Source organism: Dipodomys merriami, unplaced genomic scaffold (genome assembly GCF_024711535.1).
Source record: "Dipodomys merriami isolate MVZ:Mamm:240054 unplaced genomic scaffold, mDipMer1.0.p SCAF_3, whole genome shotgun sequence".
In the NCBI taxonomy this organism is placed as follows: domain Eukaryota; kingdom Metazoa; phylum Chordata; class Mammalia; order Rodentia; family Heteromyidae; genus Dipodomys; species Dipodomys merriami.
The window spans coordinates 68,030,657-68,174,835 of record NW_027204492.1 but is presented as its reverse complement, the minus strand read 5'-3'; the positions used below and the strand labels follow the sequence as shown (position 1 = coordinate 68,174,835).

The window sequence follows — 144,179 nt, the reverse complement described above, 5'->3', positions numbered from 1 at the left end:
TCCCTCCCATCTCCACAGCATTCCCCTATTGATAAACTTTCTGTGATTCATTTTTTGCCAGCCTAAGTCAATTGTACTAAGGGCTTTACTGTGGTAATTCATCATCTATCTTGTTTTGAAAGCAGACTTCTTATCTAATGTGCTACACACTCATTCTCACTTGCAAGGCCCTCTTAAACAGCTACCACTCTCATTACCAGATTTCAGGGCCCCATTATTTATTCCCCTCTTGCTGCATCCCATTCTTTGCCTATTGATGAAGGCCCAGGAATACGCTACATCCAAGTCCTTCATACCATCTTTTGAGCGAGATAAAGTAAACATCACAGGTCTATTACCATGGAGACCAGAAACAAATTTCATATCCTAACCAAGACCTGCCCAGTAACATCAGAGCTATGTCCCAGACTTAGATTCCCAGAGTCTCTCTGACTGTTTTTGTCAACAGTGAAACCTGGAACTCACAGGAAAGTAGGAGTTTACAAATGAGATTTCTAGGTTTTTGGCAGTGAAATATAAATTCTACACAATAGTTTAATGCATAGTTTTTAAACATTTGACCAGGTTGAAGCAAACTATTCCTGACCTCAAGAAATTCACTTCAGCACAGCACCAGTGGATCATGCCTGTAATCTTAGCTATTCAGGAGGCTGAAATCTGAGCATCACCCTTTTATGCCAGCCCAGGCAGAAAAGTCTATGAGACTCTAATCTCCAATAAACTAGTCAGTAAAAGCTGTAGTTGATGCTGTGGTTTAAGTGGTAGAGCACAAACCTTGAGCACAAAGTAGCTCAGGGACAGTGCTCAGGTCCTGAGTTCAAGCCCAGGACTGGCAAAAGAAAGAAGAGAGAAAGGAAAGAAGGAAGGAAGGAAAGAAGGAAGGAAGGAAGGAAGGAAGGAAGGAAGGGAGGGAGGGAGGGAGGGAGGGAAGGGAGGGAGGGAGGGAGGGAGGGAGGGAGGGAGGGAAGAAAGAAAGAAAGAAAGAAAGAAAGAAAGAAAGAAAGAAAGAAAGAAAGAAAGAAAGAAAGAAAGAAAGAAAGATAAATTCACTTCTTGGACAGATGTGTGACTACATAGAAATTTTTAAAGTGCAGTGAAATATTCTAAAATCACTGGGATGTTAGTGTGCAAAGAGTATTGTGGGGGCAAAGAGGAGAGATTTCTAACTCATTCAAGCAGTGAAACCATGGAAGGATCCCAGAGATAATTTCAATCCAGTTTTGAGAGATATGTAAGAATTTATCCAAGCAAGTAGCTGGGGAAGATGACTAGAGGAAAACAATTGCTTCAGAATATACTGAGAGCAAAGACTGAAGGTGAAATGGAGTTAGGGCAGCAACCCTGGTCAAGTGTAGTGTAAGAACACAAGCGGTGAAAAACAGAGATGTAGACAAGAGATGGTCATAGAAACTTGAAATATTATGCCCCCAAAAAGTAAATTCTCTTTCACAGTTTTTGTATACTCCATCAAAGGGTTTAAAAATTAGAAAACTATGTGAAATATGTACTTAATAAAGTTCTTCATTGATCAGCTGTGGTGGTACACATCTGCAATTTAAGCACTCAGCAGAAGAAACTAGAAAGATCCTGAGTTCAAGACTAGACTTTACTAAAAAAGACCCTGTTGAAAGGGAGAAGGGAGGAGGTATGGAAGGGGAAATGGAGAAAAGGAGGGAAGAAAAGAGAGAGACAGAGATAGAGGAGGAGAAAATTCTTCATAAAAATAACCATGACTGCAAGTTATTAACTTATTATGGAAGGATTTCAGGACCTGTGTGAAGAATCCCAAGAGCTTTCTTGATACAACTGAGTCCCTGCCACATGGTCAGGTGTGAGACCTAAAGAGACCGGAATTTAGTCTTTCATCATTCCACCCAATCTGGTGCATAAAGGATTTCAATAGCCCCAGTCCCATAATAAAAGCCATACTGTATACTCTCATCTGAAACTTGAACTCTTTTTCTTAATCACTAGTCTCTGCTATGTTTCCTGAGTAGATAGCATATTACTCATCTTCATAGAACCTTCAGTTCCCTAAAACAGGACACAATCCTATCTATTTAAGGTTAGTTTCCATCTCAACCTGAGACCATGATTTCCTTGAGATTATGTGGCTAATTGTTCCTTGAGTACTTGTTTTGCTTTCCCAATAGCTATGTTCATATGATCATATAAAATGATGTTTAACAAAATGTAGTCCAAAAAAATAGAAACAAGAAGTTTTAAAAAAAATTGTGTTTTGTTTTGTTTTTCCCCTTCTGTTGCTGTTTTTTATGTCTGTATTTTATCTTGTATGTAAGTTCCCTATTTGGGGGAGGGTAAAGGGAATCACAGAAATGGTGGAGAAAAGGTAAACTAATTCAGCAGTGGTACTCAGTAGAAACTATGTTGAAAAGGAATTATACAACTTGTGGGGGAGAGGGATTATGAGGTAAAACTCTTGGAGAAAATGAAGGAAAAGGTGACACTGTTTTAAAAGAAATGTACTCATTACCTGTAATATTTAACTGTAACCCCTATATACATCACCTTGAAATATTAATAAACTATTCTTGTGCCAGTACCATAACTTGAAATCATGGCCTTATACTCTCACCTAGCTTGCTTATTCGCAGCTAATGCTCTAACACTTGAACCATGCCTGCAGCCTAGCTATTTTCTGGTTTATTGGAGATAGTCTCAAGCACTTTTATGCCCAGACTAGTTTTGAATCTCCATCCTCCAGATCTGTCTGCCTTTGAGAAAATTACAGGCATGAGTCACTGGCATCCAGTTTCTACCTACCTTTTAAACACCACTTTGTTTCACTTTCAACTCTAACTCTGTCACCTCCAGTCCTTATACTAACTTAGCTGTGCCTGAAGGACCAGATTTCCTCATTGAACCAGGAGGTGGCTCTGTAATGGTGACACTAACATGTTCTTGAAGGTCAAAACATAGGGGGAAAACCCAACTCAACTGTATCTGAAGTTTAGCAGGCAATAGTTTACTGGGTATAATTAATATTTATAAAGCACAATATTATCAATTTTTCTAAACTAAGTTCATTGTTTGCAAGAATTATGCATGTTTTATATGCCTTATTATTCCACTCCACTCACCACAATCCCTCTAATCCAATCTCATACCCTATTTTCCACTGTGTAGGCATGCAATAAATGTTCCTTAAATGATTTTCTCTTGCCCTCCTAAACCATTAAGGAGATTTGGAGAGATTATTTAGATGACTCATTATTACTAATAAGCTTTTCAAAAAGCCAGAGATATACTCAAAGATGTTTGGGAAAGCTATGCTTATCCCAATAATATGTATAATAATATAAATTGAGAGCAACTTGAATGGAAAAAAAGGAAATTGGTTAAATAAAATAAGATAGATCCATTCAGTGAAATACTGTCAGGTATTGAAAATGATGCTATATTGAGAAGAAGAGTTAACAGCACAGATCAACCTTATAATATTGAGAAATGTCCATATAAACATTCATAATGAGAAACTAATATTGGTTGAATGTTTATATATCCAACCACATAGAAGATCATTTTTTAAAATATGATAGAGATAGTAGCACATTAAAAACACTAAAAAGTTTTACAGTAGTTGTTACAATTTTTGAAATTTTGTGAAGTTGGCTCAGGGATAATTTTAACTTATGGGTTTTTCTAACATTAGTTCAATTATAGTACATATCTATGCAATTATATAAAATAATCAACACTTACCTAAATGCTTTTCTCTCCTTTTGGTAAACATTTCTATGTCAAGCAGAAAAATTCACTCATTCCATCGACCTTAAAGCTGAACTCAGGGATGTGGATTTGTGTTGTTGATGATGATGGTGTTTCGCTAACTGAAAAACATTTTTCAAAGACAAAGGTGACCCATAATTTCTCTCCTTTACCTTTTTTTATCTCCTTGATTTATTCTAAGTTCTATTCAGTATCAGCTCAAAAGCCATAAAATGAGTACCATCAGATAGATCCATTTGCATGTCATTGGAAAGGTCATAAAGGTGATTATAGGGATATTATGAACTTTTTAATGAGAACTCCAAAATAACAAGAAATATAATTTGAATTCTAACTGAGACATCTCTAAGACTATCAGAACAGAAAGTGCAAGCACATGAAAACAGAACGACATCAGGGGAAGATGGAAGACCATCACTGTTTATGAAGGCACACAAAGTAGAAAGGGTCACTTAAAGACTTCTTGGTAAGAAGCCATTTTTCCTTCCTAATCAAACCTTTCAGATTTACTTGTTGCTTTTTATTGTCCTGCCTTATTTCCTTTTTTAACCTTTTGTAAGCTGCTGTGGATTCAATATGCTAGGTAAATGCTATACCACTGACCTGACTGACCTACAACTACAACCCCTAAGTTCACTTTTGTATGTGTGTTCCCATCCTGGGGCTTGAATTCAAGGCCTGGATGCTGTCCCTGTGCTTTCCTAGCTCAAGGCTAGCACTCTGTCACTTGAGCTACAGCTATACTTTCAGCTCTTCGGTGGTTAACTGGAGATGAGTCTCATGGCCTATCCTGCCCAGGATGGCTTTGAATCATGATACTCATGTCACAGCCTCCTGAGTAGCTAGGCATACAGAAGTCAGCCACTCATGCCTAGATCCTTAAATCACTTTTAACATCAAATATTCTACAACATAAATTAGGTTCTGGCATCCTATTCTTCCTGTCATTCTTCCTCCCAACCAGTCCCCGAATTCACATCTTGTGTCTCCCTGATTCACAAGTATGAGTTTACCAGATACCAGGTACTCTCCTGGCTATCCTCCTTCCTTCAGAACTAGTGATCAGAATCAGTCCTCTGATTTTAGCTTTTTTCTTGCATCTTCAATTTTAACTAAGAATCTTTCTTTCTTGCTTGCTTTGCAATCCAAACTAAAGGAGCCACTTTTCAAAACTCTGGTCTTGAGACTCCAGAGGGAGTATTTCAACCATGATTGCTTTACAATAAGTAGGATGAAACAGGTAGGAAATGAGTCAAAGATAGAATTTTTTATCCAGGAAGCAATTTTACTGTGGAAAAGGGCTGTTATTTCATTAAGTGCTTTTTCCAAGTGGTATTTATTTACTGCTAAATTGCCAATACGTATGAAAGATGAATTGGATGAATACATAGATGATAGATGTTATCATAAACAAAATATTAGAAGACTATGATTTCATCTTTATGTATAGTTCACTAATTTAAGGTAACAGCAATATCTAGGACATGCATCAGAAGATTGCCATTTGATCATTGCTGTTTGTGTTACTTTTCTGAAGGAAATTGTAAGAAAATAAATTTGTGAAGTTAATCAATGTATGATCAATAGTCTCATTTAGGTTATGGAAGGGTATCCAGAATAGAATAAAGGACAAGAGAGGATAATGAGGAGAGGGGGAGAATATGATCAAAGTACATTATATACATTATGAAAATATGATAAAATACATTATTTTCTAAAGTTAATATGCACCAAAATTTTTAATTGAAATAGTGTAAATATTCTTGAATTAGTAAGATTGTATCTGGCATACAGACCTAGTGGGATTTAAGAGTTCTAAGCTATGAACTTCATCCACATGGCTATGTTCTAGAACATTGGTGAGGTTACCCAGCTTAGATTGTCACTACAGCTCAAGCATTTGCAGAGAAAGGGGAAAATCTAGGAATTGGATGGACAAAATCAGAATACTGTGAACTGAGGGAGAAGTGCCCTGAAGGCTAAACTAGGATTATTAGTTAAAGTTTGTACAATGAGATATTAGAGAGTAGACAGAAGAGTTACTGATACTATGAATATTAAATGTTGATGTGGAAATACCAAAGATGTTGAACCAGTCTTTCTTTTATCCTTCCTTCCTTTGCTCTTTATTTCCTTCCTTCCTTCCTTCCTTCCTTCCTTCCTTCCTTCCTTGCTTCCTTCCTTCTTTCTTTCTTTCTTTCTTTCTTTCTTTCTCTCTCTCTCTCTCTTTCTTTCTTTCTTTCTTTCTTTCTTTCTTTCTTTCTTTCTTTCTTTCTTTCTCTCTTTCCTTTTCTTTTCCTAGCTATATTTATTTATTTATTTTTTTTTAGTTCCCTGCCCTCCCATCTTCCTCCTCCCCCACTGCCCCTGCTCCGCTAAAGTTGTAAAGTTCGATTTTGGACATAATGTCTTGTACATCTCATTGTTGCAATGGGTCTACCTGTATCCCTATTTAAACGAATTTTTCCCTTCCCCTCCACTAATTATACCAACATCAAATACAGTGAAAACAGGGGTTATACCGTGGGGGAAGGAAATACAAAGCAACAAAGAAATCATCTTATAAATATGTTAGAAACAGTAGCAAGAAAGAAAAACAATTTGCCCATAAAAACAAACATATTTTGAAAGTGAAAGGCTGGAAAAAAATCTACCAAGCAAACGGCCCCCATAAAAAGGTGGGAGTTGCAATCCTAATATCAGATAAAATAGATTTCATATTAAAATTAGTGAGAAGAGATAAAGAAGGTCGCAACATAGTAATTAAGGAATCTTTCCTTCAGGAGGATATTACAATTCTAAATATTCGCCAAACAACAGAGCACCCAAATTTATCCAAGAAACACTACTTTCCCTCAAATCTCACATAGATCCAAAGACATTAATTGTTGGGGACTTTAACACACCACTATCTCCACTAGATAGGTCAACTATTCAAAACCTCAACAGAGAAACTGGAGATCTAAACAACTGCATAGATCAACTGCATAGAGCAAATAGATTTAACAGACATCTACCAAATATTTCAACCAGCAGCATCAGAATACACGTTTTTCTCAGCAGCACATGGAACATTTTTCAAATAGACCACATTTCAGGTCACAAAGCAAACTTGTCTAAATTCAGAAACATTGAAGTTATACCTTGCATTCTCTCAGGCCACAAGGGAATAAAATTAGAACTCAACACCAAAAGCCACCAAAGAAAGTCCTGTAACACATGGAGGCTGAACAACACACTATTGAATCACCAGTGGGTCATAGAAGAGATTAGAAAGGAAATTCAAATGTTCGTGATATTCAACAAAAATGAACAGACAAATTACCAGCTCCTCTGGGACACAGCAAAGGCAGTACTCAGAGGCAAGTTTATAGCTCTGAGTTCCTACATCAACAAATTGAAGAGATCTGAAACCAACAATTTAATGAGACATCTGAGCCTCCTTGAAAAAGAACAGCAAGGTAAACCCCAATGCAGTAGATGGAAAGAAATAATTAAAATTAAATAAAAATTAAACAAATTAGAATAAAAAACATAAAAAGAATCAACAAAACAAAGAGTTGGTTCTTCGAAAAAAATAACAAAATTGACAGATCCTTAGAAAATCTTATCAGAAAAAGAAGAGAACACACCCAAAGAAATAAACTCAGAGATGAGAATGGAAACATCACCAGAGAGACAACCAAGATTCAGAACATTATAAGGGAATACTTCTCAAACATTTATGCTAATAAGTTTGAGAACATGGCAGAAATGGACCTTTTCCTAGCAAAAATGGACATGCTGAAACTAAACCAAGATGATTTAAACCAACTTAACAGGCCCATATCAAGCATTGAAATAGAAACAGCAATAAGAGACCTCCCATCTAAGAAAAGCCCAGGACCAGATGGACTTACACCAGAATTCTACTAGGCCTTCAAAGCAGAGCTCACACCAATACTCCTCCAACTCTTCAATGAAATTGAAGGAGAAAGTTCACTACCAAACTCATTCTATAAAGCCATCATAACCCTCATCCCAAAACCAAGCAGGGACTCATCAAAGAAAGAGAACTATAGACTCATTTCTTCGATGAACATTGATGCAAAACTCCTCAACAAAATCTTTTCTTTTCTTTTCTATTCTTTCTTTCCTTTTGTGTACTGGTTCTAGTACTTGAATTCAGGTCCTGGGCACTGTCTCTGAACTTTTATGCTAAACACTAACACTCTACCCCTTGAACCACAACTCTATTTCCAACTCTTTGGTAGCTAGTTCGAGATAAGAATTTCACAGACATGGCTTTGAACCATGGTGCTAGGATCTCAGCTTCCTGAGTGCCTAGGATTATAATCATGAACCATAATTATCTGTCTGGCTGCCTTCCTTCCTTCCTCCCTGCCTCACTCTCTCCCTCCTTCCCTCTCTTCCTCCCTCCTTTTTTCCCTCCCTCCGTCCCTTCCTTCCCTCTTTCCTGCCTTCCTTCGTTCTTCCATTTCTTTCTTTCTTTCTTTCTTTCTTTCTTTCTTTCTTTCTTTCTTTCTTTCTTTCTTTCTTTCTTTCTTTCTTTTTTCTTTCTTTCTTTCTTTCTTTCTTTCCTTCCTTCTTTCCTTCCATCCTTCTTTCTTTCTTTCTTTCTCTCTCTCTTTCTTTCTTCCTTCCTTCCTTCTTTTCTTCCTTCTTTTCTTTCTTTCTTGGCTTTTCTAAGTTTTCCTTTAAAGTGATACTTACAAGTTATCCACACTATTTCTAAGTTTCCCTTCCTTTATAAATTGGTCAACTAGACTGAGCATTTTCCTGAAATTCCTCCATCCTCTGAAAAGACTAATATTCATACATGACATTTTACCTCTATATCCTACTTTAACTGAAATCCTATTGTCCACTGGGAACATTGTTTCCTTTACATATATCCCTCACCTTATCCAATATGACAGATACTTGTTTCTAGCTGTCCCTTCTACTTCTTGTCTTACCATGTTCTCTGGTAACTTCAGACTCAATGACAATGACCCATCTTAACTCTAGCTTCACAAGAATAGTTCCTTGATCATAAGTTCACTGGCTATAACTTCTACTTCACTTCAGTTCCCCACAGTTATGCCCATTGCCTGGACCTCATAATTATCTTTAAATTTTACACTCATTACAAATTTTTGATACCATCATATCCTCATATCCCACAATAGCCTTCTAATTTCTCTAAATCAACACAGTCTTACTAGGTTATTTCCTCTATTCATCTTTAATACCATATATTTTACCAATAACCTGAAACTCTCTCTTCTTTACTGATCTTTGCAATTACACCAAAATACCTCAGGCTCAGATTAGAACCCTTCTCTAATTCTAAACATGAGCTACTACAGAATCACTATTTTATATACTAATATTAAATAATGGCCCTCAGCCTTACCAAGACTTTAGACAATATACAGAAATGTTTCCCCCTTTTTTCTGGGCAGGTCTCTCCACAGTTTTCAAAAACAATGATTTCAAGCTTCACATAGAATGTACATCAAAAAGTCCTTTTTCTACCACCCAAGAATGATGTATCATCTCCATCTTCAGCTTAATCTCCTCTAATTCATGTAAAGAGAAAGCCATTCTGCTAAAACACACTTTACTTTCCTTCATGGTACTTGCAATGATTAAAATTATTTTTATGAAATCTTTTTTATATTTATCAAATTTACCAGTAATTCCAAGAGAGTAGAGACTGTGTCCTTTTTCATCAAACAAACTCTAGTATTTAACACAATAATATATATCTGGTAAATATTGGTTGAATAAATATGCATCTGCTAGAGTTCTCATTTGCAAGCATAAAAATCTGCCTCTGGCTTCCTTAAGCAAAGTAATACTTACTAAAAGCCTTTTGAAAGTGAAGTAGGGACCTCAGAGGATTGATCTAACTTTGGAATAGGTAGGCACCAAGGGAATTCTAGAAAGCCAAGAAACTGGCACCCCAGTAATATCCTCATCATCCAATCAAGTTGGATTAGAGAATTGCTGCCACTGCTGCTGTTAATAAGGTTACAAATGTGTCTCATCCTATGTCTCTTGGTAAATATGTAAAATCTCAGGAAAGAGAATCTGGTTAAAGAAACTTGAATTAACATCCCATAGCCTGGCTATATAAGGGCAGAAAAAAGGAAAATGTGGTGCCTGTTAACTCTATATTATTCTAGGTGGATGGCCCTAAAATAATCTTGCCAAGACACTCTGGTGTTTACTTTAATATTAACTTGATTGACACATAGAATACAAAAGTGGTTGGTTCAGTATTATTCTGATTGTGTCTGCGAAGGCATTTTGGAATGACGTTACCATGTGACTTAGTGTTTGAAGTAAAGGAGATTGTCCTCTCCAATGTGAGTAGGTCTCATCAAATCTACTGGAAGCCTGATTAACACAAAAGGAGAAGCAAGGGATAATTTCTTCCTCTATCTCTTTTTCAGCTGGGATATTTGTCTTCCCTTTTAGTTGGACTAGAATTTACATAGTTGATTTTCCTGGTTCTCAGATCTCTAGATTTGGAATGGGTTTGCTTCATTATCAGCCTTCCTAGATGTCCAGTTTTCATATGATAGATCATGGGATTTTGTATGCTCAATCACATGAGCCAATTCCTTATAGTAACTCTCAGCCCCTGTCTCTCTCACTCTCTGCGTGTGTGGTCCCTGCCTTCCTCAGAGTAGTATAAGAATTCTAATATGAGACTTGTGATGCTGAATAAGAAACAGATGCCCAATAGCTAACATTGACAGGCATCGAGTGCAGAATTTTTTTTAATGGGAACATAGGATTCCTGGGTGAAAAATAATATCTATGCAAACAAAATGTTATAAGGCCCTGAATATTTTGTCTATGTTGACTGTTCTAGGTTGTAAATAAAATGTCCCCTCGGGAGCCAGTGGCTCATGCCTGTAATCATAGCTACTTGGGACACTGTGATCTGAGGATCAGGGTTCAAAGTTGGTCCAAGCAGAAAAGTCCTGGTGAGAATCTTATCTCCAGTTAACCACTCAAAAACCAGAAGTAGTGTTGTGGCTCAAGTAGTGGAGCCCTTGCCTTTAGCACAAAGAGGCTCAGGGACAGCACCCAGACCCTAAGTTTAAGCCCCACAACCAATCCCAAAAATGTCCCTATTGTCTTGCTCTGCCTGGCTCAACCTAGTTTATATGCATGGATCAAATATCGTGATATTAGCTCAAATATCTCATAGGTCTGGAGGAAATCAACATGAACCTCACTGTTTCAGTATCTGTAACCTTGAAAATTACACATTATTTTCCATTAGCTTTATTGTATACATATCCAACTTATTTTATATTAAGATGTGTCTATATGCCTGAGCCTATTAGGTTATGCAGCTACTTTCCTGCTTTGTAAGTTCATTTACTACATTAGTCACCTGGAAAAGACAATAACGGAATCAAGACTTTGGGTATAAATAGTTTCATGTGAACTGAAAGATTTAGTTTTTTGATGTACATCACATATTCCACACTCTAGAATTCTCTTTTCCTCTCCTCACTCTCCCCAGTCCACTCAAATAGGTCCACAATTACAAATATCTCTGTGCACATACACACGCACACACACTATGTATGTATGTATGTATGTATGTATGTATGTATGTATGTATGTATGTATGTATGTATGTATGTATATGTCTGGTCTGTCTGTCTGTCTTTCTGATGCCCTGTACATATTTCTGTATATATTTATCTTTTATGTCTAGCTTCAACATATGAGAGAAAACATTCAACATTTGTCCTTCTGAATCTGGTTTATTTCACTTAATATGATAATATCCAGGTACATACATTTAACGGCAAATGACACTAATTTCAGTCTTATTTTGGAAGAATAATACTCTATGATCTATATATACCACAAATTTTTAATTGATTCATCAGTTACAGAGAATCTAGTCTGTTTTTATAGCTTAACTATTGCAAGTAGCAAGGCAACAAACATGAGTGTGCAAGGGCTTCTTTTATATCCTGACTTGCCGTCTCTTGGAAATATGCCTAAGAGTGATATTGGTGGCTCATATGGCATTTCTGCTTTTAGTTTTCTGAGATCTTCCAACAGTGTGTAAGAATTCCTTTTTCTGGCCCCGCGCTCCGCAGGCGGCAGGCAGCGCTCTGCCCGCACGCCCTCGGGCCTAGCAGCTTTTCTTTGGAGTCGCTTAAATCTCTCAGCTATCCGCGTTCAGTGGTATTCTTTAGAGAGACCTTGCCAGGCTCTAGGAAGGATGGAGTCGTGGAAAATAAGGAAAGATGAATGGGAGGGCTGATTTTCGAGAGCCAGACACAGAAGTTCCAAGACCAATTCCCCACATAGGGGCTGAGTACATTCCAACTGAGGAAGAAAGAAGAGTCTTCGCAGAATGCAATGATGAAAGCTTCTGGTTCAGATCTGTGCCTTTGGCTGCCACAATTATGTTGATTACTCAAGGATTAATTAGTAAAGGAATCCTTTCAAGTCATCCCAAATATGGTTCCATCCCTAAACTTATATTTGCCTGTATCGTGAGATACTTTGCTGGAAAACTTTATGTGAAAACTTGCCAAAAGAAGTTTAAGAATCTTGAAAATTCCCCTCTTGGAGAAGCTTTACGATCAGGACAAGCAGGGCTATCTGCACCACCTGGGCATTATTCTCAAAAGTCAAAATATGCCACAAATATGAGTGGTCTGCTTTCTGTTGTGCCATCTCCAACAGCAGACTACCTAGAAAAGGAGATGCTTCCTCCTTATGAGCCCATTCCATTCAGTGCTTCTATGAATGAATCCACTCCTACTGGTATTATTGATCATATTGCGCAAGGACCTGAGCCCACCTCAGAAGAAAGTCCCAAAAGAAAAAATATTACATATGAGGAATTAAGGAATAAGAACAGAGAGTCATATGAAGTAACTTTAACACAAAAGACTGACCCCTCAGTCAGTCCTATGCCAAAAACGAAGTAAAAGTAAACAAATACGGAGATACATGGGATGAGTGAAAAATTACATCTTTGGATCTGTTGAAGGAGATCAATATACAGCTTCATCTAGGTGGTCATGAATACCTGCATGCCTTGAGCTCAGCAGCAGTCATCATAAACACATGTAAAACTAAATCCCAGTTTTTGTGGTTTGACTTACATTTTTAAAAACAGAGATTTCAGTGTTTAAATCATATAAATGTATTGACTTTGGGAAACTCTGAATGATGGTATTATACCATGATTGTGTATAGTTAGAAATTGTTTTAGGTTACAAGGCAAAGATACTCATGAAAGTATTGAGACTGTGATGCTCTTCAATCAGCGTATATGGAGATAAATGAAATCTGCATGCCAAATTGGGATGGGTTGGGGGACAAGCATAATTTCAAATGTTCAGCTTTATGTCAAGTTATTAAGCCTTTTTCATTTGCTGTGGTTAATGTTTATGGTAAATAAAATGTAAAGGAACATAAAAAAATTCCTTTTTCTCCACAACCTCAATAGCACTTGTTTTGGTTTGTGTTCTTGATGATGGCCATTCTGATTAGAATGAGATAGAGCCTCAGTGTCTTTTGATTGCATTTCCTTTATGACAAAAGATGTTGAGCATTTCTTCATGTATTTATTGGACATTTGTACCTCTTTTGAAAATTGTCTGTTCCATTAATTTGTTTTCTTTTTTATTGATTGGTAACTAATTCTTTGGAAGTTTGATTTCTAAGCTCTGTGTATTCTGGTTATTAATCCTTTGTCTGATATATAACTGGTGAACATTCTCTCCCATTTTGTAGACTGTGTCCACAGTTCCGTGGCTTTTTAGTCTGAAGTTATTTTTTTAATTGGTCATGGGGCTTGTACTCAGGGACTGGATACTCTCCCTGAGCTCTGAGCTCTTTTGCTCAAGTGTAGAACTCTACCACTTTTAGCCACATTGCCACTTCTGGTTTTCTGGTGGTTAATTGGAAATAAGAGTCACATGAACTTTCCTGCCTAGGCTGGCTTTGCACATTGGTTCTCAAATTTCAGGCTCCAGAGTAGCTAGGATTACAGGCATGAGACACCAGTGCCTGGCATGATGCAATGTTTTTTTGTCTCTCCTTAATCTTATTTGTTGAGCTATTGGATTTCTATTCAAGAAGTTATTGCTTACATCTTTAAGTTCTATTGTTTTCCTACATCTTTCCTATAGTTGTTTCAAAGTATGTTAAGATCTTGAATCCACTTTGAAATGATATTAGTATAGGGATCTATATATCAAGATAGTATAACTCACTGAAAACTTGAATAATAAGGAGTAGGAGAAAAGGGAAATGAGCAATTAAGAGGATTTATCCAATTGATATAATAGTTGTAGGTGGAAAACTGAAGTGAAACCTCTTTCCATAATTAACATACACCTACAAAAAGAAGGACAGAAATGTAAAGTAGGTTCTACAGAGAGGCACCAGTGGGAAGGGATGGAAAAGCTAGAGGGTGGAAGAAGGCATTTATGGTCAAAATATAAAAATATAACAGTGAAAACTGCTGAAATTGTTTAAGAATGAAGAAGAGGATGGGGAAGATTGATGGAGGAACTGAATCTAATCAGGGTCCACTATAAGTAAATATAGATATGTTAAAAAATAAATCTCTTTTTTCAGTTATTACTGTTGAATGGGCTAATACATTTATATACCAATAAAACATAATTAGCAAGTAAAAGCCAACTGTGCCTGAATTCAACTACACTTTCTGAAAAACCTTGTAACAATAAAACACATTAATTTAGCAACAAGCCTTCTCAACAAATTAAGTGGACATTTGTACACATATATCCTGTATATTCCAGTGGCCTATGAAGCAATAAATCATTCTGTCAGTTACTCAGCAACATTCACATCTTGCTCTCCTAATCCCTAGTTGCTTAAGTAGTTTCAAAAACAAATTACACCAACATCAAATACAGTGAAAACAGGGGTTATACCTTGGGGATGAACACACAAAACAAAAAAAAATCATGTGGTATCTTATAAATACATTAGAAAAAATAGCAAGAAAGAAAAAACCACTTGTGTCCTTATCTTGGGGTTCATTTCGCTTAACATCATCTTATCTGGCCTTTTCTGCTTGTCTCAGACATATGCTAGTAATTGCAAATAAGGGAAATCATGGGACCTATGTTTCTCTGGGCCTGGCTGACTTAACTAAATATATTTTTTTTCCAAGTCTTTCCATTTCCTAACAAATGGGGCAATGTCATTCTTTCTGATGGAGGCATAGAATTCCATTGTGTGTGTGTGTATATATATATATATATATATATATATATATATATATATATATATATATATATATATACCACATTTTCTTGATCCATTCATCTACTGAGGGGCATCTGGGTTGGTTCCATATCTTAGCTATGGTAAACAATGCTGCAATAAACATAGTTGTGCTGGTACTTTAGTATGGTCTTGTTTGTGATCATTTGGGTAAATGCCCAAAAGTGGGATTGCTGGGTCATAGGGGAACTCTATGTGGAATCTTTTAAGGAACCTCCATACTACTTTCCAAAGTGATTGAACAACTTTACACTCCCATCAACAATGCAGTAGGGTTCCCTTCTGTCCACATAGGGAAGGGGAAGTGAAAAAACAAATTGTTTAAATAGGGATACAGGCTGACCCATTGCAACAATGAGATGTACAAGATGCTATGTCGAAAAACAAACTTTACAATTTAGTCAGGGGGTGGGGAGTGTAGTTGTGGAGATGGGAGGGAAAGGATGGTAGGGGAAAAACAAAGGAGGAAGTACTAATGTTTGATAAGAAATGTACTCATTACCTTGCCTATGTAATTGTAACCCCTCTGTATTTTCATAATAAAACTTATTTAAAAAATAAATAAATGAATTCCATCAATCTGAAAAACTAAAATCCTCTAGAGCACACAATATCTCAACTGATCATGTTCTAGTCAGATTTTCCCTGAGTAATTCAAGCTTCTTCTGATTTAATTCACAGATAAGCCATGTATTAATTACTTACAGGTCATTTTAAAACATGTGTAGGTCAACTGATTAATCATAATATATAAAGAGATATTCCTTATTTTTGTTGATGCCCTGAGAGTACCTGTAAAACTTCATCAATTTTTGGAAGTGGCACTGTGGCTCAAATGGTAAAGTGCTTGCCTTGAGCTGAAGAGCTCAGGGACAGCACATAGGCCCAGAGTTCAAACCCCACAACTGACCAAAAAACAAACAAAAGCAATAAAACAATAAAAAAAATTCTTTGACTTTTGATCAGAATTGTCAAAGACAAAGAATAGTGGCTGTTTTTTAGCCAAAGTGACAAAGAAGTTTCTCTCAGCACTTTATATTAGCACTGAATAAATAAAATCATTGTCCTTGGGGTTGAGTTTAAAATTGACCTTGAATGTCAACCTGAAAGTATAATATCTGGAAGGATGTGGGAAGAATGAATAATAGGAGATTGGATTTGACAGATGCACACTGTATACATGCAAGAAATATCACATAAAATCTCATTAATATATAATTCATACATCTTAAAAATAAAACCTGAAAGATGTAAAAGAAATACATTGGAAAAAAAAAGCTAAACCAAATTAGGGTGATAGAAATCAGAAAGTAACGGAAAACCTGTGACTCACACTTATAAGCCTTGCTACTCTGGAGACTGAAATCAGAGGATCACAGTTCCAAGCTAGTCAGGGAAGAAAAAAATGAGACACTTGTCTACCATTAACCATTAACCATAAAACAAAGCTGTAAGTAGGATTGTGGCCTATGCCTGGAATCTTATCCACAGAGCAGGATGAGAGCTGAGGATCCCAATTCCAAAACAGCCAGGTTAGACACATCCAGGAGGCTCTTCGTATCCAATTATCTAGTAAAAAGGCAGAAGTGGAGGCATGGCTCAATGGTAGAGTGCCAGAATTGAGTGAAAAAGAATTAAACAAGAGCTCAAGGCCTAGTGTTCAAGCTTTGTCCAGCTTGTCCAAAAAAAAAAAATTCAGAACAGTGGTTGTCTCTAGGAAAAACTCAGAGACAAGGAGCAAGTCACTTCTTGAAAATGTTCTACATATTGGGTTGAATCATGGTTGTATGTAAAAGTACATTAATCCATGCTCAATATTTGGGTGCTTTATTGCTTGTGTGTCATATTTCAGTGAAATTTTTTTCAAAAGTACATTGAACACAGAGTAAATGAGTGTTTGCTGGCACTGGGTAAGGAAGAGGGACTGACTGAAACAGGCAGGGATAATCTATTGGAGTTGAAGGATATGTTCTAGAATTGGGTTCTGGTGATGGTTACAGAATCATAAATTTGCTTAAAAGTGTTAATTTGTTTACTTTGAAAGAATGTACTGTATAATATAGAAATTGGACACAAAATGAATAGATTTTATGATATGTAGAATTATATAAAAATGTTAAATTTTCGAACTTCGGGTGTTCTCATTACATATGCAACTTTTGTTCTGTTTTCTGAGAGCACAATTCAGAATTTCCCAAGTTAAAATGTGTGTATATGTATGAACCTAAATATGTGTGCATCCATATAGGCCTGAATATTTAACCATACTTTAGATGAAATCTATGTGCATTTTAATACTTTAAGAATAATTTGGACTAGGTACTAGCTAATCAGGAGGCTGATATCTGAAGATCAGAGCTCAAAGTCTGCCAGGCAGGAAGGTCTAAGGGACTTCTCTCCAATTAACAACCCAAAAGTCTGGAAGTGAAGTGGTGGCTCAAGTGGTAGAGCTACCTTTAACCAAAATTGCTCAGGGATAGCACCCACACCCTCAGTTTAAGCCCCAGGACCTGTACACACAAAAAAGTAGTAATTTGAAAACTGAATAAAATAAATAAAAGTGATAGATCACTTGCCAGCTGCAAACAAGGCCTGGCTTCAACCTTCATCACTACAAAAAATACATGCAACAAACAAAAATATGTTTCGTATACTTAAAAAAAAAAAAAAAAAACCTTGAAGCTGGGTGCCCATGACTCACGCCTGTAATCCTAGCTACTAAGGAGGCTGAGATCTGAGGATCATGGTTCAAAGCCAGCCCAGGCAGGAAAGTCCATGAGACTCTTGTCTCTAATAAACCACCAGAAAAGTGGAAGTGCAGCTGTGGCTCAAGTGGTAAAGTGCTAGCCTTGAGCTGAAGAGCTTAGGGACAGTGCCCAGGCTCAGAGTTTAAGCCCCATGACCAACAAAACAACAACAACAACAAAATGCTTGACTGTATTTTTGGAATATTCAATAATGTAATATTTAAAGTGAGTCTGCACCATCTGATTTAGTCTGTAAATATCTCATGATTTACCACTAGTTTTCTGCTTACATCATCTTTTCACGTTGTACATATTATAGTTAAGTCATGTTTCAATATATAATTGTTATACGAACTAACTTTTAAGGCTTAATTCAACTGCTGAATTGTTTGCATATTCTCTAACCAATTAATGCACATAGATCAAAAATTTATTGTGACCACTCACAATATATTCCAATACAATTATGTTACTGAAAGCCATTACAATGAAATAAAGAGCTATCTAAAGTGATTATTGTTAAATATTATAGCATGGGTGCAAGTTTTTCTAAAATATATTATTTTCTCCTTTTCTCTTTGAAATTCCCATCACTATATCTACAACAGAATTGTACTCCTCCAAATTAAAAGTAATTTTAAAAATTATTTAAAGAGTTGTCTGGGTCATACCTTGAAAAGATGTGCGGCATGTATATGTACAGTTTGCTATTCTTTCCTTTTTCTTTTCTTTTTTTCCTTTGGTTTATTCCCTGTTGTCACTGTTTTTGGCTTCTGTACCTTTTGTCTTGTGTATAAGTTTATCTGATTTGGGGAAGAGAAGGGGAACTACAGAGATAGTGGGACAAAGGGTGATGCAACAGTGATACTCACTATATTGCAAATGAATTTTACAACTGGGGGGTAAGGGAGTCATGGGGGGAGTGGGAGAAAATGAGGGAGGGGGTAACACTGTTCAAAAAGAAATGTACTCATTACCTTACTTATGTAATTGTAACCCCTTTGTACATCACCTTTACAATAAAGTTAAATTAAATTTGAAAAAGAAACCAGAAAAAGAATGTACAAAACATAAGTAAAATAAAAATAAATAAATAGTAAAAATAGTGTGTGTGTGTAAGAGAGAGAAAGAGAGGGAGGGAGTGTGTATGTGTGTGTGTGTGTGTGTGTGTGCCAGCCTGTGCACATGCGTGTTTGCGCTCGTGAACACACACACACACCTGTCTGTATGTATAAGCTGAAAAGTGGAAGATGAAAGACCTCTTGGTGATTTTTCTAATGTTTAATCATGACCAACGTGTTTGCTTCAAGTTTTAAATGTCTGTATTGACAAAAAAGCAGCACTGTTTATATCATGTTGTGTTTTGTTTTAGACTTAAGACTTAAAGTGTGTTTATACTTAAGAAGATTTTACCAAAAATAGTATTACTAGGCTATTAAAACAAGTATAAATATCTTTGAATAACCAAACAACTTCTGCATATGGTACTGTGTTAACACACGCACAGTGGGATGATAAGAGCGACACTTTTGTCTCAGAGGAAGCTCTTCTATAGCAGATATTACCGTAGGAATCATTGCTATATTTTGTGCTGTAGTTTGGAATTGAAGTGCTCTCAAAAGGCCCATGTATTTAGTTGCCAACTTTTGGCAATATGGAGGGGGTATGTAACATTTAGGAAGTGGTGTGTAGTGAAAGGTCATTGAGGTGGGCATGCTTAGATTTTTTTTCCAGCTGACATGAAATGAGCAGTTTTACTCTACCATGACCCCAACCTGCCATGAACAATGTACTGCCTTGCCACAGGCTCAAAAGCAGTGGATCACTCAATCATGGACTAAAACCTCTGAAATCATCAAGTCAAATAACTTTTCCTCCAAATAAGTAGTTTATTGCAGGTATTTTTTTTGTCAGTGGACAGAAAGCTAACAATTTAAATATAGTTTGAGGTATCTTTTAAGGGTCCATGTGTCAGGTGCCTGGTTCCCCCAGGAGGAGGGTATTTACAAATAATGGGACTTTTAAAAAGTGGGGCTTAGTGGAAGGTCCTTACGTTTTACTGGGGCACTATTTGCACAAAAGTTTAAGAAAGCTTTGAGACTTCTTAATACATCTTGCAGGAGAGTGGTTACAAAGGGACAAAGCTGGTCAGTGCCCCCTCCCTCTCTCTTGCACTTGCTTGGGCTCCCTGCCTCCCTCTCCCTCTCTGCTAGTTTGAGATGTGATCCTTCCTTTAGAAATACTTCACTATCTACCCTCTACAGTGGGATTAGAGCTTGCATCATATATTCTTTGAACTTTCAGTCTCTAAAGCTGTGAAGTAAAATAGATATCTTTTCTTCATAAATAGCTTTCCTTGGGTGTTTTACTATGGAACAAGTCTTGGATTTGATGGCATTTTCCTCAATTATTGCATAGGAAAAAACAGAATTTGTAGTCCTGCGAATAGAGTGGAGCGAAGCTGGAAAATATAACACTGAGGGTGAGAAATTGTTAACCTCTGTTTATGTTTTGGGGATCTAATGCAATCCCTTTATAAATTATTCACTTTTAACACCTCTGAGAAATACTGTCCTTCCTAAAGCTACCAAGTATTAAAGGGCCAGAGCTCCTTAACACTATTATTTTATTTTATGGAGTAAGGTACTTTCTCTGTTTGGGGTAGTCTGGCCATCTAGTCAGAAACTCTGTCCCTTTTTTCATTCCTTCCCACTAAAGCACCAAAATGCTTTTCTAGCTATGAAACCAAAATGTACAAAATGAGTCTCCAGTGGTTTTATGGACCAGGCTCCTTTGCTCAAATGGATATGTTTCCAAAGTAGAGATCATAGGATTTGTTTTCATATTATGCTTCCATTCCCAACAACATCTACTTCAAAGTCCATATATGAGATACATGAGAAGTTTTAACTTATGACAGCCAGTGTGTACCAGAAATCACAAGTGAGTTAAGCTCTATCCCCACCCTTTCCCTTCTCTACAGATGCACTAAAATGTAGAGAACTTGGAAGTGCTTTGAACAAATATTTTTATTTAGTATACGTGTACATATATATTTAATCTACTCCTACTTCCCATTCCCCCACCCCCTAACATTATCCCCTTAATATGAATCCACAATCAAACATTAAATAGAGTAAGGAGGAATAGGGACACTGATGTTTAAAACAATAATAACAAGTAAATAAGTAACACACATCCCTTCTGGGAACCAAAAATAATGTCCATTCTCCTGTTGTAACTTGGTGAGACTTTTCTCATTCCACTTTGTCAGGATGTCCCAATGTAATTCATCAGTATCTCCACGGGTCCATATATCCTCTGTCATTTAGACACCAACAGTTTCAGTTTACATCCAGAGAATCTGGCAATCTTGCAGTCTTTATCCCTAGGAATCTTCAGTTCCACATTTCACATCACCACTAAGCTTTAACACTGTAGCTAGTGTGTGATGTACTTATGCACATATGTCTAGGATACTTTTCATAATTCCACAAAGGTTAAACAAGTACATAGCAGTGTCAAAAGCTGAAAGTCACTAAGGATTCAGTGTCACTAAGTTCAGTGCCATCATGTGGTAGAGGAGCAGGGAACACTCTCAGGCAGTTAGGTGTTGGAGTAAGAAATAAACTTCACTAACTAAACTTCACTAACTATAAGAACTAAGGGCTCATTTAATTTCTTTGTTTTTTTTGTAATTTTTAATTTTTTCCATTTAAATTTTATTTTATTGAAGGATATTTTTACACTACACTGTCTAGTCTACCAAGCTGTAGGTACAAAGACATTGACAAACAGCCTCTTGTCTAAAGCTACAAGTAGAATGCTCAGTTTCCCAAGTCTCACTTAAGACTTTCTTCCATTTTCAGATCACTGTTCTGAAAAGAACAGAAAACACTCAAGGGTAAGCTGAATCTATATCTCTGTCTGTCAGGTTGCTTCCAAGTTCTTCTCATAAAAATAAACTGGTGGGAACTATTTCTAGTAGGATCTTATCACAAAAGAATAGTGGCATTCATTCTTTAGTTATAAATTCTGATATTACCTTTCAACGAGTCTGAATAACATAAATCTATGTACATAAAATATACATGGGTATTTTCTTTTGGGTTCTGAATATATTATGCCAGAAAACTTTTACCAACCAATCTCTACACTGATTTCTCCATGCTCACCTTGAGTTACCAGATGAAACTATTCTTTCCTTTAGCATCAAGCTAAATTTTGGCCACCCTAGAAGTTGTTGGACAAAAGAATTTGATCCAATGCTTTGCATCTGGAGAAAATATTCCTATTGAACAGCATCTTTGAAAGTACAATCTATAATACTAAGCCGACCCCAAAACAGTGTTGTTTTTCAACAGGGGGTAAAACATTAACAACAAGCACTCTACAAAAACACCAAAAGATCTTAACTTTGAGAATTATACAGTCATCATCACTATTACGAGGAAAGGGAGTTTGAAACAGACACATAAAAATCAGTGAACAAGAGTTATCAGAATACAGTTTCATTCTCCTTCTCATACTGTCCATACTGAGTCCATCTACTCTCCTTCCACATATGGTCCAGAGGACAGAGTTTCCATCAGTGAGACTATGCCTCATAATCCAAGACGACATAGACAGCTTTCAGCAATGATAATTAGCAAGTGGATGGTCTGGTTTTGTACTCATACTTCTAGGAAGGCCTAGAAGGTGTATTCTGCTGCAAAAATACCTATTAAGCTACAAACCTATTAAGAAGCAAACATAACCAATACAGAAAATTCTCTCTGTATGTACATTTTGCATGTATGTTTATGTATGCTTTAATATGTGTGTGGGTGCCCATGTATTTTGCCATGGGCGAGTGTGTGTGTGTGTGTGTGTGTGTGTGTGTGTGTGTGTGTATGCATGTGTCTGGGATTGTGTATGATAGCACACACTATAAGATGGAAGGGCATTTTTGAGCCTTCAGCTCAAAATATCTAACAAAGAATCTGCAGACACATGTTGGTATATGCATTTAGATCTGTAAAATTGCTGTTTGACAACTGCTGTCTGCCTTTGCTGCCTCTCTATTTGTTCATATATACATTTGAAAAAAGTGATTTCTTTCTAATAAGAAAGTGCCACTACTTACACACAATCAGTAGGGAAAACACTGTAAGCTGTTTCTCCAGAAGTGGAAATGGGTTTTGCAGGACTATTTACACAACAGTTTTGCTGGGTCTTCCAAGTGGCTGATAACCCTTGTTCAGAAAAAGGCTGGCTAGGGTGAGTGGTGCAGTCTGTGTAAACGGACACCATGTGACCATAGTTCTTTAGCACCATGCTCGAACCCACAGAGCTAAATGGCTGCACATGGGTTAGAGCCTAGGACCTAGAGCTCATTAGCACCATGTTTCAACCAAATGAGCCCCCCAGCCAAACTACTTACAATGGTAGCACCCTCAGACATGGCTGGGTGCTGAATTCCAATTAGTTGCTGCTGCAAATAAATCACATGAAACTCAAGAATATTCAGATTCCCAATTCTTCAAACATCCCATACATCACCAAAGCTCTCAAACAAAGTTCTGCGAATGTGGAGTTTCCAGCCAAGTCCACAGCAAATGTTGAAGCTGGAATATCTGTCAAGCATGGAACAGTTCCAGATTCCCAGCATTACTGAGGGTGAAAAGAGTCTTTCTTTGCAGAGAACAGGGATAGGAGTAGGGAGGGACTCTCCTGGGAAAGAGAGAACATTAGGTGAAAATACAATAGCACAATAATCATTTAAATTACAATGATAGCCCTTTTATCCAAATTTCTCCTAAATCAAAACAGGAGAAGGAGGATATCAGAGCAAGATATGATTCCTCCAAGAAGCACTGGGTACCCAGAGGCAATTCCACTCTGCCCTCTCCTTGTAGGAAGGCCTAAACCTAGTCGAGCCATTCTCCTGGGGTGTATCCATCCTGTCAAAATGAGAAGGAAATATCTCTGTTCTTAGGAGAATGAGAAACATTTACATGGGAGGGAGGAAAAGAAACTAGCAGAGCTCACCACTCACAAACACTACTCATCTCAAAAACAGCTGAAGCCAAAAGGAGACTATAGATGTACAGATGATGTAGTTACAGCAGCTGATGTGACCATCCATTCAACCTAAGGCCTCTCCAAATAACTAGCCTTGTACTTGAGTGATAAAGGTCAATGATATTTTTAGTTAGGGTGCTGAGAGTAAGAATGGAGAAGGCATGAAGAATGAATACACAAATGTGAAAATGGAAAGCAAGAGTGTTTAAGCTATAATGAGCTATGTTCTTCTAATTTCTCCTCAATCTGAAAAGGGAGACAACACTGCTGCAAATGTGGGAATTTATCAGCAGTATTTGGGCTTCTTTATCAAAATAATCAAGTGGAGATGTGACTAGCCCAAAGCTACACACCAGTTAATCTGCTCTGGGCTCCTAGAGACTGGCTCACCTCTCTACAGGACACAGAATAATATGTCAATGATAACAAAATAATGATTAAGAAAGATAGTGGAGAAGAAAGGTGGGGGAATGGAAGGAGAGAAAGACAGGGAGAGCAGATAAAAAGAGAATGTCCAGTGTAGTGAGGAAGGGTATGAAGAAAAAAAGAGGAGGATATCATGTTTCATTCTTGTCTTGTTATCCATACACATACAACCACCAATACCATAAAAAGGCCTTAACAACACTGTTTCCCCAATAAAGGCAGTGGCAGAAGGATGGGCTATTTCTTCCTTCTCATCTCTCTTGCTGAGTTGACATTTCCATAGTCTAAAGAGATGAGAACAATTAAAACAACAGTGAGCACATTATGCTTTCTCTCTTTTTTATAAAAAGGGGGTAAACTGGAGAGCACATATTAACATGAAACCAGTATGATAGTAAAAGTAGAGTCAGAGAAGAGGATTTTCATAAATTTTATTTTGAAGTGCTAAGTTGTGCATGTCTTCATTTTGGAGAGGAGCATCTTTCTTTGAGTAGCAGAGGAAAAAAATAGGAAAGGGAAGAGGAAAAAGGCATAAAGAAGAAAATGAAAAAGTGAGACATATGATGGTTCATATGGCCCCCATCCCTCAAGTACTGACTTTTCTACACACACATTCTCTCTCTCTCTCTCCCTCCCGCCTCTCCGTCTCCCTCCCCCCCCCCTCACTCGCTCATGAGAAATGAATCAGTTATTTTGGTCCCATCCTATATCAAGTATTTTGAGGATGGATAACCTATCGCGGTCTGGGCAGCTTAAACTCTAGGCACTGATGGGTAGAGGAAAGAGATTTCCACCCGTGGGGAAGGAGGGGGGCTGGGTATCTCATCAAAATCTTTGAATCGTGGGAACTTGGGCACTCCAGGATTGGGGTCCACCCAGGCAGGACGTTGGGTGGGTGAGACAGAGCTCAGTCGGCGGTGCTCTCCCCTCAGGCGGCTGATTCCATCTAGGATCATCTTCTGGATTTCCATGATGACCTTCTGAACTTCAATCCGGAAGCTATCACTGAGCCAGCAGTAGATGTAGGGGTTGTAGCAGGAGCTGCTAATTGCTAGCCAGTGGAGAAAAAAGTAGAGACCATTATTGCTTGAGATGGATTCACTAGACAGCAGCACCAGGTAGAGGTTGAGTGGGAGCCAACTGATGGTGTAGACAAGCACCACTGTCATCAGCATCTTCAGGGTCTGCTTCTTCTTTCCTCGCTGGCAGATGTAGGTGTGAATATTGATATCATCAACAGCATTATGGATCCACAGCTTCTTGGCCACATGACCATACACAACCACCAGCACCAGCAATGGCAAAATGAAGAAAATCAAAAAGGTGCCCAGGTCAAGGTACTTCCATGTGGATTCTGAAGTGTATGGGAAACTGGGAAGGCAGGCAGTTTCCTCAGTTATGTTTCTAGGTTATAAAACAGAGAAAGGAAGCCATCAGCTTCATTTGCCTTTTCCTTAAGGCTTTGTAGCGAACTGCTACAATAATAGGCCTTAAGGAATAAACATATTTACTGTTTGTATCTCTATTTAGTGTAAAGCCTAGAGTTATAAAGCAAGGAGTTCTGGAATTCACCTTATCCAGACTTCTCGTGTATAATGTAGGAAAAATAATGGCCATAAACAAGAAAGTATATGTCTAATAACTCACTGGATGAGTTGTTAGGAACTATAATAATAAATACCCCTTTAGAAAATTTATTTTTGTAACCACATCTTGAAATGTCCTAGTCAAGCATCTATTTGATGAATAGTTCCCTATGGCTTTCAAGGTCATCTGAACAGTAACCATTTTGTGATCCTCTTACCCAAACTCCACTTGGTAAAGCTTCTGGTAAACAGCATGTGGCAAAGCAGCACAGGTGCTCACAATCCAGATGACAATGATGCAAACATTGCCTTGCATGGGAGTAATCCGGGACTTCAGAGGGTAAAGCATAACCTGAAATGAAAAGGACCCCCACCCAATTCAATAATTCAAATTAGGGTTACTTATTAGCCATTCGTCAACTGACATTCTGTGGTTCATAGGTGCAAAGATTTGATAGGTAGGAAGGTAAGGTGCTTTGACACTTAGTAGTTAATGCAAGATTTTATTTTACCAAAGAGCAACATTAGGTAATTATGAGTTGACTGGTTGTAAAGCTTCTGACTCTGAGTGAAAAGTTTCATGTTGAACAGTGATGTATACCTAAAAGGGTGCTTTATATTTCCTTTGTCACATATGAATGGATAAGCACTCTGCATATTCCTTCATCCCTCCCACCTATCTAGCTCCCTTCAAGCTCTTTCCCTTCTCCTTCTATACCCTCCCACCTTGATTCCCCTATATCCCCTCCTTCCTTCATCTCTCCTTCTATCTGCCTCCTATCATCTAGATCCTCCTATGGATTCCTCCCAAAAAGCTCCAGGCACAAACCCTTCAATGCTACCCCACCCACTTTCTAGCTCCCTCACAAATGATTGACTGTGTAACCCCTCCCATTTTCTCATCCTCCCCCGCCCAACTTCCGCTTAAATCACTGCCAATCCTCCTCCCAGCTGTGTCCTCAAGTCTCTTCTTCCTAAATTCCTCCACCTTCCCTCGCCCCCACCTCCCAGACCCATTCCACCATTCGATGTGAAGGCACACCCACTTCTGACTCATCCCATCTTCCCCTCCACCCCTGGCTAGACCCGCAATGCAGTAAATAGAAACTGTTTTCCATGAGAACATTCTTTGATCATGTGTCCATTTGCCACATCTCTATTTCCCATAGAACCAAATCAAAATGGTAGATTTGTCTTATGTAAAATTTGACTTGGGAAAGGTCTGGATTTCACCATTTTGCAATTCCCCTAAACTAGACATATATATTTACATATATTGTCTCAAGAAACTAAAAGAACTTTCTGGATTGTTTGTAATCTCACCTGTGTCTGTCTACCTAAGAGGAGACTATATCCCTTCACAAGACCTGGGAAGCACATACCCGGTGTCGATCCAGAGAAATAGCAGCCATAGTCATCACAGTAACATAGGCACAAGAGTACTGGGCAAAGCGACTGAGGTGACATGTCATCTTCCCAAACACCAAGGAATTACACAGATAGCGCACCTGTGGGAGACAAGGCTCTGTAAGGCTCAAGGACTCAAGGCTGAGTCTCACCCCCTCATAAAGCCCCAAAATACAAATCAAAGCCTTCTTGTTTCACCAAACTGCTGGCATGATTGTCTTCAGAAGCAAAGAAACATTTTCACACCACAATTTTCATGCTTTTCCCATGGTCCAACTTGAAGGTGCCAGAGGATACCATATCATAAAAGCTATCAATCATTTACCTTGTAGTCCAAGCCCTATATTTGGGGAAACTAAGATTGGCTCTTTGTGACTCAATGCAAACTCACAAGCCAACCCAAAGCTCACTTGCAACAGGTCCCCACTGCCTCTCTGGGGAGGAGGAACAAGCTTAGTTTCTCCCAGCCTCTGCCAAGATAGAAGATGAGCTCAGTAACAACAGTCTTGCCAGTTTCCATTTGTCTCTACCTCTCCCACCCCCATATTTCCAAACCCATTTCAATGGCTTTCAGCCAATGTGTCTCCAGGAAAACGGCGAATATTCTCCAAACCAAACCAACCTACTCCAAGGCTCCTTCCCTTCCCCCAAAGAGCAAAGTTATGCCTTAGCTACTCCCCAGCTCCCCGTGGCCACCCTCCTCAACACCCTGCTTACCATAGTGAAGGGAGAGCTGAGAAGAGCCAGCATCATGTTGGTCACAGAAATGTTGACGACAAAGAGGCCAGTTGCTGTGTGCACCCTCTTGTACTTCATAATTACGTGGTTTAAGACCCAGTTGCCTATGATGGCAGCAAAGACCACTATGGTGTACCCTATCACTAGCCAGAACTGCACGCTCTCGTCCTGGGACACTACTTCCGAACTGATGGGACCCGATGTGTCAGCCAGGTCACCCGTGTTGGGTGCTTGGCCTGGCAGTTTATCTGTCATGGAGAGCTTGCCATTGCCAGCATGGCCCACGGCAGAAGCGGCATTAGACATGGCCTGCAGCACCTGGGAAGTGGTGGAGGTGATCAGGTCATCAAAGCCGCTGGGCACGCTCAGAGCTTCAGGAGTCAGCTCATCCCCATAGCTCATGGTGCCAGGATTTGGGAAAGCCCCTAGGGGCGATTCCGTGGTCGGGGCGTCCAGCTTGACGCTTTTTGTGGACCCTGAGGTCCTTAAGCGACTGGGGCAAAGAGGTTCCAGGGAAAGGAGAAGGGAAGAGAAACCCTCAAGGGAGCAGAGAGAGAAAGAGAGAGAGAGAGAGAGAGAGAAAGCGAGAGGGGGGAGGGAGAGGGAGAGGGAGAGGGAGAGAGAGAGAGAGAGAGTTCCCCCAGGTGTCTGGGGGTGGGGAAGGGGAAGAAGCCCCCGGAACCAGCAAGAAGGGCTGGAACCCGCTTAGAGAGCTGCGCAGAGCAGCTGAGCGCGGGGCGGGAGAACCCGGCCGGCTCCCAAAATTCGTCGCCGCCGCTGCCTGGAGAGCGCAGGCAGCCCGCGTCCCCACTAGGGGACCGGGGCTGGCGTCCCCGGCACTGCTCCTCCTCTGCTTACTCCGGGATCTTTCTGATTCAAATTCTGTTGCCTTCAATAAGTCTGTAGGTCTGTCTGTCTGTCCAAAACCGGCGGGCGCTGTGGGCAGGGCGGAGTCCGATCGCCGCCACTAGCGCTCCGAGCCGGTGCCCGCCGCGCTTTCTGCAGTCAGCTTTTATAGAAAGTCGAGGGGCCCGCGCGAGAGCCAATGAGAATGCGAAGCTGAACAACCCCCCCCCCCCGCCCAGTCCATCCGGGCTGGGGCGCGCCGGAGGGGCTGGCAAAGTCTTTACAGCTCATGCCCCCCCCCACCTTTGCCGCTCTTCTTTTGCCTCCCCCTTTTCTATCCTGCTGCAGTTGAGAGCTTAGACTTAAGGGTTTTTCTAGCCCCATAATTTGCCTTAATCATCTCCCCTTTCCCTTACTCTCCGTTTCTTTTCTGCACCAGCGCCCCAAACACCGGCTAGAAGCCGTGGTTCAGGGAATTGAAAAGGGGATAGGAAGACTATGGTTCCAACTGGACAGAGGGACCCATGGTCCCATGTCTTACTCGGTCCAGCAACCTAGGTAGCTGACCGGGGAAAGAGGTCACCAGAAAAGGCCTGCATAGTCCCGGGGGTTACAAGAATGAGACAAGGGGGCAGTTGGAGAATCGGGTGGGAACTCTCTAGGGGGTTTGGGAGATCAAATAAGGGTCTCCAGGAACGGAGCGAGCTCAGCCAGGACACTCTTTCACCAGCCTCCAAACTGCCTGTGGTGATCCAGGAGTTCTGCGTCTGGCCTCCAGAGACACCGCACTCTCCTCTGAAATCCAGAAGTACCACTTTGAGAGCTGGATTGTGGCAGGTTAGTGAGCAGGCTGGGTGCGTCCCTGAAGAGGGTTTAGGATTTAGAAAGCTTCTGCAAGTCAGTGCTGTCAGACTCCGAAGCAGCAGAGAGAGGGAGATGGAGCTCAGACATGGGGAGAGGAGGGAGGGATTGCAGTGAGAAAGAGACTGGTAGCCCCAGAGTGCCTTTTCCCTTGGGAATTTTAAGCTCCATGCTTGAGGAGTCCAGGGGCATTTGAGTCCTAACCGGAACAACGGTGATGAGTCCCTAGAGGGGACTAGGCAAAACACAACGTACCTTGCCTCTTTCATACTTAATATCCTTTCCCTGTCATCTCTTACCTCTCTCCTACTAATTTACATGGAGAGAAACTGAGGCTTGACAAGGAGAGTCTGGAAAAGCCACCAGAAAGACAAATTGCTGAAACACCAGGACTAGAAAAGACTCCTTTGCTATGCAGTAAGCTGTCATTCTGAGGAATCCTGGTGTTTGTTAAAACCCGAATCCTGTATTCCTAGCCACCCCCTACTGCCCAAAGGCTGTGGGAGAAGCCAGTAACTACGTCCCCTTTCTCCAGGAGGATCCAGGAAAGGAGTCACCTAGCATCAATAATGCCAATAATTACATATTGGGTATAAGGAGAAATTCATTAATCATAATCATTATTACTATCCATGCATGGAAGATCACCAAACATTCATGAAAGAGGCAAGAGAACTTCTGCAGCATTGGGTGGTGTGTGTGTGTGTGTGTGTGTCTGTGTGTGTGTGTGTGTGTGTGTGTGTGTTCCTGTCTATCTGTATCTGTCTGTCTCCCTGCCTGTTTTGTGTGCTGTATGTCTATTTGCCATAGCACAGGCACATAGTAAGAAAGGGTTGGGGCAGAGAGGTCTGAGAATCTTTCAATCTTTTGTAGGTGTCTAAACTTATGGAGAGATGGTGGCTGCTGACAAGCGAATACTGAATAGGTAATCATAAAATCTAACTAGACTCTGATTGTCTGCATGGAAGATAAGCCTTCTGGATGTAGACCTAAGCTTGGAGAAATTATATAGTTAACAGATAACTGATTTTCAAAAGAAAGGAAGCCAGAAAGAGAGAGAGAGAGAGGGAAGGTGGTAGGAAGAAAAGGAAGAAGAAAGGAAGAAAAGAGAGAGAGAAAGCAAAAATAGGAATGAAATAGGAAAAAATGAACTATCTGGTTTAGCAACCCACAGAGCTGAGACACATAGTAAACATATTGAAGGAGTAAATAAACATTGTATTATGCATCAGAGACTGGGAATCATTATCTCTAGTTCCATCTCTTTGCAGCAGTTTCCACTGGAAATTTGGCAATATATTTCAACTGGGTACTGAGAAAGCACCTTCTCTGTCCTGGACCCTCATCTGGTCTCCCAAAGAAAATGGGTATCTTATGTGGGAAGATCTGGCAGGCAAAGGCAGAACCAAGATTGCTAAGATGCAGTGTTGGCCTCCACCAACCTGTTAACAATAGTCCTCAACCTTTTTGAGACAGAGTTTCTGCCTTTTGTCAAAAGAAGGTTGGGAGCACCTAGATTTCTCAGGACAAGTGAACATTACATATGACATTCCTAGTACAAGATTCAGCAAAGCAAGGAATAATTATACTTTTCATCATATTAACATCCTCAATTTTTATTAGTTGTACAAAATACTAGGTTTATTATTATATATTTTCATATATATATATATGAATATTGCCTCTTCCCTCATCCCTCCTGTTGGTCTCATTCCTCTTCCCTAATAGCCCATTTTGCTCTCGTCCTTTTTTTTCTGAATTATACATATAAGAGAAATATGTGATATTTGTTTTTCACAGTCTGGCTTCTTTTACTTTAACACCACTGCTTTTTTGGCATTCCATGTCCTGATACACATGGATCTTTCTTGACTCACACGTCCTCAAAGCCTGTGAGCTTGCAAGGCATGTTCAGGCAGTCAGGACACAGAAAAAAATCCTGAGGCCAGTGAGTCCATCTATGTAGCAGTCCATCAAGGGAAGAGGGGGTAATGGATTGGAAAAGGAGAATTCAGCCTGATTATTATTCTTGAGCATGTTATAAATGTACAAAAGAGAATAATCTACATCCAGGAAATGGTTAATTTCAGGCAGGCATAAGATGTTCACATATCTAGTCAGTGCCATAGGAATGAATGGTGCCGGAGGAGGGCAGTGGACACTTTGCAGAAAGAAATAGCATTTGAGCTGGAGTTTTAGCAAGAAGACTGACAGAAATGGGCAGATAGGAGGGCAGATGAGAGGTTGAAACTTCAGCATTTCCCCACCAAAATCTGCAGCAATAACACAAAGAAGGGAAATGTTTCTGGCTTTTTCCACGGATTGGGGGAAATGATTTGAATGAAGAGTTTAGTATCTGTTATTCCTATGTATTTCTCTATTTACTACAGTGTTTTCTGAGTATTTCCATGGAGATGGTGTGGCTGTGAGTTGAATAAAATAGTCACATAGTATGGCAGACAGAGGAAAGATTCCTTGACACAATAAGAATAAGAATAAACACATATATCCATTTAATCTTTTTGAATTATTAGTCTGTCCTGAATGTATGTATCTTTCCCCTCCCTCCCCACCTCTCTAGTCTTCTTCCTAGAAACTGACACTTGTTGCTTTAAAAGAATTCAACAATCCTCAGGTGGGTTCAACCTTCCAAGTTTGTGACTGTGCCATTATATCCCAACAAAATTATTTTCTAGGTTATAGGACAGGGAGTGCACCTGGCCTCATTTCCCTTCATGCCAACTTTGGATGGCTTTGTATAGTATAAAAACTTAGCAACAAACACAGGATAAATTCATCTCCTTAGAGACTCCAAAATCTTTTCTAACTCTGCAAACACAAACAACCTTCATTTCAGGCAAAACAGCTTCTAGTTCTTACAGCTGTGTACCTCTCTGGAGCTGCTCAGTCTCAGTCAGTTCAGATCATTCAATATCTGAACAACTATATTTCACATTGAATATCCTCTCTTCTGTAAAATTACTACCGTGTTAATCTTCTATCTTCTATGTCATAAATGCAAAATCAAGCAATCAACTGAGCAAAGTCACGCACACATACTATCACCACCACCACCACCACACACCAGACGCCCTACATCTCTCTCTAGACTTCTGGTAACAGCACCTAGCTTGGATTCCCCACTTAGTGAAGACCTCAGTTCTCCCAAGTCCTTTCCAGGATCTCAGCATTTCTGTTCAAATACCAACCATTACAGGAAATAGCACCCAAGCTTTGATCTGCCTTTGCATTTAATAAGTCTTGGACTGACACTTTCCTTCTGAACTCAAGAACCCAGGAGAACTGCAAACTTCCATTATTACTCTATTTAATCTCAATTAGAAAATAAGTCCTATAAAATAATAAAATGCTGAAACAAGGATACAGTTGACCCATTGTAACAATGAGACTACAAGACACTACTCTGAAAACAAAATTTACAACTTTGGGGAAGGGAGAGGGAGGAATTAGGGAAGAGGGAGGGGAAGGGATAGTAAGGGAAAATAGAGGAGGAGGTAACAATGCTCCATAGGAAATGTACTCATTACCTTACTCACGTAACTGTAACCCCTCTGTACAGTATCTATACAATAAAAAAATTAAAGAAAATAAGTCCTATAACACAGAACAAAATTCTGAGGTGAACACATTCTCTGGTCTTTATCTTGTCCCTTATTACTATGCATTTCTCCTGTCTGGAGCTAACTTGGGTTTCAACAACTTATTATTTTTTCCAGTAACCCTGTTAGTACCTTGAACCTCATGCATCCCTGGTATCTAGTCAAATTCCTTTCCTAGTATCTGGGTTCCTATCAACTATGTACAGGTTAACTTCCACCAACATTTCTCCAAGTTAGATTGCCCCCCAAATTGTACCCTCTGCTACAAAACTGAATAGAATCAGAGAAACCACATCCTTTGGATGTGCTCACAAGCCCGTGTTATCAGAGCTAGAGACTCCTATTGGGGGCAACATCCTTTAACCATTTGACCCACTCTCTCATGAAGAGATCCGTAACCAGATCCTGATTATCTCCCCATGTCTCCACTTCCATGCAGTGCTCACAAGCCCATGAAGATGATTTATACCCAAATTTACAGCCTTTCCAAATGCAAAGGCTGTCACTGGAATACACCTTACTATTTCCAGTCCCCTGATCAAATCCATTTGCCGAAGTGCTTCTACCTAAGGAGTCACAGAGGACGGTATCAAGGTTTAGTCAATGTACCTATGACTAGAGGTGACTCTAGAAGAGGTGACTCTAGAAGATTGAAGTGCCTATGTGCAGCAGAACCTCAGCCCCACTAGCAAGGAGAGGGAAATTGTAGAAGGAAAACTCTATGATAGCATCATTGCAAATGATGACAGTGATCACTTTGTTGTTGCTAACTGCTAGGGAGATGGTAAAAACCAATGAGACATTCATAGGTGAGTTTCTGAGTTGAGGAGTCCCATAGTTCTCAGTCCTGCCATCTTGTCACTCAGTAAAAAGAGACTATACAATCTCAGTTTGTGAAAGCAGTTGGAATCCCAATGGTACCTTTTCTACTACAAACAAGTAATAGTTCAGTTCTTCATTGAGCCCAAATCTGCTTTCCAGTGACTTCCAGCTTGAGGGCCCACTTCAGCCTCTGGAGTCACACGTAATCAGCGCAATCTCTTTTCCTAATATTTCCCTGGATTCTCATTTTGCCATGACTATAAAGCAGATGGAACCTTGCATCCTCAAGAGGAAGGAGAGGGGAGAAAAGATTAAACAATCTCTGTGAACTGAGAGGAAACAGTGAAGTGGATAAAAGCAAGGCCAACTGCATCAGAGCACTTCTTTGGAAAACACGTGGCTTTTGGGGGGCTGCCTTCTTATTGGGGGATATTTCACTGCATTGGTGGAGGCATTAAGAAAGGCAGAAAAGTGAAAGGAGAGAGAGAGAGAGAGAGAGAGAGAGAGAGAGAGAGAGAGAGAGAGAGAGAGAGAGAGAGAGAGAGAGAGAGAGAGAGAGAGATCTGATCTTGAAGAGAGAACGAGGGAGGCTGCCTTCTACCTCCTGATCCTTATAGCTAACAACTGCTGGGAGTATAGTGCTAGAGAAGGCTATGGAGAGGATAATGTCTGGAATTCACTCTCCTGACTTCAGCATTTCTGACATAAAGCTTTAAAGAGGTTTTAGGAAGTCACTGAAGTTCATGAAATCATGTGGGGTGTGTGTATGTGTATATGTATGTGTATGTGTGTCTGTGTGTCTATGTGTGTCTGTGTGTTTAAGAAAATAAGTGCACTGACCACTCAAAAGATCTTTCACTCAGAAAAATAATATTAAGAATTCCATCGTTTTCAATCTTCCTACCTTCAGGTATGTCTCCCTGCCCAGAGAGTTTGAATGTCCTCTACTTTGCATACCTTCAATGACATCTCTGTGAAGCCAGCCCAGTCCCTGTTCAGACAGCTCTGCATGTCTGCAGAATGCATTCTTCTAGAATGAAACCTCCCTCTATCTATGGCCACAATTTTGTCCTAGAGACTGCTGTAATTAACCTAAAGTACTTTCAGTAGGTTAGTCATTTAACTGTTCGAAGACAGCAATTTGGTTTATCCAGGTTTATCTTGCTGAATTTCTGAGGCAGCTGTTGTCACAGGAATAGTAGCATACTGAGAAAGTCTGATCAACAGGTATGGATGGATGGGGCAATGCTTGGAGAGCATCTAATTTAAACTCTACACATGGCAGAGGATTGAGACTCAAGCAGAGCTGCTGACTGAAGTTAGAGAGCTCAGGCCTCTGATATTTTTCTGTAGTTTTCTCCTTTTCCCTTAGTTCCCCATTTTCATTAAACTGGAATTCAGGAAATGATTTCTCTGTCATTTAATAGATTAGTCTTTATTGAGGTAATTATGTTTGGGCTCCTGCCATATTTAAATAATAAAATTTAAAAACCAGTGGAGCTACCAGAGAACAAGGTTTCTAAGCCTACTTTCTCACAAGTGCGGACAGTAAGAACACGAGAAAGAAGGGCTGAGGCCAAAATGGGTGAGTCAGCCCTATAACCAGGTCCCCCCCCCCCATTGCTGTCTACTCCAGAACTCTTTGCACTGCCTTAAGCGTCTTTGTGACTGTTGGCTCTATTTCGTTGTTACATATTATTTCTCCCTTTTTTAAATGGAAGAATAATTTGCCAGTGGATACTATGTAGTCCTTCTTGGCACACAGGAAGAATTCAATAAGCATAAGTTAAACGAACAAATGAATGCTTGCTTTTAACATCTCTAATTTTGGAATCTCAAAGCTAGAATTTTATGAGAACCCTCTGATTAATTGGCACATTTCATCTAGTCCAGAGAAGAAAATCTCCAGAAGTTTGTCTTTTGTACTTGATAGTTAAAAACAGTCACTTCTGAATCTTATCTTGCCTATAACTTGAAATATAATCAAGGAAATCTAAGGAGCCTGTTTAGCCCTTTCTGGGCTTCAGTTTCCTTATCTGTACAACAAAAAAGTTGGAATGAATTGTCTAAGGCCTGTTCCAACTCAAATCTTTTGTAATATTCATCACTGTCATTACAAACAACAATAAACCTATTTTTGACTTTTATATTTCAATCTGTAGACACAGTTTAGAAACAACTGAAAATGTAGCAAATTATCTTTACCTCTCATCTATGTAAATACATCTGAAATAGAGGGGGTTGTTCTTAGAGATACCTTATACTTGGTTGTAATTTATAGTAAGAAATTGATGACAGCTGGAATTAACACCCAATCTTCCCTTAATTTATCTCAGGAAGCACAGCCATGGCCACATTGGGGACAGGACATAGAAAGGCTGATAAAAGTAAAATAAATAAATAGATAAATAGATAAAATATGAAAAAATAATATAAAAATGAGAATGAGGTCCAACAATTAAGCAAATATATTACCTTCTTTCCTTAACAGTGAAAGCCATAATAGTTGCAAAACATTCCATGGAACATATATCCACTATAGGCCACACACTATTCACATATGTAGATGTGACAATGAGATAGAAAAAACCACTAGCCTCATGGAACTTGCATTCCCACAAAGAAAGCTGACAACAAATAAGCAAAACAGTATCTCATCATAGCTAGTGCTATGAAGACAATGTAATGAAGTACTAGAGAGAAAGAGGCCAGTGGGGGAAGGGTCATTAGGTTGATGAATTAAGCCACTCTGGACAGATAATAATTAGAAGACTGAGACCTGAATTATGAGAAATCAAGAAAAGTAGAAAACAAAGGGAGAAAAAAAGCCCAGCAAATATGGAGGCCCTGAGGTAGAAACAAGTTTTGAATGTTTACAAAAAAATAAAAGCCAGTATAGGCACAAAAGATAAGCAAAAAGAAAGTCATTTCTGGTAGTTCCTCTCATGTTTGTAGAGTCAAAACGACTGGAGTACTAGATTCCTACCCAGTCTAGAATATTTTATAAACCTGTAAGTCCTTTCTTAGTCTTTATACCATCTGATGGTAACAACAGCCTTTGCGAGTATCCTCTTTTTTTCTGACAGGAAAACTGAAGCAGGAAAATGTAAAAGTGGATGCATTTGTTCACACAATCAGATTTACCAAAAAAGTGCAGATTTTTAAAGGGGTGACATTGATCAAGATTCATTATACTCATAATATGTCATTGAATAGCAACTTCTTTGTACAACTTTTTAAAGATTTTTTTTTAAGCTGGAAATGGTTCTGTGGCTCAAAGTGGTGGAGCACTAGCCTTGAGGACAAAAGTTCAGGGGCAATGCTCAGGCCCTGAGTTCAAGCCCCAGGACAGGCACCAAAAATTATTAATTAGTTAATTAATTAATTAAAAAAGCAAAAGCCATATTTTTATATGCTTATTTCTTTTCTTATTATTTACTTGTCCTTCAGGATCCTGTACTGTAACATACTTTTTCATGACAGCCTTCTATATCTCTTTCTTCCCATTGTCTGTAATGTTGCAGTATTTTTTCTCCCTAAATCTGGCCAACAGACAGGCAGGCAGGAACTGGGAGATTGAAGAGATTAGCAAAGCATAACCTGCAGTCACACATTTCTGTATTTGCTCTGTAGGCTTATTATGTATGCTAGTGAGCTTCAACTCCTACTGGCCACATTGGTCCTTCCCACTGCAGGTAGGATACTGGTCACCAAGACAAGCAAGGGAAATTGGGCTGCAAAACTGTGGTTATGGATTCAGGTAGCATCGAAAAATGCTGTCCGAAGAAGGCAGTGTGCTTGGCAGGGAGCTTCTGTCATTGAAAACATATTATTTCAAATAACTTTAAAGACATAATTCATATTCTTCTCACAAGAGATCACCAAACAGCCATCTGCCCATCATCTTCCTTTGCCTGATGAATGGAGATTTAAACAAGTTATTATTGTTTTATATTTCTGCATTTTGAAAAGGCAATGTTTACCAAATTTATTCAGATTGGGAACACTCTCCCTCCCTCCTTTTTTCGAGCTACTGATCTTGATGTCTCTTTGTTTAATGAAAAGAACATTAGTCTTTCTGCCGGGAGACCACAGGTTTTGGTTCCCTCTCGGCCAGTTCCTTTCTCCTTGAATAAACTCCTTGAAGTCACCAAGTAGCTCTGAGTCTTGGTTTACTTAGCAGTAATAATCTATGTCTTTCCTTCTTGGGATGGTTACAAGGTTTCTATGTGTTTCTTATAGATAATCACTATCTAAACAATAAGGTATTATTATCAATGTGCATTCATAACATTGCTTAGCATCTCTCGAATTTTTTAACTTCTCTCTACCTGATGCTCATCTCCTTACCATGAGCATTTCAGCCTTTAAACTCAGAAATTATTTCCTAATTATTTTTTAATCACTGGGGAAAATATGTGAGAGATGTTGACCTTACAGATAGCTCTGTTGTGAACGGAAGATTAAGGTTAACTGAATTATTTGTACCCAGTAGACAAAAAGGAAGAAAATAAACTATTCACAACTAAGATTGTGAATAATTTCTTCCTCCTACTCACTTAACCGCAGGGAACCAGCTATGCTGATAACCACCAGCTCCTTGGAACTCGGAGTCGAGTCCCTGTACCACCAGCATCTCTGTTACTTGAAGGCTCATTGGAAATGCAAAATCTTAGTTCAAATGTGGCACCTTTGCATATATTTATTTATTTAGTGCTGGTACTGGGGCTTGAACTCAAGGTCTAGATGCTATCCAGCACCATTCATGCTTAGCTTTTTCACTCAAGGCTGGTGGTCTGCCACTTGAGCTACTTTACTTCTAGGTTTTGGGTGGTTAATTGGAGATAAAGAATCTCACTAACTTTCCTGACCAGGCTGACTTTCAACTCTGATCCTCAGATGGTAACCTCTTTAGCAGCTAGGATTACTGGCATGTGGCCACCTGCATCTGGTTGCATCTTTTAAAAAATAGAGGATACTTATTTTAATTAAATAGAGGAAAAACTAACTAGCCTTGCAAGTAAAAACTAACACACTGTTTTTCAAACCACCATAAAATTGGAATCACCTGACCTGCTTTAAATACTATTGATACTTGTATCTGACTACTAAAGTGTTTTTAATATATCGGAGGATTTAGGAATTTGGGAGACATTTTTAAAGCTTCTAAAAAATACTAAGTGTGTATAAATGCCTGTGAAATACTGCCATGTTTGCAGACCACAGTGCAAAAATGGCTCATATGAATATAAAAAGATGCTTGTTTTTCATTAGAATAGTTAGATTGCTGTAGTTAGTATAAAGAGAATTTAAGAACCATTAAGAGTAGAAAAAGAATGGAAAAACATTCTGAATTTCCAAAATCATTTGCCAGAAAGAGTACACGTGAAATGCAAAATAATGAAAGTTTCAGGGCAAAGCGGTTCTCTCCTACAAAGCCTCTCTTCCATCCCCATATACATCTCTGCAAAGTTAGGGGTTATTCTCTGACCTGTAGAGGACAGTGTAAATTGAACAGCATAAATTACCTAGGTGTCTTACTGCTTGGGTCATTTTAATAGCCATAATGAAACTATTCTAGACCTTGAGTTAAGTAGGTAAATGGAGGCTCCTCTTCTATGGTGCCTAATGAACCTTTCACCTGTTTACAATAGCCAGGGCCACTTCCACCAGCTTCATGTGAGCTCTGGCAGGCACATATTACATTTATCTCCTCTCATGACTTGCTTCCTGTATGTGTTAGATTCTTTTTCCTTACAGTCTGCACTAACAAGATTCCTTGCTCTTTTACAGTTTCACATGTCAGTTTCTGAGTACAATGCATCTTGACCAAAGTCACCCCTTTCATTGTTCTTCCCCATCTTTCCAAACCCAACCCATGTCCTCAAGATGTCTGGCTAGTCTTAGTTCTTGAAAGGTTGAACTTGGCTCTTGCTCATCCTTTTACTATTACCTCTCCATATTCTCCAACCCATTTGGCACATGCTCAGTTTAAGAAGGTGCTTAACATATATCAAGCCACATTCCATTGGAAAAAAAAGTGCAAGTGCTTTTCAGAATTCTCTGAGCTGACTTAGTTCCTACAGGCTTCATGGGAAGAATATAAGCTGGCAAATTCTGTTCTTCTTCTTTGCTATCCCACATTAACATCCTGAAAGCATATCAACAGAATGACTTTTGGCTTTGTTTCTTTTATACCTAGCATACTAATCCCAGTTGTATGCGGTATGCTAGCACGGCTTGCCCTGGCTTATTGGAAACTGGGTAATGAAAAGGAAAAAAATAAACCCTGCGAAAAATCACCAGGAGCCAAAGCTGGTTGATCAATGTGGAAATGTGAAATGTAACAAGCAAAACATCTTTGAAATTACTACACCTCCTCAGGCTTGCCAATCACTTTTCCCAGGATTATTTCTCAGAAAGAGCCATGGATGTATGCAAAGTAGAAAAGATCATTGATTGTCAAAGACAGAAGGTGCCTCAGTGACCCAGACCCAAAGATCACAATGGCCTTAATGAAACATACAGGATTTTAAAGGTTTAGGTCTAGAGTTTGTCCATCACTATTTTCTAATTGCTTATTCACTACTCTCTTTTATGAAAACTTTTAATAAGGCCACAATAGAAAAACCAAATCCAGATGCATCCTTAGTTCATTAAGTAGAGCATACTCACTGTGATTTCACTGTGGTGAGTAGTTGAGAATCCCAAAAGCAGTATAGTATTTAAAGGCAATTAAATTAAATACAAACTGGTTAGTATGTCTTCTTGAATCAGCACAAAATGTTGGAAAGTGAACTGTATTCTTATGCCAACATATTTGGGATAATTTAGCTCTGTATTAGAACCCTAGGCAGGACTGATTATTGAAGCAACTCTAGAAGAGATTTCATGAGTGGCAAAAGTGGTGCCCCTGCATCCTTCCCCCCTACATTTTGTTCTGATTATCAGGCCTTGTGAAGCTGAGGTTTTCCCCAGGATTAGAAATGTGGCTTTCTGTTTATCTTTTGTGTCAGTGATTGAGCTCTTTGTTCTCTAAGTACTCCAGTTGTGCTAATGGACAGAATTCAGACAGTTTATCCTTGGTCTTGAAGGACTGGAGAAGAGGCAAAAAGAGAATCACTGCCTTCAAGTGTATATAAGACAAAACCGGGTAAAAGCATAATTCTATACTTGCATATATGAAGCATCTTGGAATTGGCAGTAGGTCTTCTTTTATTTTTTATTTTATTGTAAAGATGTTGTACAGAGGGGCTACAGTTACATGAGTAAGGTAGTAGTACATTTCATGTTGAGCATTGTTACCCCCTCCTTTGTTTTTCTCTTACTATGCCTTCTTTCTCCCACCTCCCCCACTCCTCCTCCCCCAAAGTTGTAAAGTTCATTTCCAACACAGTGTCTTGTGTGGATCATTGTTGTAATGGGTCATCCTGTGTGCCTGTTTCAGCATTTTGTTATTCCCCTTCCCCTCCCCAAATTAGATAAATGTATATACAAGATGCAGGCTACCAAAATCAAATTCAGTGACAACAGGGGACATACCATAGCAGGGAGAACATACAAAAGAAACGAAAATATCTCATAGTACATTAAAAACAACAACAACAAAGAAAAGCCTCTTGTGTTCATATCTTGGGGTTCATTTCACTTAGCATCATCTTATATGGTCATATGTACCCAGTTTTTGAGCTTTTCTGCTCATCTGAAAAGATTATCCTAGACGTATACTAATTATTGCAAATAAGGGAAACCATGGGACCTATAACCACCTAATCTTCAATAAGGGAGCCAAAAATAGAAGAAAACAGCCTTTTTAGTAAATGGTGCTAGCAAAATTGGTTAAACACCTGTAGAAAACTAAAACTAGATACTTATATATCACCCTGCACCAGAATCAACTCCAAATGGATCAAAGACCTCAAAGTTGAAGCAGACACCCTGAAAACAATACAGGGAAGAAATAAGAGAAACTCTAGGGCTCGTTGGCACAGGCTGAAATTTTCTTAAGAAAGACTCAGAAACACAACAAATCAAACAAAGGTTGGACAAATGGTATTGCATGAAACTGCAGAGTTTCTACATGGCAAAGGACATAGCTAGCAAGATCAGTAGAAAGACCATGGATTGGGAGAAGATCTTCACTAGCCATACAATGGACAAGGGCCTCATATCTAAAATATACTTAGAACTCAAAAAATAAAATCCCCCCAAAACAAACCCTCAAAGCAACAACTGCCCAATTAATAAGTGGGTTAAAGATTTAAAGAGAGACTTCTCTGAAGAGGAAATAAGAATGGCCAATAGACACATAAAGAAATGCTCAACTTCTCTGGCTATAAAAGAAATGCAAATCAAAACAACATTGAGATTCCACCTCACCCCAGTTAGAATGGCTATAATCAAGAAATCTGATAATGGCAGTGGGCCTTTTAAAAACCACTGTCTTAAAGTCTTGTAACCTATAATGCATGCAAGGTTGGATTTATTTGTCCCATTTTAAAATCCCAAGAACTGAGACTCCAAAGTTAATGTTTTTTGCCCAAAGTCACAAGGTTGTTGGGCATCAGAATGGATACTAAACCTATGTAAATCTTGTGGTTAAAGATTGAGAGTTATCTTTTATTTTTTTGAGAACATATCAACCATAAGGGGTCTTGTTTTAGAAATATGGATGAAAGGAAAACAGTCCAATGGAATAACTTGGTGCTCAAGAGTCAAAGTTCAGGGTTTGCTTCATCCATTTATACATTCATTCATTCCATAACAATTTGCTAGCATCTACTCTCTGTCAGGTCCTATCTTCAACCTTGGGCTAGAACCTTGGCACACAATCTATGTCCTATGTAATAGGGCACAGCCATTGACTTGAGCAATACTGAGACAAGTATGTCTATATGCCATTAGGTATGATAAAGGCATATCCAAGGTAGAGAGAGAGCAGTAGTGATTGGAGGTAGCTTCATAGAGGTATTGATGCCCAAACCTACCTAATGAGGTATTTGCTTCTAAATTACATTCCATTGTAAAAAGCCTTCCTCCATCATTGTAGTGAGTGATTGAATCTAAATCTGGATTGATATACATTGAATGTAGGAGGTGCTAGGTAGTTTAGGTAGGAGAGAGTTACAGGTTTCTGTGTTGTCAAACACAAGATTCTTAATTATTCCTCTTCCTTTTTCTACAACCTTGATACTTGGAACCACTTGACATAATACAGGGAGTCCAAGATCTCTTAAATCACTCACCAGAGGAACTCGGTGATATTTGAGGGATATTTGAGGTTCTCAACCCATTATTTTTGTCAACTTTCATGTTCTTAGCACCCATTGGTTTAAGTCTAATAAATGTAAATTGTACTTTTCCTTTTCCTTCTCTAATCTATCCCCCCCAAAACATCCCAACCATAGCTCACTGGAACTATTTTCTTCAGGATTTTAATCTACTTTATTTGTGAAAAATTATGAGTACCTACTGGATGGAGGTATGGTATTAGCTTCTGAGAATATAATCATCAAGCAAAATAGACTTGCTCCCTCATTTTACTGAGCTTACAGTTTTAGTTCAGGAGAGAAAAATTTTAATTGAATACAAAGTAGTAAAGTTCCAGGTAAAATTAATGTCTGGAAGTAGAATCACATGGCATATGAAAAGGTAAAAAAATAAACAGAACATTTATTTAGTTGAGGATGTCCCAGAAGGCTCCCCAAAGAAAGTCACGTGAATTATTAGCTTTAGGAAGAGCAGAATCCAGTGAGGTAAAGACAATGTGTGTATGAACATGAGAGATGATGTTTCAGATATAACAGCATGTGTATCATCCTTATAGTCTGTGACATGGCAATGGGTTCAAGGAACTAAAACAAAAACAATGAGACTTGCTTCAGAAAAATGAGATAAATCATGGCAGAAGAGCTGGAGGAAACAACCCAAATGTATTCTCCATTTTCTTTTCACATAACAAAATACTAGAAGCAGACAAATGTTATTTTTCAAAAAGAGATTTGTTTAACTCAATTCTGGAGACTTGAAGGTAGAGGACAAGCATCAGCTCAACTCTGATGACAACCTCAGAGCAGATAGCAAGAGCACATGCATGAAGAAAAATCCCATGTTAAAGCACAAATGTATGAGGGAGAATTCATGCATTGCTGCACATCTGAGGGCATACTTCCAGTTAAACTAAAGACCTCTCAATTGGCTCCATCATTTATCATCACCACATTAGAGACAAATCTGTTAACATATAAACCTTTACAGGAACACTTATACAATATCCAAATCATAACACCCATGCAAACAATGCAGAGCCTTTAGGTCATTTATAGTTTATGTGTGTGTGAGAGAGAGACAGAGACAGAGAGAGAAGCTAGATTTGAACTCAAGACTCATACTTGCTCAGCTTGCTTGCTCATGGCTGGCACTCTAACATCTAAGCCATGCCCTCAGCTTTGATTTTTGCTGCTTATTTTGGAGACAGCGTTTTGCAGACTTTATTAACTGGGCTGTCCTTGAACCCCAATCATCTGAGTCTCAGATTCCTGAGTAACTAGAATTACATGTATAAGCCACTGGCAACTAGTCATAGTAAGGATTTTGATATTCATCCCAACCCATTTGCATGTCTCTAAAAATATAAAGGTTAGGGAAATAATCAAATTTAAGCTTGAGAAAGATTGCTTTGCCTGCAGCATCAAAAAATAATCAAGAGCATGAATTCAGATTTAACTTGTGGCAGATCTTTTTCATTGTTCAAATGAGAAAATTGAGCTGTAAAGTAGGACTGGGAAATAAAGTGGCATCATTGACAGGACCTACTGATAGAAAGCATATATGGGTGGAATAACTTACAGGTTTTTGAAAAGATAGGTAAGCATTTACTGATGAGAAGCCTGGAAAAGAATCTAAATAGATGCTGGATTCTGGTGGCTCATGCATGTAATCCAAGCTACTCAGGAGGCTGAGAATAGAGCATTGTAATTCAAAGTAAGCCTGGACAGGAAAGTCTGCAATACATTTATCTCCAATTAACTAGCAAAAAGCAGGAAGTGGGACTGTGGTTCAAGTGGCAGAAAGCTGGCCTAAACCAAAAAGCCAAGTGAAAGCATGAGGCCCTAAATTCAAGCCTCAGTACTGAGACAGGGAAATAAAAAGAATCTTATGATGCTAACATGCTAAGTGATGTTGAAATGAAGGAGACTTTGTAAGCTCCAAAGAAAAAGACAACTACACAGTGGGACAGATAGATCTATTATTCAGAAAGGACTGAGCATAGTACAACTGAAGGAATTCACTAAGAACTCAGAGGTACCTGTACAAACATAAGGATTTTTGGAAGTTTCAGGGTAGGAAATAATGGAGCACTTTCCAACAGCCTGTGCTCTCCTAAGATGGAGTTTAACAGGCTATGACATGATGCACGAGGTTTGAATGAAACAGGAAATAACACATGACCATCTATAAGAGCCCAACTAAGTCCTACATGCAAGTCCAATGCTACAAAATGGCACCTTCCAGTAGACAAAGCAGTAAACCAGCAATATTTGTTATAGGAAAGGAAAAATATGTGATTAAATATAAGGAATTTGGAAGGCTTAGGTTTCTGGGATCAGATATTTATTGTGAATGATCAAGTACCTGAAGAGAAAATACTGACCTTTTTCATTTGGCAGGCTCATGGCATTAAAAATGCTGAAAGATATCAAAATCTTTGCTTGACATCTTTTTCTATGAATCCATGAAATTTGGAATCCCGAGTGACAAACTTTTTAAAACTCTGGAAAGTTCTAGGAAGGGAGCAAATATTGGGTACTCATTATAATCCAGGTACTTTAAATATCAACACAGCCACAAAAGTAAATATTATAATTTCCATTTATATGAATAAACTTAAGTGCCTAAAGAACAAGAGATTTGTACATATTCCCAAATTTAAAAAAATAGAACTGGGATCTAAACAAATATTCTTGGTTACATGTTCAATAGATTTGACTTGCCTGATAAACAAAATCTACACTATCATTTACACTAAGGGCTCTGTTTATAGCTAATTTTTAATCCTTTGGTTTGAAATCATTTTAGACTCATCAGAAATTTCAAACAATTCTTTAATGTTCCCCTATGTCACTTATCCAGTTGCATGCTTAATACCTTAATAGGTATATTGCGTTTCCAAACCCAGAACTCTGACATGGGCATAATACTATTAATTAAACACTAAAGACTATATTAAAATGTTTGTATATGTTTAAAATTCTATTAAATTTTCCACATATGTAGATTCATGTAACAATACCTATAGTCCAAATACAGAATTAGTCCATCATGATAAAGAAATTCTCTCATCTATAAAGTCTTTCATTTATAATCATACCATTCTCGAACCCTAACCAAAACAAGAACTCTTCTGTTTTCAATCAATATAATCTTATAATTTTAAGGGTATCATATAAATGAGGTCCATCAATGTTGTATGTGCCGGTAGTATTTCCCCCTTTTCATTGCTGAGTAGTATTCCTAGATATTGATATAGCATAATTTATTCACCTGTTAAGGATATTTGAATAAAACATGTTTGCTATTACATATAGAGTTGCTATGGACATTCGTGTACAATGTTTCTGTGGGAACATACATATTCACTTCTCCATGAAAATACCAAAGAATACTTCATGCTTCATTTGATAAATTGCTCAATAGTTTTCAAAGTGATTATAGTATTTTACATCGCCACCAGCAAAATATGCATGATCCCGTTTCTGCACAATATTACCATTTTGGAGATGGGGGAAATTAGCCTCTTCAGTTCAGGTTTTGGAAAAATAATTGTACCTGATTAGGTGAAGCATGATTCTTTCATGATGATGGCATGAGATATTTCAGGCAAGTGTCCTTCTTGCTGCTGAGGGATATGGGGTTGTACTCTCTATACGAGAAAAACTTTGTCATTTTTTGCTGACCCCTAAAGTGTCAGGACTTGAATATCTCTACCCAGTGAGGAAACACACTCAGAATAGGAAATAGAGATATCCATGGTCATATGAGAAATCAACAGTACGCTTAGGACTAGAACCCACACCTCCTAAATCCCAGAATAAGAGAAGTTTTAAAAATGCTATCCCATGTCTCTTGATGGTATCAAACGTACCCTGGGTCATTTCAGAACTGACCATGAGGAAGAAATAGTCTTGCACAAGCATTTGCTATATATATGTGTGTGTGTGTGTGTGTGTGTGTGTGTGTGTGTGTATACACACACACACACACACACACACACACACACATATATAATTGTAAAAATATTGCACAGAGGGGTTACAGTTACATGAGTAAGGTAATGAGTGCATTTCCTATCAAGCATTGTTACCCCCTCCTTTGTTTTTGCCCTACTATCCCTTCACTCCACACCTTCCCAATTCCTCCCTCCCCACCACCCAAAGATGTAAAGTTTGTTTTCAACATAATGTATTGTACATCTCAGTGTTACAATGGGTCAACCTGTATCCTTATTTCAGCATTTTGTTATTTCCCTTCCCTTCCACAAATTAGAAAAAAGTATATACAAGATACAGGGCACTGGAATCCAATACAGTGAAAATGGGGGTTACACCATGGAGGCAGAACATACAAAAGAAACAAAAAGATCACACAGTACATTATAAGTACATTAAAAGCAGCAGCAACAAGATAAAGCCTCTTGTGTCCCTATCTTGGGATTCATTTTGCTTAACATCATCTTATATGGTGATATGTACATAGCTTTTGAACGATTCTGCTTGTCCTAGACATATATTAGTTAGTGTAAATGAGGGAAACTGTAGGACCTATATTTCCTAACAAATGGGGTGGTGTCATTTCAGATAGAGGCACAGAATTCCATTATACATATATATATATATATATATATATATATATATATATACACATATAAAATTTTCTTGATCCATTCATCTAATGAGGAACATCTGGGTCGCTTAGCTATGGTAAATGATGCTGCTATAAACATAGTTGTGCTGGTAGCTTTACTATGGCTTTGTTTGTGATCACTTGGGTAAATGCCCAGAAGTGGATTGTTGGGTCAAAGGGGAGCTCTATATGGAGTCTTTTGAGGAACCTCCATACTGCTTTCCAAAGTGGTTGGACAAGTTTACATTACCACCAACAATACAGTAGGGTTCCCTTTTGGCCACATCCACTCCAGCATCTGTTGTGATTAGATTTCTTGATTCTAGCCATTCTAACTGGGGTGAGGTGGAATCTCAATGTTGTTTTGATTTGCGTTTCTATTATGGCTAGAGAAGTTGAGCTTTTCTTCATGGTTCTATTGGCCATTCTTATTTCCTCTTCAGAGAAGTCTTTCTTTAACCCACTTATTAACTGGGCAGTTGTTTTTTTGAGGATTTGTTGTTGGGGGATTTAATTTTTGAGTTCTAAGAATATTTTAGATATGAGATCCTTGTCCATTGTATGGCTATTGAAGATCTTCTCCCAATCCATGGGCTTTCTTGATACCTATGTCCTTTGCCAAGTAGAAGCTCTGCAGTTTCATGCAATCCCATTTGTCCAACCTTTCTTTGATTTGTTGTGTTTCTGAGTCTTTCTTAAGAAAATTTCAGGGGCTGGGAAGGTGGCTCAGTGGTAGAGTGCTTGCCTTGCATGCATGAGGTCCTGGGTTCGATTCCTCAGCACCACATAAGCAAAAAGAAAAAAGCCAGAAGTGGTGCTGTGGCTCAAGTGGTAGAGCGCTAGCCTTGAGCTGAAGAGTTGAGGGACAGTGTCCAAGCCCAAAGTTCAGGCCCCACGATCAGACCCCCCCAAAAAAAGAAAAGAAAATTTCAGCCTGTTCCAAGGAGCTCTAGAATTTCTCTTATTTCTTCCTGTATTGCTTTCAGGGTGTCTGCTTCAACTTTGAGGTCTTTGATCCATTTGGAGTTGATTCTGGTGCAGGGTGATAGATAAGTATCTAGCTTTAGTTTTCTACAGGTGTTTAACCAATTTTGCCAGCACCATTTACTGAAGAGACTGTCTTTCTTCCATTCTATTTTTTAGCTTCTTTATTGAGGATTAGGTAGCTATAGATCTGTGGATTCATTTCTAGGTCTTCAGTTCTATTCCATTGCTCCTCAGGTCTGTTCTTGTGCCAGTACCAAGCTGTTTGATTACTATGACTTTGTAGTAGAGTTTGAAATTTCGTGTTGATATTCCTCAATCACTGCTCTTTCTCCTAAGGCTAGTTTTTGCTATTCGGGTCTTTATTGTTCCATATGAATTTTTGGATTGCTTCTTCTATTTCATTTAAAAATGAGGCTGGTATATTGATAGGTATTGCATTGAATTTGTAGATAGCCTTTGGCAATATTGATGTTTTCATGATGTTAGTTGTCCCAATCCAGGAGTATGGGAGGTTTTTCCACTTCCTTAGTTCTGCTTTAATTTCCTTTTTCAAGTTTTTAAAGTTTTCATCATAGAGGTCCTTAATTTCTTTAGTTAACTCCTAGGTATTTTATTTTCTGTGGGGATATTACAAAAGGGTTGCTTTCCTGATTTCAGCTGCACTCTTTTTGTTATTGGCATATAGGAAAGCCATTGATTTTTGAGGGTTAATTTTATACCCTGCTATTTTGCTAAAGTTTCAAATCAGCTCGAGTAACTTGGGAGTGGAATCCATGTGGTTCTTTAAATACAGAATAATGTCATCTGCAAAGAGGGAGTGTTTTACTTCATCTTTCTCTATTTGGATCCCCTTGATGTTTACATCTTGTCTTATTACTGTAGCTAGGCATTCTAATACTAAATTTAAGAGAAGTGGAGAGAGTGGACATCCTTGTCTCATTCCTCAATTTAGAGGAAAGGGCTTTAGATTTTCACCATCAAGTATAATGCTAGCTGTAGGTCTGTTTACACAGCCTTTACTATATTGAGGAATGTTCCATGGATTCATAGTTTTTGCAGAACTTTCATCATAAAGGGGTGTTAGATCTTGTCGAATGCTTTTCCTGCATCTATTGAGATGATCATGTGGTTTCTATGCTTATTCTTGTTGACGTGATGAATTATATTGATTGATTTTGTATATTCAGCCAGCTTTTCATCCCTGATATGAATCCTATTTGATCATGCAAAAACTCATAGCTATAAACTTGCCTCTGAGTACTGCCTTTCCTATGTCCCAGAGGAGCTGGTAATTTGTGTGTTTATTTTTTTTCTTAAATATCAGAAATATTTGAATTTCCTTCCTAATCTCTTCCATGACCCACTGGTGGTTCAACAATGTGTTGTTCAGCCTCCATGTATTACAGAATTTTCTTTGATGGCTTTTGGTGTTGAATTCTATTTTTATTCTATTGTGGCCTGAAAGAATGCAGGGCATAATTTCAATGTTTCTGAATTTTGGACAAATTTGCTTTGTGACCTAAAATGTGGTCTATTTTGGAGAATGTTCTGTGTGCTACTGTGAAGAACAAGTATTCTGATGCAGCTGAGTGAAATAGTCATTAGATGTATGCTACATCTAGTTGATCTATGCAGTTATTTAGATCTGAGTTTTCTCTGTTGAGTTTTTGCTGAGTTGATCTATCTGGTGGGGATAGTGGTTGTTAAAGTCCCTGACAATAATAACTTTGGACCTCTGTGAGATTTTAGGGAAAATAGTATTTCTTGGATACATGTGGGTGCTCCATTATTTGGTGAATAGATATTTAGGATTGTAATACTTTCCAGAAGGAGAGATCCCTTAATTAGTATGAAATGACCTTTATCTCTTCTCACTAATTTTAATTTGAAGTCTATTTTATCTGATATTAGTACTGTAACTACCGTCTTTTTATGGGGGAGGTGCGTTTACTTGGTAGATTTTATTCCAGTCTTTAACTTTCAGAATATGCTTGCTTTTGTGGGCAAGGTATGTCTCTTGAAGACAGCAGATATAAGGATCTTGCTTTTTGATCCAACTAGATCATCTATTTCACTTAATTGGAGAGTTAAGTCCATTAATAATGATAGGTAGGATTGAGAGGTGTTTGGTTGTTCCTGCCATGTTATCCAACTTCTTGGGGGCTGTGACAACTGGGTTCTTCCTATGATTCTAGGATTCTCTGCTTGGGGGCTGTTTCTTGACTTTTACAGTGCTCTTGTTGATTTTCTATGTGTAGGACATCTTTAAGTATCTTTTGTAGGGCTCATTTGGTGGAGATATATTGTTTCAATTTTTCTTTGCTATGGAAGGTTTTTATTTGACGTTCGGTTATGCAGGAGAGTTTAGCTGGGTACAGTATTCTTGGTCAATAGTTGTTTGTCTTTAGGGGGTGGCAAGCATCATTCCAGACTCTTCTTACTTTCTTTATGTCTGCTGAGAAATCTGAAGTTATTCTGATTGTTTTCCCTTTATAGGTAATTGATCTTTTCTCACTGACAGTTTAAGGATCCTTTCCTTGGTCTCTATTTATCCTGTGCAGATTATAATGTGACAGTGGGATGTCCTGTTCTGGCATGGTCTATTGGGGGTTTTAAAGGCTTCTTATATCTGAATGGGCCTATCTTTTTGTATGTTTGTGAAGTTCTCTGCTAGGATCCTGTTAAATAAATTTCCTAGACCTTTCATTTGTGTCTCTGGGCCCTCCTCTACTCTCATTAGCCTTAAAATAGGCCTTCTGATGGTGTCTTCTATATGTTGAATAGCTCTATCTTATTTCTTGGATTTATCTTGAATAGTTGTCTGTTCTTCCTCTATAATGTCTAGGCTGTCTTCAATCCCAGAGATTCAATCTTCTGCATGGTCTAACCTACTGTCAAGACTTTCTGTTTTGTTTTTATTGGTCAGATTTGATGGCTTCAAATTCTTTGTTGGAGCTTTGTTTTAGATCTTGTATGGACTTTTTTACCTCCTTAATTTGGTTTTCAGTGTTTATTCTTCATTCCCTTAGTTGATTGGTTATAGTTTCATTAGATTCCCTTTCCTTCTGATGGGCTTCATTCAGCACTCCTTTTGTGGCCTCCATGGATTCCTCTAGTTTTCTTTTTGTGAACTCCACGAGTGCCTCTATTATCTTTGTTTATTCACATCCTTCTCATGAAATTCACCTAGGAATCTCTTATTAGCCTCCTCAGGCTCACAAAATTCCTGTATTAATCTTTGGTTTGTCTCCTCTCTCTCCCTATCACGCTCACAGAGTCCTTTGCAGGCTTCCAATCTTTTCATTCAGCATGTTTACCAGTAGTGTTTGTAGAGTATTTTGGGAACTCTCCTCTGGATTATTCATTGACTGCTCTGTTGCCTGATTATCATGAGTGGGAGTTGAGATAAATGGACTTGCCATTTTTCTTGTGTTTCTCTGGCTTGTTCTGCCGATTTGGGTATGAAAGCAAAAACCACTTCTGTACTGGAACACTATTTAAGGCAAGCATCAACCAGAGCCCTACCATTGCACAGAGTGTTTGATGCAGTCACAATGAGTACAGATGCAATCTAGTTCAATAGATACAATCTAGTTCAACAGCAAACAACTAGGGATCAATGGACTAAGAAAATCAAAGGAGTCAGCAGACCAGAAATTAATAGGCTTAGGGGGAATTGTGAGGAGAAAATAAGATTAGAGGAACGTGGGGAGGGAAAAGGAGAAAGGGAACATAACAAAGACCTAAAATTAGAGAGAAGAATAGGATGGAAGGAAACAAGAAGAGAGATAAAGAAAAAGGAAAAAGGAAAAATAAAATATTTAAAAATGAAACACTTAAAATTATATAAGTATCAAGAAATAATACTACAATTAAAGGAGTTAAGGCTGAGAGTTTGTGGAATGAGTAATCACTATCTAAATTAAACATACACACAATGAACGATAAGATCTAATAATCAAAGATGGGTATATATATGGGGATGAATAGAACAGCTATTAAGTAAAGCAAAAAAAAAAAAACAGACCAAAAGAAAAGAGAGTAAAAAGAGAATTTAAAAAACCTTTTTATTGTTCCAAGTAATGAAAAAATAGAACACAATTTTTTGATTAAAAAAATTAGATAGATAAAAGTCTTTTGGGTGTATGTGGGGGGAGGAGAGAAGTCTTGCGTCTCCCCTGTGTCTGTAACCAGTCTCTTGGTGGAGTCTCTGGTTTGCTTGTGAAGTTTAGTTTTCCTGTGGCTTGATTGGTTTCTTAAATCAGTTTGAGCAGGCAGAATGAAGCTCTGCCTTACTACGGACTTTATGACTCTCCTCCCAGGCTAGTTCAGTGGGAGGGTGATCTGTTTTGAATATCAAAAAGAGGGAGATGGCTGTTTCTTCTAGCTTGGATTTGCTGTGATGGGGCTAGATTTTGGGTAAGGTTGAGGCATGTTAGCAATCAGTAGCTTTTCCCTGAGGTGCTTAGCTCCTGAGACACTCACACAGCGCAGCCAGGAGTCATTCTCAGGATTTATGTTAACTGAATTTCCACTTGTTTTTCTTTTACTCTCCTCCAGCTGTGTCTGCTTCCTGTGCTGAAGTGGGGTGGGGTACTCCTCTGGCTCTGTTTATCTAGAGGATAAACAGAGGGAAGGGCAACTTTCCCTGGTGGTGGAGCTGAGCCTTGGAGGTCAGGTTTCTTTGACCTGTTGAATGGCTTCTATTGTCTTCTTCCAAGGCTTGAGTTACATGCAAGCTGCTCTGGCCCAGTCTTTGTCGGTATCAAAGATGGAGTTCTTCTCTCTTGGTAGGGGAAGGGCTACCCTCTCACCACTGCTCCATGAGAAGAAGTGAGGATGTCTTCTGGAGTACTCATACCTTTCCTTTGGTTCTGGGCCATCCACAGTCTGCAACTATCTGTGTCTCAATAGGTAGTCCAGGCTGGCCTCAAACTTGCTGTATAACCCAGACTACCCTAGAACTTATGCTCCTTCTATCTCAGCCTCCTGAGTCTGGGATTAAAGGTGTGTGTCACTACATCTGACTAATAAGAATTTTTCTGAAGCCCATGTTCTGGGTTGTTTGTTCTGTCCAGTATACAAGAGAAGGTAGAAACTAAGGAAATCATGTTGCATCTTTCACTATCAATTGAGGGTATCATGGGTTAGTGGATTGTGAGAAAGTTAATCTTGCTTCCCACTAGTGATTGTTCTAGCATTTATCTGCAGTCTTTCCTGAGAGTTGTGGAAATGCCTGAGAATTTACATGCTGGGTGGATCATCTGCATTAGTTTTAGTAGCTGCCAGATACTAATAAAATTGCTTCTGCAATTTTTCCTGCAGGAGGTAAATGGAGAGTCAGTTCTAGGATGATAACTTACAATCTATTGTCTAAATTAAAACAAGAGTTGAGAATTCATAAGAAACAAAGCAATGCCCACAGTTTTGGTTTGGGAACACTACTAGGATGGCAAAAAAGTGAAAGAGACAGAAAAGAGCCATCAAGATGAGAAAAAAGAATTGGGGTAGTATTTTACTATTTTAACGGCAATATCTGGGGACTTATTTAATTTAAATGTGGAAGTTTTGACTAGAGATTGTAGGTGGAAGAGAAAAGAGCTAGTGAAGGCGAAAATAAAAGCCATTCCTCCTGAAAGTGAGCAAGCTTGTGAGTAGCATGCTGTAATGAAAGCAGTCTGGGGTAAGGGAAGATGGGCTAACACACACATGGGGAAAGGATAGGAATATGAAAGCGCAGAGAACATACTCCACATGTGTATTTTCATACACAATATCCCACACAAACTCTAGGATGCTACAATCAGAAGTCTGAGATACAAGATGAATATTTACTTTGTAGATTAGAATTTCTCTGAACAGAAGCAAGCAGTATGTGGATATGGGGCTGAGAAGAAGGGAAAGATAAATGACTTAAGAGTTTCATATGATAGTTCAATAGCAGTAAGGAATGGATGGGGCTCTCAAAAGGCAAATGCCATAGAAACTGTATGTGTGGGCTATTGGAGTCCAGACAAATGAAATGATATCCCAGCTTTGCTTTGGGAAACTCAAGTCTCACGAGAGGCAACATTGACAGGTCTTAGTCCTGTGTTTGGAGAAAGTATGCAAACTTGATCTTAGTTATAAAAGTATAATTAGTGTGGTGGGGTGGGATGGATCTCAAGTCTTAAGAGGAGCAGCTAAAGTAGCCTGAGAAAAAAGGCAAGCAAGCAATGATATCTGTATACAGACAAATGAAAGCCATCACAGGGCACACAGAGTATACAGACCCTTTGTGGTTATAGAAGATCAAAAAAAACCCTTGGTAGAAGATATAATGATAGCTAGGTGTTGGTGGCTCACATTTGTATTCAAGGGGCTGAGATCTGAGGATTGTAACTCAAATTCAACAAGGTCAGAAAAGTCTGTGAGACAGTTCTCTCCAATTAACCACCAAAAAGCTGGAAGCAGAAATGTGACTCACGTTGTAAGGCACTAGCCTTGGGCTAAAAAGCAAATCAAGAGTGCCCAGGCACTGAGTTCAAGCTTCCATACAGATTCTCTCTCTCTCTCTCTCTCTCTCTCTCTCTCTCTCTCTCTCTCTCTCTCTCTCTCTCTCTCTCTCTCTCTCTCTCTCTCTCTCTCCTCTCTCTCTCTCTCTCTCTCTCTCTCTCTCTCTCTCTCTCTCTCTCTCTCTCTCTCTCTCTCACACACACACACACACACACACACACACACACCACATGCACACAGATTAAGTGATAGAAATTTTAACTAAGCACAATGCAGGACTTTTGAAAAATTGAAGCTAATCAAGGAACATTGTTTGCATATATGGGCATGTCAAAATAAAATCCTGTTTTACAACTAACTGCTGCTAATGAAAATGTAAAAAAAAATGGAGCTAAGCTAAGATTAAATAGTTCACCTGTGAAAATAGTAATCACACCCTTTATTAAAAAATCAATTTTTATCAAGTAAAAAAATCCACAATTACCAAATTTGTTGGTACTACAAGAATTAGTTGATAGGAGGATGAGAAATTTGGGGGATAGAGAATCCAGGACTCAGAGTAGTTTAGCCTAGGATAAATTTCCTTAGGAGACACAGTATTAGTATTCAGGCCTTTGAAAATTTGTCATAACAACCCAAAGAATGACAACAAAAGCTTTGCAAGGTATTCAATGGACAACAGATTAATATCCATAATATACATAGAGCTGGAAAATTAAACAGCCAAAAGATGAATAATCACATTCATAAATGGGTAGGTGAATTACATCTCCAATTAACCAGCAAAATGCTGGACTGGAGGAATGGTTCAAGTGATATAGAACCAACCATAAGCAATCAAGCTAAGTGACTATGAGACATTGAGTTCAAGTTCCAGTAATGAGAAAAGAAGAGTGGTTTAGCATTCATCTTATAATCCGCTATTGCCTCTATTTTCCTAGCACCTCCAAGTTGTCCTGTTGAACAAGAATCCTCCTTGTCAGATGTGTTGAAAATTAAAACTTTATGTGTCTTTGGTTAAATCTACATTCCAACTAGAAATCCCTAAGTAGCAACTGCTGACACTTTCCTACCTCAAGATTCTGAATGAATTTCCTTAGGGTTCTTGAGAGCAGAACCACCTGAGAAAGAATTCACTTTCATCAAGGACTGTTAATCTTTAATCCACACCCTTCCCTACTTCCCCATGGAATTATGCCCACATTTGCCAATAAGTGTCATATATAGACTCTCCCAAATATCAACCTTCTCAATTGAAGAAAAGAAAGAAAACATTATGACTAAGGTAACTTGACCTGCCTAGAACTTCAAAGATGTCTCATTCTCATTGTCTTTTAACAATGTCCTATTTGGTGGTTACTGAACATTCATCTAGCAGGTACCAAGATTTCGGGGTTTTTTTCTTCACTTTTCTCCCCCAGATAATTTCTGCCTCCATAAGTCTAGTCAGTGTGACCTAGGGCTAATTCTGGTTGCCTGGTCTTTCTTTTCTTTCAGCTTTGCCTTTCCATTTCTGATCCATGGGCCACAGCCACAGTCCTCAGAATCTATCAAGATGAATATTTGAGGTCCTGAAATTTAACACTAAAGCAGTCCACATTAGAAGCTCCCTTTGATAGATCATATTTTCTAATTTGAGTAATTTCTACTGACCTTGCTATTACCTACAGCCTATGGAGAACATTTCCTCTGAAATTATGCCTTCAAAGCTACTCCCACTGAAGCTTCAGTACACACACAGCTTACTTTATTGGTAACTTCCTACCAATAGGACAATCACAGGCTCAGACAGGACATATCAGTGTATTCATCTATTGTTCAGGGCTTTGATAATTCTGACTGATTGTGGTTTCCTTATTCATTAATTGATGATAATGTATACCAAATAATAACTATTTTAACTTATATTGGTTATAGGTATGATGCCTCCTGCTAAGTAACTTAGTATATTTTAAAGCATTGATAACTTCCCAGTCTGTTTCCACCCCCTACAGTGCACAAGTTCCAACTTTAATCCCAGACCCTTGGGAATAATGATCTGCTCTGTGTCCACTTATTCTGGATGAATGATTCTCAGAGGTCAATTTCTTCAAGCCATCTGCATTCAACGCTTTTATGCATTAAGATATACTGCTTCAACATTTGATTTTTAATTTGGATTTTCCCTCTTGCTCCAAAAGTCTGCACCTTCTCAAAGAGTACTATATCACATAGAAGCCCAGTCTTTCATCCCATGTCCTAAGATGCTCTCTTGTGGAATCAAATCCAGTTTTCTTCTCAATTATAAATCCCTCCACTGTCAGGGATGCAGGAGTGAGAAAGAAAGTTTAGTCCAAACTCTCCAATGTGTAGAGACACTGCAGCTCAGAGAGAACACTATTGCTTAAGATCTCACATGGATCCTTGAAATTTTCCTATCTTACAGTTTTTACTCATTGGACTTTGCTTCCTCACAGTGACAAAACCTCATAACTTCTTTCCTGCTGTTTGATTTTGGTAGTACAGGAGGTTGAACTCACAGCTTTGTGCTTATTAGCCTGATCCCATACACTGAACCAGGCCTCTAGTCCTGTTTTTAACTGGTTACTTTTAGGACAGGGTCTCACCTCCCACCTGGGAAAATACCTATACCACAATCTACCTACTTGATGGTCTTCCCATCAAAACTGGTATCATAAGTTCATATCACATTGTCTAGCTTCCCTTTCGTAGAGATAGAGTCTCGTGGACTGTTTTTGCCCAGGCAGACAATGAACCTTGATCCTCTCATTCTTAGCCTGTCAAGTAGCTAGAATTACAGGCATATTTTCATATTGGTTTTTATTTTTGTTTGCCTAAACAGCTTTATTTCAAGATACAATTCACCTCAATTGAGGTGTATGATTCAATGCATTTTTTGTGTATATCATTATTAATTTGTAAGGTAAAGAAAAATGCATTTTACCACTTATAAGTGTACAATTAACTGGCATCAATTACATTTTGAAGATTGCATGCCACTCACTACTATCCTTTTCACAATCTTTCATTACTTCTAAAAGAAATTCTGTTCCCAGTAGGCAGTACTCCCCAGCAGCCTATCTCTGGCTAAACTACTTTCTCTCCCCTATAAATTTGCATATTCTCTGCACTTCATATAAATAAAATCATTCAATATTTGTCCTTTTGTGTCTGTCTTACTCCACATAGCATGTCCTCAAAATTTAGTCATATTTGGGATATTTTAGAGTTTTTCTTTTACTCTTTTTTTGTCTGTATGTGTGTGCACACATGCTGGTACTGGGGCTTGAATTCAGAGTCTCACAGCTTTTTCATTCACAGCTGGTGTTCCACTATTTGAGCCACACCTCCAGAATTTCTTTTAATGTTGAAATGAGAATCCATTCTACATAAACAACAAATCTTGTTTATGTATTAGCTTGTTGACAGACATTTGGGTCACTTCCACCTTTTTGACTACTATGAATAGTGACACAATGAATATTGGCATATGTGTCCACTTTGAATTCTTCTGGATATATACCTCCGACTAAATTGCTTTTATTTAGAAGTAGCACTAATTTTCCACATTCATTTCTGATGCCATCTGTCTATTTTTTTCCTTTGTAAATTTAGCTAAAGTATAGCCAATTTTGCTAATCCTTTCAAAGAATCAACTTCTGATTTCAGTAATTTTCTCTATTGTTTTTCTATGCTCTATCTTATTTATCTCTGTTCTATGTTTATTATTTTCTTTCTTCTGCCAAAATTGACTTTATTGTTTTTCAAGTTTATTATGGTTGTTAACTTGATGCCTTTCTTCTTTGTAACATAATTTCTATATTCTTTTGTTAGTGTATATTAATTATAAAGAGAGGCTTTATTACAACTTTCCATAGATTCACATAATATATGATCTTCATATTTACCTTTTGTTAGTTTTAACTGCCCTTACATTTATTTCTTTTTTTTACAATTTTAATGAGTTCATTATTCTACTTTTGAACATGTATACAAAGTATTGAGATTATATTACTTGTGCATCATGATCTCCTTTCACCTTCCCCCCTCTTGCTGAGCCCCACCACACAATAGTTCCCCTTTTACATTCATGTCTTATTCTTCAGATCTAGATCTACATATGAGAGAAGGCTTGTAGTATTGATCTTTTTGAGGTTGGCTAATTTTGCCGCACATGTCAGTACATTTACATTCATTTTCCAAGGTTCATTCTTCAACAACATAATTTCATTTTACTTTATGGCTAAAGAATACTCCTATGTACCATATTTTCTTTATCCATCAGATGTTGCTCACCTAGGCTGATTCTAGAACTTGACTATTGTGAATAGTGCTGCACAAGTGTGCTAGTATGCAGACATATTCCTTCAGATCATCACTAGGTGTGGTATAGCAGGATCCATATGGAAGTTCTATTTATACTAACTTTTGTTGTTGCTTGCTTTTTTTGCTGTTGGCTGTGAGTGTGTGTGTGCATGCACACACACATACGTGTGCATGTGCACGTGTGTGCACACACATGCACACATGTACCAATACTGGGCTTGAACTCAGGACCTGGGCACTGTTCCAGCTAAAATCTGGCACTCTCTCCACTTCTGGCTTTTTGGAGGTTAATTGGAGATAAAAGTCTTCCAGACTGCTTCCTGGACTGGCTTATACCTATGATCCTCATATCTCAGCCTTGTGAGTAGCTGGGCTTATAGGTGTAGCCACCAGCACATGACTGCTTGTTTTTCTGATAACAACCATTCTGACTATGGTGTGATGAAATCTCAAGATCATTTTTGTTTGCATTTCCTTTATGGATATAGATATTGATTTTTTCAGGTTATTCACTGAGCATTTGCGTTCTTTGTGAGCTGCTCAATTCATTGGCCCATTTGTTAATTAGATAATTTGTTGTTTTGGTGCTCATTATTTGGAACACATTATATATTTTGGATATTAATACTTTGTCTGATAAATATCTGACAAATGCATTTTTCCCATTCTGTGGACTGTCTTTTCATATTGGTAATAGTTTCCTTTGGTGTCCAGAAGACTTTTAATATGATACAATCTCATTTGTAAATTCTTGCTCTTCTTTCTAGAGTTATTAAAACACCATTGAGAAAAGCATTGCCTATGTCTGTACCTTCAAAGATTGTCCATATGTTTTCCTGTAAAAGTTCAAAAGATTTACATCATACATTGTCTTTTTTTCATTTCGAATTGACTTTTTTTTATTTTTTGGTAGGTCCTGAGGCTTGAACTCAGAGCCTGGTCTCTGTTTCTGAGCTTCTCTGTGCTCAAGGCTAGCAGTCTATCACTTGAGCCAGAATGCTACTTCTGGCTTTTTCTGAGTAGTTTATTGGAGGTAAGAGTGTCATAGATTTTCCTGCCCAGGCTGGCTTTGAACCACAATCATCAAATCTCAGCTTCTCTCCCAAGTAGCTAAGATTGCAGGCATGAGCCACTGGCGCCCAGATTTGAATTGATTTTTATACACAGTAAGAGATAAGAATCTAGTTTCAGTATTCTACTTGTGGATGTTTAGTTTTCTCAGCACCATCTGAAGAGCAAGTCTTTTCTCCAAAATCTGTTTTTCATTCCTTTGTGAAAAATCATATACTTGTAACTGTGTGGGTTTATTTCTTAGTCTTCTAGTCAATATCATTGGTCTTCACATCTAATTTGTGTCAGTGCCATGCTGTTTTTGTTACTGTTTCTCTGTAGTATAATTTGAAGTCCAGTATTGTGATATCTTCAGCATTGTTATTTTGTTCAGTATTGTTTTGGCAATTCAGGATCGTTTATGCTTTCCTGTGAGTTTTAGGATTGGTTTTTCTATTCCTGAGCTTTTTAAAAGGGACTGCATTAGATCAATACGATATTCTAGGTTTTAAAAATTATTATTATAACAAAGGAGGAGGCAACAATGCTTGATAAGAAATGTACTCATTACCTTGCTCATGTAATTGTAACCCCCCTGTATGGTATTTTCACAATAAAAAAACTTATTAATAATAAAAAATTATTATTGTAAAGGTGATGTACAGAGGGATTACATTCATATAAGTTACACAGTACATTTCTTTTTTATTTTACTGTAAAGGTGATGTACATAGGGTTACAGTTACATAAGTAATGAGCACATTAATTTTTGAACAGTGCTACTCTCTCTTTCATTTTGTCCCAGTTTCCTCATTGACTCTTCTTCCTGCCCCGAAGTTGTAAAGTTCATTTTCAACCTAGTGCCTAGTGTGTATCACTGTTGCATTGGTTCACCCTTTCTTCCACCATTCTGTGATTCTTCTTCCCTCCCCCAAATCAGATAAACATATATAAGCCAAATGGTACATTTCTTTTTAAACAGTGTTACCCCTCCCTCATTTTCCCCGTTTTTTCCTCCCAACTTCCCTCCTCCGAAATTGTATAGTTCATTTCTAACACAGTGTCTAGTGAATATCACTGCTGAATTAGTTCATCTTTTGTTCCACCATTTCCATAGGAGGTCAGTGTCTTCCTCAAGTTCTTTCTTCAGTGTTTTGTTACTGTAGAAATCTTCCATTTTCTTCATTAAGTTTACTTCTAGGTTTTGTTTGCTTTCTTGTTTGTTTTGAGGCTCTCATGAATGGATAGTTTTCTAGATTTTTTTGTGGAACTATGGTTTGAAATTAGGTGCCACATCCCCAAATATTTTTACTATATTTTCAAGCAGATCTCACAGTTTTGCTTGAGGAGATCCTCACATCATGATCCTCTTCCATACAGCTTCTTATGTAGCTAGGATCACAGGAGTCTCAGTAACTTTTTGCCCTGTGCTCTCAAACTACTTATCAAGGAGTTGGGATTACAGACATATAATCACTGTGCCCAGCCACCTAATTTCTTTCTCAGATCATTCATTATTGATATATAGAAAAACTATTGCAGGATACTGCTGGCTTATGCCTGTAATCCTCGTTAATCAGGAGGCTGAAATCTGAGGATTCTGTCTTGAATCCAGCCTAGGCAGACATATCCTAGGGACTCTTATCTTCAATTAACCAGCAAAACTCAAACACAGAGATATGGTTCTAGTGGTAATGCACCAATCTTGAAAAACAGCAACAAAAAGTAAGCCAGAACATAGGCCCTGAATTCAAGCCCTAGTATCAACAGAAAACAAAAGAAAACAAAAGCTCCAGATTTTTGAATTCTGATTTTGTATCCAGCCAGTTGCTAAAAGTGTTTAATCTAATCTAGGAATTTTTTAGTGGAGTTTGGGGGTCTTTAATTGTAGGATAATATACTCTTCATTGGACTTCTTCCTTTTCTATTATATCCCTTTTATTTCTTTCATTTGCTTTTTGCTCTAGATAAGAATGCCAACACAATATTAAATTATAGTAAGGAAAAGTATACATTCCTGTCTTGTCCTCAAATTCAATGGAAATGCTTTCAATTTTCCCTAATTTACTATCATATTGCTTATGTTTGTCCCATGTAGCCTTTATTATATTGAGGTACATTTCTTCTATTTCTGGTTTGTTTAGGGCTTTTAACATGAAAGGATGTTGACTTGTCAAAAGCTTTCTCTGCCTCTACTGATTATGAATTTTGGGGTACTTTTTCTGCTTATATGCTATTACATTTACTGATTTGCATATGTAGAACTTTCAATCTGTGGAATGAAACTAACTTGATTGTTGTGTATGATCTCTTTAAAGTGTTGTTGAATTCAGTTTGCAAATACTGAGAAAGTTTTAGTCTATGTTCATTGAGGATATTATTGATCTGGAATTTTTTGTTGTGTCTTTATCCAATTTTTATATCAAGGTAATACTGCATTCAGAGACTAAGTATGAGACTATTCATTTCCTTTCTATGTTATGGAATAGTTTGAGAATAAATACTAGTTCTTTAAATGTCTAGACCTGAATCCATCTAGTCCTGGGGTTTTCTTTGTTCAAAGACTTTTTTGTGTATGGGGTTTGAATTCAGGGCCTTCCATTTGTGAGCCAGGCACTCCATTATTTGAACCATGCCTCCATCCATTTTTATTATAGCTTTTCCTTAAACAGGGACTCTCATTTTTTCCCAGGCTGTCCTGCATCAAAATCATTTTAGTTGTGCCTCCAGAGTAGTTGGTTTGTACCATTATTTCCAGCTGTTGGTAGAGATTGAATTTCACTTTTTGTCCAAAGTTGCCCCTGAACTTCAATCCTCCCAATATCTGCCTCCTGAGTATTAGTTATTATAGGTTTGAGCCACTGCACCTGGCTGGGAGATTTTGTGTTCCAGCTTTAACCTCATGATCATTATTGATCTGTCTCTTTTATTGTCAAGGTGATGAACAGAGGGGTTGAAGTTAAATAAGTAAGGTAATAAGTACATTTCTTGTCAAACTTGTTGTCCCTTCCCTCATTTTTCTCCTATTTTCCCAACCCCCTCAAGTTGTACAGCTCATTTTCAAAATATTGTATTGTGTATATTGCTGTTGCACTGGTTCCCCTTTGTCCTTTATCTCACCATTCTGTTGTTACTCTTCCCTTCCCTAGTTCAAATAAAAAGGGGATATGCCATAGGGGGAAGAACATAAAAAAGAAACAAAAAAATCACATAGTATATTAAAAACATTAAAGAAAAACTTCTTGTGTCCATGTCTTGGAGTTCATTTCACTTAACATCATCTTTTATGGTCATATGTATGAGCTATTGAGCTATTCTGCTCATCTGCTAAGATTATCCTAGAGGTATACTAATTATTGCAAATAAGATCTGTCTTTTTAAGATAAATTTTTGTGGTTATAAATTTTACTTCTGGACTTAAATACTTATCCTACAGATTTAAGTAGGTTGTACTTGCTATTTTCATTTGTCTCAAGACATTTTCAATTTCATTACATTCATTTTTTTGTTAAGTATATTTTTTTATTTCCATGATTTATTATTTTTTCCTTTAGCTATTGCTTGTTTGCTTCATTTCCTTTAATTTCAGAAAATCTGCATATTCAACCTTTGAAAATGTATTAAGCCTTATGTTCTGGCTCTGTGCCTATGACATAATCACCTCTCAAAGCTCAACCTTCTAAAAATACCATACTGTTCAGGAGCTGGTGGCTTCTGTTCTGTAATCCTAGAAACTTAGGAAGTTGACAACTGAGGACCATAGTTCAAAGCCAGCCCAGAAAGAAAATCCAGTGAGACTCCTTTCTCCAACCATCTGGCAAAAAGAAGTAAAAGTATGGATCAAGTGGTAGAAAGCTAGACTGAACAAAAAAGGCTAATGGACTAGACCCAGGCCTTGTGTTTCAAGTCCCAGTACCAGCATAAAACAAACAAACACACTATCTTAGAAGTTAAATTGCAGATCACTGGACTTTCGAAATATAAAAACATTCAGCTCATTGCACTCACACACCATCGTGCTGATGTCATCCATTAACTTTGACAATAAAGATAATTACAACTGTTATTGTTGCTAGATAATTGGTATCTATTTTATTTATATTCCCTAGTCTCTATCTTGTTATCTGTGGAGTACCTTAAGATCCACTTTATTTTGTTTCCTGCCTAGTGTAGATTGGACTTCTGTCCCTGAACTTGAGATTCATAGCTTTTCTATAATAGTAGTGGTGGTAGCATTCACATTAAAAAGAAGCACAAAGCAGAGTGCCAAACAAAAACAGATGTTGAGTGTTTACTTTGTGTATGGAAACACCAACTTCTGAGAGACCTTCTTATTGTCCCCTATTTTAATATAGAAAAATCTAATACGGAAAGGAAGAAAATGATTTCAGATAAAGTTACACTGTTAGTGATAATGTGTTGAATTTTAACCTAAACCCTATGTTTCCATGCCAGTTCCAACTGCCTGCTTCCTGAGGATTATCGCTGCCTACCTAGTGGAACTGTTGCCTCTTTCATCTGGAAATTTTGTTGTTTTTTGTTACTAGCCTGCCTGCAGAACCTGTTGACAGCTATGGTTGGATTTTTCTTTAATTTTGGTTTGGATTTTGTACCTTGTGTAGTAATGAGTACTTACTTAAGAGCCATGTTCTACTTTTTGCTGAAAGAATATTGATGTTGTTTAAATATTCATTTAGTCACAGTAAGGGATCCGATGAAATAGACACTGATTGAGCCAAGTCATTCATGGAATTGCCATTCATGCAAATAATTGTACGCAACATAAAACTTATTAATTAGATACAAAAAGTTGACTGAAGGTTTTCTGAGAGATGTTTGGAAGTAAAAAAAAGACATAGTCCCTCTCAATAACTGTATGTTGATGAGTAAGGGGGATATAGAACCTGGGTCTGCTGTTATTTTCTTATGATCAGATCCTTCATAATATAAATGCCAATGTAAAAAAAGAAAAGAAGTGAATTAATGATATTTGGAGCTACTGAAAAAACCAATCCTGGAATCTTTCACTTTCAGTTATGTGACATACAAATACATTCTCAATTTTCAAACCATGATTGTCTTGGGCCAATTGTTAGAGGTACCTTGGAACTTTAAAAGTAGTTGATTGGAACTGAAGGTGTGTTTCAAGTGGTAGAACACCAGCTGAGAGTTAAAACACTGAACTAGAGTGGGAGGCCCTGAGAGAAAGTCAAAATACTGGCACACATACACATACATTCACTCATGGGTACACACACACATACACAAAGTAGTTTATTGAAATGTGGATCAGCACTCCAATAATTCTAGTTCAGTCAGGAATAACTCTTTTCCATTATTGTTTTATTTTTTACCTCAGATATATTTAGTGTATACAACATGATTTTGAAATGATTATATTGTTATTACTAGGATCAAGCAAATTAACATGCTAATTTCCATAAAGTACAATATGATAAATGAAATCAACCAAATACAGAAAGAAAGATATCATGTGATCTTTCTTACACATGGAATCTAAAAGTTTGAATTCATAAGAATGGAAAATTCAGTGGCAATTACCAGGTCCAGAGACAGGAGGAAGTAAGAAGATGTTGGTCAAAGAATGTTGGTCAAAGAATACAGTTTCAGCTACTAATGAATAACAAGATCTAAAATATAGTATGATAGCTATAATTAATAATACTGTACTGAATACTGGAAATTGCTAAAAGAGTAGGTTTTAAGTGCTCTAGCTATGCTTCTATTTCTAAATTGCTTGTGTTCTAATATATAGCCAGGATTAAGAAGTTTCTTCTTCTTCATTCTGCCTCCTCTACTGGTTTTTACAATCAGACTAATGGCTTTGTTAGTCCATTTTCACAGACCTTCTTTCATCTCTGAAATGTTCTTTTGAACTCCTATTTGGACTGAAGCACTTGATCTAAAACCAACCAAGTTCACAACTGAGCCACATTGGATGACAGTTAAGACCAAAGGAAGCTGAGAATAGGAAAACACATTTTACAAAGTATCTCAAGATTATGGAAGGAAAAAGGATGTATTTGTATCATTTCATTTTACTTCAGTTGCACAGACATTCCCTTCGCCACTACTGTACTGTAGAGTCCTTCTACTCAAAGCTAAAACATATAAACAGACTGATCAGACCTTTAAAATTTTTTATCTACACAGAAATTTCCAGCAGATTATCTTAAAAAGGATTCTGACTTAGTAGATCTAAATGGAACTTAATTTTTCATTACTAACAAGCCTTCAGGAAGTGCTGAAACTAGTGACCCAGAGTAAAGTCTTCAAGAAACAAGGATCTAAAAACTTGGTAAGAGAGTACAAGGAAGAATTAATTGCTATTATTGAAGGTGATGCAAGATCTCAAAAGCTAGAGGAGACTGAATTGAGAAAAATAGTTAGAGAAGGTATCATTGATCAGTGATATTTAGCTACAATGGGTGGAAGGGTGACAGTACAATAAATATAGTGGAAAGACCTTTAATGTAAAAGTCAGGAAACCAATTTTTGAAGCCCAATTCTGTCATTTATGTTCTGAATGATCATAGACATATCCTCTTCCCATTCTGGCCCTCACAATTGGGATGTGGGTTGAATAGATGATCTTTAAAGTACTTTCCATCTTTGATGTTTTGAGTAATGACTCACTGGATGCACCTAGTAAAAGAGAACACAGGGAAAGGAAAGGGGAGTAGACAGCAAAACTCTAAGGAACAATAACATCTAAGTCATGCATCGTAACAGGTAAATACTACCCATATACAGATGAGTCATAAATTTCTGTCCTTAACTTTAATTTTCCCCCTAGACTACAAAAACATGCAACAAGTTATACACATGACCTTTATATTCAGATATCCAGGAAATACTTCAGATTAACATGACCTTGATTAACTAAATCAGTTTCTTTTCTGCCACATACATACCAGTTGATCATCCATTTCTGTGGAGCTGTGGGGAGGGGTGAGGGTTGTTCTCTAGGGTGCTGTCTGTTACATTTTTGCTCAAGGTTGGTAATTCTACTATTTGAGTCACACTTCCACCTCCATGTTAGCTTTTTGCTGGTTAATTAGAGATAATCAATGGTTATCTCATGTACTTTCTTGAGCACGTTGGTTTTGAAGCTTGATCCACACATCTCAGCCTCCTGAGTAGCTACAATTTCAGAAGGTAGCCTCCTAAGTAGCTACAACTCTGTAACAAATCTTGTCACTTTTTTATCCCATACAATCCATTATCCACAAAGTGATCACTGGGATATTTTGAAGCAAACAAAACTTTGCTACTTCCCTTGTAAGAAGTTCCTCCAATTTTCTCATACCACTATCTAACTCATGTAGTGCATTTATTTATTTATTTTTGTAAATCCTCATTGTGATGGCAATTATCTAGTATGTAATCTGACAAATTTATGCCTATTTCTTGAGCCTAAGAACAAAACATTTGGTAGAAAAATATTGAATGAATGAAGCCAGAGAGGAAAGAGCAAAGCAAAGGGAAGCTTCTCTAAGCATGCTTTCAAATCCAGACAAGAGATATAAGAAAAATGATTATTTATTGAGAAGCTACTATATACAGCCAGATTCTATAATGAAAAATTTCACAGACATGCTATTTGTTAATTCCTCTGAAGTACCATTCAAATGGATAAGCCTATATTTTACAGGTGAGGAAACTGGGAAGGTTATGAGATTTTTAAACATATGGCCACAATCACTCAGCTAGATGTGGTTAAGCCTGAAGTGAAAGGTCTATCTGCTTTTACCCAAGGTTAAGATTTGTCCCATTCTACCAAACTGCTCCTCCTTTTACTCCTTTCCACTTTTTACTATGTACATGATTCCTATTCCCCAGTCCCTTTCACACAGCAAGGGTGTTTGCAGGCACAGAGCCTAAAAACACTTCCACATTTGATCTACTTTTGGGATTGTTTTGGTGTGCTAGTCTCCATGACAACCACCAAGCATCATCCTCTAGAGAACGTATCAAAACCTTGCAGGTTGGTTGGAGGGGAGCTGTCTGTTCTCAAACAATGCCAGGGACATCAATTGACTCTACGTGACAAAATCATTATCCAAGAAGTCATCCTGGGATGTTTTTATCCAGCACAGTAGGGCTTCCAATGATACTCAGCACTACCTCATAAAAGCATAAATGCCAGCGTTGTGGAGGTCATTATTCATCCATTCCTTCAACAAATACTCATTGAACATATAGCGTTAATCAGACCGACATGGGATTAGATTTTTATTTGCAGATATGGACAAGTACATTTCTTGCTTAGATGGAGCTTATAATCTAACTGGCATTGACAAACATTAAATAGAAGGCAAACAGTTTAATTTTAGAAAGTGGCATTTACTATGAATAAGTATAAAGACCATGAGATAGGAATAAGACTGACATGTCTGAGGAGAAAAAAATGAGGCTGCACTTTGGAAAGCAGTATGGAGGTTCCTCAAAAGACTTCACATAGATCTCCCCTATGATCCAGCAATCGCACTTTGGGGCATTTACCCAAATGTATACAAACAAGACCACACTAAAGCTACCAGCACAACTATGTTTATTGCAGCATTATTTACCATAGCTAAGATATGGAACCAACCCAGAAGCCCCTCAGTAGATGAATGGATCAAGAAAATGTGGTATATATACACAATGGAATTCTATGCCTCCATCAGAAAGAATGACATTTCCCCATTTGTTAGGAAATGGAAAGGCTTGGAAAAAATTATATTAAGTGAAGTAAGCCAGGCCCAAAGAAACATAGGTCCCATGGTTTCCCTTATTTGCAATATCTAGTATAGGTATGAGTCAAGAGGAAAAGATCAGATAATGTGATGTTAGGAAAACGAACCCTTAAATATGTATTTTAATGTTTTCGTTTCTTTCATGCATGTGTTTCTAACGCATTTATAAGATTATTTCTTTGTTGCTTTGTATGTCCCTCCCCCACAGTGTAACCCCCGCTTTCACTTTATTTGATGTCAGTATAACATGTGGAGGAGAGGGGGACAAACAAGTCGTTTAAGGATTCATGTGGACCTGTTGTAACAAGGAGAATTACAAAATGTCATGTCAAAGCAAGCTTTACAATGTCGGAGTGGGGGGGGAGGGGGGTATGATTGGGTGGGGGGGAGGGGGGAGGCTGGGAAGGGAGGTGAAGGGTAAACAAAGGAGGAGGCTGCAATGCTTGGTAAGAAATGTATGCATTATCCTGCCAATGTAATTGTAACCCCTCTGTACAGTATGTTCTCAAATAAAATAAAATTAAAAAAAATGAGGCTGGAATTATAAAATGAATATGGTACAGTTGGTAGGATACTAACAAGTCTGATTCAAAGGTAAGTGAGAAGTCATTGTCAGATGTTAAAACATGCAGTGACATAATTTAGTTTACATTTTAATAGGATACAACCGACCTAAATAGGAAAAATGAACTATAAGTTGCAAGTGATAGCCCAAAGTAGACCAGGTGAGATTATGGTGCTGGCATGAATAAGCAAAGTGGCAGTGAAAAGAAGTACTCAGATTCAAAATATATGTTAGAGGCTGGGTGCTAATGGCTCACACCTATAATCCTAGCTATTCTGTAATTTGAGATCTGACAATCATGATTTGAAGCCAATCTGGCCTTCCAGAATGAGAAGTACACGTTGTCATGTTGAAAATGAACTTTACAACTTTGGTGGGGGGGGGGGGGGGAAGAATTGGGTGGGGGGGCGGAGGGAAGGCTGGGAAGGGATGGGAAGGGGAAACAAAGGAGGAGGCTAAAATGCTTGATAAGAAATGTACTCATTATCTTGCCCATGTAATTGTAACCCCTCTGTACAGTATTTTCACAATAAAAAATAAATGAAAAAAGAAAAAAAAAGATTTTGTGAGAATCTTATCTCCAATTAAGTAGAAAAAAAAGCTTTAAGTAGAAATGAAGTTCAAGTGGTAGTCCTAAACTTGAATGATAAAAACAAGAAAGGGCATGAAGTCTTGAGTTCAAGCCCCAGGACTAACAAAAACATATGTCAACACATTGGTTCAAGAACATGCAGAGATCCAGGAGTTCTGACTTGAGGCCAAACCTGCCCTCCTTCTGGGCTCCAATATTCTTCAGGCCCATTTCATTTAAAACAGTGGAATCCTTCTACAAGAAAACATATTTGGATAACAGCCTTTAAATCCATTGTATCATTTTTTTCAAGTTGAGATCTATTTATTTTTTTAAATTATTATTTATTTTTTATTGTGAAAATACTGTACAGAGGGGTTACAATTACATGGGCAAGATAATGAGTACATTTCTTATCCAGCATTGTAGCCTCCTCCTTTGTTTCCCCTTCCCATCCCTTCCCAGCCTCCCCCGCCCCCCCAGCCCTCCCCCCCCTCACCAAAGTTGTAAAGTTCGTTTTCGACATGACAACTTGTACTTCTCATTGTTTCAACGGGTCCACCTGTATTCTTTTTTTTTTTTTTTTTTTTTTTTGGTCCGGTCGTGGGGCATGAACTCTGGGCCTGAGAGCTGTCCCTCAGCTCTTCAGCTCAAGGCTAGCGCTCTACTACTTGAGCCACAGCGCCACTTCTGGCTTTTTTCTTTTTTGCTTATGTGGGGCTGAGGAATCGAACCCAGGGCCTCAGGCATGCAAGGCAAGCGCTCTACCACTGAGCCACCTTCCCAGCCCCTCCACCTGTATTCTTATTTAAACGACTTGATTTTCCCCTTCCCCTCCACAAATTATACGGACATCAATTACAGTGAAAGCAGGGGTTATACTGTGGGGGAGGGACATACAAAGCAACAAAGAAATAATCATATAAATGTGTTAGAAACAAATGCATGAAAGAAAAAAAACCATTTGAATACATATCTTTATTTTGATCTTGCAAGAACCCTGCAAAATACCTAGGGCAGAAGTAATTAGGCTCAATTCACTGATGATAGAAATAAAGACGAATCTAATATAATTTAGAGAGTGAAAGTTTAAAATCATACAGTAGTTGTTCTGATAAAAAATACTTGAGTCTTCCAATCAGAATTCTTGAGGGTGTGTGTGTGTGTGTGTGTGTGTGTGTGTGTGTGTGTGTGTGTGTGTGTGTGCGCGTGTGTGTGTGTGTGTGTGTGTGCTGGTATTGGGGCTTAATACTCTCCTTTGACTTTTTCACTTAAAGCCAACCTAGAATGCCTGAGTTTTAATCAGCATGGGGGACTCACTTCTATCCAAACTTCAATGTTTCTCTGTGCAATTTACCTCTAAGTGTTGGTAGTCAGCCTTATTTATACTGAAGGCATTACATCTATGTAAGTTACCTTTTACATCCAAAACCATTTCCTAACACATTCAATTCATCTTGATCTGAGTTTGTTATATTTCTAGAGGCCAAAGTAAAATTTATCAATTTTTCAGTTGTATGATATCAAGAAGCCATGTTTTAACTGTGTGTGTTTGTACGTGTATGTGTGTGTGTATGTGTGTGTGTGTGTGTGTGTAAAACATAAGGAGAATAAAAGAGACAATCATATTTTGGATACCCACTCTGTGCTTGTCCCTCACTTTCCATCATTTAATCAACACTAGAACTCTGTGGGGATGGGGTAGGTTGATTATTTCCACTTGCTCCAAGTCACACAGCTGGGCAATAATAGAGCCAAGGCTATCTGGTTCCAAATTCCATGTTCTTTTCACATTGCCACTTTTTTTTGCCAACCTCTCTGCTTGAGTCTTTCATTTCAGTTACTTCAGTTGGTAGGCTTACCTACCAACTTTAGAATATCTCAGGGGACCCTACTGAGCTACTGGGTCAGTAATTAGTTCCTATTGTACTTGAAAAATGATAAATGCACAGTAAAAGTTTGTTCAGTGAATCCATCCAGTGAACATGCATAAAATCTCCTACACATATATTTACCAACCAAATACCTAGAATTTGATAATTAACAGCATGGACCATTAAGTTGGATAATATGCATTTTAACATTATATCTTACTTTTACTAGTGGAATAATTTGGGGAAGTTATTTAACTTCTCTGTGCTTTGATCTTCTCATTTGGAAATAATTTGAAAATAATATTACCTTGTTTGTAAGTTTGTTGTGAGGATTAAATGAATCAATATCCGTTAAAGTTCTTATAACAGTTCCAAGAATGCAGTAGATACTCAATAAATGCTCATTCAATTTCACTTCTGAGGATTAAATCCAGAGTCTCACTCATGCTATGCAAATGCTCTACCTCTTGAGATAATTCTCTGGCCCAAGTGTTAATTTTTTGTGCCAGTCCTGGGCTTGAACTCAAGGCCCCAGCGCTGTCACTGAAGTTTTGTGCTCAAAGCTAGCTCTTGAGCCACTGTTCTACTTGTGGTTTTTTGGTAGTTAACTGGAGATGAATCTATGGACTTTCCTAACTGGACTGGCCTCAAACTACAATCCTTGAATCTCTGATTCCTGAGTAGCTAGGATTCCAGGCATGAGCCACCAGCACCAAGAATTTTAATTTTTCTTTCTGTATTATAAGCATTGTGCTAATCACTAGATGCACATTTATCAACCAAAACAGGGCCCCTGTCTTCTTGTAATTTACCGTTTTGGTATGGACACAAGCATTAAATAATTAAAGAAATAAACATATCTATAAACTGTTCATGACTTACAAGAAGTAAATAGAATGTACTTAGGAGAATAATGGATAGGAAATACGGCACCGACTTAAAGCACACATGGAAGGCATCCAGGAGATAACATTTAAGCTCAGGTCATGACATGAGCTGGTAATAGAAGTGAGACTGAGACATAAGAAAGATTATCATATTTTCTAGTTTATCCATACATTCCTTGTTTATACATGTTTTCCCATCATATTTACTATACTCCTCTCTTTAACTCTATCCTGATTTACACAACAAATTACATTGTCACCTAAAGCATAAATGTATGTCTATACAACAGAAAAGGAAAATGGTTGCAGAAAAACTGGAAAAAATAGTATGAGTTTAAAGGGGTAGATAAGAGCCATAATTTGAAGAAGGAAGCAGGAAGGAGGAGGAGACAGATGGAAGGAAGGAAGGAAGGAAGGAGGAGAGTGGGCCATCAACCCTTAACAGAGGGTCATCAAGTTAGTAATCAGAAGGTGAAAATAACAAGGTGAGAGCCAGAGCAAGTAACAGCCTCAAGACAAAATTCATAGACAGACAAGTTCAGCAATAATTCAAATACCGTAGCAATAAAATTGTTTTCCAGATTCATCAGACCTCAACTGTGTTCATTGTGCTGGCTCAAAAAAAAACACCGTTTGTTTTTTTGGTCTGTCATGTACTAAAGCAAGTGATATAGAAACAGACTACAAATGAAGAATGACTCAGCCAATTAACTGCAAAGGGCTTAGGCCCCAGTATTTATTAAGAAGTACCAATATTGCTTTTTGAGTAGGTGAAGACAGCAGTATATGCCAACTCTCCTGGGCTGTGATGTGCAAAAGGAACAATAGGTCAGAAGTATTACTGTGTCCATCTATTGCTGTGTCACAGGTCCATGTGCTGATCCATTGAAGAGAGGACCAGAGCTTGGAAGCAACAAATCTTTCAAGGTTAGGAAGTCAGGTTCTTTAAGAACTCCTCAAATAGGGCTAGGAAGGTGGCTCAGTGGTAGAGTGCTTGCATTGAATGCATGAGGCCCTGGGTTCGATTCCTCAGCACCACATAAGCAGAAAAAGCCAGAAGTAGCACTGTGACTCAAGTGGTTGAACACTAGTCTTGAGCTGAAGAGCTGAGGGACAGCACCCAGGCCCAGAGTTCAGACCCCATGACTGAGAAAAATAAAAAAATAAAAAAGGTCTTTGATCTGACAACCAAGTTACCTACATACACCCTTGTCTTGAAGCACAGACATTAATAATAATTTATTAAGGATGGTATTAAAGTACTAACCTCCCCCTTTCAGTGCCTAAACACAGGTTACATTGACTCAGATTTCAACACTACCTTTCTACTGGGCTACATGACTTTGAACAAGTCACTTCACTTCTCTGATATAATGATGATACCTTGGGGAATACAAAGTAAAGATAACTTATGCAAAATATCTGCCACAGTTTCTTGTACACAGAAAGTGCTCAGTTGGGGTATTATTGGTGACAATAATAATGAACAGCACTGCTACTGAAATCTAGCAGTGCAGTCCCAGTATTGCCTCAATTAAATTTGTATATTTCAACTGCCTCCTTCTATAGCCCTTAACTTCCTGCTGAGATGGTTCCCTGCTCAGCCCTGGAATGTGAGTCTCTATCTTGTCTTTCTTTCCCTTTAAGGCCTAGCTAAAAATTCCTTCTCTCCAGAAATCTGTTGTTCTCACACCCACTTAGACATACTACACTTTCCCCAGAGTATCCACAGATTGCAAAGATTGTCAGCAACATTCATTTTGGCATCTAATACCAAGATACCTGATATTATTTCGCTGTCACATGCGTATGTTTTTTCATCCTTCCAACTCATTGTAAATCTTCCTCTCATCCTTTGTACTTAAACTGAAAACAAGAATGCATCCCTGCCACCCCCCAACTACCACTTCAAATACTGAATGTATTGGCTGGACCCAGGCTACCTGATATTCCTTCCTACACCATTAAAGAAAGCACTGTAGATAACTGACATGTTTTTGCATTGAGTTTAACAGGTCTCTTTATTTGCCTCATGCCTCTTGCCATTTCTTTCTCTGCCACAAGAAACCCAGCAGGAAGCTGTGCTGTGGTACATTTAATTTCAAAAAGAAATTGACTGCATAAAGCAGAGATGTTTAGCTGAGATGGGAGTGACATGAAGCAAAAGAAACAATGACAGCTTACAAGAAAATAGTTCTGACTGGAAATGAGGAAGTAAAGGAGCAGAGAGAGCATAAGTCAGTGTGACCCTACAATTTTATCTGAACCTCATGTCTTCCTAACTTCTTCTAGCCTCCCATATGCCCATCATCAACTGAAGACATCTTTGCAAGCAGTCAGATGGTGGAAAGTACAAAGGAGAAGGAAAATGCAAGACATGAGCTTGCAGAGAACAAGAGAAATGGGAGAAAATTATGAAAAAACATTTCCAGGTAGGACTGACTAACCTTGCCAAGGGAATGTTTGCTTGGCAAGTCAAATGGTGTGGTTGAAGATAATGGATGGACTGAAAAGAGTCAGGATTAAATTTTGTAAGAGATCTCATCATAGTTCTCTGAGTATAAAATATAAGCTCCCTCATACAGGGAAGTAATGTATGAAATGAACTATGTTACAATTCATAAAAGTTTTTCAATGTCTGATAATGCATAAGATACATACAAATCATTTACAATAGAGAACATAATTGCTGAAGCCAGCAATTGAAGCGATAAGAAGGTATAAATTTCTTCTATCAATTTCTGAAGATGTTGTGGCCCACCTTATGCTACAGAAGCAGGAAGACTAAGGTAGATCTAGTTTCTAATCCTTTCTTCAACAATGTTGAAATGTGAACAATTTGTGGATCCTTTTCTTCTTTATATCCTAAATCCCATGCTTGTAGTGCTGATTGTTAGGAGATGTGTAAGGTACATTGTACATATTCTTTCTTGTTATGAGCTACTGTTACCTTTTACCTTGTTATAATCTATAAATTATCATATACTGACCCTTTCCCCCAATGTTCTTCATACATTTTTGTCAGATTTTACTTCTCTCCTATTGCCAATAATTGAGCAAGGTAAACAGTAGGTACTCAACAAACATTTATTGTTTATTCAAATTCTTTCTTTCTTTTATGCCAGTATCTGGATCCAAACATGGGGTCTTGTGCTCTTGCTTACAATTTTTGCACAAGGCCACTCAAGTCACATGGCCACTTGCAGGTTTTATTGATTAATTGGAGTAAGAGTGGCATAAGCTTTTCTACTTAGGCTGATCCTCAGATCTCCATCTACGGAGTAGCTAAGATTGCAGGCACCAGTCACCAACACCCATCTATTTGCCAAATCTTTGCTTTACAAAGGCTATGATTTATAATTTTGGTCTACTCTACTCAAGGCTGTGCTTCTGAGAGTTTATTCAAATGTATACACTGAACATTATCCTCAGGTGTTTTCTGGTAGTGACACATATCACAAGTAGGCCATAGCCTTCTTCTTATATGGGTAAGAGACAGAAGTATGACCAGATCACTCGTACAGTGATTGGTTATCATTTATACCTAAGGAATGAAGAGTATATCAAAGAGAAAGAACAAAAATTTAGAGCCTTGACATAATGCCTAGATTTTAACAAGATCATAATGCACACAAAAACACTCATTTCACTAAGACTTTAAGTAACTTGTCCATAATAATTTTGCTAATACTGTTATTTAAAGTAAGTTGTATGAAAATTCATACGTGTGTTTTCAATGCACGGCCTTCATTGATGGAAACAGGCCCAGCAAGGTCACAGGCAACCTTGATAGAAATTAAACAAACTGGAGACATTGGCAAGTGGGTAAATAACAATATTTTGAATCCATGAGGTTTAGTGGTTGGAGGGTGAGAGCAGTGGGAAAAAATCAAAATTTTAGGCCTCTGAGCAAAAAAAATTGATCTCTCAAAGGCTTTTATTCAATTATATCAAATTCAGGCCAACCCTTATGAGGCTACACCTGCCATCCCTCTGGCTATCACCACTGGCAGGAAACCCAGCTTCTTCCCTTGACCTTATGAGCAGTACAACATAAGCAAGCCTAAAACAGTGCATTGTATCTCAGCATCTGATCCATTGTAGCAGTGTTTGGTTAAAGGGTAATCATCAAGGTGGAAATTACAGAGTTGTAGACAGAAGAGCAATGTGGCCATCTCAGTGACTTACTAGAAGCTATCAGAATGGTGCGAATCTATGCAACTTTGAGCTGTGGCAGATTTTTCAGCTTCTAAGACATTGTGCCATAAAGACTCTCATATTAATATTATATAAGGCACCTGAAGGGTTGAATTTATCAGATGGCCCCAGCTGGTTGAGAGGGTTGGAATCACACTAGTGTGATAATGATGGCAACCAGGGTGATTAATAGAATCAATATTCACTTGAAAAAGTTCCAAGATGATCCCCAGAGGATCTAGGCCACAGAATAGGTACCTCATTCTGAGTATTTTGTAGCATTTAATGCCAAAAGTCAGAGCCCTTGAAAAAGATCAGACAAGAACCCCAGCAAGCCACTCTTTTCTTCAAATATTAGTGGTATGAGCATGTAAATGATGGATGGTCATCAGAGTCATTCACCTCTCGTTGGTAAAGAAGTTGCTCTTACTAAGCTGCCATACCTAAGATCTGGAGTAAGTATACCAGTTTATCTCAGATCTTCTCTTCCATAATTACATTGTTCATTGAAAAAAAGGTTGACGGACATTTTCCAAAAATACTCTTGATGACTAGCTAATCCAGTCAAAGGAAGGACATCTTCCAAGGAACTGAGACAGAAAATTTTAGAAACACATCTCCAAACATTCATTGAAATGTCTATTAATAGGAACAGAAGCTGATTGTTTCTAGCTCCAATATTGACAAGAGTTCTTCAAGTTGTGTCTATATAAACAATGGAAATTAGTTTAGGACCCACAAACCTGCCTGTGTGAAAGCCCATGAGGAATAAGCCCAACTTCCAAAAGTATCCAATCAGAAAAGAGTATAATAGAAATAATATAGGATTTTGGTTTCAGATAGTTTTGGAATCAAGTCCATATGTGCTATTCACCTGCCATGTAATATGTAAGCCAAGTATTATACCTCTTTGAACATCCGTTTCTGTATCTATACTATAAAATATATGTCTACTAGCTCAAAAAAGCTTGGTGAAAATTAAATGGGAGTATTTGTACAAACTATAAGCACTGTTTTTGGCATTTTGAGGTATTTAATAAATGGTAGCTATCACTGTCTTCCTTCTATTCCATATCAATCTTCACTTTGTATCACTTAATTTTGATATGTTACAGTTTGGTAAAGAAATAGAATCAAGGGAGGTTGAAAGACTTATTCAAAGACACATAGCTAATAAATAGCAGAGCCCTAGTCTGACTGAGTATCCAATAGTCTTTCTATTAAGGTATAGTTGCCTTTCACAAGTGACTGAGTTACTGTGAATATTGTGTGAAAATAACAGAGTGCTGACTAAGGTGCTCAAACTCCTTGGCTGGATGACAGTCTGAAATCCATTTTCATTCAGGGGCCCTGCAGGATTGAGGAACAGCAACTCCAGAAGGCACTGTTACCAAGTTTCATGATTATTTGGATATGGGAACTCAAGAACCCATTGTTGCCAAGCCAGGGATTGTACTGTCAATAGCTATCTCACAGTGGAGAGATTCAAGTTAGCTAATGTCCTTCCGTACAGCTATGAGCAAACAGGTGCTGGATTGTAAAATTACTTTCCATGTGTCTGTAACACTGAGTATAAAATGGAAAATTACAGAGAAAAATCATGCCCTGTTATTGATTTTCCAAGAGAATTTTGGGGAGTTGTTGTTAAGAGCTACCTTTAAAAAAAGCCAACAAATGAGTTAATGGAATCTGCTGCAACTAACAAAATGGATGTAAAGTTTTCTGAAGTTCCATTAAAAACAATCAAACAAGGAACAAAAATATATCAGAAAAGGAAGTAAAATAATGATCGAGAAAAGCCTTCCTGGATGATTTGAATGGCTAAATGGGTTGACAAATAGCTTTAGCCCTTCCACTTCCAATACCACCACTCAGTACATACTTGCATGACTCATCCACATAAACACACCAAAAAAATCATATTCACCATCCTCTTAAAATCCACAACCCTTTGTCAGACTAGAGAAAGTCTCTGTTAAAAGGAATGTTACCATAGCAACTATGATTTGGGCAGCCCCAGCTGCATCTCTGGCTGCCAGTTTCTCCTGGAAGATCTGGAAAAAATTGAAAAAGAAGAAGTAAACACTAAAATTACCCTGGAATAATTATCACTAATTAATTAACCCATATATTTTATGTAATCATTTTACTCATTTATAACTTATAGGGCACCTGTGCTATACCATGCACTACACGAACATGAGGAACACATCAAAATACACTTGTTATCCTCAAAGCCCACAGTCTGTACAAGACATTTGTAAACATATCTAACACAATAGAATTTAAAGTGTTAAAAGTATGAAGGATATGTTAATAAAACAAAAAAGAGAGTGATTTTCTAGAGAGAAATATGAACAACTACAATGAGGAGATGGCGTGAACAGCTATCTTGAATTATCCATAAGGTTTACAGTTACATCATCTGAACCCTTGTGGCCCTGTCCTAAGAATATCCTCCTTTGGTCTCATTGTATAATTTATCATGTCCAAGAGTAATTTTTTGCCTTTTATTATCCATTGGGTTCACTTATAGATTTATAAGCACATTCTAATTATTACAAATGAGGGAAACCATGCAACCTATGTTTCTTTGGATTTGGATTACTTCGCTTGATATAATTTTCCAAGTCTTTCTATTTCCTTATGAATGAGGCAATGTCATTCTTTCTGATGGAAACAGAATTCTATTCTATTATATATATATATATATATACATATATATGTATATATACATACATACACATAAATATATATATATATATATATATATATATATATATATATATATATCACAGTTTCTTGATCCACTCATTCACTGAGGGGCATCTGGGTTGATTCCATACTTTAGCTATGGCAAACGATGCTGCAACACATAACATGGTTGTGCTGGTGGCTTTAGTGTAGGCTGGTTTGTGATCAATTGAGTAAATGCCCAGGAGTGGGATTGCTGGATCATAGGGAAATGCTATGTAAAACAGACACAAAGGTTGCATGATTTCCCTAATTTTAAAAAATTAGAATGTGCCTATAAATCTATAAGTAAACCCAGAGGATAGTAAAAGACAAACAATTACACTTGGACATGATAAACGGTACTCTAAACATGCACACAGTGATACCAAAGGAGAATATTCCTAGTAGGGGATCACAAGGTCTCAATAGTTATGTGCATATGAGCATATAAAATGGTGCTTATCTAAATGAACTCCTAGAAGTTGAATGAAGAGGGGTTTTCTTTTTGCTTTTTGAGATTCTTTTTTTCTGTTTTCTTCTCATTTGTCACCATCATTTTAAAATTACTGTACCTTTTATCTTGTATGTAAATTTATCTGACTTGAGGAGGGAAGGGGCAGCACACAGACAGTGGGACAAAGGGTGAACTAATTCAGCAGTGATACTCACTAGACATTATGTTGGAAATGAACTACACAACTTGGGCAGGGAGGGGAAGAGGGAGGAAAAAACCTGGGGAAAATGAGGGAGGGAGTAAAACTGTTCAAAAAGTAATGTACTGACTTATGTAACTGTAACCCACTGTACATCACCTTACAATAAAAATTAAAAAATTAAAATTAGTAGTCTAATAAGTTGACAATAACAATAAAAAAAACCCCAAGCTAGTGATGCATGCTTCTAATCCCAGATAATTGAGAAGCAAGAGCAGAGTAGAAGGGTAACTGGGACACAGATCAAGTGGTAGTACATTTGTCTAATAAACACAAAGCTTTGGGTTCAATTCCCAGTATGGAAAGAAAAAAAGTGGGATAATGTGCAGAATTGCTGTGATATATTACCTGAATATCCTGTTCTCAACAAAATTAATGAGACATGAAAAGAAATGACACTATTTGACCCACACAAAAGACAGGGACAAAAGGTAACTGAAATGTTTTGTGAGATAACTTGATGTTGGCTATAAAAAACAAAGATTTCAAAGGACAAGATTTATAAATATGTTTAGACTTCTAAAGGAAACCACACTGCAGAAAATGAAACTAGTCTGACAACATAACACCAAATTGAAAATATCGAGTGATAGAAATATTGCTGAAAAGTAAATTAAAATTCTGGAGTTGAAAAGTATAATTACTGTAATGAAAAAGTCATTAGAAAAACTGAGCATTATAGTTCATCCAGAAAAGGAAAGAACCGTGCTATGTGTTGTTGGCCTATAATCTTAGCTACTCAAGAGGCCAAGATCATGAGTATTACAATTAAAAGCCAGCCCAGGCAGAAAAGTCTGCAGACTCCATTTTCAAAATAACTAGCAAAATGTGGGACTGGAAGCACTGCTCAAGTAGTAGAGTCTCAGCTGTGATCAAGCAAGACAAACAAGCTTAATGTTCTGAGTTCAAATCCTAGTAAAGCAAAAATTAAAAGTAGTGGGAAGTGGTGCTGTGGCTCAAGTGGTAGAGCGCCCACCTTGAGCTGAAGAGCTCAAGGACAGTGCCCAAGCCCAGCGTTCAAGACCCACAACCAACAACAACAAAAAAAACTGCTCAAAATTAATAGTGAGCATCAGTGGTTTACACTTACAATTTTAGCTACTCAGGAGGCAGAGATCTGAGAATCATAGTTTGAAGCAAGTCCAGACAAGAAAGACTAAGACTCAACTCCAATTAACCACCAAAAAGCTGGAAGTGGGGCTGTTGCTCCAATGGTAGAGCACTAATATTGACCACAGAACGCTCAGAGACAGCACTTAGGCCCTGAGTTCAAACCCTAGGACCAGAAAAATTTTAAAAAGTAGTGAACTTAAGATAAATTTATGCATACTGTGAAATCTGAAGAACAGAGAAAAACATAGAGTGAATAAAATCACATAGAATTTCAGAAAAATAGTAGGTACATAATGCAAAGCAAAATACAGGCAATTGAGATGAAAAAGGCAACAAAGTAGTCAATCTAATAATGGCATATTTATCTTAAAAACTGATGAAAAATAATTTACAGTCTAGAAGCTCAAAAGAAGTACCAAGAGGTATAAACAAAAAAAAAACAGATACATGATGTTAAAGCTGAAGAAAACCAAGCATTAAAAAAGAGAAAAGCTTGAGAGCAGCAAACGTAAAAGAATTGATCACATATAGAGAAGTCCAATAAGATTAACAGCTAACTTTTTCAGTGAGGTTAGAAATAATGGAGGCCAGAAAACGCAACAATGGCATTACATATCAAAACCACTAGAAAAAATATAGCCCATCAAAGATCTTAAATTCAACAAATATATTTTTATCAATAAAGATAAATTAAATGTTTTAGACAAATAAAAATGGGTTGCTTGTGGATACCAGACCCATGTCTATGGGTCCTTTTAAAATATATTTTATGTTTTAAGTAGATGTACAAAGAAGTTACCATTCACCAAGACAGTTTATGAATACAGTGCATCCCTTGATCAATGTCATCCCTTTCAACATTCTCACCCACTCCTCCCAAGCCATCCCTTCCCTTACTTTTCTCCATTTTCGGTTAGATATTGAAATTTTTGTCATTTAACAAAGCAGTTTATGTATGCAATGCATCTTGATCTGTCACCAATTCAACATTTTCACCCCACTTTAATCCAACCCTCAGGTCTTTTTATGCACATGTAATCATATTTAAAAAAATCAAAGAGCATCAAGACACATATTGTATAATTATGTTATGAAATATCATTATGAGAAAATTTATGGAGACCCAAATTGAGATTTCCAGTAGCTGGAAGGAATGAGAATAAGAATTACTTTCTAATGGGTACAGAGATTTGTTTTAGTAGTGATAGCTGCACAATTCAGTGCGTGTAACAATAACATTGAATTTTACATTTAAAGTGGTTTATATGGCTTATTTTCTGTTGTATAGTTTACTTCAGTTAAAGAAGCTATCAAATAAGTCACTCAACTTATATCTTATGAAATTTGAAAAACTGGTAAATTCAGAGGAAGCACAAAAAGGAAATAATGAGGAAAAGAGACATGAAATAAAAAGCAGAGCAGTGGAACTGATGACAATAAATGTAGTTTCTATGAAAAAAATTTTAAACGAGTAAATTCTATATAAATCTTAGGTTGACTAAAAAAATAAGACTATAAACAATAGTAAACCAACAATTTATATAACCTATGTGAAAGAAATATATTCATACATTCATTCATTCACCATATAAGAGAAATAAATTCATCGACCTATCAAAACGATTGCACATGACTAACAGGATTTTATACCAGGAATTAACAGATTCCAACACTGCATATGATTAACAGGATTTTATACCAGGAATTAACAGATTCCAACACTGCACATGATTAACAGGATTTTATACCAGGAATTAACAGATTCCAACACTGCACATGATTAACAGGATTTTATACCAGGAATTAACAGATTCCAACACACAAATGTTAGTCAGTATAATAAATGACACAAATAGAATAATGGGCTAGAAAAAACACAAGATCATCCAAGATCATCCTGAGTTGTACAGAAGAAGGACCCAACATCCTTTCATGATTGAAAAACCAACCAAACTAGAAATAGACTAAAACTGTAAAACTCACAGAAGAAAATGTAAAAGTTAAATTTCAAGAACTTTCATATAATTTCTTAGATGGGAACCCAAGCATCAGAAAATGAAGTGAATGACCTGAACTTCATAAAACTTTGTGATTCAAACCACACTATCAAGAACATGAAGAGATAACCTCACTGAAAGATAATTTCCAAATCATATATCTGAAAAGAGATGTATGATCAGAATGCATAAAGTGGTCTTACAACTAGATAATAAAATATAAGTAACTCATAAATATGAATGAAAGTCTTTCTGACCAAGAAAAACAGAAAATCCATAGTTATTAGGAAATTCAAGTCAAAATTTAACATGGCAACACTTAATGATCATGGGATAGATAGGATTTTTTAAATGGTAAAGATCTGGATAAACCAGAACACTAACACTCTACTGATAAGATTGTATAATATAAAATACACTGGAAAAAAATCTAGCAGTTCCATATGAGGATAAACATAGACTTACCATGTGCCCCTGCAATTTCCAGTTACTACTATAAATCAAAATTGATAGAATATGCCCAGACAAAATTTTGACACTAATGTTCACAGCAGCATTACTCATAGTAGCCAAAAGGTTAAAATGAATGGATAAATAAAAGGTAGCATATCTGTGTAATTTAATATAAATAATATGTAAGTAAATAATTGCCAAATAAGCAATCTAACATAATGAATAATTTATTTCTACACACAAAAATATGTATAAGCCTATAAAACCTCACCCTTCCTAAAAGAAATCAAGCACAAGTACCCATGTGAAGTATGATTCCATTAAAACTATTATAATTAAGCCAAGGGTAGAGGTACACACCTGCAATTCCAGTTCGGAGACTGGTAAAATGATTGCTTGAGAGGAAGAGTTGGAGAGGGAAAGTTTCCAACAACTTGTATCAAAAAGTGAGACAAAGAAACAAAAATATTAGAATAGGCAACTCCATAGGAAAGTAAAAAGATATTGTTGATTGCCTGTGGATACAAACATTGGGAGGAAATGGAGAGTGACTTCTAATGAGTACAGTGATATCTATTGTAATGATATAAATCATTTAAATTAATCTGATGACAGTTGTACAACTCTGAATATCCTAAAAGCTATTCAATTGTACACTTCAATGAGTGAATTATGTAAATTATGTGTTATAAATTTATTATTAAAACAGCATCAAAAATAAAAGGCTTGGAAATAAAATCAACAAAAGCACAGAACTGGTACATTTAAATCTATTTAATGTTGCTTAAAGAAGAACTAAGTAAATGGAAATACAGAAAGAAGTCAACAAGTAGAATAAAATTGGAATACTCTTTCCAGTTTCAAAACTAAGATAATTAAAACTGAGGGACTCGAATAAGTATAGACATATAGCACAGTGGAACAAAATAGGAAATCTAGAAACACACCCTTATGGTTAAGGTCAATTGATTTCAACAAAGACACCAAATCAATTCAATGGAGAAAAAATATATTTCCAACAAGTACTGCTGAGACAACTGATGATGTACCTCATAGAGAAAACAAATCAAAATGAATCATAAATATAAATGTAACAACTAAAATCGTAAAATTCCTGGAAGAAAGCAGCAGTAAATTCTTTTCAACTGGCATTAGACAAAGACTTTTTAAGAACTATCAACAAAAGCGTAAGTCACTCCAGGAGCATGGGAGTTTTTGCCACTTTCTAAGTTCTGTTTTGGTTTCCTTTTTCATGTTCTTAAAGTTTTCATCATAGAGGTCCTTCACTTCTTTGGCTAAGTTAATTCCTAGGTATTTTATTTTTTGTGGGGCTATTACAAATGGAGTTGCTTTCCTGATTTCAGCCACACTTTTCTTATTGTTGTCATACAGAAAAGCCATTGATTTTTGAGGGTTAATTTTATACCCTGCTACTTTGCCAAAGTTTTGAATCACCTTGAGTAATTTGGGAACAGAGTCCATGGGATTCTTTAAATACAAGATCATGTCATCTGCAAAGAGGGAGAGTTTTACTTCTTCTTTCCCTGTTTGGGTCCCCTTTATGTTTGCATCTTGTCTTATTGCTGTAGCTAGGCATTCTAATGCTAGATTGAAGAGAAGTGGAGAGAGTGGGCATCCTTGTCTCGTTCCTGAGTTTAGAGGAAATGGCTTTAGTTTTTCACCATTGACTATAATACTGGCTGTAGGTTTGTCACATACAGCCTTTATTGTATTGAGGAAGGTTCATGAATTCCTAGTTTTCCAGAATCTTCATCATAAAGGGGTGTTGGATCTTATCAAATGCTTTTTCTGCATTTTTTAGATAACTATGTGGTTTTTATCCTTGCTCTTGTTGATGTGATGAATTAAATTAATTGATTTGCGAACGTTGAACCAGCTTTGCATCCCTGAAATGAATCCTGTTTGATCGTGGTGTATGATTTTTTTTGGTTGAATTGTTAAAGTCGATTGGCCAAAATTTTGTTGAGAAGTTTTGCATCAATGTTCATCAAAGATATGGGTCTATAGTTCTCTTTCTTTGATGAGTCCTTGCCTGGTTTGGGGATGAGGGTACTTTCCAAGGCTATCTACAAATTCAATGCGATACTTATCAATATTCTGACCTCATTCTTCAAGGAAATAGAAGAGGCAATCCAAAAATTCATATGGAGCAACAAAAGACCCCAAATAGCAAAAACGATTCTTAACAGAAAGAACAGTGCTGGAGGAATATCAATACCAAATTTCAAAAAAACTACAAAGCCATAGTAATCAAAACAGCTTGGTACTGGCGCAAGAACAGACCTCAGGACCAATAGAATAGACTTGAAAACCTAGAAATGAATCTAAACACCTATAGCCATCTAATCTTTGATAAGGGAGCTAAGAAAACAGAATGGAAGAAAGACAGCCTCTTCAGTAAATGGTGCCAGCAAAACTGGTTAAGTACTTGTAGAAAACTAAAGCTAGATCTTTATATATCACCTTGCACCAGAATCAACTCCAAATGGATCAAAGACCTCAGAGTCAAAGCAGACACTCCGAACACATTGCAGGATGGAATAGGAGAAACCCTAGATCTTCTTGGCACAGGCCGAAATCTTCTTATAGAGACCCAGAAACACAACAAATCAAAGAAAGGTTGGACAAATGGGATTGCATGAAATTGCAGAGCTTCTGCATGGCAAAGGACATAGCTCGTGAGATCAATAGAAAGCCTACAGATTGGGAGAAGATCTTCACTAGCCATACAACAGACAAGGGTCTCATATCTAAAATATACCTGGAACTTAAAAAATTAAATCCCCCAAAAACAAATCTTCAAAGAAACAACTGCCCAATAAATAAGTGGGCTAAAGACTTAAAGAGAAACTTCTCTGAAGAGGAAAGAAGGATGGCCAATAGACACATGAAGAAATTCTCAACCTCTCTAGCCATAAAAGAAATGCAAATCAAAACAAAATTGAGATACCACCTCACCCCAGTTAGAATGGCTATAATCAAGAACTCTAATAACAACAGATGCTGGAGGGGATGTGGACAGAAGGGAACCTTACTGCATTGTTGGTGGGAGTGTAAACTTGTTCAACCACTTTGGAAAGCAGTATGGAGGTTCCTCAAAAGACTTTCCACATAGAGCTTCCCTATGAACCGGCAATCCCACTTTTGGGCATTTACCCAAATGATCACAAACAAGACCACACTAAAGCTACCAGCACAACTATGTTTATTGCAGCATTATTTACTATAGCTATGAAACCAACCCAGATGCCCCTCAGTAGATGAATGGATCAAGAAAATGTGGTATATATACACAATGGAATTCTATGCCTCTGTCAGAAAGAATGGCATTGCCCCATTTGTTAGGAAATGGAAAGACTTGGAAAAAATTATATTAAGTGAAGTAAGCCAGGCCCAAAGAAACATAGGTCCCATAGTTTCCCTTATTTGCAATAACTAGTATATGTCTGAGTCAAGCAGAAAAGCTCAGATTAGTTGATGTTAGTGGAATGAACCCCAAGATAAGTATTCAATTGTTTTTCATGCAATTGATTCTATCATATTTATAAGATGATTTCTATGTTGTTTTGTATGCCCGTCTCCCACAGTATAATCCGTACTTTCACTGTATTTGATGGTGGTATAATTTGTCGAAGGGAAGGGAAAAAACAAATCATTTAACTAGGGATACAGGTGGACCCATTGCAACAATAAGATGTACAAGTCGTTATGTCGAAAAACGAACTTAACAACTTTGGTGGGGGGTGGGGGGAGGATCGGGTGGGGCAAAGGGGAAAGTATGGAAAGGGATGGGAAGGGGAAACAAGGAGGAGGCAACAATGCTTGATAAGAAATGTACTCGTTATCTTGCCCATGTAATTGTAACTTCTCTGTACGGTATTCTCACAATAAAAAAAAAAAAAGCGTAAACCACTTAAGAGAAATTGTGGGGAGAGAAAACAGAATAAGAAGGGGTGATATTATTCAAAAAGAATATTGTTCAAAAAGAAATGTACTCATGACATATGTAACTGTAAGTCTTCTGTACATCACCTTTATAACAATAAAAAAATTGAGTTTGTCCAGAAATTTTAACGTATATTCAAGGTTTATTGCATATTACCCAGAGAATAACCATAATTACCACTAGGATGGCATAGGCTATCAACTAGTTAACACTTCTTATAAAATCTTTCATATAAGACCAGGCACCGGTAGCTCACACCTGTAATCCTAGCTACTCAGGAGGCTGAGATCTGAGGAACGCAGCTCAAAGGCAGCCAAGCAGGAAAGTCTATGAGATTCTTTTTTTTTTAAACAACAGTTATTTGTTATTTTTATTTTATTTTTTAGTGTGAAAATACTGTACAGAGGGGTTACAATTACATGGGCAAGATAATGAGTATATTTCTTATCAAGCATTGTTGCCTCCTCCTTTGTTTCCCCTTCCCATCCCTTCCCATTACCCCCCACCCAATCCTCCCATCCACCCACCAAAGTTGTAAAGTTCATTTTTCGACATAATGACTTGTATATCTCATTGTTGCAATGGGTCCACCAGTATCCCTATTTAAATGATTACAATAAAAATTTTAAAAACAATTGAAAAAGAGAAAGTGCTAAAACCTAGATTTCAAATTAAGCATTCAATTTGAAGAACACCATCTCCATAGATAGATAACAGGTAACAGAGAGAGAGAGAGAGAGAGAGAGAGAGAGAGAGAGAGAGAGAGAGAGAGAGAGAGAGAGAGAGAGAGAGAGAGAGAGAGAGAGAGAGAGAGAATTATGCAACTATAACAAGAGTTAGGGATTATTTGGGAAGATGAATGGGTTCCAGAGAAGGAAGAGTAAGATTGTATAATGGAATTAACATAACCAAATATATGCATGTATGAAACTGCACAAGAAAACACATTGTTTTCTACGAATAGTATATACTAAATATTATATACTATAAAATGTCTTTAGAAACTATGGCCAAATATCCCCACTACACAAAAAGGAGTACTGAGATTTATAGAAAGAATTCCAAGGCCATGAGTGAATAACAGAAACTAGATTCAGTCCATGGTCCACTAAACTCTTCAGTTTTAGAAATCTACTAGTGTCAATATATGCCTTTTCTTCTAATACACAAATCAGGCTTTTAAAAAGATAGATAGTATATAGCCCGGGTACCCTCAAACTCAGTATACTTTTATTTTTTCAATACTTTTTTATTGTAAAAATACTGTACAGAGGGGTTACAGTTACATGAGTAAGGTAATGAGTACATTTTCTATCAAGTATTTTTGCCTCCTCCTTTGTTTTTCCCCTACCGTCCCTTCCTTTCCACCTCCGCAACTATCCCCCCCCGGAAATTGTAAAGTTTCTTTTCAACATAGTGTCTTGTACATCTCATTGTTACGAGAGGTCAACCTGTATCCTATTTACGCATTTTGTTTTTCCCCTTCCCCTCCCCAAATTAGAAAACTGTATATACAAGATGCAAGGCACTGGAATCAATACAGTGAAAACAGGGGTTATACCTTGGGGGAGGAACATACCATAGAAACAAAAATATCACATAGTACATAATAAGTACGTTAAGAACAAGAGCCAGAAAGAAAAAAACCACTTGTGTCCCTATCTTGGGTTCATTTCACTTAACATCATCTTATCTGGTCATATGTACATAGCTTTTGACCTTTTCTGCTTGTCCTAGACATATACTAGTTATTACAAATAAGGGAAACCATGGGACCTATGAAACTCAGTATTCTTGACTCAGTCTCCCAAGTGCTGGGATTATAGTTGTGTACCAGCACACTGAGTTTTTTAATCAGACATTCTTTTATTGGTATCTTATCCAAAACTATCTCTACACATGCTGGGTAAAGCTTCCCCAAAACAAAACAGGAGAGCAATTGGAGTGCTGCTCTTTGTTTAGAAGATTTCTGATATCTTGAACTCCCATTGCCCATCTCCCTCTCCAAGACAAAAATTGCTGAATCCCATTGTCGTAGCTAGTCATGGACATTGAGTCAGCCATTCTCACCTGTCTTTCACATATTGTTAGCCTTTAATTCTTTACTGGATCATTCTCATCAGGATATCACAGTATTCCCCACCTTATATAGTAGTACATAGCCAGATGATAGGATAGATAGGATAAAAACAGTAAACCAATCATATGATTTTAACTACTTCCACAACTTCTACAGTTTCTCTTTAGCCTGTAATATTTTCTAGAAATCCATAATCATAAGCAACTACACGCTCAGCATTTTCCATTTACCTTTTGAATATCAAGGACCTAAACTTCCTCTAATCCCCACTGTGCAGGAAGGATCAACTGCTAAATCTAGCCTTCTAATGACTTAGACCAGAAACCTTAGAGTCATATTTGATTTTTGTTTTGTTAGTCTCTGCATCAAATTCATTACCAAATAAACAAATTCTTTCATCTCTACTTTCAAAACTAGTTCCAAATATAGTTTCCCCTGATCTTCATTATTAGTACTACTACCCTAGGAATATAAACACACACACACATTCAGTAAAAGGGCTATTATTGTAGTAATATTACTGATTTCACTTCTATTCTTCCCTGGAATACCCCTCCTTCACATTCTCTTGTGCCTAATGTTGCCTCAAAAGAAAAGCCTTTTCAGACAGCACAATATCCAACTGTATCCTCCAGCTCATATTGTTTTCTCATAAAAATTCACATTACGTAATAAATTGTATGTTAGCAGATTGTAAACTCCATAAGAGTGGAAAATTTGTATTCAAACTGATAAGTATAAGCAGGAAGTATTATTGCAAAAAATAAGGAGAATTTAGGGAAGTCTAGTGTCTGTAGCAAAGAGTAATAGCTAAACTCAAACATTGTCTGGTCTAGTTTCTGAAGGGTTATAATGCCTCAGCAAATAGTTTGAGCTTTATACTATAGGTAATTAGGAGAATATATACCAACAGGTGTGAAATATGATATATTTTGAGTGAGGAAAATAAGGAGTGGGGTCTGCACATCCATCCATTGAGTCACTAACTATAATACTCTAAAGAAGTGCTAAACACTTTCCAGACTCTTCTGGATTATCCAGGCCCATACTTAGCCTAATTTTTCAACTTTTATTTTTCCACTGTATTACTTCTGAAATCCATGACTTTGAGCTACCATGACTCTGACAAGATACTAAAATAAATAAGGAAGAGCCTCATCATTGAAGCCAAACAACCCTGAATTCAGATCCTGACTTTGTTCATTTCTAGCTATCACTTACATTATCTATTCTGATTTCATTTTTCACATTTAAAAATTAAACACCTGCAGGAGAATGAAATGTAATGGGTACAGAACACCTAGTAGAATGACTCATACATAAATGGTTCCCTGAGAGTCCAATCTACTCCCTCAGAGGAAAGAACCTACTCTCTACTACTTTGTCCCTCTCATTCCCTTGTCATGTGTACTAATAGGAGCAGTTATACAGGGTTCTGTTGCTAAAGAAGATACACAGGATCCAAGATGAATATATTTATAAATGGGTTGTTTATCACCACCAGAAAGAGAAATATAGCAACAGTATTAAAGCAGAACACACCTAATAATCAAAAGCTGTCTCACAGTGTATTAGTCAGTTTTCCATTACTACAATGAATACCTGAGTCAATCAACTTAGAGAAAGAGAGTTATTTTGATGCACCATTTTAGAAGTTTCACTCTATGATTGGTTGGCCCCACTGCATGTAAAGCTCTATGCATGGTGGGAGCATGAACCAGAGCAAAGACACTCACCTCATGATTAATAAGTGAAAAGAAAAGAAATAAGATATGATTACACTATCCCCTTCAACCATATGTGCCTAATGTCCTAGTAACCTCCCACTATACCTTGTAAAATCAGTAGCCTTCCTTATTTTCATTCAGAAGGCTGGTATTTTAATACACATTTTCTTTAATCAAGGTAACAATTAAACTAGAAGTTTAAATGTGATGTTGAGACATTGTTGATTTGAAGTGTTTTACTTTAAGAATGTTTGTTTATTTATATTTAATACTTGTGCAAAGAATTCCCAAAAAATCAGTTTATAAGTAAAATGCATTTTGATCAACACCATCTCTTTCTTTGTTCTCCCACATCTTTCCCAACCAGATCTGTATGCGAAAATTTTTAGTAAATCATTTTGTATGCTTTTAAAGCAAAAAGATTTAACACAGGAATATTTGGGGAACCTGTGGCTCACAGGTATGGGACTACTGTTTGGGTTTTTTATTGAAATCCCTCTGAAAAGGGCATAGTTTAACTCATTTTAATAGATAAGGAACATTGATATGTGCAATAAAACAGGAATTTCAAAATGGTTGAAATGTTACCATATTTTGTGGGTCACAAGGATCTATCACTGCTATGTCCAAGCCCAAGTGAAGAGTTATTCTAAAGGCTCATCCAACCAGGTACACTTTCACACTTATTCAGTTGATAACCTAGTGCAAACTACCACGATAATCTTTGGACAAATGATTAAGGAATATGTTTAATAGTATTAATTGGGGTGCTTAATGCCTTGACCAATCATCAGAAACTTAAAAAAATAACTCAAGCTAATTCCAGGTTTTTACAGAACACTCTGAAAGCTGATAGTATTACTCTTGAAGCCCTAACTTGAAAATTGAAAACAAAATGATCTCTGACCTTTGAAAAATAAATAAATAATCAAAACAAAATGATCTGTTCTTCATACTTACCTCTCCCAAGTGCTTTAAAACATCCAGTATCTTACATCCCTAGTATGTGTGAAAATGTTCTACATCAAACCAGGGCAGAATTGTGTTTCTTTTCTCATGCCATGAAACAGGCCACCTGTTATCTCAACACATCCCTTTTCTGTCACTTATTTGTTTTCTAAAAACTTTTCATTTTCCATTCCTTTGCAGTAATGCGAGATGCAGACTGATAAACCAGTTTAACATTAGTCTCCCTCTGTGTATGTCTCTTTCTGTGTCTTTCTGTCTCTCTGTGTCTCTATCTGTCTGTCTCTGTCTCTTGATCTCTCTGTATGAGTATGGTACACTAGTACTGAGGCATGAACTCTCAGAGCCTTGTACTCTTGCTTAACTTTTTGTTCAAGGCAGGTGTTCTACCATGTGAGCTACATCATTTCTAGCTTTTTTCTAGTTTGTTAGAAATTAGTCTCCTGGACTTTCTTTCCAGGACTGACTTCAAACCCACAGTCCTCAGATGTTAACCTCTGGAGTAACTAGGATTATTATGCCTAGCCATAAGCATTATATTATCATCATCATGACTGATAAATTAGCAATACTCAAGGAAGATGTGCCTTACAAACCTATGAGGGCTTGACTCAAGAATCTAACAATAGGAACAAAAATATAGAGTAGATATGAAAGACATTGAAGTAATAAAATAGCTTTTCAGAAAGTTAAAGTGAAAGTAAGAGGAATGAAATGTTTGTGAGGTTGAGTGCCTGGGCACATGGTGAGTCACAAATGAAATTGAAATGAGGAAATGATCTGAAAACAGCAGAAATGATGAGCTCCAATTGGGACTATAAACCAGCTTCTTTTTGTATATTTGCTGTTTGTTGTATACATACATGAATTTAGAGCTTAGGAGAGAGACATAGGCTGAAGATGAGGATCAGATGTGGAAGAAGAAGAAGAAAATAAATGGATCTAGAATAGTTACCTAGTTAGTGATTTGGGTGACTGGGCATTAGAGTGACTAAATAAGGGCAACAAGGAAGAAGTGACAAATTTGAGAAGAAAAAAGATGAATTGGGTAGGAATTTGTAATTCATGGGTCTAGAATTCAGAGATAGATGTCCATGTCCATGGGCCTCACTCATTTGGAAGCATCTTGAGAATGAGAAGGATGTTTTCTTCATTTCTTTTTTAAATGTTTTTTATTGTGAGAATACTGTACAGAGGAAGGGTTATAGTTATATGAGCAAGGTAATGAGTACATTTCTTATCAAGCATTGTCTCCTCCTTTGTTTTTCCCCTACCATCCCTTCCCTCCCATCTCTACAGCTACACTCCCCCTCCCCCTCCCCTGCCTAAATTGTAAAGTTCATTTTTGACATAGTGTCTTGTACATCTCATTGTTGCAATGGGTCAACCTGTATCATCTCCAGTTCTGAGCAAGAGTGTGTGCAAAATGTGAGCATTAAATGGGCATGTGTGGAAGGGAGTAGCAAGAAATAGAAGATTTTCCAGTAAACATCGCAAACCTATTTTACTTTTCAGTTTCTAAGTTTTTCAAAAGAATCCAAGAAACCTTTAGCAGGAATTTTCTGAGGAGGTATGTTCTGTTAATAATGAATCTAAAATGATATTCTCTGGACAATGTGTAGCATATATCTGACTTTATATTTTAAAATCACTTGGAAAAGCTACTTAGTAGGATTTATAAAGCTAAAAGTATATATTGCCACTGGCAATGCTACCTTAATGTCAACACTGTGGCATGTGTCCTCACTTAGAGGATTACTCAAAACTCCTCTTACTCTTTTCCTTTGCCTTCTTGCTGATGGGGTGTGAACTATGTGGACTGGCATAAAGTCCATCCTAGTTCAGAACATCTCTGTATTAGCTCATTGCTTGGGCAATGCAGCCCAAAGCATACATGCTCTCGTTTTGCAAAATAGAAGAAGACATCATGCTAATTTCCTACGAATAACAAGGCCTACTACTTGTCTCTCATTTTCTACAACCCTATAAATGCTTTCTCCTTTGTTGTCCTTTTCTGTGCCCTAGGATGTGATCTTCTGTATTGTTGTTGAAATTATCTTGCTTCCTTGATACTTACTGTGTTTGGTGGGAGCCAGGAAGCAAAAAGGGAAAAGGGAAAAGGAATGAAAAGATTTCTTTATTTATCCTTTTCTGACTTGGTGTGACATTTATAACCTGAGCTCTATTCTTCCATGAATATGGCTTCTGTCATATGACTACATCTCCTCAGTCCAGGTCACACTAAGCTACTGTAATGTTATTTCCACTACCTATCCCATTATCCCTAGAATATTGGCTCCCAATGTTGCTTGGCTGTGTACCTCACCATTAGCTACTGGTTCACTTTAATTCTACCCATACCCCTAGAGTCCTTTTTCAGTCTAATTTCTTCACCTGAGGTGAGGGGAAATTTATTTCTAGACAAAACTCCAACTGATAACCATAGCGTTTTAGGTGACTCAAAATTTACATGGGCACTTATCAACTATTGGCTTGATACTGTTCTTATAGAACAGAAAAAATAAGAGCCATCCAAGAAAGTTTGATCTTTGGAAACTGTGCTGGATTTATCGGTACAAAAATCATCTTGTTTCTTTCTGATCTCCCCCCTTTAATCATAGGAACAATGCTTTTGTTGAGTCAAATGAGTAAATGGTAATTGGATGTTTGTGATACTCTCATTTAAACCTTGATGATTTTCAGAAAGGAATTTCTGATAGCTTTCAATATAAAGAGAAGAATTACTAACATAAGAATAAATTTTTGCCCAAAGAAACATAGGTCCCATGGTTTCCCTTATTTGCAATATCTAGTATATGAATGAGTCAAGCAGAAAAGGTCAGATAATGTGATGTTAGGAAAATGAACCCTTAGATATGTATTTAAATGTTTTTTTTCTTTCATGCATTTGTTTCTAACGCATTTATAAGATTATTTCTTTGTTGCTTTGTATGTCCCTCCCCCACAGTATAACCCCTGCTTTCACTATATTTGATGTCGGTATAATTTGTGGAGGGGAAGGGGAAAAAAAAGTCGTTTAAATAAGGATACAGGTGGACCCATTGCAACAATGAGAAGTACAAGTTGTCATGTTGAAAACGAACTTTACAACTTTGGTAGGGGGGGAGGATTGGGTGGGGTGGCAGGGGGAGGCTGGGAAGGGATGTGAAGGGTAAACAAAGGATGAGGCTGCAATGCTTGATAAGAAATGTACTCACTATCTTGCCCATGTAATTGTAACCCCTCTGTACAGTATGTTCACAATAAAAAATTTTAAAAAAATAAAATATATTTTGAAATAAAAAAAGAATAAATTTTTGGGGCGGGGGTCCAGTCATAGGGCCTGAACTCTGGGCCTGGGCGCTGTCCCTCAGCTCTTCAGCTCAAGGCTAGCACTCTACCACTTGAGCCACAGCTCCACTTCTGGCTTTTTTCTTTTTTTGCTTATGTGGTGCTGAGGAATCAAACCCAGGGCCTCAGGCATGCAAGGCAAGTGCTCTACCACTGAGCCACCTTCCCAGCCCCAAGAATAAAATTTTGAAAGCATGTTGGTTGAAATTTTGTAATCCATATTCTGTGGAATATTAATGTTTAGGAATTTGTTAATGGATTAGTCATAAACATGATTCTATGGTCAAGTAAATTTGGAAAAACATCTACATTCATCAAAGCCAAATGATGTAGGATTTCTGAGCTTTGATAATATGCATACATTGTAAATATCTAAAATGCATCATTGAACGAAGACATTTCTCAAATTTATTTGACTATGGAATGACAACCTATCAAGGGACACTGGTTTTTCATTTGGAACACACTAACAGTGGAAGGAATGAAATTCACTGTAAGTCTTGATGAGGAAGTAATACATTCAAATCGTAGAGAGTCTAGACATCAGGGTGAGTAAAGTACATTGGATATTAAACCATAGGAATAAAACAGGATGTAGAAATTTAGAAAATCATGCCTTAGTCCAAGAAGGCAATAACTAGTTAATATAAATGGGTTCTTCCCATAGAAGGATGTGAGTTTTCCAGAGCTTATGATCTGTAAAGGAAAACTAGATATCTAATTTATTATCTGAACTCTCTTATTTATATAATGGCAAAGGCTCACTATAAAGCCTTGCTCACTTTATAATAAAAGTCTAAAGTCTATGACCCAAGCATCACCATTATCCAACTCCTGTATTTTATTAATGTAGAGTAATGAAATATGAAAAGAACGTCTACCTAATACAGCAGTCATCTAGTGCATAGAAAGAGTAGTCATCTTGACAGTGATTTTGAAGACACATGTAACCCAAAAGAACTCTCTCTGAAGAGAGAGTTAAGCAATTATTCAGTCCAGCCACTAAGAACAGAATATATACAGTTCTGCCAATAAAAGGCCTTTTGGGAGTAGTCAGCTAGCAAATAATGGATAAAATTATTAACTCCCATAAATAAATATAAATCAAAACTATTGAAATTTGATCTCATTCAGGTAAGAATGACCACCATTGAGAAATCAAACACACCGGATGGTAAAAGAAAATACACTTGGACTTGATAACTTATATAGGACTCTATAGACATTCACACAATGAGACCAAAGGAGGATATTTTTAGGAAGAGATCACAAAAGTTCAATGGCTATAGGCGAATGATTATATAAAATGATGCTTATTGAAATAAAATCCAAGAAATGCAAACAACAGATTTTATGTTATTTTGGTTCTTGGGTTTTTTTCTCCTCTGTCACTGCTTTTGATTTCTGTAACTTTGTTTGTATGCCAGTTTATCTGTTTTGTGGAGGGTAAGGGGGAGCACAGAAATGGTGGGACAAAAGGTGAAACAAATGCAACAAAGATACGCATTGGACACTACGCTGAAAATGAACCATACAACTTGTAGGGGAGGGGGTTCAGGAGGAAAAAACTGGGAGGAAATGAGGAAGGAAGTGACACTGTTCAAAAAGAGAGAAATGTACTCATTATCTGACTTATGTAACTGTAACCCTATGTACATAACCTATACAATAACAATGAAAGGAAGGAAGGAAGGAAGGAAGGAAGGAAGGAAGGAAGGAAGGAAGGAAGGAAGGAAGGAAGGAAGGAAGGAAGGAAGGACGAAGGAAGGAAGGAAGGAAGGAAAGAAGGAAGGAAGGAAGGAAGGAAGGAAGGAAGGAAAGAAGGAAGGAAGGAAAGAAAAAGAAAAAGAGAAAGAAGGAAATCAACCGCCTGGTGCTGGTGTCTCATGCTTATAATCCTACCTACTCAAGAGGCTTTTATTTGAGGATCATGACTTGAAGGCATCCTGGGCAGGAAAGTCCGTAAGACTCTTTTATCTCCAATAAACTCCCCCCAAAAAAGCCAGAAGTAGAGCTGTGGCTCAAATGGTAGAGATCTAGCCTTGGGCAAAAGAAGCTCAGGGACAGTGACCAGGCCCTAAGTTCAGTCCCTAAATCTGGCACACACACACACACACACACACACACACACACACACACACACACACACACACACACACACACACACACACACACACACACACACACACACACTAAAAAGCAGTCAAGAAGCCAAGCAATAATAAATAATGGTGAAGAGTAAGGCAGAAAGACATTCCTCACACACAATTGAGGGGAATGTGAAGTAGCAAATAGGCACTATGAAAGTCAGTATGGAGGTTCCTCAAAGATTCAAAATAGAACTACCACATATTTCTATTATACTACTCATTGGCATATATCTGAAAGAATGTATGTTAGCATACAATAGAGACACTAACACACCCATATTTATTACAACATTATTCATAATATGAAAGTAATGGAAATCAGACTTGGTATCCATTACAAGATAAGTATATAAAATGTTATATATACACAAATGGAGTGTTATTACACCATAAAAGAGAATGAAATCATGTCGTCTTCAGGAAATTGGATGAAGCTGTTATGTGAAACGAGTTAGACTCAGAAAGACAAGTAGCTCATGTTTTCTCTAATATGCAGAATCTACATCTAAAAATTATATATGAACTTAAGACAGGCAATATTTTGGAAGCACCACTGTGAGAGAGTTGGAAGGGAAGAAGAGAGGTTGAGTGGGGAAGAATATGATAGAAGTATGATGAATTACCATATAAAATGTTCAGAATAAAGAGAAACTTTAAAAATTTAAAAGAAAAGTGACTTTTCCATGGAAAAGACAAGAAATAGCGCTAGAGGGTTAAATATGAACATTTTTTGCATGCATGGAAATAGCTAAATGAAACCTTTCATTTCTACAGTTAATATACACTAATAAAAGTTAATAGAGTACTCATTATCTTGCCCATGTAATTGTAACCCCTCTGTACAGTATTTTCACAATAAAAAATAAATAAAAATTAAAAAATTAAAAAATTAAAGTTAATAGATCCAAAATGAGAATAATCTTGAAGTTTATGCTATGTGAAGAGAAGAATTTTCAAGTTTTCCCATTATGAAGAAATTGTAAGCCTCGCTACTCATAAATTTGGGATCTGATCTTTAATAGATCAAGGCCAGTCTGCGCAGAAAAGTTCTCTAGGTTACATTTCCACATGAATTAGCGAAATCAGCAGAGCTGTAGGTGTGCCTCAAGTAATTGAGAGAAAGTCTAGCAAATGTAGACCCTGTGTTAAAATCTAAATAGAAGGAGGAGGAGGAGGAGGAGGAAGAGGAGGAGGAGGCAGCAAGGAAGAGGAGGAGGAGGAGGCAGCAAGGAGGAGGAGGAAGAAATGGAGGAAGAGGAAGAAGGAGGAGGAGGAGGAGGAATAGAAGACAATGACTGTACAGTGGAAAATAGAGTGTTCTGATATGAAAAATATGTTTTTTTCATTTCCAGTTTCTACTCCAGAAGCCATACCATAGCAGCTTTCCCAATGTCCAATATTTGTTAAGCTTGGTGCCTACATTTCATTGTTTATTTAATTTTTTGTCAAGGTTATGTGCAGAGGAGTTACAATTACATACATAAGGTAATGAGTACATTTCTTGTTGAACATTGATACCCCCTCCCTTGATTTTTTTCCATACTTTCCCTTCCACCTATCCCACCCCCACCAAATTGTAAAGTTCATTTCTAACACATTGTCTTGTGAATGTCACTGTTGTATTGGTTTGCCTTTTGTCTTTTGTCTCACCATTTTGTTGTTCCCTTACCTTCCCTAGTTCAGACAAACATCTATACAATGCACAAGGTACCAAAATCAAATACAGTGACAACAAGGGATAAACCATAGGAAGAAAAAAATTAAAAAGAAAAAAGAAATAACTTCACTTAGTACATTAAAAAATACCAACAACAAAGTAAATCTGTAATTATTACTCAGTTGTCCAGTTTTGGAAAAGATGCATTCAAGTATTTTATGTAAGCAAACTCACTTTCTATCATCTCAAATCACAATTGACCTTGAATTGTTATCTCACTACATTTGACTTCACAATAAATATTCACTAAATCAAGACTTAGAGTGTCCAGTTCACTTAGCTGTCCATATTTTAGGCATGCAAAGGTTGTTCAGATATAAATAGATATGAGATTCTACTGGTTAAACATGCGTCTGAACCCAGTTCTGTGTGACATTTGACAAAGTATGCAATCTCATCAAATCTCTCATCTGTAAAATAAAAATGATGATATCATTCTCTTAGCATTTCTTTTATGATATAAAGTTTTTGCCTAGCAGTAATAGACATCTGCATAAGTTTATTTTTCCCTTATATTTTTCTCTAAAAGAAAGGCAAAATATTCTTCAAACCACTTACAGATTCAAGAATATGGAGAAGTGAAGAACTGATAGGAAAAATAATACATGACAGGCAAGAATGGCAGTACATGCCTATAAAAGCATCACTCCAGATATTGAGTGGAGGATCACACATTCAAGGCCATTTTTGCTTCTTAGTGAGATTAAGTCCAGTTTAGATTGTACAGAAATATTCTGTCAATATTATTATTAATATTATTATTATCAATGCCTACAAGAAGACTAGATGTACAAATACAATACAAATAATCTGATTAAGTGACCAAAATCTCATGAATGAAATGTCAATAGCTTTGACCTTGATATCCTTGCAATTTTTTTTTTGCCAGTTATGGGCCTTGAACTTTGGTCCATCCGCTTCTTTTGCTCAAGGATACCACTCTGCTACTTGAGGCACAGTGCCACTTCCGGCTTTTTCTGTGTGTATGGTACTGAGGAAATGAACCCAGGCTTCATGCACAAGAGGCAAGCACTCTACCACTTGGCCACATTTCCAGCCCCTTACAAATTTTATAATCATCACATTTCTACTGCTTCCATCATACCATTTATACTGCGCCAAAAGTTACCTTTGTTATTAAGGGGAGATCTATTTATACTACTCATAATCTTCCTTTTCTCTGTAGAAGGTCATAATATTTCTGGTATTCTACCTTTTCCCTACCACATTCACCATTCCAAGTCTTTTGTTGAATTAATTAGTTTGTTGAATTAATAGTTCCTTTGATTTCTCTTCACTTAGTGCTAGTAACGTGCTGCATGTTACTCTTGCTCTGTATTGTGGTATAGCATTGGCCACCTAATTGGTTATTTTGCTTCCCACTGATTGCACCCTATCATCTGTTTTTCAACTACAAGCCTGACTGCTTGTAGCCAATGATTCAGTAATCACTCTATTACCCTTTTGCTAAGTGAAGTAAGTCAGGCTCAGAGAGAAAAGGGACACGTGTTTCTGACATATATGGAAGTCATATGTACATTACAAACATGTATTGTGAGGAGATGAAGTCAAAGATAGGGGCAGACAAATGGAGAAAGGAAGGGTGCACAAATCTAGTCATAATATTCAACATAAATGTGAAAATGGAACCAAGGTAACTTGAGGGGATGGGTAGGTTTGGGAGAGATGGGGGAGAATCAAGAAAGGGGTGATATTGATCAAGATGCATTTAATCACAAACTGACATGTTGAATTGAAATCCTTTTATACAACTACTTAAAGATAAAATTAGTTGTATAAAGGGATTTCAATTCAACATGTCAGTTTATGAAATAAAATATAGGTGTTTTTTCAAAGAAAGAAAACTGAACAAAATATGGGAAGCTTTCACTTTCAAATGTTGGAAAACAGTTATCACAAATGTACAACTCATAAAACAAAAAATGGATGATCCTTATGATCATTCTAGAAATCTATTTTAATTGTTTAACTATTTGTGCAAAGGAGTTGTCATTCAACAAAGCAGTTTGAGTACATGCAATTTGATCAAATGTCACTCCTTTCAACATTCTCATCCATCACTCTCAATCTACCCCTTTCTTCACATTGCTTGAATTTCATAAGATACAGACTGAAATTTTTTACACATTCTCCTCCCCTTCTTCTCTCCATCTATCTCCCTTTCCCTTAACCCCACTCAACACCTTTCAAGTACCAATTTCCAGGTATGTATTTTATTGAACCATAATTTGCCTTTTCAAGAAATTACACAATTTTGAATTTATGTACACTTGCATACCAACCAAGGTATTTATTTATATATGACAGAAAATGTTAAACCTCCATCTCTCTGCACCTGACTTACATCATTTCTTTTAAAACGTAACTTTTTTTGTGTGTGTGAAAATACCGTACAGAGGGGTTACAATTACACGGGCAAGGTAATGAGTATATTTCTTATCAAGCATTGTTGCCTCCTCCTTTGTTTCCCCTTACCATCACTTCCCATCTCCCCCGACCCCATCCTCCACCACATGCCAAAGTTGTAAAGTTTGTTTTTCAACAAAACGTCTTGTACATCTCATTATGTCAATGGGTCCACCTGTATTCCTATTTAAACAATTGGTTTTTCCCTTCCCCTCCACAAATTATACCAACATCAAATACAGTGAAAACAGGGGTTATACAGTGGGGGAGGGACATACAAAGCAACAAAGAAATATCTTATAAATATGTTAGAAACGATGGCAAGAAAGAAAAAAACATTTGAGTCCTTATGTTGAGGTTCATTTTGCCTAACATCAACTTATCTGACCATTTCTGCTTGTCTCAGACATATACTAGTTATTTTCCCAGGTCCTTCTATTTTATAAAATTTATATATATATATATATATATATATATATATATATATATATATATATATATATAATGAAATATGGTATATATGCAACGAAATGTGATGTAGATATATATATATATATATCACAGATATAGATATATAGATATATATATCACATTTTCCTGATCTATTCGTCCATTGAGAGGCATCTTGACTAATTCCATACCTATGCTATGGTGAATAGTGCTGCAATGAATATACTTGTGATGATAGCTTTACTGTATCCTGGCTTGTAATCTTTTGGATAAATGCCCGGGTGGAATTGCTGGGTCATAAGTAGTTGCGTGTTCAGTTTGTTGAGGAGCTTCCACTCTGCTTTCCAAAGTGTTGAACAAGGTTACATTTCCATCACCACACTGAATTTCTTGACCACCAATTATACCATGACAGTTTTAGAAAGTCTTGAAGACCCTTTAAACTCAGCAACAAGACAAAGATTCCACTCTCTCCAATTCTATTCAATTTAGTATTATAAGATTAGCTACAGCAATAAGAAAAGATGCAAATATAAAGGGGATCCAATTAGGGAACTTTCCCTCTTTGCAGATGACAGGATCTTGTATTTAAAGAACCTCATGGTCACAATAACCCCCCTCCAAAAAATAAAATACTTAGGAATTAACCTAACCAAAGATGTAAAAGAACTATTTAACAAAAACTGTAAAAATTTAAAGAAAGAAATTACAGAAGGGGCTGGGAAGGTGGCTCAGTGGTAGAGCGCTTGCCTTGCATGCCTGAGGCCCTGGGTTCGATTCCTCAGCACCACATAAGCAAAAAGAAAAAAACCGGAAGTGGCACTGTGGCTCAAGTGGTAGAGTGCTAGCCTTGAGCTGAAGGGCTCATGGACAGCGCCCAGGCCCAGAGTTCAGGCCCCACGACCGGACCCAAAAAAAAAAAAAAAGAAATTACAGAAGACACCAGGAAATAGAAAGACGTTCCATGCTCTTGGGTAGGCAGACTGAATATAGTGAAAATGGCAATACTGCCAAAATTAATATATAAATTCAATGCAATTCCTATTAAAATCCCAATGACGTACACTTCTGCAATACAGAAAACAGTCCAAAAATTCATATGGAACAACAAAAGATTTAGAATAGCCAAAACAATTCTAGACAACATGGGAGGGATCTCAATGCCGGACTTCAAACTCAACTATAGAGCCATAATAACAAACACAGCATGGTACTGGCACAAAACCAGACCGGAAGACCAATGGAATAGAATAGAAGATCCAGAAATGAAGCCACATGTGTACAGTCAGCTGATACTTGAAAAGGAGCCAAAGACATACAGTGGAAGAAACACAGACTCTTCAAATACTGGTGCTGGGAAAACTGGGAGGCCACATGTAGAAAACTAAAAGTGGACCCCAGCCTATCACCATGCACCAACATCAACTCAAAATAGATTAAAGACCTTAACATCAAACTTGAATCTCTGAAACTACTGCAGGACAGAGTAGGAGAGACACTTGAACTTGTGGGCAAAGGCAGGAACTTCCTGAACAGAGTCCAAGGGTCACAACAAATTGGAGAGAGACTTGACAAATAAGAGTACCTTAAAATAAAAAGTTTATGCACAGCTAAAGCTATAGCAACCAAGCTAGAAAGACAACCAACTAACTGGGAAAAATGTTTACCAGCAATACATCAGACAAGGGGTTATTATCCAATATATACAGGGTACTCAAGAAACTAATCCCTCTCAAACCTAACAAACCAATTAGTAAATGGACAAGTGAACTAAAGAGATACTTCTTAGAAGAAGAGATAGAAATGGCAAAGAAACACATGAAGAAATGTTCACCATCCCTGGTTGTGAAGGAAATGCAAATAAAGAAAACCTTGAAATACCACCTTACCACAGTCAGAATGGCCCACATCCTAAAGTCAGCTAACGACAAATGCTGGAGGGGATGCAGAGAAAGAGGAACCTTATTACACTGCTGATGGGAATGTACACTTATACAACCACTTTGGAAAACAGTCTGGAGGGTCCTCAGAAAGCTAAATATTTACCTCCCTTATGACCCAGTCATACTTCTAGGCATCTATTCTGAACAACAGGAACCAGTATACAAGGACACATGCACCTCCATGTTTATCGCAGCACTGTTCACAATAGCCAGGATATGGAAACAACCCAGGTGTCCCACCACAGATGAATGGATCCAAAAATTGTGGTATCTATGCACAATGGAATATTATGCAGCCATTAGAAAGGACAAAATAATGGCATTTTCAGGGAAATGGATGGAGCTAGAAGAAATCATGTTGAGCGAGGTAAGCCAAGAGCAAAGAGAAATGGCACATGGTCTCCTTGATAAGTGGATGTTAAGTCCAAAATGTAAGGTGATACAACAAAATTAACAAGACTTAAGAAACAAAGGACTTCCACTCATCTGGTCGAATCACTACTAAATAACCCAATGGTGCTGATCACATATATGGTATATATGTGTACACTGGAGGGAAACCAGGAGGACAATACAGAGCTAGAGGGAATCAGGGGAAAATATACAACAACGGGACCCATCAGCTGCACTGAACATTGATCAAAATGAACTAAGCAACTCAATGGCAGCGATGGGAGTGAGGGAACAAGTGGGAAAGAGGGAACAGCTGATGCTATGCAAAACAAAAGAAATGTTCATATAACCCAAGAAATTTACATATCACCCAATGCAAAAGAAATAACTGTACTGCAAAGTTCATAGAACTCATAAATATATAGACCATGATAGACAATTTGCCCCATGAAAGTTAGAATGTGTTTGTGACTTTAACTAAGCATCACTATCCCACAATACTGTGAAATTTGGGAAATTATGTAATCACTTAATCACAATAAAAAATTTTGAAAAAACAAAAGAACCTCATGGACTCCACACCCAAACTACTTGAGCTGATCTGAAACTTTGGCAAAGTATCAGGATATAAAATTAACCCTCAAAAATCAATGGCTTTCCTATATGCCAATAATGAGAAGAGCATGGCTGAAATCAAGAAAGGAACTTGTTTTGTAATAGCCCCCCCAAAAAATAAAATGCCTAGCAGTAAAGTAAAGAAGTGAAGGACTTCCACGATGAAAACTTTAAAAACCTGAAAAAGGAAATTAAAGCAAAACTAAGGAAGTGGAAAAACCTCCCATGCTCCTGGATTGGGAGGATTAACATTGTGAAAATGGCAATACTACAGAAGGCTATCTACAAATTCAATGGAATACCTATCAATATCTCAACCTTATTCTTCAGTAAAATAGAAGAAGCAACCCAAACATTCATATGGAACAATAAAAGATCCCGAATAGCAAAAACAAGGTTAGCAGAAAGAACAGTGCTGGAGGAATATCAATACCAAATTTCAAACTCTACTACAAAGCCGTAATAATCAAAACAGCCAGGTACTGGCACAAGAACAGACCTGTGGTCCAGTGGAATAGAGCTGAAGACACAAAGATGAACCCACAAACCTATAGCCACCTAATCTTCAATAAGGGACCTAAAAAATTAGAATGGAAGAAAGACAGCCTCTTCAGTACATGGTGCTGGCAAAATTAAACACCTGGAGAAAACTGAAGCTAGATCCTTATAGATCACCCTGCACCAGAATCAATTCCAAATGGATCAAAGACCTCGAAGTCAAAGCAGACACCCTGAAAACATTACAGGAAAGAATAAGAGAAACTCTAGGGCTCCTTGGCACAGGCCCAAATTTTCTTAAGAAAGACCCTGAAACACAAAAAATCAAAAAAAGGTTGGACAAATTGGATTGCATGAAGCTGCAGAGCTTCTGCATGGCAAAGGACATAGCTAGCAAGATCAATAGGAAGCCCACAGATTGGGAGATCTTCATTAGTCATACAATGGACAAGGGTCTCATATCTAAAATATTCTTAGAACTCAAAAATTAAATTCTCCAACAACAAATCCTCAAAGAAACAACTGCCCAATTAATAAGTGGGCCAAAGAGTTACAGAGAAACTTCTCTGAAGAGGAAATAAGAATGACCAATAGACACAGGAAGAAATGCTCCACTTATCCGGCCATAAAAGAAATGCAAATCAAAACAACATTAAGATACCACCTCACCCCAGTTAGAATGGATATAATCAAGAACTCTAATCACAACAGATACTGGAGGGGATGTGGCCAAAAGGGAACCCTACTACATTGTTGGTGGGAGTGTAAACTTGTTCAACCACTTTGGAAAGCAGTATGGAGGTTCCTCAAAAGACTCTCCATATAGAGCTACCCTATGACCCAGCAATCCCACTTTGGGGCATTTACCCAAAGGATCACCAACAAGGTTATACTAAAACTACCAGCACAACTACGTTTATCATAACATTATTTCCATATTTAAGATATGGAACCAACCCAGATACCCCTCATTAGATGAATGGATCAAGAAAATGTGGTATATATTATATATATACATATGTGTACGGGGGGGGAGGAGGAGTCAGGGAGGTGGGGAATGAAGGAACAGTAGGGGAAAAACAAAGGAAGAGGTAACAATGCTTGATAAGAAATGTACTCATGCCTGGCACCGGTTTCTCATGCCTGTAATCCTAGCTGCTCAGGAGGCTGAGATCTGAGGATAATGGTTCAAAGCCAGCCCAGGCAGGAACTTCCATGAGACTCTTATCTCCAGTTAATCACCAGAAAACCAGAAGTGCCACAAAAAAAAACATATGAATGAAAGAAATGTACTCATAACCTTACTCATGTAACTCTAACCCCTCTGTATAGCATTTTTACAATAAAAAACATATATAAAAAAAGAAAACTCTACTGCTACCATTATATGTAATGACAATGGACTAGGTGCTTTCTAAAATGTAAGATCAAAAACAAGGAAAGAGGGCTGGGATGTAGCTCAGTGGCAAAGCGCTTGCCTAGCAAGTGCAACATCCTGGGTTTGATCCCCAGTACCAAAAAAGAAAAGACAAAAAAAAAACAAGGAAAGAGACTTTGTTGTTACAATTCCTATTCAGTATCATGCAGGAAATTCTAGCCTGGGAAATAAGGCAAAGGTTGTAGATTGCTTGTGTTTCCCCAAATCTCTAACCTTCAATGTGGCTTCCTTTGGAAATAGGGCCTTTAAGGAAGCCGTGTGTGTGTGTGTGTGTGTGTGTGTGTGTGTGTGTGTGTAAAATAAGGTTTTGATTGTAGTCATCTGATGCAATAAGATTAGTATCTCCCTTGTTTGTTCCCTCTCTCCCCTTTTTTTCCATTTTCATAAATATTATTTTATATGATCAGGTGCACATAGGCATTGTGCCTTTGCATTCCTCTCTGAAGAGTATCCTCCTTTGGTCTTGCTGTGTGTTGAATGTCTAGAGTCCTGTATAATTTATTATGTACCAGTGTATTTTAGATTTAGCTTCCACATATGAGAGAAAACATGTGTCACTTGTCTCTCTGAGCTTGGCTTACCTAACTTAACATGATTTGTTCTAGGTCCATCCATTTCTCTGTATCTCTTTCCTCTGTCTCTCTTTTTGTCTGCTCACAACCACAAATGGAAGTTCATATAAATACATAGAGAGAAGATAGTCATCTATAAACCAAGAAAAACGAGTTATCAAGAACTCTGCTAAACCTTGGGATCCAAGACATGTAATACCTAGAACTGTGAGAAAATAAATTTCTTTAATTTAAGCATATATGGCAATTTGTGATGGAAGCCCTAGCAGATTAATAAAACAAATTAAAGAAGTAAATACAAATGGATTGGAAAGAAAAGGAAAAATAACTGTCTTTACTCACCAATGAAATATATTTTAAATATTTTTAAAAAGCAATGTCCTCAAGGGCTCTTTGGGAAAAGAGAAGAGGCTGGTTTAACCCATAGGGAGCTGTGTGGGGAATGTAGCTATCCTGAGTTCTTCCTGGTTTCCCTGTTGATCTAGTGGGTGAATCAAAATTTTGGCACATCTGTAAACCATTAAAGGCATAACAATAGGGCAGTGCTTAGTGGCTGGAATGCTACAGCTAGCTCTACACAGGGACTGTGTTTTATAAATGTTTTCTCAGCCCAGTTTTCCTATATGTAATTATGAAATTTTAGTATTGATATTTATAAGAATTACAGATTACTCAGTCTTTTCTTCCTTACTGGGTCATAAACTCCATGAATGAAATCCATGAATGCACAAAGTACTTGAGTATCTATGATTTAATTATTCATAAATAATGGAGCGTGTCTCAAGCTAGGAAAATCCAAGATGAGGAGATCTAAAATACTCGTTTGAACTACCTTTTTCCTTCCTGAATTCCTCCACTTATCTCCCTCAATTTTGCATACGTATGATATTCTTACTCAAACACTTCTGGAAAGGGAGATAGTCCTTCTTGTATGTTCTGTCCTACCAAAAATTGTGGAAATGGCTTAAATACTTCCTCTGATTTGAAGCCTTAACTCTCTTTTTAGTACTGGGCATTCCTGGACTTGGGATCATAGCTGGAATCTACAAAACCACCGTATTAGACACATTTATGATTTCACTTTGACACTTTCAGAAATCTGCTTATACTTTTCCATTCTAATCTCTCCTTAGAAATGTAACTTCTTTGCTGGAAAGTAATTAAACACTAAGGAAACATCTCCCAGTGACAGTCAGGTAACAAACGTGTGAATACCCTGAGTTCAGAAATAGCAGTTTGATTCTGAATTGAAGAACTAGTAGGGTCCTAAACTTGAGAATAAAATGTGTCTATTTTATTCTCACAGAATTTTCTCAAAGGTGCAGGGGGCATCTCTTGAAGTTATAGCGGCACTCTGACAACTGTTCAAAATACTTTGTTATTCGTAACCTTTCATATCGACCATGAGAAGTCTAACTGCAAATTAGAATGCAAGAGATAAAGTGGGTCAGAAGAGTGTTCAATTGTATGTACAGAAAACTTTTAAGATTTACTCATCTAGTCCATTTTTCTTTCTAGAAAAGAGCTGAGCTGAGTAAAAGAGAAGAACATCAGGCCAGGTATCACTGGGTAATCCTAGTGACTCAGGAGGCTGAGATGTGAGTACCAAGAATTGAAACCAACTCTGACAGAAAAGTCCATGAAACTCTTATGTCCAACTACCAGTCAAAGCACCAGAAGTAGAAATGTGTCTCAAGTGGTAGAGCACCAAGTAAAAGTACAAGGCCCTAAATTGAAGCCCCACTACAAGAAGAAGAAGAAAGAAGAAGAAGAAGAAGAAGAAGAAGAAGAAGAAGAAGAAGAAGAAGAAGAAGAAGAAGAAGAAGAAGAAGAAGAAGAAGAAGAAGAAGAAGAAGAAGAAGAAGAAGAAGAAGAAGAAGAAGAAGAAGAAGAAGAAGAAGAAGAAGAAGAAGAAGAAGAAGAAGAAGAAGAAGAAGAAGAAGAAGAAGAAGAAGAAGAAGAAGAAGAAGAAGAAGAAGAAGAAGAAGAAGAAGAAGAAGAAGAAGAAGAAGAAGAAGAAGAAGAAGAAGAAGAAGAAGAAGAAGAAGGAAGAACAAGGAAGAAGAAGAAGAACGAGGAGGAGGAGGAGGAGGAGGAGGAGGAGGAGGAGGAGGAGGAGGAGGAGGAGGAGAAGGAGGAGGAGGAGTTGGAAGGAAGGAAGGAAGGAAGGAAGGAAGGAAGGAGAGAGAAGGAAGAAGAAAAAAGAAGGAGCAGGAGGAGGAGGAAGGAAGGAGGGAAGGAAGGAGGGAAAAGGAAGAAGGAAGAAGAAAAAAAGAAGGAGCAGCAGGAGCAGGGATTTGATGTTTCTCACTCTGTGCCTCATTCCTGCAGTGTGTCCATTGGAACCTGAGGTGAAAGGAAAGTCAGTAATGTAATTATGTCTTTATTTAAAGGCTTGTTCAGAGTTTTCACATTACTTTTAATATTGCATTAGATACAATTATTTAAAATATTTTAATGAATACATAATTAAATATTGCATTACTGCACTATTACAATAGCCAAACTATAGAATCAGCCCAGATGCTCTACAGCGGATAAATGAATCAAGAATACACACACACATACACACCACGAACACACACATGCACACACACATACACACACACACATACACACGTGTGCACGCGCGCGCACAGACACACACACACACACACACACACACACACACACACACACACACACACACACACACACACCATTGCTTTATTATTTAGCCATAAAGAAAAAAAATCAAAAATGTAACCAGTTCTCTTCACTAGCTCAGTCAGTTTTCTTCTGGTCTTTCAGTCTTTGAATCGTGCTATCTATTTCCATGTGTTTGGAGAGTAAAAAGATGGTGGAGAGAGAAGATAAGGAAAAATGGGGAAGAAATGATTCTGTAAAACAAAATGAAAATACTATTGTAAGGATGTCTAATATCACTGCTCCATCCCACATATCCTCCCATCTAGCCACCCAAAGGTAATAACTCTTGCAGAGTAGTTTGGCTTGATACTTTCTGTTCCCTCCGTGGAGAGCTTTTCTCCCATCTATATCTGGGCATGGGGCACACACATTCACACCAGTACTAGGACTTGAACTCAGGACCCAGGTGCTGTCCCTTAGCTTTTACTCAGCTCAAGGCTGATGTTATACCAATTGAGCAACAGCTTCACTTTCAGGTTTGGGGTGGTTAATTGAAGATAAGAGTCTCAAGAGACTTTCTGCCCAGACTGGCTTCAAACCACAATTCTCAGATTTCAGCCTCCTGAGTAGCTGGGATTACAAGGTGTGAGCCAGCAAGATCCTAGTTTGTTATCTGTCTTCATAATACTTCATGGTCTAGTGTAAGTGCTTTCTTCTCTGAAGCTGTTGCTATCATTTCTAATTATTTCTTTCTCTATTGTCTCAAAGTTTTCGCTTCCTATTTGTTTCAATATATGAACCACATATATTTATTGGTTAACTTGTCTTTCACACACCTATGAATAGGTTCATCCCTCCCACAAAATTAGAGGTCAATAAAGTATTAGATAATCTTGAGTGGATGAATGTATGAAATAAGATAAAGGAAGAAAAAAAAGAAAAGAGAGCAGAAAATGCCACTTAAAGAGTTTCAAAGAAAGTTGATGTCAAGTAGCACAGTTGTAACAGTATGATTGTGCTAGGTAGAGTAAGTGATCAAGGATAACTTCCTTGAATGATGCAGCCTATCACTAAAATCAGAAACAGCAAAAAATATCCATTTTTAACTCAAATGTCTATAAGATTGGTGCCACTGACAGCTTTGCTTCTTCACTTATGAGACAAAGGGAATCAAAAAGTCACCAAGATAGCTCATGTTTAACCCTGGAGGACCAGTGGATTCCACAGGAAGATTTAAAATAAGATTCTGTTCTTTTCTGTGATTTTTTTTTTGGTCGGTCATGGGGCTTGAACTCTGGGCCTGGGCACTGTCCCTCAGCTCTTCAGCTCAAGGCGAGCGCTCTACCACTTGAGCTACAGCGCCACTTCCTCTGTGATTTATTTTATATTTTGTTTTCTACGACCAGGGTTTGGACTCAAAGCCTTGCACTCTCATCAGGCTTTCATGCTCATTGCTACACTATACCATTTCAAGAACACCTCCAGCCTAAGACTTTCTCTTCAACACTTACTTGTTTCCCTGATTCTAAGACTTGAACTTAAAGCCTTATTCTCACTCTGCTTGCTCATGGCTAGCATTCTACTACTTGAGCATCCATTACCTAGGTGAAAATAGAAATAGATACCTTGACAGGATGGGTTGTGTTGGGATAGAAAGATGGGAGACAATGGTGGAATGGATGACATTCATTAATGTGCATTATATGATAAATTAACAGTTTGAAGCAAAACACGTCTGTACAACTATTTAAAGATAACAAAAATAAATTTAATTTTTAAAAAGCACATTTCTCCACTATGTATTTTAATGTATATTTAGCAAAAAAAGTAAATAAAACTTTATAACTATTTTAAGTGTACAAAAAATAAGCTTCTGGAGTGCAGCATAGAATAAAGCACAATTTGAGGGGACTGGCTTTAAAGGTATTTTCAAATTAATTGCAGAAAAGTAAAATAGTCTATGTATGGGTGTTGGTGCCAGTGGGAAGGGGAAGGGTGAATGGCTCAAGTAAGTGAAGGAGATGGCTATGCATATTTTACTTCCATGTATGAAAATAGAACAATGAAATCTATTGAAATTATTTTACGAGGGAGTGAAAAGAATAACTGATGGACAGTGTAAGGTTGATCAGGATACATTGTATGCATTCAAGAAAAGACAAAATGTAATGTCCCTTCTACAACTAATGCTTGATAATAAAGTTTTTTTAAAAAAAGTAAAGAACCAGAATAAATTCACCATAAAATAAATGCAAGTAGAAGAGTAAAATGTTGTACATTAAATAGATACACATTTATTCATTTATATGTGTATATATGTGTACATACATAATTTCTTATGAAAACAGTAAGTGGACAGTGTAGAGAGCTAGAGAGCACAGTTCTTTTGTTGTTGGTGTCAGGATATGAACTCTGACACTTGCACTTGGTAGGCATATATCCTACCATGTCAACCATGACTCCAGTCCAGGTTTCGAAATTATTTCCTGTGGTATGATTTAGCTTGCTTCTCTATCATCTCAATTAATGATAAATGGAGATCATTTCAAAAGGCTTAATGAACTCAAGTCAAATACTTTTGGCTAGACTATGTAAGGATTATAATGTATATTTTATGTTTCATTTAATTTTATTTTAAAGGTGATGTACAGAGCATTTACACATATATTCATAAGGTATTTCTTGTCGAACATTGTTACCACTCCCTCATTTTCTCCCACTTGTCTTCGTCTCCAACTTCCCTCCCTCCAAAGTTGTAAAATTCATTTCCAACATACTGTCTTGTGAGTATTGCTGTTGCATTGTTTCACCCTTTGTTCTTTGTCTCACCATTTTGTTATTTCCCTTTCTTTCCCCAAATCAGATAAATGTATATACAAGACACAGGGTACCAAAATCAAAAACAGTGACAACATGGAATAAACCAAAGAGGGAAAAAAAAAAACAAAAGAAAAAAATAACTTCACACAGTGCATTAAAAAAAAAACACACAAAAAAATCCTCTTGCTTCCATATCTTGGAGATCGTTTCGATTAGCATCATTTTATATGGTCATACCACAGTAGCTATAGAGCTATTGTGATCCTTTGCTAGGACTATCCTAGACATGAGGCTGAGATCTGAGGATCTTGATTCAAAGCCAGCCCAGGCAGGAAAGTCAGTGAGACTCTTATCTCCAATGAGCCGCCGGAAAACCAGAAATGGATTTGTGGCTCCAAATGGTAGAGCGCTAGCCTTGAGCACAAAAGCTCAGGAACAGCTCCTGTGCCCCAATTTCAAGATCCATGACTGACAAAAGAAAAAAGGAATTCTGTATGTGTTTCAAATGTGAGTTGGGGGATGGCTCAGATGGTAGAGTACGGCCTTAAACCACAAGGTCTTTACTTCAAAATGCAGTACGACAATGCTGGCAAAATTGGTTAACTACTTGTAGAAAACTAAAGCTAGATCCTTATATATCACCCTGCACCAGAATCAACTCCAAATGGATCACAGACCTCAGAGTCAAAGCAGACACTCAAAACATTACAGGATGGAATAGGAGAAACCCTAGGTCTCCTTGGCGCAGGCCGAAACTTTCTTACTATAGACTCAGAACAAAGAAAGGTTCGACAAATGGGATTGCATGAAGTTGCAGAGCTTCTGCATGGCAAAGGACATAGCTAGCAATATCAATAGAAAGCCCACGGTTTGGGAGAAGATCTTCACTAGCCATACAACGGACAAGGGTCTTATAACTAAAATATACTTGGAACTCAAAAAATTAAATCCCCCAACAACAAATCCTCAAAGAAACAACTGCCCAATAAATAAGTGGGCTAAAGACTTAAAGAGAAACTTCTCTGAAGAAGAAAGAAGGATGGCCAATAGACACATGAAGAAATGCTCAACCTCCCTAGCCATAAAAGAAATACAAATCAAGACAACATTAAGACACCACCTCACCCCAGTCAGAATGGCAAAAATCAAGAACTCTAATAACAACAGATGCTGGAGGGGATGTGGACAGAAGGGAACCTTACTGCATTGTTGGTGGGAGTGTAAACTTGTTCAACCACTTTGGAAAGTAGTATGGAGGTTCCTCAAAAGACTTCACATAGAGCTCCCCTATGACCCAGCAATCCCACTTTTGGGCATTTACCCAAATGTTTACAAACTAGACCACACTAAAGCTACCAGCACAACTATGTTTATTGCAGCATTATTTACCATAGCTAAGATATGGAACCAACCCAGATGCCCCTCAGTAGATGAATGGATCAAGAAAATGTGGTATATATACACAATGGAATTCTATGCCTCCATCAGAAAGAATGACATTGCCCCATTTGTTAGGAATTGGAAAGACTTGGAAAAAATTGTATTAAGTGAAGTAATCCAGGCCCAAAGAAACATAGGTACCATGGTTTCCCGTATTCGTAATATCTAGTATATGTCTGAGTCAAGCAGAAAAGGTCAGATAAGATGTTAGGGAAATGAACCCTAAGATATGTATTCATATGTTTTTTTTTCTTTCATAAGATTGTTTCTAACGCATTTATATGATTATTTCTTTGTTGCTTTGTATGTCCCTCCCCCACAGTATAATCCCTGCTTTGACTGTATTTGATGTCGGTATAATTTGTGGAGGGGAAGGGGAAAAACAAGTTGTTTAAATAAGGATACAGATGGACCCGTTGCAACAATGAGAAGTACAAGTTGTCATGTCGAAAACGAACTTTACAACTTTGGTGGGGGGGGGGGAGGATTGGGTGGGGGTGGGGGAAGGATGGGAAGGTATGGGAAGGGGAAACAAAGGAGGAGGCTACAATGCTTGATAAGAAATGTACTCATTATCTTGCCCATGAATTGTAACCCCTCTGTACAGTATTTTCACAATAAAAAATAAATAATAATTTTTTAAAAAACAAAATACATAGTGAAAGCAGGGGTTATACTGTGGGGGAGGGACATACAAAGCAACAAAGAGATAATCTTATAAATGCGTTAGAAACACATGCATAAAAGAAAAAAACATTAAAATACATATCTAAGGGTTCATTTTCCTGACATCACATTATCTGACCTTTTCCACTTGACTCATACATCTACTAGATATTACAAATAAGCGAAACCATGGGACCTATGTTTCTTTGGGTCTGGCTTACTTCACTAAATATAATTTTTTCCAAGTTTTTCCATTTCCTAACAAATGGGGCAATGTCATTCTTTCTGATGGAGGCATAGAATTCCATTGTGTATATATACCACATTTTCTTGATCCATTCATCTACTGAGGGGCATCTGGGTTGGTTCCATATCTTAGCTATGGTAAATAATGCTGCAATAAACATAGTTGTGCAACGTCGGTGTGGGGGGGGGAAGGGGGGGAAGGAGAAGGATTGGGATTGGGATTGGGAGGGAGGGGGGAGGCTGGGAAAGGATGTGAAGGGTAAACAAAGGAGGAGGCTGCAATGCTTGGTAAGAAATGTACGCATTATCCTGCCCATGTTATTGTAACTCCTCTGTACAGTATGTTCACAAATAAAATAAAATTAAATTAAAAACAAACAAACAAAAAAAACCAAAATACAGTACCACAAAAAAGTTAAATGTGAAGATAGGCTTATAAAACTACTCTTGGCATTCTAATAAAAGTGACAAATTAGCACAGTAACACCCAGTTCACCAAGGTCAACCCGATGATTTAATGTTTTCCATTTATCTGCACTTATGTTATTCCCAGGGAAATACCAACAAAAAGAAGTTTCCTTTAAATACAGCTTTGGAGAAAACAAAAACTCTACTCTTATTTCTTCCTAAGCTTTTATATGGAGTGAGGACCCTTGTGCCATTATATTCTCAATGAGCTGTGCAAGTACAAGTTCCACATTATCACAAAAGGCATACATGCTAGAAGTCTTAGAAATATGAAGTTCTATACTTTGGTTCAGAATAACAGTCATTCAGAATTCTTTATTCATTTCTATACTGTGTCAATTATGTTATAAATGTATACATTAACCCACTAATTCATGTTTTCAATAGTACTTGATCCTATATCTATGATTATGCTAGGTTTGGTACAGTACCTCTCCTCTAGTATTAGAAAATACACAGTTGTTTTCTTCCATATCTCCTGTCATCTGATTCTATAGTTTCTGGTGAATGGACAATAATGCTAAAAATAAAACCCAGACTATTATGTTTCTAGAAAACATACGAGGGTAAATGTGGGACATTAAGGATGTCAAAGAATGTTTGAGTAGAACTTAAAAATCACTAACCAGCGGCTGGGAAGTTGGCTCAGTGGTAGAGCGCTTGCCTTGCATGCCTGAGGCCCTGGGTTTGATTCCTCAGCACCACATAAGCAAAAAGAAAAAAGCCGGAAGTGGCACTGTGGCTCAAGTGGTAGAGCGCTAGCCTTAAGCTGAAGAGCTGAGGGACAGCGCCCAGGCCCAGAGTTCAGGGCCCACGACCGGACCCCCCCAAAAAATTTTAAAAATAAATAAATAAATAAATAAATAAAAATAAAAAATAAATGAATAAATAAAAATCACTAACCATAAAAGAATTGATAAGTTTTAAAACACACTCAACAAATTCTGCTAAGACAAAACACCATTATTAAATGAAAGGTTAAAGTATATGTCAAGAAAAAATTTATAATACGTGTATTTAAAAAAAAATTGTATGTGGAACAAAGGCAACTGAGGAACATGTTTAATAAACTTTCACATTCCCAACCCCAGTGTATAAGAGTTCTCCTGGCTCCACATTATTATCCACACTCGTTAGTCCTTCTCTTAATACCCATCTTAATACGTGTGAGGTGGTGTTATCATTTTAATTTACCTTTCCCAGGTGATACATGACACTGGACCACTTCATAGCCTGCTTTTGTTTGCATTTCTAATTTGCAACAAGGATTGTTCAGGCTCTTTGCTCATGTTTAATTGGGTTTTTTGTTTTGTTTTCATTTGTTGCTTGCAAGAAATCTGTATACTTGTTTATACCCTTCTACCAATTGTAAATACATTCTTTCATTTTGCAGGTTTTATTTCATTATATACATTTTGCCTTGGCTATGATGGAGCATCTTAGGTCAATCTCTTATTTATTTATTTATTTATTCATTCATTTATTTATTTATTTATTTATTTATTTATTTATTTATTTATTTATTTATTTATTTATTTATTTATTTATTTATGCTGATATTCTCGGGCTTGAATTCAGGGCTTGGGTGCTGCTCCTATCTTTTCAGCTCACGGCAGTGTTCTACCACTTGAGCCACAGCTCCTCTTTTGGATTTTGGGTGGTTATGTGGAGGTTATAGCTATGTGCATATGATCATATTAAATAATCTTTATCAAAATGAACTCCAAGTTATGGAACCAAGAAGTTTTTTTTTTCCTTTGTTTGTTGCTGTTTTAAATTTCTGTACCTTTGTCTTGTTTGCAAGTTTTTTTTATTTTGGGTAATGTAATGGGGAGCTAGAAGTGGTGGGGCAAAGGGTGAATAATTGCAGTGGTGATACTAAAACTGTTGAAATTGAACTATACCAATTGTGGGTGAGGACAGGAGGGAAAAACTGGAATAGAGTGAGGGAAGAGGTGACACTGTTCAAAAAGAAATGTACTCATTACTTGACTTACACAACTGTAACACATCCTTATATCACCTTTACAAAAACAATAAAACATGTATATTAGTAATAATAAGGACTAGCAATTCAAATAAAGAATATGTTAAAAAGAGCCCCACATACTCTCTTAAAAGAGCTGGCTTTGATCTCCAGTCCTCAGACACCAGCCTCCTGGGTAGCTAGGATTACAGGCACAAGCCACCCGTGCCTGGCCTCACATTTAGTTTTGTGATTGGTTCCTACCCTTTGGGGATCATATAAAAATTACTTTTAAAACCAAAGGATCTTTTGCTCTGCATTCTTTTACATCTTGTGGTTTCAGGTCTTCAGAATACTCTCTTTTCAGTTAATTTTTACCATGATGTAAGAAATGATGATTTCATTCTTCCACATATAAATAGCACATTTTCCAGCACCAGTTATTAAAGTAAAAAGAAATATTGTGAAGAACATATGTGCATGTGTGTGTGCATATATGTAGCAGGCAGCTTCACTTTAATGAAATGCCAGAGGAAACTGATTCTCTCTTGTGAATTCTTGTTCCCTTTGTCAAAAATTATTGTTTTCTATATGCTGATGTTTTGGGAGAGGTCTCTATTCTATTCTATTGACCTCTGTTTTTATGCTAGTACCATACTGTTTGGACTACTACAGCTTTGTAAACTTGTGAGAAATTACAACGCATGATACCTTCAGCTTTCTTCATTCTCAAAATTACTTTGGCTCTTTGAAGTCTATATAGCGTTTAGGACTGCTTTTTCCTATTTCCAGAAAAAATACCATTGGTATTTTGATAGCGATTACATTAAATCTATAGGTTATTTTGGGGTTTCCTAGATAATATGTATTCATTCAAACTATGTACAGAGAGCATCTTTCCAATTATTTATATATTCCTCAATTTCTTTCAGTACCATAATTTTAAATGTATAGATCTTTCACCTCCTTGGTAAATTTTATTGTGAAGTATTTTAAGTCCTTGTGATACTATTATGAATGGACTTGTTTTCTTAATTTCTTCTTGAACAGTTATTCATATAAAGACACTATCCATTGGCAAATATGTAGCACTTTTTTATTTATTCACTTTTAATTGAAAGCTAAAATATGTATTTCTAATGTACAGCACGACTTTTTGATGAGCATAAATATTGCAGAATGGTTAAGCCAAGTTAGTTGACAACAAGAAGCTAGAGGCATGGCTAAGCAGTATCAAACTAATCTTGGAAGTGGGAGATCCTAGGTTCAAACCCCAAAGCCCCACTACAAAATAATAATTCTTTTTACAATATTCAAGTACACAATATATTCTTAAAACCTCCTACTTGCTGAGTGGAATTTATTTCTCCTTAGATGACTAAAGTTTTGTGTCATTTGAATAATCACATTTATTAGTTCAAATTTTGGGGGGATTTCTGAGGATTTTCCATATAAAATAATATTATCTGCAAGCAGCATGATTTGCATGCCATATTCTAACTTGCTATTTTCTTTTTTGTTAATTATTTGTAGGTACAAATTTTGGATCATTTTACTTGTTTTTTTGCATATATTATAAAGCCTACACTATTTGCCTTTCTGTTTCTATTATTTTGTTTGCTATGATACTTTCCAGTTCCATATATGCAAATTGTGAAAATTATGCAAAATGAATGATTTTATTTTTCTTCATAGGTAAATGATACTCCATATGCCACAATTTCTTTTTCTTTGAAATTGAAATGTTAATATTTTTATTACCTTTAAAGTAGTTGTACAAAGAGGTTTCAATTCAACATGCCAGTTTATGAGTATAATGTATCTTCATCAATACCAATCCTTCCATCATTCTTCCCCATCTCTTCTAACCCACTCATCCCTTCAAGTTACCCGATCCTTAGATGAGAACAAGAATGCACTCTGATTGCAGAGAGAGGGAGAACTTTGTGACTGACAGCCCCTGTGACTGCCCTGATCACTATGAGGGAGAGACAGAGACAGAGACAGAGACAGAGATTGCTTGCTGCATTTGATTTCTTCTAGTTTATATCCAGATTTCTTCTAGTTTATATACGGAATTTGGAAGCAGCCAATGATAGGCTAAAAAATTCTGCTGGATTTTAGAGTAAAACATTTATTAAATCTATAGATTAGTTTTGGAAGGATTTATATTGGGGGAATGGGGATGGGAAGGAATAATGGAAAAACAGAGTAGATAATAATGTTTGACAAGAAATGTACTCATAACCTTACTTATGTAACTGTAAACCCTCTGTACAACACTTTTACAATAAAATAAAATAATGAACAATAAATAAGTGAAATGATAGCTTTTAAAATAAAGATATGTTTTTCACCAATTATAAAAAAATTTTAAGGTTAATTTCATGTCTATTAATTTGAACAATTCTTTTATTTATTGAAAGTATTTTGTAATTTTTAGAATATTCACACATATTTAGCTATTTAATGCTTTTAGTGTTATCATACATTGTAAAGCTTTTAAATTTCTATTTCTAATTATTCATTGATAGCATATAAATGTGTAATTAATTTTTAATATTGGCCCTGTGTTCCTCAGAGGTTAATATGTAGACAATCATGATGTCTGAAAATAGAGAAAATATTTTTCTTTATTTCCTTTCTGTGTTTTATAGATACCCATTATCTGATCAAATTATTCCTATTCTTCCTTGGCTTAGAGTTTTTATTATGAATGCGTGTTAATTTTGTCAAATGTTTTTCTCTACATCTCTTTGAGATAATAGTATTTATCATTTTATTGACATCGTGAAATAAATATATTGAAACCTTGGTTTTTCAACTAGATATTTCATTGCAAAAATTAATCCCACTTGGCATCACGGTATTATTTTTATAAGGATTGGGTTTTATTTGATTGTATTTGGTTGAGGATTTTCTCGATGCTCATGATAGATTTTGAGCTATAGTTTTCTTTCGTGTTAATGTTTTTGGCAGGTTTGTGCATCAGGCTAACAATTACCTTATTAAATATCTTCCCAAACACATGATGTAAATCAGTACTTTGCTTCATAATTTTTAGTGGATTTCACCATATAAACCAGCTACACTTGGAGTGTTTCCTCTGAAAATATTCTAAACACTTTAATAAATGTATGACTATTCAAGCTATGTAATTATTTTTATTAATCTTTGTTAGATTCTATTTTTTAATCTGTAGTTCTACTTTAAGTTGTTGACCTTGTGAGCAAAAAGTTGTTCATATTCCCTTCTTTTGATCAGGATTTCTTTTATTAATCATAAGTTCTTATTTTACAGCTTCAGTGATTTTTGCCTTTGTATTTATTGATATTTTTCTTCTGATTATTTAGTGTTTAATTTGTTTTTCCCTTTCCATTTTCTCTTTTTTCATAAGTTTTTTATTGTGAATGTACTGTATAGAGGGGTTACAGTCACATGAGCAAGGTAATGAGTACATTTCTTATCAAGCATTGTTGCCTGCTCCGTAATTTTTCCCCTACCATTCCTTCCCTCCCATCTCCACAACTACATTCCCCGCCCTCCCTCCCCCCCTTGCCTAAATTATAAACTTCATTTTTCAGCATAGCATCTTATACATCACATTGTTGCAATGTGTCAACCTGTATACATATGTAAACAATTTGTTTTTTTTCCTTCTGATCCCCAAATTGTACCAACATCAAATACAGTGAAACAGGAGTTATACTGTGGGGGAGGGACATACAAAGAAAAAAAAACACGTAGTACCTTATAAATAGGTTAGAAACAATAGGAAGGAAGAAAAACCCACTTGTGTCCTATCTTGGAGTTCATTTCGCCTAACATCATCTTATCTTACCTTTTCTGCTTGTCTCAGATATATACTACTTATTGCAAATAAGGGAAACCATGGGACCTATGTTTCTTTGGGCCTGGCTTACTTCACTAAATATAATTTTTTCAAAGCCTTTCCATTTCCTAACAAATGGGGCAATGTCATTCTTTCTGATGGAGGCATAGAATTCCATTGTGTATATATACCACATTTTCTTGATCCATTCATCTAAAAAGGGCATCTGGGTTGGTTCCATATCTTAGCTATAGGAAATATGCTGCAATAAATATAGTTGTCCAGGAAGCTTACTAATGGTCTTATTTGTGATCATTTGGGTAAATGCCCAAAAGTGGGATTGCTGGGTCATAGGGGAGCTCTATGTGGAGTCTTTTGAGGAACCTCCATACTACTTTCCAAAGTGGTTGAACAAGTTTACACTCCCACCAACAATGGAGTAAGGTTCCCTTCTGTCCACATCCCCTCCAGCATCTGTTATTATTAGAGTTCTTGATTCTAACCATTCTAACTGGGGTGAGGTGGTATCTCAATGTTGTTTTGATTTGCATTTCTTTTATGACTAGGGAGGTTGAGCATTTCTTCCTGTGTATTTGGCCATTCAGATTTCCTATTCAGAAAAGTTTCTCTGTAATTGTTTAGCCCAATTATTTATCGGGCAGTTGTTTCTTTGAGGATTTGTTGTTGGGGGATTTAATTTTTTCAGTTCTAGTTATATTTTAGATATGAGACCCTTGTCCATTGTACTGCTAGTGAGTCCCTGGGCTTTCTATTGATATTGCTAGCTATGTCCTTTGCCATGAAGAAGTTCTGCAATTTCATACAATCTCATTTGTCCAATCTTCCTTTGATTTGTTGTGTTTCTGGGTCTCTATGAAGAAAATTTCGGCCTGTGCCAAGATGACCTAGGGTTTCTCCTATTCCATCCTGTAATGTTGTCAGGGTGTCTGTTTTGACTTCGAGGTCTTTGATCCATTTGGAGTTGATTCTGGTGCAGGGTGATATATAAGGATCTAGCTTTAGTTTTGTACAAGTGATTAACCAATTTTGTCAGCACCATTTACTGAAAAGGCTGTCTTTCTTCCATTCTATTTTTTTAGCTCCCTTATGGAAGATTAGATGGCTATAGGTCTGTGGGTTCATTTCTGGGTCTTCATTTCTATTCCATTAGTCCTGAGTTCTCTTCTTGTGCCAGGACCAAGCTGTTTTGATTACTGTGGCTTTGTAGTAGAGTTTGAAATTTGGTATTGATATTCCTCCAGCACTGTTCTTTCTGTGAAGGATCGATTTTGCTATTCGAGCTCTTTTATTGTTCCACATGAAGTTTTTGGTTGAATCTTCTATTTCTTTGAAGAATGAGGTTGGAATATTGGTAGGTATTGAATTCAATTTGTAAATAGCCTTGGGAAATATTGCCATTTTGACAATGTTGATCCTTCTAATCCAGGAGCATGAGAGAGTTTTCAACTTTCTAAGCTCTGTTTTGATTTCCTTTTTCAGGTTTTTAAAGTTTTCATCATAGAGGTCCTTCACTTCTTTGGTTAAGTTAATTCCTAGGTATTTTATTTTTTGTGGGACTATTACAAATGGAGTTGCTTTCCTGATTTCAGCCATACTCTTCTCATTGTTGTCATACAGAAAAGCCATTGATTTTTGAGGGTTAATTTTATAACCTGCTACTTTGCCAAAGTTTTGAATTAGATCAAGAACTTTGGAAATGATGTCCACAGGATTCTTTAAATACAAGATCATGTCATCTGCAAAGAGGGAGAGTTTTACTTCTTCTTTCCCTATTTGGATCCCTTTTATGTTTGCATCTTGTCTTATTGTTGTAGCTAGTCATTCTAATACTAAATTGAAGAGAAGTAGAGAGAGTGGACATCCTTGTCCGGTTCCTGAGTTTACAGGGAATGGCTTTAGTTTTACACCATTAAGTATAATGCTGGCTGTAAGTTTGTCATACACAGCCTTTATTGTATTGAGGAATGTTCCATGGCTTCCTAGTTTTTCCAAATCCTTCTTCATGAAACACTGTTGGATCTTGTCAAATGCTTTTTCTTCATCTATTGAGATAACCATGTGGTTCTTATCCTTGCTCTTGTTTAGGTGATGAATTATATTAATTGATATATTGAACCAGCTTTGCATCCCTGAAATGAATCCTGTTTGATTGTAGTGTAAGATTCTTTGGATAAATTGAAGACGTTGATTGGCCAAAATTTTGTTGACAAATTTTGCATCCATATTCATCAAAGAAATGGGTCTATAGTTCACTTTCTTTGACGAGTTCCTTCCTGGTTTTGGGATGAGGGTTATGATGGCTTCATAGAAAGAGTTTGCTAGTGAACTTGCTCTTTCAATTTCATTGAAGAGTTGAAGGAGTATTGGTGTGAGTTCTGCTGTGAAGGCCCTGTAGAATTCCGCTATAATTCTATCTGGTCCTGGACTTTTCTTCAATGGGAGGTCTCTTATTTCTGTTTCTGTTTCAATGCTTGATATGGGCTGGTTAAGTTGGTTTAACTCATCTTGGTTTAATTTTGGCGTGTCGATATTTGCTAGGAAAAGGTCCATTCCTTCCAGATTTTTGAACTTATTAGCATAAAGTATTGAGAAGTATTCCCTTATAATGTTCTGGATCTTGGTTGTTTCTGAGTTCATTTATTTGTGTGTGCTCTCTTCTTTTTCTGATCAGATTTCCTAAGGGTCTGTCCGTTTTGTTAATTTTTTCAAAGAACCAACTCTTTGTTTTGCTGATTCTTTCTCTTTTTTTGGATTCTAAACCATTTAATTCTTATTAAATTTTAATTAGTTCTTTCCATCTACTGCATTTGGGTTTCGCTTGCTGTTCGTTTTCAAGGAGGTTCAGATGTCTCATTAAATTGTTGGTTTCAGATCTCTCCAATTTGTTGAGGTAGGAACTCAGAGCTATAAACTTGCCTCTGAGTACTGCCTTTGCTGTGTCCCAAAGGAGCTGGTAATTTGTGTATTAGTTTTTGTTGAATATCATGAACATTTGAATTTCCTTTCTGATATCTTCTATGACCCACTGATAATTCAACAGTGTGTTGTTCAGTCTCCATGTGTTACAGGGCTTTCTTTTTGGTGGCTGTTGGTGTTGAGTTCTAATTTTATTCCCTTGTGGTCTGAGAGAATGCTGGGCATAACTTCATTGTTTCTGAATTTGGACGTTTGCTTTGTGACCTAAAATGTGGTCTATTTTGGAAAATGTTCCATGTGCTGCTGAGAAAAATGTGTATTCTTATGCTTCTGGGTGAAATATTCAGTAGATGTCTGTTTAATCTAGTTGATCTATGCAGTTGTTTAGATCTGCAATTTCTCTGTTGAGTTTTTGCCAAGTTGATCTATCTAGTGGGGACAGTGGTGTGTTAAAGTCCCCAACAATTAATGTCTTTGGATCTGTGTAAGATTTGAGGGAATGTAGTGTTTCTTGGTTGAATTTGGGTGCTCCCATGTTTGGTGAGTAGTTATTTAGAATTGTAATATCTTCTTGAAGGAGAGAACCCTTAATTAGAATGTATCGACCTTCTTTATCTCTTCTCACTAATTTTAATTTGAAATCTATTTTATCTGATATTAGTATTGCAACTCCCGTTTGTTTATGGGGGCTGTTTGCTTGGTAGATTTTATTCTAGCCTTTCACTTTCAGAATATGTTTGTTTTTATGGGGAAGGTGTGACTCTTGAAGGCAGCAGATAGAAGGATCTTGCTTTTTAATCCAACTAGATAGTCTATGTCACATAATTGGAGAATTTAGTCCATTATTGTTGAGAGTTAGGACTAAGAGGTGTTTGGTAGTTCCTGCCATGTTATCCACATTCTTGGGAGCTGGACAACTGAGTTCTTCCTATGGTTCTTGGATTCTCAGTTTGGGAGCAATTTCTTGGCCTTTATTGTGTTCTTGTTGGTTTTCTATGTGTAGGACATTGTTAAGTATCTTTTGTAGGGCGGGTTTGGTAGAGATATATTGTTTCATTTTTCTTTGCTATGGAAGGTTCTTATTTGACCTTCAGTTATGAAGGAGAGTTTAGGTGGGTACAGTATTCTTGGTTGATAGTTGTTTGTCTTTAGAGCATGGCATACATCACTCCAGGCTCTTCTTGCTTTAATTGTCTCTGCTGAGAAATCTGAGGTGATTCTAATTGGTCTCCCTTTGTAGGCAACTGATCCTTTCTCCTTGACAGCTTTAAGGATCCTTTTCTTGGTCTGAATTAATCCTGTGCGGATTATAATGTGACAGTGGGAAGCCCTGTTCTGGTCTGGTCTATTTGAGGTTCTAAAAGCTTCTTGTTTCTGAATAGGCCTATCTTTTTGCATGTTTGGGAAGTTCTCTGCTAGGATCCTGTTAAACAAATTTCCTAGACCTTTAACTTCTGTCTCTAGGTGCTCCTCTATACCCATTATCCTTAGATTAAGCCTTCTGATGGTGTCTTCTAAATGTTGAATAAATCTATTATATTTCTTGGATTTGTCTTGGACATTTGTATGTTCTTTCTCTATAATATCTAGACTGTCTTCAATCCCCGAGATTTGATCTTCTGCATGGTCCTACTTACTGTCAAGACTTTCTACTTTGTTTTTTTATTTCTTTTCCTTCTAATTGGTCAGCTTTGATGGATTCAAATTCTTTGTTGGAGCTTTGTTTTGGATCTTGTATGAACTTCTTTACTTCCATAATTTGGTGTTCAGTGTTTACTCTCAAATCATTTAGTTGATTTGTTATGGTTTCCTTGGACTCCCTTTCCTTCTGACTGGCTCCATTCAGCATTCCCTTTGTGTTCTCCCTGAATTCCTTCAACTGTCTGTTTATGGATTCCATGAATGCCTCTACTGATCTTTGTCTATTCTCATCCTGCTCACGCAATTCCTGTATTACACTTTGATTAGCTTCCTCACATTCACACAATTCCTGTGTTTCTCTTTGACTGTTCTCAGCCTGGTCATGCAATTCCTCTTTCTTTCTTTGACTTTTGTCAGCCTACTCATGCAATTCCTGTATTAATCTTTGAGTACCTTCCTCATGCTCACGAGATTTCTGCAGTAATTTTTTGTTCTCTTCAACATGCTCTTGAAGTTCCTGTAGTAATCTTTGGTTTGCCTTGTCTCACTCTCTATCATGCTCGTACTGAATCCTTTGCAGTTTTTAAATCTTTTCATTCACCATATTTACCAGTAGTATTTGTAGAGCTTTTTGGGAACTCTTCTCTGGATTATTCATTAACTTTTCTGTTACCTTATTATCATGAGTGGGAACTGAGATACCCGAACTTGTCATTTTTCTTGTGTTTCTCCCAGTTGTTCTGCCCATTTGATATGAAAGTAACACCAATTTTGTGCTACAACACTATTTTAAGGCAAGCATCAACCAGAGTACTGAAGTTGCACTGTCAAAATGGCTGCAATTGCAATCTAGTTCAATAGATACAATCTATTCAACTTCAATCAACTATGGATTAATGGGCTAAGAACATCCAAGTGGGATTCAGCAAATCAGAAATTATTATATTTAAGGAGAATTGTGGGGAAAAATATGATTAGAGGGATGTGGAGAGGTAAAAAGAGAGTGAATTTAACCAAGTACTAATCTCAGAGAGGGAAGTGGATAGGACAGAATGATAGGAGAGAGATTTAAAAAAAAAAAAAAAACAAGAAAAAATGGAAAAAAATTAAATTTAAAATATGAAACACTTAAAATTATATAATTATAAAGAAATGATATTGAGAGAAGAAAATGATAGGATGAGAGGAGGGGAAAGATAAAAAGGAAAAATTTTTAAATTAAAAATAAAAATTCTTAGAATTGGAATACTTGAAAGTTATATAGGTATAAAAAATAATACTACTATTAAAGAAGTTAAGCCTAAGAACTTTTGAATTGGTTAATAAGTTTCTGGATTAAGTATGTACACAATGAGGGATAAGGTCTAATAATCCATGACGATATATGGGGATGAGCAGAACAACAATTCAGTCATGCAAAAAAGAAAAAAAAAAGAAAAAGGAAAAGGAAAGGACCAAAAGGTCAAAAGAGATTTTTGTTAAAAAGAACACACACACATACACTCCTTAAATGAAAATTATGAAAGAAAAAAAATAGAAACCAATTAAAAAATAGTAATAAAAAAACAGGTAGAAAAAAGTTCTTTAATTTTTTTTTTTGGTGAAGAAGGAAGATCTTTTGTCTCCCCTGTGTATGTAACCAGTCCCTTGGTGGAGTCTCTGGTCTGCTTGTGGTGTTCGGTTTTCCTGTGGCTTGACTGGTTTCTTAAGTCAGTTTGTTTGAGCAGGCAAAGAGGTCTGCCTCTCAGATCCTCCTCTCAGGCTAGTTCAGTGGGAGGGAGGTCTGCTTTGAGTATCACAAAAGAGGGAGATGGCTGTTTCCTCAACTTTGGAGATGTTGTGATGAGGCTAGGTTCTGGGCAGGATTGAGGCCTTTCAGTGATCAGTAGCTCCTGAGATACTCACAGAGTCCATTCTCAAAGTTTATGTTTACTAGTTTCAATTGTTTGTCTAGGCTGCTGTAGGGAGGGGCAGCCTCTGGCTCTGTTTGCCCAGTGACGAAAGTCACTCCTCTCGGGGTGGAGCCTTGGTGGTGTGACTTTCCCCTGGGTGGACCTGAGCCTGGCAGGTCAGGTCCGGTTCCTGTGACCTGCTAACGGCTCTAAATATTTCCTTCCAAGGTCTGGGTTGAAGCTAGCTGTTGGGCCTGGCCTTTTGTCAGTATCAAAGATGGAGATCTTCTCAGGTGGTGGGGGAGGAGCTGCCTTCCCATGGCGGCTTTGTGAGGAGTGAGGATGTCAGGGTTCTACTCACTCCAGACTCTTGGTTCTTGGGCCGTCCCTGGTCTGCAATCATCAGGATCTTCATTCTGCTCCTTGTCAGTTCTTGCTGGTAGTAAGTAGAATTCATTTCCATGCTGCATCTGGCACCTTTGTCTCAGACTTTCTGTGCAGCTACCAGCAAGTGTTCAGATATGTGTCCTTGACCAAACTGCCTGGATTTTCCCTCTTTGGCCAAACTCTCTGTACTGTGATTCTCTAGCCTAGGACTGTTCACTGGAACTCTGAAACTGCTTTCTATGCGAGAGCTTGTTTAGCCTCCATCTCTCCTCCACCAACTTTCCCCGGTCTCTCTCCTTTCCATTTTCTTAAGATGGGAAGTTGAGGAGAGTAATTTGACACCTTTTTAAAATATAACTAACCAATGATATAATGAAGTTGTTTTCATTCTGTATGCTTTCAGCTACTAGGTAATAGGTAAATGTTTTCTGAGTTGATTATGCTGTTTCCCAACTTTCACCACTCATTAGGCCTTACTTCAAGAAATTTTCTTGAGCATGAAAATACGTGGTATGCTTCTGATGCTAATCAACCTGTACCATGTTCACTGCATCCTATTTACCCCATAAACTACAACTTTAAACTCGAGGAATGTAAAAACTCCTTACTGCAGAGAGATTGTAGCAGGGAGTAATACTGAAAGAAAGAATCCATTAAGACGCAATTTTCATTCTTTTATCTTTTTACTCATGACTTGGTCTGGAAGAGTGAGCCTTAATCATGGAGTTGTGCAGAAGTGGTTCTGGCACTGATAGCTAAACACTGTCTACAGGAAAAGAGACAATGAAAGGGAGCTCCTATCTTCCTAAGAATCCAGGAAAACACTTAGCACATCACACCTATGTGTACCTTTCTCTGTTTATTGCCTTGCCTCTAGTATCCTGTATGCTGTCCGGGATTTCATAAACATTGAGTGTTAACATACTACATTGTCCAATAGAAGGTCTAATCGTTACCAAGCTGCAAATCTACATTCTTTCTGTCAATCTACAATCTTCTTGCCAACCAATCTGAAGAAAACCTGGAAGTTTAGTCCATCTCAGCTAGATGCAAACATCAGTTTCTAGAGGCTATTTTAGAAACCCTATATTCCTTTTCACACTCAATCATATTTACCCAGTCATCTCTTTATAGCTTTGTTTCCAACTCCTCAATCTGGGCTTGACAATGAGCTTCCCTGGAAGTCATCTTTACTGTAAGAATTTTAGATACTTCCTTTTTGGTCTTATTCTGGGTCATTTTCAACTGTATAGGCCTGATGGCTATTTCTCACAGCCTCTGGATCCCTTGGAACATCTTTACTTTCTATTCTCTAACTTGGCTTTTTTCTTTCACTTTCCATATTAACAAAAGTATATCTTTTAGGCAGAAGGGATATAGTTTGTGCAATGTCCCAGGGGACCATGGTAAAACTCCAAAAGGCAGTTTGTATAAGGCTGCTTCATATGGCCATTGTTTAGTGTGATGGACTCCATGCTAGAAATAAAAACAAACTTAACAAGCAGGTTGAGAATACAGGGACCAAAATTCCCTTTCTGAAGGATCCCAAACAGTTGTAGCCCTGTTTGCTCTCTCTCAGCAAAAGTAGCCCACAGAGGTCATTGCCCCTATTCTCTAATAGCAGTTAGGGTTTATATCCAAAAAGGAGGAAAGAAAGGAGAAAGGGGAACAATTAGGTAGGGAGAGATAAAAAGTGGTAGACATAACAAGTGCCAAATAACGTGTGTCCTATCTTGGCACTTCTTGTTCCCATAGCTCCTCAGGCTCAGGTTCAAATGCTTTTCCTTCCCATAATTCTGTGAGTTATTGCACAAATGTTTCCTCTTCCCATGATGCTCTGAGCGTCCACTCAACCAGTTGAGCCATGATAGTGCAGGCAAAAGCTTTCATGCAATCAGCACATATCCCAGGGGAAGAGACACAGGACGAGTCCTGCTGGATTATAAAACTGCCCTTGAGGCTGCTGTCCCGCTATAGAGTACCTTTTTACTTTCCTTTCTGACATGACTTTGTTTTCACTTTCAAATAAACTTATTGTTCAAAGTTTCAGAAAAGAAAAACAGTGTCAACAACATTCCTAGAATTTTTACAGAAGAAAACCAAATTATCATTATCCCACCAACCTAAAATAATTCCTTCAACAAATACTGTTTATTTTTTGTTCTCTGGCGCTTCCATTGCTGTCATACTCTGTGCAATTGAGGAATGATATATAGAGACCATCTAGCTACTCTGGGCTAGAGACAAGAATGTTGTCCTGAAATTTTCCCTTCCAATTTTTGCCTTATAGTAGAGCTTTTCCAACATAGTAATCACATTCTACAGACAATTTGTGTTTCCTGCTTTTCCACTTAAGTTAACATAAGTATTTTCCACATTTTTAACAGAATTATAGTTATACTTAATCGTTGCATAATAATTCATTGACAGATTGGAGTATAATTTACTTGTTATCCAATTGCTGATCATTTAGACTAGACTTACATTTTCTCAGTTACAGACAATGGTGCAGTGAGCATTTTATTGCTTATATCTTTCAATTTTTCATTTAGATTATTACAAAATAATTTCAGCATTTTTATCAATGTGAAACATATTGCTCTGTCCATGTTTGTATTTTCTCTGAACTAAAAAAAGTCCTTCCCAATGTGTCTATCAGAAGTCTGATTTTTATCTACCCATCTTCATTCTGTCTATAAGCAACGGTGTAGTGGTAAATGTTTCATAACCAGATTTCGGGGGGGGGGGAATTTTAAGTCCTGATTTGTGTTTGTCATTATCCAGGAGGTAAATATTCCCTTCATGGCCAATTTCAAGCTAGCAAAGTGAAGTTATTGAGCACAGAGTTGCAAAGAGATGTACACAAACAGTGCTAACAATTTAGTACCAGCCAGCCTTAGCATACCATAGATATAAGGCAACATAATAGAATGTGGCTGTTTTCCTCTCAAGAGAGGAAGCTTTTTAAGCAACAATGGCCTTGACACAGCTGAGCTGGAGCAAAAGGGCCAGTCTTTAGAGGTCAGACTTTTTTGTGTGTGCCATTACTGGGGCTTGAACCCAGGTCCTAGGCATTATCCCTTAGATATTTTTTCTCAAGACTGGTGCACTACCACTTGAACCACAGCTCCACTTCTGTCTTTTTTGTGGTTAAGTGGAGATAAGAATCCCATGGACTTTACTGTCCAGGCTGACTTCAAAGCATGTTCCTCATATCTCAGGCTCTTGAGTAGCTAGACTTAAAGGTGTGAGACACTGGTGCCTGATTTAACAGGCTAGTCTTAACAGAATAATCACTTGACATTTCCAAGGTTTCTATACCAAGAAGGAGGTAAACTTGATTCCAGGGTTAGTTGTGGGAATGCTACAGGATAATGCTTAAATTATTTCTGAGCTCCTCTTTAAGACTTCAAGACAACTAGCATCCAAAAGTTCATCTGAACTACCATCTGTTTATCTTCTCAGCTTTGTTACCAGTGGGAGTAATGCAGCTGACTAGATCCTCAAACAGTTTGATCCTCAAACTGTTTTCTTACTTCTAATCACAGCACCACTTCCAGCTTTTTCTGTAATTCATTGGAGTTAAGAGTCTCATGGACTTTCCTGCATGGGCTGGCTTTGAACTGTGATCCTCAGATCTCATCTTTCTGAGTAGCTAGGATTACAGGCATGAGCCACCAGTGCTCAGCTTCACTCTCACTGTTTTAATCCCGCTCCCCACACCAACTCATCCCTTGTTCTTCCAGAAAAACCAGAGTCCATCTCTCCATTATCAAAGCAAATGATTTAAGATATTTTTACCATCCTACATGCAGCTTACTAACCTTCCCTATTGCTGCTTAGCTAACAGGACAAAAAGGTACTGAAGTGAATGCTGAGGAAACAAAGTAGTTCTTACTGAAGGGATTAATTTCTTCCTTCAGTTCACTTCTTTTCATAAACAAGGTCCAGACCTGCATTTGCCTTTATGGGTTTAGCAGAACATTGAGTTAAGTATCAGTCTATAATTTGTTTATTCCTCCTTTTATTGATTAGTCATTTTCTGAGCAACTGTTTTCAGTTCTATGACTATGGCAAGAGCCATAGTCAAGAAGCTAACAAAGTAGGGAATAGCCAAATTTCAATGCCTCCAGAAAACAATTTCTACCTTGGAGACATAGAGGTAGAATAATGAGATTGGGTCTTGACTAGGAGGTTTCTAAGTAGACATGAGATGGAAGCATTTCCTAAGTAGAGGAAATTGACTGTAAGAATACATAAAGATGGAAAAGTTGCTCATGAGAGACATCACAAAATGGGTTCTAAACACAAATAACCTTTACTTTGTATTCATTTTCTTGAGTAGATCACTTTATTCTGAAGTTGTTGTGCCTTGCTTATCAAAATAAAGATAATAAACCCCAACTTATCAATTATTAAAGTATTCTGAACATTAAGTGAAATAGTGTAGGTCAGGTTTTATAATAGTGTCAAATACACAAGCAACAATCATAATGTTAGTCTTTATTAAAATGATACATTCACAGAACACAAAAATGTTCATGGATTGCTGGAACAGAGGCTATATGAGAACAACTGCAGCAGGTGCAGCAAGTTGGGTTCTCCCCGGAGTATGGCATAGCTCAGAATCCAGCATTACTCTTCAAAGTTGAATGGATTTTCATATAATCCATTGCCCAGTGTCTTCCCTCTTCTAGCTCAATGAAACTATCTGGCACAGGTAAGCCATGAGGTCTCAGCTTGCTCTCAGAACAGTTGAATGGAGTATGCAGATGTTGCCTTGCCTTTAAATGGAAGGAAATTAATGCATCCCTTTGAGATTATTTTGTTTTGCCTGACTCATAGGGCCTCCATCTGTGTGTGTTATACAACATCACTAAGGAAAGTAAGTATGCAAATCATTCTTTATGCTACCAAGAGTCATTTATTATTGATGCATCTTGAAGTTACAAAAATGTGTAACATTTGCCTTGAGGACATATGGAAATTTGCTGAGCACCTTTTCTAGTGGCTTCCCATCTTTTTGGAACAGAACTGGAGAAGGGAAGGCGTGGCCATAGTATCACAGCTCCAACCTGCATGTCAATGAAGACCTGATATTTGTGTAGGTGTAGGTAGATTAAAACAGCAGGAAAGTTTGATGTGTAATACATTCCTTTCTACCTTGTGATTTATCTTAGAAACATAGAGAGATCCATGCTGGGTACCAATGGCTCATGCCTGTAATCCTAGCTGTCCAGGAGGCTAGTTCTGAAGATCATGGTTCAAAGGTGGCCTGGGCAGAAAAATCCAAGAGAGTATTATCTCCAATTAATACCAAAAAAACTGGAAATGGGGTTGTGGTAAAAGTGGCAGAGCACAAACCTTGAGTTAAAGAGCTAAAGGGCAGCACATAGGCCCTGAGTTCTAGGCTCAGTGCCAGCATAAAAAGAAAAACAATAGATAGAAATCCAGGAAGAGAGTAAGACAAATTTCCTCTTGGAAACGAGCAGGGAAAAGGATAGAAGAAAGGCTTAGAAGAAAGAAGCCTAGGACTAGGAAATAAGCTAGAGGCTTGTGTAGCCAGAGTTATTTCACCACCACTAACAAGAGTGACACTATCATCATTATTACCACCAGAGCCATCACCATCCTGTTCCTTGGATCTCAAGAGATAAGATAGTCAGATTTTCTCTTGTTTTCTATCATTTATACCTTAACAGTCAGTCTTTCTGTCTTATCCAAGTTAAATTGAGAGCAGAGGGTGCTTTTAGTACTCAAGCACAAACCACAGATGTCAACTCTCCTTTATTTTTTATTTTTTTTAAGACATAGTTTTGTGGTAATAGCATTCAAACCCATTCCTTTACATTTTTTCAGGAACATCACTAGCCATAATAGCCTTGATGTACAATAACTGTCTTTATTTCTCTCATCCAGAATACCTTATTTCCAAGAACTTGTTGGTTTTATTTTTTTCATTTTAATTTTAATTTTTTGTGAACATACTGTACAGAGGGGTTACAATTACATGGGCAAGATAATGAGTACATTTCTTATCAAGCATTGCAGCCTCCTCCTTTGTTTACCCTTCACATCCCTTCCCAGCCTCCCTCCACCCCCCCCACCCAATCCTCCCCCCCCACGCACCAAAGTTGTAAAGTTTATTTTCGACATGACAACTTGTACTTCTTATTGTTGCAACAAGTCCACCTGTATCCTTAAACGACTTGTTTTTCCCTATGTCCTCCACAAATTATACCGACATCAAATATAGTGAAAGCAGGGGTTATACTGTGGGGGAGGGACATACAAAGCAACAAAGAAATACTCTTATAAATACGTTAGAAACAAATGCATGAAAGAAAAAAATATGAAAATACATATCTAAGGGTTCATTTTCCTAACATCACATTATCTGACCTTTTCTGCTTGACTCATACATATACTAGATATTGCAAATAAGGGAAACCATGGGACCTATGTTTCTTTGGGCTTGGCTTACTTCACTTAATATAATTTTTTCCAAGTCTTTCCATTTCCTAACAAATGGGGCAATGTCATTCTTTCTGATGGAGGCATAGAATTCCATTGTGTATATAAACCACATTTTCTTGATCCATTCATCTACTGAGGGGCATCTGGGTTGGTTCCATATCTTAGCTATGGTAAATAATGCTGCAATAAACATAGTTGTGCTGGTAGCTTTAGTGTGGTCTTGTTTGTAAACATTTGGGTAAATGCCCAAAAGTGGGATTGCTGGGTCATAGGGGAGATCTATGTGAAGTCTTTTGAGGAACCTCCATACTACTTTCCAAAGTGATTGAACAAGTTTACACTCCCACCAACAATGCAGTAAGGTTCCCTTCTGTCCACATCCCCTCCAGCATCTGTTGTTGTTAGAGTTCTTGATTTTTGCCATTCTAACTGGAGTGAGGTGATATCTCAATGTTGCTTTGATTTGCATTTCTTTTATGGCTAGGGAGGTTGAGCATTTCTTCATGTGTCTATTGGCCATCCTTCTTTCTTCTTCAGAGAAGTTTCTCTTTAAGTCTTTAGCCCACTTATTTATTGGGCAGTTGTTTCTTTGAGGATTTGTTGTTGGGGGATTTAATTTTTTGAGTTCCAAGTATATTTTAGATATGAGACCCTTGTCAGTTGTATGGCTAGTAAAGATCTTCTCCCAATCCATGGGCTTTCTATTGATCTTGCTAGCTATGTCCTTTGCCATGTAGAAGCTCTGCAACTTCATGCAATCCCATTTGTCCAACCTTTCTTTGATTTGTTGAGTTTCCGGGTCTTTATTAAGAAAATTTCAGCCTGCACCAAGGAGACCTAGGGTTTCTCCTATTCCATCCTGTAATGTTTTCAGAGTGTCTGCTTTGACTCTGAGGTCTTTGATCCATTTGGAATTGATTCTGGTGCAAGGTGATATATAAGGATCTAGCTTTAGTTTTCTACAAGTATTTAACCAATTTTGCCAGCACCATTTACTGAAGAGGCTGTCTTTCTTCCATTCTATTGTTTTAGCTCCCTTATCGAAGATTAGATGGCTGTAGGTCTGTAGATTCATTTCTGTGTTTTCAATTCTATTCCATTGGTCCTGCGGTCTGTTCTTACGCCAGTACCAAGCTGTTTTGATTACTGTGGCTTTATAGTAGAGTTTGAAATTTGGTATTGATATTCCTCCAGCAGTGTTCTTTCCGTTGAGGAGAGTTTTTGCTATTCAGGGTCTTTTATTGTTCCATATGAATTTTTGGATTGCCTCTTCTATTTCCTTGAAGAATGAGGTTGGAATTTTGATAGGTATCGCATTGAATTTGTAGATAGCCTTGGGAAGTATTGCCATTTTCACAATGTTAATCTTTCCAATCCAGGAGCATGGGAGGTTTTGCCATTTTCTAAGTTCTGTTTTGATTTCCTTTTTCAACATTTTAAAGTTTTTATCATAGAGGTCCTTCACTTCTTTGGTTAAGTTAATTCCTAGGTATTTTATTTTTTGTGGGGCTATTACAAATGGAGTTGCTTTCCTAATTTCAGCCACCCTTTTCTCATTGTTGGCATACAGAAAAGCCATTGATTTGGGGGGGTTAATTTTATACCCTGCTACTTTAGCAAAGTTTTGAATCAGCTTGAGTAATTTGGGAGTGGAGCCTATGGGATTCTTTAAATACAAGATCATGTCATCTGCAAAGAGGGAGAGTTTTATTTCTTCTTTCCCTATTTGGATCCCCTTTATGTTTGTATCTTGTCTTATTGCTGTAGCTAAGCATTCCAATACTAGATTGAAGAGAAGTGGAGAGAGTGGACATCTTTGTCTTGTTCCTGAGTTAAGAGGGAATAGCTTTATCAACTCTCCTTTATATCCACCACCAAGTTTTGTTGCCTGCCTCTGGAACATATCCAGAATCAATTTACTTCTCTCAATTTTCAGACACCGCCATGCTCTAAATCACTGTTACCTTTCATCTAGATCACTACAATAGCAATTTACTGGACCTCTACCTTTTGCATTTTTCCCCATTTTCCACAAGCAAGTCAGAATAAACCCCAAAAAGTGTAAATAATATCATTTATCTTTCTTAGTCACAACTGAATTATGACTTTTTATAATATTAGGAACAAAATACAAACCATTGTGCAATGTGGACCCCCATTTACTCTTCAATCTCATTTATTATCATTCTTCTCCTTACCAATTTTCTTCCAATGGTACTGATATTTTATTTATCCATTGCAGAAAACCACTAGACTCCTTGTTTCCTTCCAGTTTTTGCACTTACTGCATGCTCTCTCCCCCTCTCTCCTTTCTCATTCCTATTTATGTGGACATCCAGTTTTACTTGTACTTTTATCAAACATCAATTGAATGTAAATGTGAGAATTTATTTCTGGAATATCTATTCTCTTCTTTCTTTTTTGGTATATATCTCTTTTATGGAAGTATTGTAATATTTTCATTACTGTCTCCTTGTGGGATGTTTTGAAATCAGGCAGTATGCTGCCCAAAGCTTTATTCTCTTTGCTCAAGATTACTTTGGATATTCAGGATTTTTTGAAATTTCATATAAAGTTTTACTATCTGGTTTCTCCCACAAGAATATATGAGGCATGAGAGAGAAATTTTGAAACTTGGCTCAGTTCTGAAGTTTTAAAATAATCAATAACTATTTCTTACTTGGATAAATTAATGAACAAAATAATGAATTATGTCCCTTACCTTCTTGGAAATGAAAATGTCATTTGACAAGCATGGATCTGTTGATTATTCTAGTTTTAGATAACTAAGGCTCCCAGCATATCTGGATAATGTAAAAAATCCTCATTATCACATCTCCTTTTTTCTTTATAAAAATATTTTTATTATCTTTAAGTAGTTGTGCAAAGGAGTTGCCATTCAACCAAGTAGTTTATGATAAAAACACATCTTGATCAATGTCACGCCTTCCATCATTCTTACTATATCTTTGCTTTGTAGATGTGTTAGTCTCTTTTTAAGGAGTCAGAACTTGAAAATGTAGATTATCTCTGACTGAGGAACATGCTCAGAGGACTCAATTCCAAGTCGTCTGAGATTTTTTTTATGTAGTCACATTTATTTTTTAAAAATATATCCCTTTTTTCCATACTCTGCCATATTCTCATGATACTTATCAGGAAAACATCACCTACTTCCTCTTGTCCAGAATGCACTCTGTGTCTGTTTATACTTTGCTTCACATAGACTTAAAAGAGCATTTATTCTATCCTACTATACCAGTGCCCTTGGCCTTTTCTTATCAGATCACCAACTGATATGTTTCTACAAGTGTCTTTGGATACTTAATATTCTGACACGTTTTCTCTTACTGGTATCCTGCCAGGAGTCACTCTATGGAGCCTAAGTGCTATCTCACAAATGGTACACCTCCTAAATTGTTGGTATTCTGGTTGGTGTACTGTTGGTATTGTCATTGATATTCGGGTTGATGGTAATGATACATGTGCACATACAAGCTCACACATGAGCACCTATTTATAGAAAAAATCTTGAGTCTGAATTTCATCTTGTTTATATGATCTTATACTCTATCCTTGAAAATGTGAGGGGCCATTCCCAAGGTTGATAAGGGAAAAGTTTTCGTTTAGCCTGTTTTCAGTTCAGGATCTTTACAATTACTTTAGCAAATGTCCAGTCATTTCTGTAGTTCTCTTAGAGATATAAAATCCTTTATCTGGATCTCATTCTGTTTATACACACATCACAAGCCTGAAAACTAAGATCTTGAATTTGAAGACTTCCATGAGGCAAACTGATTCCTTCTCAGAAACTCCTTGGTTTTTTATACCTACGTTCTTAAATTCAAAATGATGAAAATGCTTTCTATGTCCCTGGGTCTTTCAGTCCCCTGTCCAGAACATAATGTCTAAAGGACTACTGTTGGTATGATTACTACTTCTTTGAAAATCCTCGACATGCAAATAATAGTAAACTTTTAAATAAATGGTCCAGGAAACCAAGACACTCACCCATCTACTACAACCGTGGTACTTGGGTGATACATCAGCATAATTTACTTGGACAATGAACTATGAAAGTATATATCAGGTTTCAGGATCTGTGAGATTTTTGTATGAATACCTCACATATACGGTCCATTATCTTTACCTCTTCTCACTGCCATTAAGAATAAGTTCAATTATCACAGAATGATTTACAAGGACCTTTGAGTTATGAGCCCAGATTATGCCTCCCCTGAGCTAGTGTACACCAACAGTTAAAATGGATCAGTTATATTCTTTTGGAGTTTGTTAATGTCTCTTTTATTGAACAGGCTATGATCTATCTTGGTAGACTGTATGAGTACTTTTCTTTAATGGTACTGGGATTGAACTCAAGACTTCATCCTTATCAGGCAGGTACTGTACCATTTGAGACATTCCATCAGCCTTGTCTTGGATTGGTTATTTTCAAGATAGGCCTTTGCTATATGCCCGGCCCATCCTGAACTGTGATATTATTTCTGTCTGCTTATGTGATTCGCACATAGCTTGGGAAAACAGGAATGATCCAATGCAACCAGTCATGGGTTGAAATGAGGAAATTTTGTTCTTACATTGGTCTTTTATTTTTTTCCTATGTATTTTATTGTAAAAATACTGTACAGAGGGGTTACAGTTACATGAGTAAGGTAATGAGTACATTTCCTATCAAGCATTGTTTCCTCCTCTTTGTATTTCCCCTGCCATCCCTTCCCTCCTTACCTCCCCAACTCCCCACCATGCCCCCTGCAAAGTTGTAAAGTTCACTTTCAACATAGTGTCTTGGATTGGTCATTATCATGGCCTTCAATGTCTGTGTCCAAAATGCCAGGATTACAAGCTTGTATAACAACTCCCAGCTTGCATAAGCACTTTTTGTAAAACATATATTCTGCTGTCATTAGTTTGAATGCCCTGTATACATTAATTAGGCACTGTTAGTTCATAACTTTGTTGACATTCTATCTAGTTATTCCATAACTTGCTAAGAATAGAATGATGACAACCCATGTATTATTGTGATGTTTTTCTTTTCCTTTTTCACTTCTATCAACTCTTGCTTTATGAATACATACATAAAGAACTCAAAAATTAAACAAAACAAGTAATCTCTAATTAATACATGAGCAAATAAATCTGATAGATTGCAAAAGAAAATGCCCCAAAACCACAAGAAGAAATGTACAATATTCTTAGTCATAAAAGAAATGCAAATCAAAACAACACTGATGTTCCCTCTTCCCCAGTTAGAATGACAATCATCAAGAGAACAAACAGCAACAAATATTGGCAAGGATGTGAGAACAAGGATATACATATATAAGCTAGGTGGTGGTGGCTCATGCCTATAATCCGAGCTACTCAGAAGGCTGAGATCTGAGGATCATAGTTTGAAGCCAGCCTAAGCAAGACAGCCAGTCAGACTCTTATCTCTAATTAACTACATAAAATCCCAGAAATGGAGCTGTGTCTCAAGGTAGAATATTAGCCTTGAGCAAAAACAGTTCAGGGACAGTGCCCAGGCCCTGAGTGCAAGCCTTAGGACTGGCACACACACACAGAAAGAGAAATTCATATACATTGCTGGTGGAAATATAAATTAGTCCAACCACTCACTAAGGAAATATGTATGGAGGTTCCTCAGAAAACTAAAAATAGATGTACCATGTAATCCTGTTATAACACTCTTGGGCATATATTCAAATGACTGTAGGTTAATGTATAATAAAGATACTTGAATACTCATATGTATAGCAAAACTACTTACAATAGCCAAAGTATGGGATAATCCTAGGTGTTCAACTACTTATGACTAAGTAAAGAGAATGTGAAATCTATACACAGTGGACTATTGACCAATAAAGTAGAATAAAAATATATCATTTTCATGAAAATTAATATTAAATAAGATAGCCAAGCTCAGAGAGACAAATATCACATGTATTTACTCCTGTGGAAAATCTAGACCAAAAAAATTAACAATATGATATGATTATAAGAAAGGAACTATTTGGTGGGAATGATAGATGAGAGTGGGAAAGGAGATAGTGAGAGGGAGTGAACATTATAGAATTCCATTTTATATATACATATATGTATATTTTATTTTATTAATTTATTTTTATTGTAAAGGTTATGTACAGAGTGGTTACAGGTGCTGAGTACATGTCTTTCTTTTTGAACAGTGTAATCTCTTCCCTTATTTTATCCCAATTTTTCCCTCTCAAACCCCTCCCCTCAAAGTTGTATAGATTCATTTTCAATATAGTCTAGTGAGTATCACTGCTGAATTAGTTCCCACTATTTCTTTGTCCCACAAATCTGTGCTTCCCTTACTTTCCCCAAAATAGACAAACTTACAAGACAAAAAGTACATAAGTCAAAGAGAGCAGCAAAACGGGAAAAACATAAAACAGAAATCACAAAAAGTGGGCTGGGAAGGTGGCTCAGTGGTAGAGTGCTTGCTTTGCATGCATGAGGCCCAGGGTTCGATTCCTCAGCACCACATAAGTGTGGGGGAAAGCCGGAAGTAGTGCTGTGGTTCAAGTGGTAGAGTGCTAGCCTTGAGCTGAAGAGCTGAGGGACAACGCCCAGGCCCAGAGTTCAGGCCCACAACCAGACCCTCCCCCCAAAAAAATCACAAAAAATAAAATAAAACACCTCTTGCTTCTATTTCATGGAGTTCACTTTAATGAAAATCATATTATAAAATCATATGCAAATAGCTATTGAGCCTTTGTGAGTCTCTTCTAAGAATATCCTCCTTTGGTCTCATTGTGTGAATGATTAGAGTCCTGTATAATTTATCTTATCTAAGTGTAAATTTTTTGTCTTTTACCATCCGTTGTGTTTACATGTGGATTTATAGCCCCATTCTAATTACTACAAATGAGGGAAAACATGCAATATGTGTTTCTTTGGGTCTGGCTTTCTTTGCTTAATACAATTTTTTCCAAGTCTTTTCATTTCCTTACAAATAGACAATAACATTCTTTCTGATAAAAGCATAGAATACCATTGTGTATATATACCCCATTCCACCACAGAGGGGCATCTAGGTTGATTCCATATGTTATCTATGGTAAAAAATATTGCAATGAACATGTTTGTTCTGGTTGCTTTAGTGCAGCCTGGTTTCTGGTCAATTGGATGAACACCCCGGAATGGAATTGTTTAGTCTTTGGAGGAAACACCATACTGCTTTCCAGAGTGGTTGAACAAGCTTACATTCCCACCAACAGTGTAGTAATGTTCCCTTTTGGGCACATCCCCATCAGCATTGTTAGTTTTCTTGATAATGGACATTCTAACTCGAGTGAGATAGAATCTCAATGTTTTGATTTGCATTTCATTTATGACTAGAGGTGTTAAACATCTCTTCATGTGTCTATTTGCCACTCTTCTTTGGAGAAATCTCTCTTTATGTCTTCAGCCCATTTACTAATTGGGTTGTTGTTTCTTTGATCATTTCTTTTGGGGGGATTTAATTTTTTGAGCTGTGAGTGTATTTTAGGTATAAGGCCCTTGTCTGATGCATAGCTAATAAAGATCTTCTCCCATTCTATGGGCTTTCTATTTATCTTGCTAGCTTTGTCCTTTGCTATGCAGAAACTCTTCATTTTGATAAAATCCCATTTATCCAGATATAGTTTGATTTGTTGTG

At 37.3% G+C, this 144,179-nt stretch overlaps 1 protein-coding gene and 1 pseudogene across 2 annotated transcripts; one reads left to right on the top strand and one right to left on the bottom strand.

Moving 5' to 3' along the window:
- Nucleotides 1–12,022: 12,022 nt before the first annotated feature.
- On the top strand, nt 12,023–12,846 carry LOC138839525 (OCIA domain-containing protein 1 pseudogene; annotated as a pseudogene). Its single transcript, XR_011375989.1, has one exon. The product of XR_011375989.1 is annotated as an OCIA domain-containing protein 1 pseudogene (transcript).
- Nucleotides 12,847–24,961: 12,115 nt separating this feature from the next.
- Nucleotides 24,962–130,091, bottom strand: LOC138839843 (uncharacterized). The gene is made up of 9 exons (XM_070039356.1): nt 129,990–130,091; nt 125,064–125,747; nt 79,778–79,840; nt 33,818–33,914; nt 28,723–28,871; nt 28,001–28,669; nt 27,259–27,384; nt 26,095–26,228; nt 24,962–25,694 (listed from the first exon to the last, which is right to left on the bottom strand). Exons 1-9 carry the CDS (start codon nt 130,089–130,091, stop codon nt 25,043–25,045), a joined length of 2,676 nt encoding a protein of 891 aa, XP_069895457.1. The 3' UTR covers nt 24,962–25,042.
- Between the last annotated feature and the right edge of the window lie 14,088 nt (nt 130,092–144,179).

Bases quoted from the DNA above. Each gene is read 5' to 3' on its own strand.
- LOC138839843 (XM_070039356.1), bottom strand. From the start codon at position 130,091: ATGGAAATGAATTCTACTTACTACCAGCAAGAACTGACAAGGAGCAGA. The intron at 125,748-129,989 runs GTGAGTAGAACC...TATGCTAATAAG, and splicing joins CCAAGAACCAAGAGTCTGGA to TTCAAAAATCTGGAAGGAAT. The intron at 33,915-79,777 runs GTAACATTCCTT...GTGACTCCTTAG, and splicing joins CCCAAATCATAGTTGCTATG to GTAGAAGCACTTCGGCAAAT.